This window comes from Salminus brasiliensis, chromosome 11 (assembly GCF_030463535.1).
Source record: "Salminus brasiliensis chromosome 11, fSalBra1.hap2, whole genome shotgun sequence".
Taxonomy (NCBI): Eukaryota; Metazoa; Chordata; class Actinopteri; order Characiformes; family Bryconidae; genus Salminus; species Salminus brasiliensis.
Genome location: NC_132888.1, coordinates 4,493,290 through 4,618,793, shown reverse-complemented (window position 1 = coordinate 4,618,793; position 125,504 = coordinate 4,493,290). Strand labels below are relative to the sequence as shown.

The 125,504-nt window shown below is 41.3% G+C and overlaps 2 protein-coding genes across 2 annotated transcripts in view; one reads left to right on the top strand and one right to left on the bottom strand.

Moving 5' to 3' along the window:
* The window catches only part of kirrel3l (kirre like nephrin family adhesion molecule 3, like), a 73,443-nt gene extending 38,548 nt beyond the window's left edge, over positions 1–34,895 (top strand). Inside the window, exons 2-15 of the mRNA XM_072691470.1 lie at positions 5,949–6,101; positions 8,667–8,816; positions 13,808–13,965; positions 18,535–18,685; positions 19,766–19,871; positions 20,193–20,341; positions 21,457–21,584; positions 25,118–25,244; positions 25,686–25,786; positions 27,115–27,313; positions 29,956–30,063; positions 30,291–30,400; positions 31,740–31,829; positions 32,197–34,895. Coding sequence (XP_072547571.1) covers positions 5,949–6,101; positions 8,667–8,816; positions 13,808–13,965; positions 18,535–18,685; positions 19,766–19,871; positions 20,193–20,341; positions 21,457–21,584; positions 25,118–25,244; positions 25,686–25,786; positions 27,115–27,313; positions 29,956–30,063; positions 30,291–30,400; positions 31,740–31,829; positions 32,197–32,697 — 2,231 coding nt within the window. The 3' untranslated portion in view covers positions 32,698–34,895. The remainder of the gene's footprint in view (positions 1–5,948; positions 6,102–8,666; positions 8,817–13,807; positions 13,966–18,534; positions 18,686–19,765; positions 19,872–20,192; positions 20,342–21,456; positions 21,585–25,117; positions 25,245–25,685; positions 25,787–27,114; positions 27,314–29,955; positions 30,064–30,290; positions 30,401–31,739; positions 31,830–32,196) is intronic.
* An 11,229-nt stretch (positions 34,896–46,124) lies between these two features.
* On the bottom strand, positions 46,125–117,961 carry st14 (ST14 transmembrane serine protease matriptase). The gene is made up of 19 exons (XM_072690952.1): positions 117,762–117,961; positions 100,061–100,211; positions 97,294–97,466; positions 82,955–83,025; positions 82,062–82,231; positions 79,235–79,270; positions 77,510–77,738; positions 73,587–73,726; positions 71,494–71,597; positions 70,819–70,928; positions 70,002–70,132; positions 69,137–69,241; positions 68,821–68,928; positions 67,103–67,216; positions 62,794–62,913; positions 61,678–61,858; positions 55,818–56,089; positions 53,351–53,487; positions 46,125–48,130 (listed from the first exon to the last, which is right to left on the bottom strand). The coding sequence occupies exons 1-19, from the start codon at positions 117,777–117,779 to the stop codon at positions 47,969–47,971; spliced, it is 2,532 nt and encodes an 843-aa protein (XP_072547053.1). The 5' UTR covers positions 117,780–117,961; the 3' UTR covers positions 46,125–47,968.
* Positions 117,962–125,504: the final 7,543 nt, after the last annotated feature.

Below are 125,504 nucleotides of genomic sequence, written 5' to 3'. Positions count from 1 at the left end.
TCAACGGATGGCTCTCATGGGATGCCTAACACTGCTTTGATTGTTTAACATCCATTTTTACACCCCCCCCCCCCCCCCCCAACCCTCGCCCCTCCTTCCTCCCCACACACACACACACACTTACACACACTCTCACACACCAGCGTGACGGAATGGTGACGGATTCCTCAGCTTGGGTGTCGGGGGGCTGGAGGGTGGCCTTCACTTTCCTGTCAGTCCACCCTGGCCGCCATATGGACAGAGGAAAGGGAGTTAAATAAGTCATGAACAGCTGACACCCAGACTCCTCGGCCAGCGCGGGAATCCAAACTGTTGTGAGGCGCGGCGTCTCCCTCTCTGCCAGCGCAGAGTGATGCAACATTAGCCCCGCTGGAGTCAACCCGATAGCCCCCCGCTGACTGTGGCATTTCACACTGCTATGGGGACAGGCTTTAGAGGCTACACTCGAATGCTGCAGCACAGTGCTCCTCCAGCATATAACGCATTAAAAATACATCATGCTTTTTATACTGTTTGCTTTCAAATCACAAAGAATAAATAAATAAAATAAAATAAAATAAAATGTAAAACAAATATTGCCTTGACAAGAAATCGTACAAGTGTCATTTTTAAGCTTAGCATGGTAGCATTGCTGGTTGTTAAGTAAGCCCACATTTTAAGCAGGCCATCATAGCTTGTTTTTGTAACTGGCTAAGTTAGCCTAGCTTTGTATAGCTTAGTATAGTAAATAATGGCTAAGTTAGCTTGAAAGGTTAGCTTAGCTTTTATATAGCTGAAAAACAGTAGCTAATTTAGTGGCTAAGTTGGGCTGTATAATTGTAGCTATAATTTAGTATAGTAAACAATCAGTACGTTAGCTTAGCCTTTATACAACTGGACAACATTGGCTAAGTTAGCCTAGCTTTGTATAGCTTAGTATAGTAAATAATGGCTAAGTTAGCTTCGTTTAAATATCACTTGAAAGGTTAGCTTAGCTTTTATATAACTGAAAAACAGTAGCTAATTTAGTGGCTAAGTTGGGCTGTATAATTGTATAATTTAGTATAGTAAACAATCAGTATGTTAGCTTAGCCTTTATACAACTGGACAACATTGGCTAAGTTAGCCTAGCTTTGTATAGCTTAGTATAGTAAATAATGGCTAAGTTAGCTTGAAAAGTTAGCTTAGCCTTTATACAACTGGACAACATTGGCTAAGTTAGCCTAGCTTTGTATAGCTTAGTATAGTAAATAATGGCTAAGTTAGCTTTGTTTTCCTATCACTTGAAAGGTTAGCTTAGTTAAAAGGTTACATTTTATATAACTGAAAAACAGTAGCTAATTTAGTGGCTAAGTTGGGCTGTATAATTGTATAATTTAGTATAGTAAACAATCAGTACGTTAGCTTAGCCTTTATACAACTGGACAACATTGGCTAGGTTAGCCTAGCTTTGTATAGCTTAGTATAGTAAATAATGGCTAAGTTAGCTTGAAAAGTTAGCTTAGCCTTTATACAACTGGACAACATTGGCTAAGTTAGCCTAGCTTTGTATAGCTTAGTATAGTAAATAATGGCTAAGTTAGCTTCGTTTAACTATCACTTGAAAGGTTAGCTTAGCTTTTATATAACTGAAAAACAGTAGCTAATTTAGTGGCTAAGTTGGGCTGTATAATTGTAGCTATAATTTAGTATAGTAAACAATCAGTATGTTAGCTTAGCCTTTATACAACTGGACAACATTGGCTAGGTTAGCCTAGCTTTGTATAGCTTAGTATAGTAAAGAATGGCTAAGTTAGCTTGAAAAGTTAGCTTAGCCTTTATACAACTGGACAACATTGGCTAGGTTAGCCTAGCTTTGTATAGCTTAGTATAGTAAATAATGGCTAAGTTAGCTTGAAAAGTTAGCTTAGCCTTTATACAACTGGACAACATTGGCTAGGTTAGCCTAGCTTTGTATAGCTTAGTATAGTAAATAATGGCTAAGTTAGCTTGAAAAGTTAGCTTAGCCTTTATACAACTGGACAACATTGGCTAGGTTAGCCTAGCTTTGTATAGCTTAGTATAGTAAATAATGGCTAAGTTAGCTTTGTTTAACTATCACTTGAAAGGTTAGCTTAGCTTTTATATAACTGAAAAACAGTAGCTAATTTAGTGGCTAAGTTGGGCTGTATAATTGTAGCTATAATTTAGTATAGTAAACAATCAGTATGTTAGCTTAGCCTTTATACAACTGGACAACATTGGCTAAGTTAGCCTAGCTTTGTATAGCTTAGTATAGTAAATAATGGCTAAGTTAGCTTGAAAAGTTAGCTTAGCCTTTATACAACTGGACAACATTGGCTAGGTTAGCCTAGCTTTGTATAGCTTAGTATAGTAAATAATGGCTAAGTTAGCTTCGTTTAACTATCACTTGAAAGGTTAGCTTAGCTTTTATATAACTGAAAAACAGTAGCTAATTTAGTGGCTAAGTTGGGCTGTATAATTGTATAATTTAGTTTAGTAAACAATCAGTACGTTAGCTTAGCCTTTATACAACTGGACAACATTGGCTAGGTTAGCCTAGCTTTGTATAGCTTAGTATAGTAAATAATTGCTAATTAGCTTAGTATATGTATCACTTGAAAAGTTAGCTTAGCTTTTATATAACTGGACAACATTGGCTAAGTTAGCCTGTTTTTGTATAGCTTAGTATAGTAAATAATGGCTAAGTTAGCTTCGTTTAACTATCACTTGCAAGGTTAGCTTAGCTTTTATATAATCAGTATGTTAGCTTAGCCTTTATACAACTGGACAACATTGGCTAGGTTAGCCTAGCTTTGTATAGCTTAGTATAGTAAATAATGGCTAAGTTAGCTTATAAGTTAGCTTCGTTTTCCTATCACTTGAAAGGTTAGCTAGTTAAAAGGTTACATTTTATATAACTGAAAAACGGTAGCTAATTTAGTGGCTAAGTTGGGCTGTATAATTGTATAATTTAGTATAGTAAACAATCAGTAAGTTTCTAGTAGTAAACTAATATGTTAGCCTAGTTTTGTATAGCTTAGTATTGTAAATAATTGCTAATTAGCTTAGTATATGTATCACTTGAAAAGTTAGCTTAGCCTTTATACAACTGGACAATATTGGCTAAGTTAGCCTGTTTTGTATAGCTTAGTATAGTAAATAATGGCTAAGTTAGCTTCGTTTAACTATCACTTGAAAGGTTAGCTTAGCTTTTATATAACTGAAAAACAGTAGCTAATTTAGTGGCTAAGTTGAAGGGATTTTGTATAATTTAGTTTAGTAAACAATCAGTAAGTTAGCTTAGTTTTTGTATATCTGGAAACTAATAAGTTACCCTTGTTTTGTGTAGCTTAGTATCATAAATAATCACTAATTAACTGTATGTATCACTTGACAAGTTAGCTTAGCTTTTATATAACTGGATAACATTGGCTAAGTTAGCTAGTTTTTGTATAGCTTAGTATAGTAAATATAGTTTTTCTATCACTTAAAAAGTTAGCTTTTATATGAATACTATTATATTATGCTGAAAAATTGTTTGAGTTTAAGTTAGCATAGTTTTGTAGAGCTTCATGTAGTAAATTATCACTTAGTGTAGCTTAATTTTTGGATCACTTGAAAAGTTAGCTTATATTTTATATAACTGTAAAACAGTGGCTCGGTTAGCCTGCTTTTATCTTGCTGGAAACCAGTAAGATAGCTAAATTTTGTATGTTTTAGTATAGTAAACAATTGCTAAGTTAGCTTAGTTTTTAAATCACTTCAAAAGTTAGCTTAGCTTTTATATAAATGAAAAACAGTGGCTAGGTTAGCCTGATTTCTGTATAGCTAGAAAACAATCACCATGTTAGCCTAGGTTTGTATAGCTCAGTATAGTAAATTAACGCTAAGTTGGCTTTGTTCTTGTATCACTTGTTACACAAATGTTAGCTTAGCTTTTACATAACTGGAAAACAGTCGCTAAGGTAGTCTAGTTTTTGTATAGCTGGAAACCAGTAAGCTAATCTAGCTTTGTATAGCTTAGTATAGTAAATATTTGCTAAGTTAGCTTAGTTTTTGTATCACTTGAAAAGTTACCTTAGCTTATATATATATATATATATATATATATATATATATATATAGGTCTATTTATATAACTGGAAAACAGTTGGCAGGTTTTTGTATAACTGGAAAACAACCATTACGTTAGCCTAGTTTTTGTAGCTACAGGTTTGAAAAGTTACCTTAGCTTATATATATATATATATTATATATATATATATATATATATATATATATATATATATATATATATATAACTGGAAAACAGTTGGCAGGTTTTTGTATAACTGGAAAACAACCATTACGTTAGCCTAGTTTTTGTAGCTACAGGTTTGAAAAGTTACCTTAGCTTTTGTATAGCTGATATTTTATATTTTATGTTAATCCGTATTTATATCAGATAAGATTAGCATGTTGGTTCATAACACAAATATCTAAAGACGAATGAATGATTGAAAGCTTTTCCCGACAGGAAGCAAGAGGTGGCGGTTGGGTTGACTGCATTGTGCTGACCACTGCTCTGGCTAGGTGTATGAGAACAGGCAGTGTGTATCTGGACTCCGCCGCTTGAGTAATGTTGGGTTTCTGGCCGATGTGTCAGGCTGTATCGGTGATATGCGAATACGTATGGGTCAGTTTTTGCTGATTCTGCGCTAACATGCTAACATGCACTATGCTTTGCCCTCTCTCTCCTCCTGTAAAATCACTGACCTCAAAGCTCTGGTGCGAGAAGCATGACAGATAGTCCATCAGGCTGAGGCTGGAGCTCCAGCCGCCAGGCAGAGTCAGGCCTGAGTACGGCACTAAGGCTAAGCTCGCATTAACCCTGAATGACACTTGTTCTGTAGTGATTTACATATTCTGTTTGTACCTGGATATACTTTTATTTTATTTTATTTTTTATTCCCAGTGTGACCAGAAGACACCTGATTTTACTTTCCATAAATAAAAAAGCATTTTCAGTTTACTAACAGTAACTTTGGTTTACCTTTAATGCAAAGTGTGTATTGTAAAACAGATGCTAAGTTAGCCTAGTTTTATATAGCTAAACAGATGCTAAGTTAGCCTAGTTTTATATAGCTAAGCAGATGCTAAGTTAGCCTAGTTTTATATAGCTAAGCAGATGCTAAGTTAGCCTAGTTTTATATAGCTAAGCAGATGCTAAGTTAGCCTAGTTTTATATAGCTAAACAGATGCTAAGTTAGCCTAGTTTTATATAGCTAAACAGATGCTAAGTTAGCCTAGTTTTATATAGCTAAGCAGATGCTAAGTTAGCCTAGTTTTATATAGCTAAACAGATGCTAAGTTAGCCTAGTTTTATATAGCTAAACAGATGCTAAGTTAGCCTAGTTTTTGTATAGCTAGAAAACAGATGCTAAGTTAGCCTAGTTTTACATAGCTAAACAGATGCTAAGGTAGTATATTTTTTTATATAGCTAGAAAACAGATGCTAAGTTAGCTTAGTTTTGTATAGCTAGAAAACAGATGCTAAGTTAGCCTAGTTTTATATAGCTAAACAGATGCTAAGGTAGTATATTTTTTATATAGCTAGAAAACAGATGCTAAGTTAGCTTAGTTTTGTATAGCTAGAAAACAGATGCTAAGTTAGCCTAGTTTTATATAGCTAAGCAGATACTGAGGTAGCCTAGTTTGTGTATAGCTAGAAAACAGATGCTAAGTTAGCCTAGTTTTGTATAGCTAAACAGATGCTAAGTTAGCCTAGTTTTTATATACTAGCTAGAAAACAGACCCTAAATTAATCTATTTTTTATATACTAGTTTAATAGTTTTGTATATATTTTGTTATGTTTTATGTACTTGTATGATCAAAGCTGATCACATCTGAATATGGTTTGAATGATCATCTTTTAACGCAACATAATACTGATCATTTCTTTATTCTGTGTTTGTTGTTGCTACAGTGGCTGAAGCGGCCTACTTTTCCCAGCAGCCCCAGGACCAAGTAGTGGTGGCTGGCCAGTCAGTGACGCTGCCCTGCGTCATCGTGGGATATCGAGGCATGGTACAGTGGACCAAAGATGGCCTAGCACTCGGTGGAGAAAGAGACCTACCAGGTAAAACCATTAAAGCCTATTATAACGTCATTGCAGGCTATCACTGCTGTCGGACCAAAACCTTGTATCTGCAAAATGGGCATTTCTATTGGTCCAAAATTGGGGATTTTTTTTCTGACACAATGTAAAGAACATCTCAGATGATGTCAGAAGAGCATAATATTGACAGCTTGCTACATCATGGGATCACTGTGGAGTTCTGTCATGCGTGATTTCTTACCTGAGGTCTATCCCATTTATCACTGGTCAGATTCTGACCACAAGGCCAGATATTGACCAGATATTTTTGGCTTGGTGGACCATGCTCTGCCTAGCAGTGATTGGTGTTGGTGGGGATTTTACTCATATAAAGGTCACTGCTAGGCTGGCCACCCAAATACGCTATATTGACAAAAGTATTTGGACACCGTGTGTATTATTATTAAATAGATTGAATTAAATTGAGTTTATCCTGCTTTTGTTGGAGTAACTGTCTCTACTGTTCAGGGAGGAAGGATTTAATCTAGATATGGAGGAGCATTGCTGTGAGGATTTGATTGCTCTCAGCAACAAGAGGGTCAATGCTGGGGAGGGTTTTATACCCCTCCAGCCCACGCCTGGAATTAGGCAGCATGGTGCCAACCAACAGGTTCATATTTATGTTATTCAGTTGGCGGCACTTCTCTACAGGGACTAGACAAGCTGTTCATGTGTCCGTTTGCACCTCTGTGTCAAGTAGCAGAATGCATTCATTAGAAGGGCTGTCCACAAATATGCGGACGTATAGTGCAGGAGCCACAATTCCTAAGAAAGCAGATTTTGATGGTATATAATTACACTGGACACATATTGGGTCAGAGTGGAGCCTGTTTAAAGTCTGCAAAGGTCACATTGTGCCTGTACAGTCTGCAGCAGAGCGTGTGTGCGTGTAGCCTCAGTACATTAATGCTCTACAGGAGTCCATTTATAAAAGCCAGGCCTGTTCCCATCATCATCATAATCTTTCCAATTATAGACCAGGAGACAAAATTCATTGGAGATCCGGCAGGTAAAGGGCATCTTATTGTAACTAGCACTCTCTGTGGGAGACGAAGTGTGTGTATGTGTGTGAGTAATGTCATTGGTTCTCCCGCTCGGTGGCTGCTTTATCGAGTGGAGGAGCGGAAAAGGCAAAACAAACTCTGCATGTAGCGTTTAATTTGTCTAATCATCTCGGCTGTCTGGTCCGGCTAAGGTGGAGAATCAATTGCCGCTCGGCCACACGGTGACATTTAAGGCGATTTCCCGGTAGCTCTGGACGTCACTGCGTGGGCAGGCGATAGCATCTCTGTGGAGAGTAATCAGCTGTCCGCATGCGTGCGGTGCCTCACGTGTGTCTCCGGCCTACTCACACTGGTATGACACCGGCTGATCGTCCACAGAGTCATTAATGCCCCTCTGGCTGACCCTGGCCCAAATACCCAACCAGTTATTAGCCAAGCCCTCTATATGTGTGCTTATGGATTTACTGTATAAACAGTAGAGATACGCTTACAGTCTAGCAGCCCCCATTTTTGGGGTCTAGGGATGTAGAACCTAATAATGCTTAGCGCAGAACTGAGCACATCACTGGGTTTTACAGAATGGAAATGGTGATTCAATTAAGATTCCTTAGGGTCACATTTCATTATGATTCATCTGCATTGATTCAGTTCAGATTCAATTCAGTTTATTTGCCATTTTATTAAATCTCACACTCAATTGGAATCAATTGTAATATTTCAGAATCAACCCAGTTGCATTTAAAATTGCTACACAGCAAGGTTGGCAGTGTTTGGAATCAGTAGAGGGTTCTTCAGGGGTTCTTTAGTAAAGATAATGGCTTTATATAGAAATACAGTTACATGCGGCTTCGCCATCAGCAGCAGGGGCTTGAGGGAGCACAATTGGCCATGGCATGCTCTCTCTGGGTTGGTGGTTGGTCATCCCTCAACTAGAGACCCGTCACTTTCCTCAGAGCATGTTGGCTACCTAGTGATGCTGCATTGGCGTCAGTTTAAAAGAAAGGCGACTAACTGGCTAACTGTCCTCACCCTCCTAGGGTTGGGAGCGTGGCAAGTAACGTGGTGGAGTCCCAGTGAGTGAATGGGTTAATTGGCTCAGGTAAAAACGTGGGAAAGCTCCACCGAGAGAGCGCCATCTACCCACCCGGATAGAGCATGGCCAGTTGTGCCCTCTCTGACTTCGGACGCTGATGGCAAAGCAGTATGGCTCGGGATTTGAACTTGCAACCCACAGGCAGGGCATTCGACCTATATGTAAAGGGTTCTGCACCAATTTAAGCCCACCCTCTGGGGGCTCTGAACGACTTCCAGCACTCCAAGAAGAGAAGAGAAAGGATATGTTAGGGAGCCAAAAGTGGTTCTTTAACGGTATACTGCCAAGAACCCTTTCGGCACTGTTATTTTTAAGAGCGTACTAATGACTGTGTATTATAACTGTATTATGACTAAATGTATGCTAATGTAATAGCATTGCAGAACCAGCAGAACATGCTGAAGCTCAGTGTCCTCACCAGGTCCTGTCTCTTGTGTTGTTCCTCTCCAGGCTGGGCACGTTACTCTCTCCTGGGCGATCCAGCATCAGGAGAGCACAGCTTGGTGATCGAATCGGCCGAGCTGGCGGACGACGCCGTCTACGAGTGTCAGGCCACGCAGGCGGGGCTGCGCTCACACCGGGCCAGACTCACCGTCCTGGGTAAGAGGGTCGTCTGCGTATATGTGGAGGTGGATGGTGGAAAAAAAAGAGACTGAGAGGAACCCTCTGCGGTGAACCTCTCCCAGCAAAAGTGATTATTAACTGCGGGAGAAATTACAGCCCTCCTCATAGTAGCCAATTTAATTAGCGGCGCTTTAAATACTGCCTGAAATCTGTAACACTGCAACTTTTCCCTTCGCTGCATAAACACTTCAGTGCTGTGCGCACCCCCCCCCTGCACCCCTCACTCACCACCACCACCCCCACTCCTTCACACACACTATAAGTCATGGCTTCATAATTTATTCCCAATTTTAAATCATGCACCAGCAGTGTACTGTATATATTTTGTTTCACAAACCAAGCAAAACTGATTTGACGGAGCCAGTGGAGAAAACACCACCCCTCCCACCACCCACCACCCCACACACCCCTCCCTTCCTCACTCACACTCAGTCTACCCCACCAATAACCAATGAAGGGCCAGGATAACGCGAATGCCGCAGTCGCGAATGATTCGTCATTTGTTTTGGAGCGAAAATGAAGTCTACTGGGTGTCCTGGGGAACCTTCACATAATTCACACATGATTCTCCCTAGAACCTGACTGATGTGGAGGTTCTTTAACCCTTAAAAAGGTTCTTCACACTCAGTAACATGTAACAATAGTGGAACCCTTTTTGGTGCTATTTAGATCTAGGTTCTGTTAAAAGAGGCTTTTGCTGTATTTGGAGAACCTTTTAACCAGGCCAAGAAGCATTTAACCGCTCAAATGGTTCTTTGAGTTGCAGAACCACTGCCTTTGGTAAGGAACCTGTAAAGAGAAAAAAGAATCATCTGAAATGGAGCAAAGATGTAGAACATCGGATGTGCTGGGGGCTGGTTTGAGAACCACTAACCTTAAATGTGTACAGAACCTTCACGTAATCCATAGGTTCCACACCTCTTTGAGGATTCTTCCTAGAACATTTTTGCCGCCACATAGATCCGTTGCAAAAGGTTCTATAAGGAACCATTTACAAGAGGTTTGTCTTGTATTTGGAGAACCTTTTAACCTCCAGGTCAAGAAGCATTCATTCATTCAAATGGTTCTTGAGTTGAGTTGTAGAACCGAGTCAAAACAAGCAAAACAATTTGTTTTGAAGTATAAAATGTAGACCATCAGGTGGACTGATTTGAAGACCACTAATGTCAATTTAAGATTTGAAGAACCTTCACCTAAACTAAAAGGTTCTACTCCAATTCGAGGGTTCCTAGAACCTAAATGGTTTGAAGGTTCTTTAAACGGAAAAAAAGGCTCCTCGTGTACACATATCTCATTTACAAAACTTCACATTTCAGAATATATGATGGCTTTGACCGACGTTCTACATTCTAAACAAAAAGGGTTCTACTGTATATAGTACAGTAAAAGGGTTCTTTGACTCCAGGACCAATAGTAGAACTCCTTTTGGTGCTTTATAGATCCGTGTATATAAGGTTGTATGAAGAATCATCTACAAGAGGCTTCTCTTAACCAAAGGCAAAAAGCATTAAGTCATTGAAATGGTTCTTAGAGTTGTAGAACCACTGCCATTAATAAAGAACCCGTAAAAAAACAAGTCATTTGTTTTGAAGCGAAAATGTAGATCATCAGGCGTCTCTGGGACTGGTTTGAGAACCACTAATGTTAATTAAAGATGTACAGAACCTTCACATAATCCATAGGTTCCACACCAGTTTGGGGATTCTTCCTAGAACCGTTTTGGCACTATATATTTCCTATATATTTATATATTTTTTTTAAGTTTTTTTTTTTTTTGCATTTGGAGAACCTTTTAACCAGGTCTAAAAGCATTCTATCATTCAGATGTCCATTAGGTGTCTCGGGGGCTGGTTTGAGAACCACTAATGTTAATTAAAGATTTGAAGAATCTTAAAGGTTCTGCACCAATTTGAGGGTTCTACCTAGAACCTGATCGATGTGGACATTCTTTAAACTTTCTGAAAGATTTTTCCCATTTCCCAAAATACAACTGAACGTCTGGCGGCTCGGACCAACATCGTTCCCCCTTTAAGCAAAAGGGGTTCTATATAGTACTGAACAGGGTTCTTTGATAGCAAGTAACGACAGGGGAACCCTTTGCGGTGCTATATGGATCTGTTTAAAAAGCTTTTCTTAGGCTTTCAATCATGAAAGTGGTTCTTTGAGGTGTAGAACCACAGCCTTTTGCGAAGAACCGGTGAAGAACCCTGTTTAAGGGTATATTTGTAGTGGTTTAACAGAGCCAGTGAAGAAAAATACACCCTCACTCTCTCGCTTGCTGTCTCTCTCTCTCTCTCTTCCTCTCTCTCCCCACCAATAATCAACCCTGTGAAGGGCCAGGGTAATGTGATTGCCGCAGTCACAAACGACTCGCGTGGACGCTTAAGAGTCAGAGTCTGCACAGTTAGCACATTCTACAGTGACTCACGAAATTTGTCAACCGCAGGGCGGCTTTTACATTAACGCAATGTGAATGATCTACATATTCACTGCCATTTAGTGCTGGGGTGGGTGGATAAGTTGGGAGGGTGGAGGGGTTTGAGGAAGATCTACCAGGGGATTTGAGACTGTGTAACAGCACTGACACCTAGTGGCCGTCAGCGGAGGTACAGCAGCAATAGGGTTTCAATTACAGTACAGTACAGTTTCCCCCCCCCCCCCCCCATTTTTAGTCTTTACACCGAAGCCTTCTGCGTATAACAGCATACTTACGACACTATAGATTGAATAGCACCGGATAGCAGCCTTCGTCTGAGGAGGGTCGAGCCACCTGCCACAACAGGCATTGTGCACCCTTTCCTGGACTGTTATTTGGCGAAGTTCCCCGCCACAAGAAGAGCAAATGAATCTTGTGTGCATGTGGAACAGTGTGTGTGTGTGTATGTGTGTGTGTGTAGGGGGAAATCAATGCGGCCGGATGAGACCAAAGCAATCCGATGCAGTCAAAGGAGTCGGCGGCGAGGGTGCAGTCAAGGGAATCCGCATGGAAATTAAAATCACCTAGTGCTCGGATTCCATTAGTGTCCGAGTGGCAGGAGCGACAGAAAGAGCCTCAGACAATTCTGATACAGCCGCAGAAATTGGCTCGGTGAGAGACGGCGAGAAAAAGAGAGAAAGAGGAAGGAAAAAAAGCAGGATGCAGTACAAAGCGTGCATGTGTGTGTGTGTTGTGTGTGTGCGCACTCCACTAGACGGACGCCTTCATCAGAGGTGGCATGCTCTGCTTGCCGGAGGGCCGAGCGCACCGCCACGCAAATAAATGAACAAATCAGTAATTCAGATGCAACAGGGCCGTGCGAGGGAATCCGTAAACAGAGTCGTAATGACAGAACCTCGCCCCCGTTAAAAGGGCAAAAACACAAGACTTGGCCTCCTCTCGCCAACGAAAACGCCCCGGCTCACTCAATCTCTCAGCCCATTTACCGAGCCGCCCCGCTCTATATAGGTCAAATATCCGCCAACAGTGATGAATGCTTCGGCGCCGTTCGCCGGGAAAGGCCTCGGTGGGCAATGCCTCATGTGAAACACTATCTCCGGTGCAAGTCTTAACCCTGAATCATCGCAGACACACAAAGCAGCCTACAGCTAGTGGAGCTTTAGCACCCAGCCTGGCACAGGTTCAAATGTAGAACAGCTATACTTTAGCTATACCATTTTTTACAGAGTTGCCGTAAAAAATCTCGCACATTGGCCGTGAGTCTCAGGCTCACATTTGCTGTATCTCTCACATTTTAGCAAACCCTCCCCTCCAGAAGAACCCCAGATGAATTTGACTACAGCTACCACTCACTGGGGTTCACTGATTAAACGCCACAACAAGCAATGGTGGGTGGCTCTCTGAAGGAAGGGCCTCGCCACGAAACTTTACAGGAGAAGGAAAAAACGCCCATAACTTTCAATAGAAGTCAATGTAAAAGGATTTAAGTCCAAGTCATTTTGGAGCGTTTCTATTGGTCCGTTTGTCGTGAAATTTGGAAACGATGTAAAGAACAACTGCCAGATTCATATTAGGTCAAAAAGTGAAAAATGAGGGTAATGCTGCCTGCCATCAGCAGCCAGAGCCTGAGAGAGCACAATTGTCCCTACTCTCTCTCTCCCTACATCACTTCAGTGTGATGCTGGTCAGCACGGGCGTCTGCTAGCCGATGCATCAGAGCTGGGTACTTGGCGTGAAGAATGGCAAAAATGGGGACTTCCATAACTTAATCGCTACAACAAATGGACAAAAGTATTGGGACACCTGCTTTTTTATTTCCGAGATCTGAGGGGTATTTGAAAATGAGGAAAAGGAGTTTATCCAGCTTCTGTTGGAGGTGTTGAGCTTTAGTGAGGTCAAGTTGTTGGATGATCACCACCCCAACTCATCCCCAACTCACCCTAAAAGCAAGTTCACATGTTTATCTGCTCCAGAGAAGTTAAAATAGCTGAACACTTGGACATATAGTGTATGTTAGCCTCGTGGCTCCAGTGGAAAATGAAAGAAGTGGACTTCGGACACCCAACATGTCTTGCTTGACCGAGTACACTTTAAATAATGGGGGAAACTTTGTAAATTAGTGTTTGCCTAGCTTTTCCTTCAGGGCTATTACGGCTGTTTGTGTAGACCCAGATTAAGCTCAGTGTTACACTGGGAGGGATTTTCAGCGGAGAATCCTCATTAATAGTGTTAGTTTATCTGAGGCTCAGCCTCTTAAACTCTAGATTGGTTTATTATTTAATTAATTACTATGACCGTACCACAGTTCAGTGCCACAGCAGCGGTGTAACCTACTGTATTGGACACTGCAACATTGTATTATCCTGACAAATATGTTAACCCGTGAGGGTTTAAGATTATTGGCTTGTGGGTAGAGTGGTGACGTGTTCGATGATCAGATTCGGACACTATAAAGCACAGCCTTTCATAGCATGTGTCAAGAAAATCAGGTTGCCGTGTTCACACTCGTGTTGGGTTTGTCTTTCCTCAGTGCCGCCATCTGACCCTGTCGTCGAGGGAGGCCCCGTGGTGCGGCTGAAGGCTCACACACCCCACAACCTGACCTGCCGGTCGTCTGGAGCCAAGCCTGCTGCCGAAATCACCTGGTACCGGGACGGAGAGGTCATGCACTCTGCCATCTATTCTAAGGTACGGCTGCAAGACTGTGAGACGTCTCATTAGACATTATGGGGGGGGAGCGCTGATGTGGAGGTTTCCTGTTGATGCATTATTTACATTACAATAAAGTGCTCTATAATGTCTCATTGTCTTCCACTCTCGCTATATGTCCAAATGTTTGTGGACACCCCTTCTAAGTGAATGCATTCAAGTACTTTAAGTTGCACTCATTAAGTTGCTGACACAGATCTGCACACAGCTTGTCTAATGGCAATGGAATATGACTCTGTTGAAGGAAGGATTGTTCTAGGCATGGGCTAGTAGAGGGGTATAAAGCCCTCCAGCATTGAGGAGCTGTGGAGCAGTGGAAGAACTGTGTCCTCTGGAATGATGGTGCTTGGTGCTCCATCCAGTATTTACATTTTAGAATGAGCTGGGGAGTTGAGAATGAGGTGGGGTGTGGTAGTGATCATCATCCAACATCCTGACCCAGCTTACACTGTTGTCGCTGAATGTAATCAGATCCTCACAGCTCTACTTCTTCTCTGGACAGTAGGGACAGTTACTCCAACAAAAGCAGGATCACAGCTCTTTTTAACACCCTTGATTTTAGAAGAAACAGTGAACGAGTAGGTGTCCCAATACTTTAGTCAATTATTTGTATTAATTATAATAGACGTGATGTATAGGTGGCACGGACTGGGGTGGAAATAGTCGTTAAGGTTAATTGATTATAGAAATTGTGCTTAATGGCCTCAGTGATGTCATGCATGTACAGCAAGTGTAAGGGCTTAGCTGGATTCACATCTCTCGCTCTCTCTCTCTAGCGCTCTCTCTCGCTCTCTCTCGCGCTCTCGGCTTGCTCTGCACCCAAAAAAAAGTTGTAGCATCAAAAATTCTCTCCCTCTCCTGCATTTCTGTCGCCGAGGTGTTACTCTTTTAGCTTTCCCATCTTTCTTTCTGTTGCACTCACTCCCCACCTCTCTCTCTCTCTCTCTCTCTCTCTCTCTCTCTCTCTCTCTCTCTCTCTCTCTCTCTCTCTCCAGTGCTCCGGCACTCTAGCATAACTGGAGCATGCCGAAGCGCAGACAGGCATAAGCGTTTGATACAGTGGAGTTTCTGCAGAGAGGGGAAAGAGAGAGGGATCGAGCGAGGAAGGGATGGATGGGGGTGGGCGGGGTTGTGAAAGAGAGGGAGAGAGAGAGAGAGAGAGAGAGAGACACACAGAGAAAGTGGTGGAGAGGGAGAGCACGCGAGAGGGAGGCATCAGCCACAACAATGCCGAAACACAATGGAGAATGCGGCAGAGCGTGAACCGGCGGCAGCCGTGTGAAAGTGTCACATTTGTCATGCTCTCTGACCACGCTAAATGGCTCTAAACTCCACGTTTAATAGGGCAGGGAAGGGTGAGAGAGAAGGAGATAGAGAGAGGGAGGAGGAGGAGGAGAGGTTGGAAAGAAAAGGAAAAGAACGAGATGCTTGTTTAAAAGGAATGGCACAGCGAAAGAGTGACGGCAGGTGAAGGAAAAAAAAAAAAGACATGGTGAACAATGGGAGACAGGGAGCCAGACAGGCCGGCGGATGAGGAGAAAGGGAACACGCAGGAGCAGGAGGGGAAAAAGTGGCAGTGACAGGAGGAGGAGGAGGAGGAGGGGGAAAAAAGAAAAGAGAAAAGAGACGAGGCGAAGGATGGAGCGAGGGAGCGAGACAGGTAGGCAGGTGAAGACAAAGAATGATGGGAAAAGAGTGAGGAGGAGGCGGAGAGGGAGGACGAGCTGCTGAGAGACGGCAGAAAAAGAGGGAGCACGAGAGAGAAAGAGAGAGAGAGAGAGAGAGAGAACGAAAGCTAAAGAGAAATGCGATGCTGGGGGACGAGATGGAAAGAGAAAGTAGGGAATGAGATGCTTGTTAAAGAGAGAGCGAGAGAGTGAGAGGGAGAGAGAGCGGGAGAGAGAAGGACAGGTGACAGGAGGAGGAGGAGGAGGAGGAGGAGGAAGAAAAAAGAAAGACAAGACTGATGATAGAGAGAGAGGGTTCAAAACAGGTAGGCGGACGAGAACAAAGAACAGAGGACAAAGTGAAGGGAGGAGCGGGAATAGGAGTAAAGAGGAGGCGAGGGAGGACAAGCTGTTAAGAGATGGTTGAGAAGCAAGAAAGAGAGAGAGAGAGAGAGAGAGAGAGAGAGAGCAAGAAGGAAGGATAGAGTGCAAGGGTGTTGACAGAGAGCGATGCGATTCAATCTAGCGTAAAAACGCTTTGAGCGAGTCGGAGGTGAGGCTGAAGTGACTCGGGCATCGATTGACCCCCAACCGCCCGCCCGCCCGGCCATCACACCTCAAGTCAGAAACCGTCTGGTCAAATTCAATACTTTATTACCACATCAGCTGCAAGGCTGTCGGGAAGATAGCCCAGCACATTTAAAAAACATTCAATCATTAGAGGCTACAAGGGCAACGCGGTTCTGCACGGAACCTAAAGCTGGGTGCTGCCAACTGGAGAAGAACACACAATACCCTGTACATGCAAACAACATGTTAGATCTCATAATTGCACTGTGCGTTGTGATGTCACAGTTGGATGGTGCATTGTGATCTTACACTTGGGTCATGCCATGTGATGCCACAATTGGACCATGCATGTATTGTGATGTCACATTTGCTCCATGCATTGTGATGTCACAGTTGCACCATGCATTGGATTGTGCATTGTGATCTTACAATTGTGTCATGCCATGTGATGTCATAATTGGACCATGCATGTATTGTGATGTCACACTCGGTGATCAGTGCATAATTGCACTGTGCCTTGTGATATCTCAGTTAGACTGTGCATTGTGATCTTACAATTGGACCGTGCATTGTGATGTCACAAATGGGACATGCGCTATGATGTCACATTTGGACCACACATACATTGTGATGTCAGAATTGGACCATGCATACATTGTGATGTCACACTTGGAGCATGTGTTGTGGTGTCACAATTGGACCATGTGCTATGATGTAACAATAGCATCATACATTATGATGTCACCTTTGGTGCATGCATCCTGATGTCACAATTGGATCATGCCTGCAATGCGATGTCACAATTGGACAACATAAATCAATGCAAACTACATTTATGGCATTGAAAGGGTTTTTTTTAGAACCAGGGCTGACCGATTTTAAAGTGGCTCACAGTACGATACACACCACAGCGTGTCACGATTGAAGATGTTATAATGCCCTATGATGTCACAGTATTAGTTACCAACACCGCCTTTAGCATTGTGACATCACATCAAAGTTAAAACCCAAACAAGATGTTACACCTTAATAAGACATCAACCTGCAGAACTGCCAGACATTTACATGCAAAAGATGGTCCAGAACAGAGAGAATCATCACTGTAGGAAAAGCCAGAAGCTAAATCATAGTAATATATATATATATATATATATATATATATATATATATACAATTAAAATTCAGTTCCCCCCGTCAGAGTGCTAACGGTGGTGCAGCAGGAGGACGGCTAAACCAGAGCGCAGACCAGAGCCCCACTTAGCCGCATCGATCCGTCCGTGCACAATAAACAGATTTAAAAGATGATGAGGAACAGGAAGAGCTGATGGAGGGCTCTCTGGGAAAAAAAAATGTGCCCGCAGCAAAACAGCATCATAAAACACACAAGCTCACCTACCTGCCACGAGCGGAGCTCTAATCCTGCTGAGTACTCAGACTGCTCAGGAGACATCCACATTCATTTAGACAGGATTAAACCTAGGTGTTGCCAACTGGCTTACAGCATGGTAGTCATTAGGAGACATGTGTCATGGTTCGATAAATCAGAGGGTATCAGGATATCGCAATCAGTTGTAAACCAATTCTGAATTCCTGTAGTGTTATTTTAGTCTTAATACAGAGAATAGGTGTCCACATGTCTGACATGAAGGCTGCGGGAGCTCCATGATGAGTGCGTGGTGAACAGCGAGCTGTGAAAAGAAGCAATGCCAGATTTGCCGGCCTTTTTTTGTTGCGACTGCCATCTACAGGCATTATTTACAGGGTTTCCTCCTTCCTCACCTCCCCCAAGATCAAGCTTGTCCAGTCTCTTTCTGATGGTAGATGCTGTACTTTCACATCAACTGTGGAGAGAGCTACCTGCTACCATGATGATTTTAGGACAGTTGGAGACTTCTCTACTCTACTCTCTATTCAGTCCTGTGGTTCTGCTCTTGAGCTCAACTTGCTAGGACAGCCTGATCTGACCATGTTGGTCAACTGTTCCACTCCCAGACTCAAACCCCTCCTGTATCTCCACCCTTCTTTCTGAAGGCCTCAGAGAAGAGAGCTCTCTGGATCTGGCCATGGTGGTGATCTTCTTCACCCCTCACTCACTTCAACCATCAATCAAGAGCAGACCAGACTAAATGTCTGAGATTTAAATAAGACTCCAGACTCCTCCAGAATAATCCTCTTGACCATCCTCAGCTGATGATCACATGAAGATCAGACGTCCAGATGTTTAAATATGTTGCAACCTGATTGATTATCACAAGAACAAAAACACTGTGTTGAGAATGATTGTGAATACCTGTCTGTTTCGTCTCCTCAGTCTCTGATGGAGGACGGGAAGAGGGAGACCGCGGTCAGTTTATTACCAATGGTGCCCGAGGACCGCGACTCAGGACGAACCTACACCTGCAGAGTCCTGAACCCAGCAGCACCTGCCGGCCGCCAGACCTCCGTCACCATCAACGTCCAACGTTAGTGCCCTTTCAGCTTTTTCCGAAACGCACTTTAACACCCAAGGGCGCAGAGGTAGGACCATTGGTTCAGTCCCGGCCCTGGCATTTCATGACATTTCGTATGAGGCATGGAGTCTTTTCAATAGGAAAGTTTAAGTAAAGTCAGATAAGTCCGTTCTAATACAATGATTCACCTTTCAGGCTTACATCAGCGCTGAGTGATAGCCAAGGTCAAAAATGAGCTGCAACACTGTAGGCCGGAGCTTTAGTACTGTAACACACTCACTCAGCACCTCAGCTAATGCAATAGTTTGCTCAAAATTGAAATGTACACAGTACAGTTTTCCCCTGATCCCAAATGTAGCCAGTCAGAAAAGACCATAGCATATACCACAGACAGGATGCAGGGTGATACTACTGTATTGAGCTGTATAGCATAGCTTTGTCCATTTCTGTAGACCTCACTGTCAGAAACTACACTGTTTGTCCATATGTTTCTGGACACCCCTTCTAATGGATGAATTCAGTGTACAAATTAATTCACACACACACATACAGCTCACAGTCTATTTCCAGAGAGAAGTACTGCCAATAGAATAGGACTCTCTGGAGCAGATAAACATGAACCTATTGGCACCATGTCAAAAGCCCCCCAGCATTGAGCTGTGTAGCAGGGGAACTGTGTTCTCTGGAATGCTGGATGATGCTCCATCCAATACTTTAGGGATGAGTTGGGGAGTTAGGGATGATGATGAGTTGGGGTGGTGATCATCATCCAACATCCTTAACTCACAGACGCTCTTGTCGCTGAATGCAAACAAATCCCCACAGCAATGCTCCTCCAAAATCTACTAGAAAGCCTTCTTCCTCCCTGGACAGTAGAGGAAGTAGAGAGTAGAGTTACTCCAACAAAAACAGGATCATCTCTTTTTTAATACCCTTCATTTCAAATGGGCATGCGTCCAAATACTTTTGTCCATGTCGTGTATTTAGAATAAGAGGGGGATTTTATGGATTTGAAGGTAGGTCAGAGCCTAAAAAACACTAAAGTCTAGCACTGGGATTGAAAACCTCTGACTTGAAGCTGTCGGGTTTCAGATCCGCCCTCTGTGACTCTGTCCGTCCAACCCCAGACTGTGATGGAGGGAGCCAAAGTGTTGTTCATCTGCTCTGCCTCGGCCAACCCGGAGATCACTGGCTACAGGTAAAACAACACAAAAACAAACACATAAGTGTCGTCATAGTCATACTTTGTCAACTTATCCAGATTTAATGAGCACTCTCAAAATAAGAGGCATTCTGACTATTGATTGTATTGAAACTGCATCCATCCATGATCCACAACCTCTGCATCTGAACCCTCCTGTGGTTAACTGAGAGCTGTAAAGCTGCAGCATTTTTAATATTGGAAACAGTGCCCACACTCCCACACCTCTGAGCTGCAGTGTGTATATTTACATTTCATTGTGTTTAAGTATGTTAAGTAATGTTTATTTTATGGATTGTATTCTCTTTGCTCCAACAGGTGGTCCAAAGGTGGCATCCCCATCTCCGAGGCCAACGGCGACAGTCTGGAGGTGACGGTCGATCAGTCCTACTTCACTGACCCCGTGTCCTGCGAGGTGTCCAACTCTGTGGGCAGCACTAACGTCAGCACGCTGGTGGATGTGCAGTGTAAGTACAGCACACATTTATCGTTGTCATGAGAAGAACCTTCTACTTTTGCACAATTAGAAATTTGAGTCAGTCTCAGGTCATCAGCACTTTTCTCTGAGCGCGTTGGTTGCCTGATGCTGTTGCATCGACGGGAGTTCGAAAAGAGGCGGTGGCTGGTTGAGCATTTGCTAGTGCCAGTTAACGCCAGTGTCGGGAGCATTAACTGTGATGGGGGAGAGTACTAACGAGTGGCTTGGGTCATTGCAAGCCATAAAAATTGTGTAGGAATTTGAAAAGAAATTAAAAATGAATCAATTTGTAAAATGTTATTAGTCAAAATGCAATTTTCTTGTGAGGTAATTCGAAAATTAGAATCAGGTGATCTGCAGATGATCAGAATGTTGATGGTTGAAGTGAATGATGAAGATAATCACCATGGTCAGATCCAGAGAGCTCTCTGAGGCCTTCAGAAAGAAGGTTGGAGATGCAGTTAGAAATCACTTGTCACTTGTTTCACTGTCCACTACATCATTTACCAGTGGAACAGCTGACCAATATGGTCAGATCAGGACATTCAGCCAAAGATCCCACTACATACAAAGGTTTCAATGAAGTGTCCTCATTTTTTCCCCCACATGGCTGTGGTTAATAGAAACTGTATGTGCAATGAAATTGGCATTTCCCATTCATCAAACCTGCACAGCCGGAACGTTTTCATTTAATTCAGTGCAATTTGAGCACTTCTCGATGCACAGCTACCTTGAAAAATATCACATAATATCTTGACATACATGCTTAACAATCTGATGTAATTGTTTAATTATAACTGGAAATTACATTTTTCTGACACTAGAGCAGTGCCAGACCCTTCATTTCTCAAGGCTGTAGCATTGAATGACATAATAGACTTTAGTTTGATGACTTACAGACACCAGCAGATGCATGCATTTATACTGGTACATACAGATCACATCAAAAGCTCATGTTCTCGTCAGATGCTCTCATTAAATACCCTGATCTGGCAACAGCGATGGAACGCAGTGCTCTGCCTGCTGTTTATGTGAGTAGCTGTGTAGCTTTAATTGACCTTCTTCTAAATTTTGTGCTTTTTCTCTTTTCCTCTGATGCTCCAGTTGGCCCCAGGTTGTTGTCAGAGCCCAAACCCCTTACTGTGGACACGGGTATGGATGCTGCGTTCACCTGTGCCTGGACTGGGAACCCTCCTCTTACTCTGGCCTGGACCAAACAAGGCTCTAGTGTGGTAAGCCACGTCCTCTCTCATTCATTTCTCTCTCTCACTTTGGTATCAATTGATTAAATAGCATATATGATATGTGTACAGTTGTGGACACCCCTTCTAGTAAATGCATTGCTGACACAGATGTGCAAATGCACACATTAGCAGCTTGTCTAGTCCCTGTAGAGATGTATTGCCAATAAAATAAACCCCTGGCATTGGCTAGAGGGCTATAACACAGCATTGAGATGTTCTCTGGAATGATGGTGGTGGTGTTGGGGGGTGGGTGGTGTTATGGGGTTTAGTAAAAAGTCTTCTTTCCTGGCCAGTAGGGAGAGTCAGAATCAGGATCAGCCCAGAAACAAACAATGAATGAGCAGGTGTCCCAATACTTTTGTCTATATCATGTTGCTGTCACCTTCCGATGCAGGCTGTTGTCTGAGAAATATCTCGACTGAGCTTACATTCAGAGAGATGAGCTTAAACTATTGTAAGCTAGTCCAAGCTGGTTTTGGTGTTCTGCTCCCTGCTCCGACCACACCTGACTCAACTCATCAGCTAATTAACGAGTCCTCCTTGTCATTAATATTGGTGTGTGCTCTTAATATAGAGTGTGCCCCAGGCCCAGAATTGGTAAACACTTATCTCGGGTATTAATTGCAATCTGTATCGATTTGTGATGTGGCGCTCCAGAAGGAAACACTAAGCTTAATCACAGCCGATCTGCTCCCAGCACAGCCGCAGCTAGGTTTGATCAGTGGATGTGTAGCGAATCGCTGCCATCTCAGGCATTATCCGTTCACGAGTGCGCCCTGGCTTAGACAGAGAGCTGATTGTCAGCCAGCGCTGGTGTATTTCAGCGTACTGTAGACCCTCGGCATCACGCATCAGCCAGATATCTCCTGGGAACAACTCTCATGCTGTCTAATCGGATTTCGCAAAGAGCCCGAGAAAGCAAACAAGGACCAAGAGAGGAAAAGGGGGAAAGAAAGAGACGGCAGTTTAAAAGCCAGAGGGCCGTGCTAAAGCAATAGGCTAATTTTGATGCTACAGCAGCCACCCCACCCCTCTCCTTCCCCACACCTCCTCCAGCCCTCTGCCCCGTCTAAGAGCAGGGCTGATCTAATCCTCGAGCGGCGCGTTTACTTCATCGCCACGAGATATGGATTAATTGGCTAATTCGATGAGTGTCTGCGAATGAAAAATCGAGGGGAGCGCTAAACGGATTAATCTGAGTTTGCCGGGGTTGCGAAGGGAGGGGTGTCTAATGATCAATGGGGCCTAACAAGCCACTGCCGCGTGTGTTACTAACACAGCGGAGGCTAAAAACACACAAACGACGATGCGGATAGCGCATACACTTTTCTAAAAGGCGCGCCAGAGAGTTCTTCGGGGCGTTGCCATAGAGGAAACACTTTCAGGTTCCTTAAATCAGGGGATTTCAAACCCCTAGAAACCGTCAGACGGTCTGGATTTGTGCTGCAACCTCAAGGATATAAGAAAAATGAGGACCAGCTTGAGAGCCACTGGCCTGAAAAACCTTTTAATTGATGGTTTCGATTGATTTTTTAATAAAAACAAGGTTCTTTATGGGACTAAGAGTGGTTCTTCTAGGAGAACCCTACCTGGCGTAGGTCCAGCCCAGATATTTAGAGACAATAGCTTGTTTGAGATGGTGACTGAAGGCTTAAACAGTATACTTGCTAAAATTCTCCTTCTAAAGGTGCAAAATGAGCTCTGATAAGCTGTTGCAGACATACACCGATCGGCCATAACATTAGAACCACTCGTTATAGGTGAAGGGAATAATGGTGATGATCTGGTTCTAGTGGCCCCTGTCAAGGGGTGCATATATTAGGCCGAAAGTGAAAAGGCAGGAAGGCAGGAAGGACAGTCGGAGTACCATAGACAGTACTGTAGACTGGGTCATAGGCACCCAAGTCTCATTGATGCTCATGGAGGGCCCTCCTCACAACTTCCAGGACTTTGCCTAAAGGATCTGCTGCAAATGTCTTGGTACCAGATACCACAATAGACCCCTGCGAAGGACTTGTGGAGTCCACCCGTTGACAGGTGGACCTGCTCAATAATAGTCTTAATGTTATGGCTGATTGGTGTGAATCTCACATCGCTGCATTAGCAAAAGTCCTCTCAGTCTGCGCCCCAATGGAAGTCTATGAGAGGTTATTTTCACGGCATGTTGTGTCCCATTCCTTTCCTTTTCATGTACACACCAATTTCAGTGGCTTTAATAAACCCTGAGACGTGGGAGTAGAGGTTGGGCTGTTCTTTAAGATGAAAAAATGACAGCTCCAAGTTGAAAGGGTCCCCTCGGTATCGATGGCAGCGGGCGCTCTGCAGTGTAGGGCTCCAGTAATGAAATGGATGACTGGTGCTAATGGTAATGGTTGTCTTACAGGGGCTGCAAGAACATTACTGACTGAAATAAACAGAGCTATCGGGTTTTCAGGATCGTCCTGTGCACATGCGGTGGAAATATTGACGATGTGATAATGATATTCACTCAATAAGCTTCCATATGGAGGAATTCTGCATGCAGGGGATCGTAACAGTGTTGGTCAATAGCTCAACACGAACACTGCAGTTGTTCTGGATACAGATTCAGCTCATTCTGACTTAATGGTAAAGCCTGAATCCCTACACTACTAATCAAAAGCTAGGACACTTGATTTGATGTGTTTTTCATAATCTTAAAAGTTAATTTTATTAAAAAGCGAAAGCCAAATGCTTGTGTTATTGTTTCTTAGACAAATACAGTATATGTCCAAATATTTGTGGACGCCTATTGCGCCTATTGCGCCCATTGCGGACATGAGTGTGCAAATATGCACACACATACTTCTTGTCTAGTCCCAATAGATATAAGATAAATACTGCCAATAGAATAGGACTCCCTGGAGCAGATACACATGAACCTATACTGCCTAATGCCAGGTGTGGGCTAGAGGGGTATAAAGCCCCCCAGCATTGAGCACAGTGGAAGAACTGTGTTCTCTGGAATGATGGTTTGTGCTCCATCAATATTTTTGGGATAAAATGGGGAGTTGGCAATAAGGTGAGTGGTGAACACTCTTGTTGCTAAATGCAATCAAATCCTCACAGCAATGCTTCTCCAAAATCTAGCAGGATCAGCTCTTCTTAATACCCTTGATTTCAGAAGAAACAAGTGTAAGCAGGTGTCGTCATACTTTTGTCCATATTTTTAATGAATGTATGAATGTATTCTAAGGGGATTGTCAAGTTTAAAAAAAATGTTTTTGAAATACTACCACCACCAAGTGTTAAAGCTGCCAACGATTGGCCATAACATTAGTACCAGGTGAGGTAGAAACATTGATTACCTTCTTCTAGACGCTGATAGGATGCTCACAGATGCCTTTTTGCAACTTTTGATTGACAGTATGTTTTGTCTACTTTTCCGTACAGTAATGAAACCCTTCTATCCCTCATGCTTCTTAATGCACATATGAATCTATGAGGACTCTGACTGTGTCGTAGCAGCAGGAGCTGATGGTGTGTGTGTTTGTGAATGGCAGGTGCTCAGCAACAGCAACACACTCCAGCTGAAGGCTGTTACTCAAGAAGATGCCGGAACGTACACCTGTAAAGCCATTGTGCCCATGATTGGTGTGGCTGAAAGAGATGTCACCCTCACCGTCAACGGTAAAGGACCTCTCTCAATCGCTCACACACACACACACACACACACACACACCTGAATAAGCAGCTCCAAACTGCTTATTAAAGTCTCTTATAGAGTGTAAATGAATGTAAATGTCAGGAATGGCTGTTTCTTAAGGAGCTATTTCAGGCCTTCATTCTTGAGCTGTTCAGTACCGACTTCAGCGCTAATAAGGCAGCACTCGCTCATTAAACCTCTTCACACCCTGGCTTTCACACACACACACACACACACATCCTCACCTGCTTCCAGCTCTTTATCTCTATATCTCCCACATTCTCGCTGTGTCCCATATGAGACACACTGCCACCCATCTTTATTTAAATGAAGAATATAACAATAATAATAATAATAATAATAATAATAATAATGTATGTATTCATAATGCAGTACTCTAAGGTCTCTCTCTCTCTCTCTCTCAGGTCCCCCTATCATTACAGCTGAAGCCACTCAGAAGGCTGTAAAGCATTCGAAGGGGAAGCTGGAGTGTTTGATAGGGAGCAGCCCACCGCCGGACAAAATTGTGAGTGTACTTCCTTGCCAAGACCATCTGTGTGTTTGTGTATACACAAACACACACACACACACACACACACATACACACATGTACACAAAGCCCCATTAGAAGCTGCTGGTTGAAGAGGTTGCTCCTTTACCTCACCTTTCCCACCTCCGCAGTGTGTACACTCCATACACACCTCTCTTTCTCTCTTTCTATCTCTCTCCATCCCTCTCTCTTGTGCAATTAGCACCCAGCTCTGGTGACCCCCTGTGACCCCTCCCCGCTGCATGGGCAAGGCCTTCACTGGTTAATTAGGGTCTGAGGTAGAGGGGAGGTGAGTGAAGGAGGGCAGGGGAGGCAAAAAAAAGTCAAGAAGGAACAAGAAGAAAAACACTAAGCGAGAGAACGAGAGAGAGAGAGAGAGAGAGAGAGAGAGAGAGAGAGAGGGCATTGGACATCTAGAGAGACAAAATGAGCAAGAAAGGGAGAGAGAGGGGGCAGAAGGAGCAGAGCAGGGTGTTGGATGTAAAGAAAAAGGGAAAGAAAGGGAAAAAAGGAGAGAGAGAAAGAGAGCGAGAGAGGATAGAGGATTGGCCATAAAGAGAGAGAGAGAGTAAAAATAAACAGAGGTGAGAGATTCACAACAATGACAGTGACAAGAGTGTATAAATAGGGGAGAGAGATAAAGGAGGAATGAGAAAGATACAGAGTGAGAGAGAGAAAGATAGAGAGAGGGTGGAAACCTCAGGCTGCTGATAGAGGCTTCACACCTCTCAGCCACAGGGAACACAGTGCATACTTCACCCCCCTCTGTGATTCTACACTGACCTGCTGAAAAGGAGCAGCTGGCACATCATGTCTCTCTCTCTCTCTCTCTCTCTCTCTCTCTCTTTCTCTCTCTCATTTTTGCCCCTGAACATATTTGCATGTTTCCTGAGACTCATCAGGTGTCGGATGTTTGCTTCCTCAGTTTTGCTGAGGCTAATGTACCTAACAAAGAATCCGAAAGCATGACACATGGCTGCATAGGCTTTTCAATGGATGTCAATGTATAAAGACTTTATCCAAGTCAATTTGGAGCATTTCTATTGGTCCATTCATCATGAATTTTTAACACAATGCAAAGAACAACTGCCAGATTCCATTGTCAGAAAGTGGAAAATGGCAGAAATTGAGATACAATGTTTTTCTATGACTGTTTAGCCTCGTAGCTCCAGTGTAAAACTCAATAAGCAACACTAAACTTCAGACATCATACATGGCTTGACCAATTAAGTTGAAGGGGGGATGGTTAACGGGGGAAAGGTGATGAACCGCGAGTGTTAACCCCCTGTTCTGTCCGTTCTCAGGTGTGGATGTTTGGGGAAATGACCTTGTCGTCCGGCTCCTCTGGCCGTTACTCTGTTCAGACGGTCAACAGTGACCGCGGCGTCCTGTCCTCACTCATCTTATCCGAGACATTGGCCCAGGACTTTCAGCTGCGATACAACTGCACGGCCTGGAACCGCTTTGGAACAGGCACTGCCTTGGTCACCCTCAAAGAGCAAGGTGAGGCGTCCTCAACTGCTGTGGTCTCTAAAGCCAGACGTATAGCTATTGCTAGAGAGTCTAGTAGGTTTGAATGACATGCAAATGTTGCAAATGACCAATCACAAACCAGTCATGGAGAGCAATAATGACGAGAAAATGGTCAGATAGACCTAAAAATTCTTCTGGAACATCTCATCTCATCTCACATGGGGCTTGTTTTCCATCTATGCAGACAGCCCCATCATACCAGTGGGAAATACTTGCCTTTACTTAACATCAGTGATTATTCTGCTCCCCTTTTGGTAGTTACCATGAGCCTGTGGCCCTTTTTAAGATTGCTAGGCTGTTGTGACTTCTTAGAGATTAACCTTGCAGTCTCAGCTGTTTGCACACACTGCTTGGGTGGGGCTGTATTATTTTTTGGCCCATTGACTTGGCCCAATAGGCATGCACAAGCTTGGCTTCCCTTACTTAATAAATATACACCATATTCATATTCCACTCTGTGGGTGGAGCTACGGAGGCTACAGCTAGAAGGCTAGAAGTGACAGCTGAACCAACTCCAAAAAAGTTACAGAGGTAGATCTAACACAGGCTCCTTTTTGTGATCAATATTTCACTTTCTCTATCTTGCACTAAGGAGAAAGTAGAAAAAGGGACGGGAGAGAGGATGAAACAAGGCTAAGATTTAAGACAGGCTTTTAAGCCAAAACCTGGCTTTGGTCATTTGTAATACAGAAATGTGAACAAAAGCAGCTCAGAAGAGGGAGAAGAAAAATGCCAAGGCATGCAACTGAGAAGGTGCCAGGGGTTTGTGATGAGATGAGTTTGTTCAGAGCATTGGGGGATAATGTAAAGGTTTCATTTAGTAGGTTATATCCTGTGAAGTGAAGGGGCTCTCTTTTTTTATCCTGGATGAATCTTGACAGGTCCTTCTTCAGAGTCAGCGGCCAGCAGTGCACAGGAAACTGGCTAAAGCCAACCCAAGAAAGAGAAGCCCTCCAGTAGTGCGCTTATCTTAATTATACACCGGCAAATCAATATCATTTAATCAGGAGATGGTGTACTTAATGAATACATCTGCCCCATAACACAGATATAGATTTTGAGCCTGAATCAATTCATTCGAGGGCCGATGGGTGTCCCGGCGTATCACTCGGCCGGGCCATTGCTCGGCACGCATAGAGGCACTGGGGCCTGAATTTGTTTAAATAAGGTTAAGCGCATGGTAGTGGGAGCAGGCTTTTGTAGTTGGAGACACCGAAAATGAGGTCCTAGCCAGCAATTTGCATCAAGGCAGAAGAGGCTTGTCTCAGGAGAGGCAGGCAGCAGTGCTATCTCCCGCAATCTCTAATTAGATTAGTGTCAGCTGCCTCGCTGCACGTCAGGCTTGGTTACCCCCCTTCCAGTGGAGATTAGAGCCAATCGCCGGGCTCTGAGATGCCACACTGGATGAATTTCTATACGTAAAGCCACGGCTGGAGACATGGATGAGTTGGATGGTTTTGAAGCGCACTTGGCTCTAAGTCTGCTCTGGAGCCTCCAGAGGATACTGCAGGGTTCACTAGATAATGTGCCCACACATCCGTTAGGGACTGAGATCATTCTTAAATTTTTCGACTTCATGTGCTCACCATTTGGCGTAAGAGATGCTCCTGTGCTTAATAATTAGGACTTAAAGGAATAGCTTGGTGAAAAGGCTTGATGGAATTCGTGGAATTGTTCCCTTGTCCCATGTGGACTGTAATAGTCCAGGCAGGTTTCCTTGCTTAGTTTTACACTGGAGTTACAGAGCTATTGTAGCCAACAGGTAATGGAAGGGGAATAAGGAAAGCTGCAGGCTTTTATATTGGCTCTGATACTGTGTAATTCACTGTATATTATTAATAAACATGGAGTACAGTACAGTAAAACTAAGGTTTCCAGGTGCTTGCTACTATTCATCTTAGCTATACTTTGCATTCTCTCGTTTGTATCGAAAACAGTATGTCATACCATGTTATTTGCTGACTCTATTGGCCTAGATCTTGACACTAGGGATCGGGGTAAATTGTGGAAATGTATGTTTTTGCCAAACTATTGCTTTAAAAGGCTCTGATCTAATATATTTCTATGTATTTAATTTTCTTACATCTCTTAAAATCAATTAACATTATTGTTACTGTACCTTTAAGCCTGCTACATCTAAATGGTCAATGTTGATATTGGCTGCACTGTATTTTACCACATTCAAAAAAGCAGCCCAGACTGAAGCACTTGCACTTCAGCATGGATGGGAGCTGCTGTAGGCTAAATAAGCAGCTATATGCAAGTGGACCTAATGGAACTAATTAAAAATAGGCTGTTTTTCCAGCCTAGATTCCTTATATGGATGGAGATTGATATATTTTGAAACATTGAGTGGTCGCATACTACAGCAACCTGGAACCTGGACAGTGAGGGCAGTTTAGCTTTCTATGCCATGGGTCCTTTAACAATGCTAAACAGTGGAATAAATAGACTATACTACTCTTTGAAATACAGTTCGCCTCTATGTAGCCCATGATTTCCCAGACACACTGACACAGCTGTCAAGCACTCATAAATATTCCCCCACTTGTCTGCATTGCCTGTATGACTGACAGCGTTCTAACTGTTGCAAATCTCCCTATGTGTTTCAGAGGCTCTTCCCATGCTGATAATCATCGGCGCTCCGGTTGCTGGCGGCTGTGTCTTCATTGTCTGCGTCATCACTCTGGTGTCCATCTGTTGCCGCCACACTGCCAAAGGTGAGGTCTGCGGTCAAGGGTTGGGGAGGGGGTATGTGAGCATTCAGACTATATATGCATTTGGAACACAAATAGGTGGCAATCAAACTGTCCAACTAGTAGAAGGTTAATTATAAGGGCAGCTAACTTTCCTGGTGAAGCGTTGACCTCTGCACCTCTGTGAAGCGCTTTGTGAAGTTGTTCTCCTCATTAATCTCTGTCCACTTTCTCCTCTGCTCTGCCCGCAGGTAAAAAAGGGACTCGCCTGTCCAAGAGCGACATCCGTGTGCAAATTGTACACAGTGACCACAACACTGCCCGCGGAAATGACGACGAGGAGGACGTGAAGGAGCCAATGGTGAGCATCTCCAGAACTTCCAAGCTAATTAGTCTGAAATAATGGGATCTAACACTGCATGACAGCTTTCTGATAAAAACCATGTTTATTGATGGGTCATGCAGTGTCAGGAAGCACATAAGCAAGTCTGTTAGAGATTACTGAACAACTCTATGGTCAAGCTAGCTGCTTTCAGATGGTGTGAGCTAGTCTTTTGATGGTCAAGGTGGTTGAAAAAGGTCATCCTGGCAGAAGCATACCCTATGCTGCTAACCCTGCTGGATGAGCAGCAAAGCATATGTTTTCATTTGAGTTGAGAGATTACTAGCTGGTCTATCAACTTGACCAAATTGACAAAGCTGGTCATCAAGCTGGTCATACTAGGTACTAATTTGGTATAGCTGGTCGACCACTTTGGCTTTAGTAAGGCTGGTTGACCAGTTTAATTTCATTCTGGTGGACCAGTGTGGTCATGCTGTTCATGTTGGTCAACCAATTTGATCATGTTGTTTCTGCAGGTTGACCAATTTGGTCATGCTGTTTCTGCAGGTTGACCAGTTTGATCAAGCTGTTTCTGCTGGTTCTGACTTGCATAGACATGATAGTCGTGCTGGTATGGCAGTTTGATCATGCTGTTTCTGCTGGTTGACCAGTTTGGTCATGCTGTTTCTGCTGGTTGACCAGATTGATCATGCTGTTTCTGCTGGTTGACCAGTTTGATCATGCTGTTTCTGCTGGTTGACCAGATTGATCATGCTGTTTCTGCTGGTTGACCAGATTGATCATGCTGCTTCTGCTGGTTGACCAGTTTGATCATGCTGTTTCTGCTGGTTCTGACTTGCATAGACATGATAGTCATGCTGGTATGGCAGTTTGGCCATGCTGTTGGAAAAGGTTGGTCATGTAGATCAACCAGCATGGTCTTGATGGTCATGCTGGGCATGCTGGTGAACCATCCTGGCCATGCTGGTTGTCCAGCTTGGTCTTGCTGGTCATGCTGATCAGCAACCTTGGTCATACTACATGATCAGGTGGATTGTGTAACTAAGCCCACAATGCATCTAACTTCATTGGTAATATAAGTTGTTTTAGCAGGGGTGTACATTTGATGCTTCGCTGAACTTTAAACTAAATACATTTACTTTTCGTGCTGCAAAGAAATCCCTCTCAAAGCCGTTCAGCATCTTGAAAACACTAGCCTAAGACATTATCCCGCATTAAGGCTTCTTTAAGCTTTTTTTCATGCTCGGCCACATGTGGAGTCAGAACATCCTGATGTATTCAGAGCTCAGCTGGTTTGCAGTATGAAAGTGCAGTCGCAGCAGTACCTTACTGAGGCGTGTGTGATTCTGTCTCTCAGGCTCCTAACAGCAGCGAGTCTCCAGGGACGTCCCGCACTGAGCACAGTGATCTGCTGGAGGAGGAAGATGATGAGAGATCAGATATTAAGGTAATACTTTGAATACTTTAATTCTTAAAGTAAAAGCTATAAACATGAACATTTTGTATGCATTTATTTATTAATTATTATTACTTCAATTTACTGGAATTTTAATAAAGAATAAATTCATAATTTCATAAATTTTTCTGAATGTGCGAAAATACGCTAAATATTAAGTTCCAGAAATGACCCTATGTAGTAGCTGTACTATTGTCCCACATAGGGGTGGGCGAAATTATGAAATATATGAAAATATAGCATCACAATACCTGAAGACATTTTTACAATACACAGTCATATCACAGTATTAATATATTATTAAATAGTCCCAAGAATACCTAATAAACAAGTGCTTGTTCTCCCTCTCCCCACTCAGGACCCCACCAACGGTTACTACAACGTCCGAGGCCACGAGGACCGCCACATCACCCGCAGTGGCTTTTCCGAGTACGTCCCCAACTCCCGTCCGGTTTACACGCCATCCCAGCTGCCCTCCCCCAGCCCGCTGTACGGTCAGCAGGCCAACCCGCAGACGCGCATCTACGACTTCTCTAACCGCTACGCCACCACCCCGGGCACGCGCAGCACCTACGAGCAGCAACCACAGCAGCAGACGCAACAGCAGCAGGCCACACCCACCATTTACCCACAAGAGCCCATGTATTCAGGCTCCGGCTACCTCCCCTCCACCTACGGTCGCGCCTTCACCAGCTACGTCAAACCAGCCTCCTACGAGAAGGTGGATGGCTACGAGCACTCGGACCAGGCCAGCAAAGTGTCCAGCTCGTCCCGCTTCTCGTACGCGTCCTCACAGGTGTCCTCACAGCAGTCAGACTACGGACGCCCGTCCCAGCAGCGCATGCAGACTCACGTGTGAACGGCCCGGTGGAAGTAGGGACTCACGTTCAACCAGAGAAGGAACTAGAATTGCAATTGGAATTGGCTCGGAATTCCCCCTCCTCCAAACACCTTTTCGGAAAGGAAAGATGGTTGGGTTGATTTGGACTCGGGACTCGTATGATGACAAGGTTCTAAAGTCATCCCTCGGGTGACTGTGGTTTCTTACGTGAATGTGGAACCTGAAGGAAACTTTCTGAGAAAGGATAGCTCTGTTGTGATGTTCCGTCACACCTTGACTGAGTAAGCTAATTTAACTGTGTTTAGCCTCGTCTACTAGCTAAACCTCCGGCTGAATGAAGTCCACCTTTTATTCCATCTGTACGGATCTCACTCCTGGAGTTCAGAAGTGGCCGTCCACTGCGATGGGACTAATGAACCGGAGTGCTCACATGGAATCGTGAAACTAACTAACCTTTGTATATGAGAGATCGTTTAGAGACATTACGCTGGACCACAATCAAAAAAAAGGAAAAGAGAAAAAGAACAAAAAAGAGAAAACCCTTATCAGCAATCTAAAAGTTACCTCCCCCCCCCCAAAAAAACAACAACAGCGGACCGTAAAATGTCTTACGTGATGGCATGCTGAAGGAATTGTAAGCACATTTGTGTGTCCCTGACATGAGGACTACCCTACAACAAAGGAATTCTAGGATAAACAGGCAAGACAAGAAAAGGGGACCGAGTGGTGCGTTCTGGGTCTCTTTCAGAAGCCTTCTGTCTGCTGTTTTGTGTCATGTTTGTTTGTGCTCTTGAGGGGGTACTTTTGAAGAATAAAAAGAGCTCGCCGGATCGGCGGGAGAAGCAGTATTCCGAACGCGGCGAACAAAGGCTAAGCACGCGGCACTTCGGGTGCTTTTCTGTTGTCGCTTCACTGCGACAGAGAGAGATTAAGCTCAAATGAAGACATGAGCCCGAGACTTGAGTAGGCATGGTTTTGGAACTGCGACCCAGAACGGCATGGGGTCGCTGCCCATAGGAAAATGGAATAGATTGGGAGATGCTGTCAATATATTCCCATGTGTAAATAGGATATATTGGAATGTACTTTTCAGTATATTGCATTTTTGTATGGGTTGGGTTTGGGGTGATTTCAAAGGTGCCTCTGCTGAGCTGAGCTGAGCTGCGCTAGGTTGGGTTGGGTTGGGTTGGGTTGAGTTAAGGTGGGTCGGTGGCAATCTGACACAAAACACAAAGCCTTGAGACAGTTCAGCAACTACGCTACTGTGTTTTTATGTAAAGGAGCGCATGGGCTACGTTTGTGAGCTTCGATGACACAATCAAGTATTTTCAAGATGTTTACAAAGAAAAAAATAGATGATGATGATGATGATGCAGATGACGATAAAGCAAAGCTCCTGAGATCAACAACTGTAAAAATCTGGGGTAACCCCTCTTCCTCCTGTCTGTTGCATGCAGATGATGTGTCTATGTGAACGTAATTGAGCATTTCTTTCTGTGTCCATTCCCTGTGTAAGACGTTGCTTTACCGCACCCGGCATGATTCAGATTCGGATTTGGATTCAGATTTAGATTCAGATTCAGATTCGAATTCAAATTCCGATTTGGATTTGGATTTGGATTCGGATTCAGATTCAGATTCAGATTCAGATTTAGATTCAGATTCCAAATCCGATTCGGATTTGGATTTGGATTCAGATTCAGATTCGGATCTGGATCGTGGCACTCCACACGTCTGGGCTTTTTTCCCGTACTGCCATTTTTTTCTTCAGGCCTGAGTGGTTGGCTCTATTTGAGGAAAATTGAAAAACTAAAACGCGAACGAAAAATTCACAAAGTGAACTGTGTCCTAAAAAAAAAACACAACATTGCTTGTCTTTATTTTTATACTTTATATAAGCCTTAATGTACAGCTTGTGAGCTGCTCTACTGTAAAGTACATTTCTATTATAAATGCATATAAATATATATCTGAATCTGAGTTTTATTTCGTCCACAATCTCTTTACCCTTGGGCCTGAGTTTTCTTCATCGTTTTCTTGAAGAAGTGAGAGGACGCGTTGCTTTTACGTTTTTTCTTTCTTTCTTTCTTTAAGACACAATGAATTGTCCTTTTCTTTTCTTTTTTTAAGATTATGTATTTACTTGCTAAAATGAGATATTGTTGCTTGTAACTTTGTACACATATTTATATTTAAATAAAATCATTTCAAATAAAGCCGTGCAGGTGTGAGTACCGAGTCGGGTTGACACGCGCCGCCGAATCTTGTCCTATGTCCCGCGGGACGCGAGATAAACAGTAATGGTGCAGCGGAGTTGATGAATACATAAATTAAAGGCTCTGCCTGTGTTGATTCTTTGGTCCCCACAGCGCCAGGCGTGGTTTTTAATAAAGATGGATGAGTTTCCTCGGCCTCCCCGCTGCCTGCCAATCAAACAGAGCTGCCGAGCCTCGTCTTTCTCAACACGCCACGCTGAGGCCTGGGTGACATTGTCCCCCCCATCTTTCACTGTCTCCTTCTTTTTCTCTCCCCCTCTTTCTCATGTCCCCCTCATCTGTCTGTCTCCATCTCAAGATTCAAGACTGAAAGTGGCTTTCTTAGCGAATGAGAATATTGTCAAAGTATTGCAACAATGACTAAGGTAAAGGTTTGGACAATTTGAAAAGATATATATATATATATATATATATATATATATATATATATAATATATATCACACTAATCAGCCATAACATTAGCACCACTGATAGCTAAAGTGAGATACATCGATTATCTTCATCCACAGTGGCTCCGGTCAAGATATATATACAGTATTAGGCTGCAAGTGAACAGCCAGCTGAGAAACTGGGCAAGTGTAAGAATCTGAGACACTTTGACTAGGACCAGACGACTGGACATCACCAAAACATCAGTCAAGTCTAGTTGGGTGTTCTGCAATATACAACCGGGACAACCTATGAAGGTCATGGGCACCTAAGGCTCACTGATGTTCATGTAAGTCCCTCAAGCAGCTGCTGCTAAACAAGCTGTCTGTGTGTATGAGCGCAACTTAAAGTAGCTGAAGGCATTCATTAGAAAGGGTGTCCACAAATATTTGGACATAGAGTGTATGTATCATTGAACAGCTTCTTGTTTGTCGGGTCTTGGAGCCAGATACCACAGCAGGACGCCTTCAGAGGTCCTGTGGAGTCCATGCCTCGAATGGTGAGATCTGTCGTGTTGGCACAAGGGATGCCTACTCCAAATTAGGCAGGTGGTATTAATGTTATGGCTGACCTGTGTATATACACACATATACAGTACTCATGTAGTTCTGTCTCTCTCTCTGATCTCATGGTATCATCCAGAGCTTACGCTGTACAGTCTGAGACGGCCACAAACCCCACAGTCAGCGACCCTTTAGCGACACCAGGCCGCATTCGGGTCGCATTCATGTTAGATTCAGCTGAGCTGGATTACGTGAGCGGGATTAAATGAGGGCTCCTGTCAGCACTATCGGTGCAGAACTCCGGCTCCGGACCCACCGCGACCCGGACCACGGACGGACAGGTTTTTGAACAAGACGTAGTTCAACGATACGTACACTCTGTGTCCAAATGTTTGTGGACACCCTTTTTCTAATGAATGCCTCCAGCTACTTTCAGTTGCACCAATTGCCTGGAGCAGATAAACGTGAACTATGGCCTAAGGCCAGGCGTGGGCTAGGGTGAGGGTTACAAAGCCCCCAGGAAGTGAGCCATTGATGTTCAATCCAATCCTGAGAGCAATCCTCCTTCAAAATCTAGTAGAAATCCTTCTTCCCTGGACAGTAGAGACAGTTACTCCAAAAAACGAAGGCTCTCCTCTCTTTCACACCCTGGATTTGAAAGCAATTTAGCTTTACATTGATTCCAAACTTTTCGTAACGTAACGTCAGTGTATTATGAAATTTGCTTGCCATTGCTTCATCTGACACTGCAGAAGTGTTGAGTTTGGCTCTGGCACTGGTTCGAATGACTGGTGCTGAATCTCATGCTTGGGAAGCCGCAATAAGGCCAATAAACAACATTCCATACGATTGCATAAATCTGATCCGCACCAGAGTACCAGCGTGAAACTGTTTAACTGCACAAGATAAAACATCTCAAATCACCTCAAAGGTGGCAGTAAAGCCAGACAGACCAGCAGGGTAAATATTTACAGACTGGCAGCACAGTAACCACCTCCCAACTTACAGCTAAGAAAGGCCCTGCAGAGAGTCAGCAGTAAAGAAGCGAAGGACTAAACTTTTCCTTCTATGGTAATAAAGTTCTCCTAGACTTTCTGTACAGTTGGTGCTGTTGCAACACATCAGCTCTAACGCCATTCATCCCCATATGCTGTGTTTTACTTCATCGCCGCTTCTGCGCACCGATGGAGGCCTCAAATGAGGCTTGAATTTCCACAGCTACTTCAGCGAGCATTTGGCTGCGTTTGAGACTGCATGAGGGGTTTGGTGCGGCAGCATCCAAAACTCATCCAAAACCCGTTCGGAAGAAGGAAAGGCAGCGTCCCGTGGCACGTCTCGCCTCGCCTCTTTTTTTTAATGTTTTTATGCTGCTAACAGCACACTCGCCCGCTTTCCTCAGACGCCCTAAACTGCTGTGTACAAAAAAATATTTAGCCTATAGTTAATATTTATTAAATATGATGTAACAGAGTTAAATTAAAATTGATTAAATATATATATATATATATATATATTTATATAAATATAAACTGATTAAATATTGAGTTTTACCAAAATGACCCAATTTTTGTAAAAGGGTTCAGGACAAATGTAAAAATATTTTTATTAAAAAAAGGTTACAATCATTTTTAGGGAGCTTTCCTTTTCTTGCTGTGACGTGTGATGTCCCTCTGCTGCTGCCGTACCTCCCTCAGACGAGTGAGAGCTCTTCATTAACACATAATTTAATTAAATTTCATTATTCATTCTTTAAAACATTGTTCCAACACATTCTATGAGCAGGTGGTAAATTTTTCAAAGTGTAGTTGTTATAAAATGCACATTATAAAAATTATGCAATATAATGTATAATCTCAGACATGTGCTTCAGCTAACTGAGCCATGGTGGCGAAATAGCTAGCTTAAACTGACCCTCGGCAGCAAATTAAAAATTATTAAATATATTATTATATCGGATTATAAAAATAATTTCATTTTTAATATGTTCAGCTTGTGTGGTCTGCAGCCATATGAGAAAAAAGAAAATTAAACAGAATAAACAGAATAAACAGAGTGGAAAGTGAGCCCCTGTGTCCGACTGTTTGATGGCCGAACAGTAGTCGTTACAATAGCAGCTGTAAACATTCGATCTTTAGCCGGTTAGAATCCCGGGTCATGCTGCTTGCCATCAGCAACCAGAGTCAGAGAGAGCACAGCCTTGGCCTTGCTCTCTCAGGAGTGGGTTGATGGCCCTTCCTCCCCACATCACATCACTGCTAGTGTGTAGCATAGGTCAGCGCAGGCGTCTGTTAGCTGCTGTATCAGAGCTGGGGAGCCGTGCGTTCCTCCGAGAGTGCACTGGCTACTGGCTACGAAAAAAGAGGCGCTGGCTGGCTTCACATGTGTCAGAGGAGACAAGTGCTAGTCTTCACCCTCCTAGTCTTGGGGACATTGCTAGTGATAGGGGAGGTTCACCTGAATGGGGATTGGGTAACTGGCCTTCCACATGGGGTAGAAAATTGATTTTAGTAGCTTTAGGGTGTGCTAACACGAGGCCTGGTTGCCAGGCATGACCCAGATAGCAGGGTGATGTTGTTAGATCATTGATGTTTCATCAGAATCATCAGTTTTTAATGTTTAATATGAATTGAGTTATAGTTGACTGGGAGATCATGTGACAGAGGATGTGCAAGCTCACTCTGGCAATCCCAAAAGACGTGGTTCTGAGGTAAGGGAAACATTGTAATGGTAAAAATGTAAAGGTAATGAATATTATAATATCTGAATATTGATTATTTTAAAGCAATAACAGTTTATTGATTTCCTGCTCTAAGAGACAGACTAAACCTGGTAATTAACAGGTGAGCTGACCCAGGTGTGCTTCGGCAGGAAAAGCACAACACAATGCTGGAGTCCGGCCCTCCAGGATCGGAATTGCCCACCCCTGTCTTAGGGGTTGGTCTTACTTTGAAGTCAAATTTTGCTCAGTTATAGCTCAAACCAGTGGGAAAGAAGAATCTTTTTTATTATTAAATAATTTATTTTAATTAATATTTTTAATGCTTTTAATGTTTATTTTCTTTTAGCCTGTGTATTTTTCAGTTTATATAAAGCACTTGGAATTGCCACTATGGTAGAATAAAGAATACTGATTGACAATCAATCAGAAAACTGATTGACAATCAATTTCACATGCTGTTGTGCAAATGGAATAGACAACAGGTGGAAATTATTGGCAATTAGCAAGACACACTCAATAAAGGAGTGGTTCTGCAGGTGGGGACCACAGACCACTTCTCAGTACCTCTGCTTTCTGGCTGATGTTTTGATCACTTTTGAATGTTGGTGGTGCTTTCACACTCATGGTAGCATAAGACAGACTCTACAACCCAAACAGGTGGCTCAGGTAGTGCAGTTCATCCAGGATGGCACATCAATGCGAGCTGTGGCAAGAAGGTTTGCTGTGTCCGTCAGCGTAGTGTCCAGAGGCTGAAGGCGCTACCAGGAGACGTGGAGGAGGCCGGTTCGGGCACGGTTCACAGTCCAGTGCTCAGGTCCAGTATGGAGCGATCACACTGGCCAAATGAGCCAGGCTGGGCACGGTACAGTCACGTAAACTTCTCCAAGCCCCAGTAAAAACAGTAACAGCGAAAGTTCAATAACATACCTATCCAGGCGGTGGCACCCTTGTGTCTTTGGGTCATTAGGTGAATAGTACTGTGCGTTGCTTGCTGGAACCCAGCTCACTAATATGTGAAAGAGCTTCTCAGCTTTACTTGTTTAGAGCAAAACTCAAATTTGAACTGGAGGCTTGTTCGCTCGTCTTGCGTGAATTCGTGCTTCTTTAGCTTCTGGAGGAGCTGAAAAGAGCAGTAAGGCCTATTTTCATGGTGCTGCAACTTAATCCTGTACTGCGCTGAAATTCACACGTCCCAAACCTTTACACAACCTTGGACTTCTTTAACCCGACTTTCTTCACAGGAAGAAAGAAATGGCAGCGAGGCTCAGCTACTCCTCACCACCTCGTTACATTCCACAGCTATTAATCCTTTATTCTTGCTGTTAATGGGAAAATTCAGCCCATTGTGGCTGTAATCAAAACTTATTCAGAGCTGAACAATGATGGCCAAGGCCTACTCCAGTCACGCCGGAGCTCTGCGCGGCTCTCTGGTGCTCATGGAGAAGGATTTTTTTTCTTGTTTAAATGGTGGAATAACTCTGAAGCCGTGCCTCTAACATTAAATTAACTCTGACACGTTTTCAAAGCGCTCATCTCATCTCTGTCACTCCTGTCTCAGCTGTCACCCAGGGCAATGTCACATCTCATGAAGAATCACTCAAACACACACTCACACACACACACACACACACACACACTTCAACCATTGCTTCATGAGCACTGAGTGATTGTGTCATATGCTTCTGCCACGTTTGTCATTCCCCCCCCCTTTATTTGTTTAGATGGAAGGTTTGCTTCATGATCCTGAGATGAAGCTCAATAACTTCTCCAAGAGGCGACCAGACTCAGATCAGGCCTCGTCTCCAAGCGTTTATTGACTATTTCTGAGCCAGACGGACTAATGTGAAGGAACAGCAGTGTTTAAGGACCAGAAGCATTTCAAAACTGAGATCTGATCACTTTTTAGAATGAAATAAAAAATAATGTCAATAAAAATATTTAAAGGGCCCATATTATGAAAATCTGAGGCATTATTAACTCCAATAAATAAATAAATAAATAAAGGCCTGTGATGTAGCAAGTAAACATACACAGACTGAAGACCCACCTCTTCAGAGAGTACTTGGAAGATTAGTTCTATGGTCGCCTTATTGTATTGTGTTTAGCAATGTCTAAGCTTAGAGGTATCTTTTGAATTATTAACCTATTCTAACTAGCTGAGGTTTTCTTGGGTAAATAGCAAAGCACTTTGTAAGTCGCTCTGGATAAGAGCGTCTGCTAAATGCCGTAAATGTAAATGTAAATGTAAACATGTTTTATATCATTTGTTTTTGTGATGTCACAAAAACCAATGCATTTATATACAGCACATCCACCTATTCAGCTTATTGCTAGTTAGCCCCGCCCATTCAATAACTTCTTCAAGAGGCAGCAGTACTTAAAGGACTGGCAGCAAAACTGAGATCTGATCACTTTTTAGAATTAAATAAAAAATTGTGTCAATAAAAAAGACCCCTTTGTAAATAACAGCAGAACGTAAAGGGCCCATATTATAAAAAAACTGAGATTATTAACTAAAAAAACAACAACAAAAAGGCCTGTGATGTAGCAAGTAAACATAGTTAGTTTTAAATACAGCACATCCACCTATTCAGCTTATAGCAGGTTAGCCCCGCCCATTCAATCACTTCTCCAAGAGGCAGCAGTACTTAAAGGACTGGTAGCAGGAAAACTAGGAAAATAATATAAAAAAAAAACATACGAAAATGAAATAGAATAGAATTACATACATTTGGATAAATGTACATTAGTTTCACATCAAAGTGAAGATGTTTCACAAGAACGTTTTTCTTCTTCTTTTGTGGGACTAATAAAGGATTATCTTATCTTAAGTGGGATTTCAAAGATCTGAGGTTTTATAATGACACCACCACTTTTTATAAAGCAGTATTTAAAGGCTGTATCATAGAAAAGTAAGTAAATATAAAAAAACTTTTTAAAATGAAATTTAAAAAATGTTAAATAATTATAACAAAATAACAGTCAATAAAAAGTTTTTATAACTTTGAAAAAATAAATAAATTAAGAAAATTAAAAAGAAATAAAATAAAACCTAACTAAATAAATAAAATAAAATAAAAAAGCAGAAAATAACAGCAGTATTTAAAGGGTATGTATCATAGCAAAGTAAGTTTTTATAACTTATATACATACTTATATTTTATATACAACTTATATAACATTTTTAATAAAAAAAAAGAGTCTGTATCATATAAAAGTAAGTTTTTATAACTTTTTAAAATAAAATGTAAAAACATTTACAAATAATTATAATAAAATAAAAATAAAGTCAACAGAACATTAAAAACAGAGCAGTATTTAAAGAGTAAGTTTTTATAAAAAAAAATAATAAAAATAAACTAAAGTAAATAAATACAAAATAAATAAATAAATAAATAAATAAATAAAAAAGCAAAAGAATAACAGCAGTTCGGACGAATGACCAGAAAAGTTCCACAGTTACATCAAATTACACATTTCGGACATTTCATTTTGGCTTTTATTCAGTACTGAAACGACTACAAGCTGAAGTCAGTCAGAGTTAGGTGGCGGTGTATCTGCTCTGCAGCCCCGTCATTTTTTCTTAACCAGAGCAATAAATATTAGCACACAGCATTTAGCAGTGACCACAGACTGAAAGGCCACGAGCTGTGCCATTTGGGTAAGGCCAAAGATGACATTTATTTATTCTCCATGATAAGCTGTGGCTGAACTCCTGAGGCGTGTGTCCTGAATGATGTCGGAATGACAATCATTACGGAATGAGCGGCATGAATGCAAAAGCAGTGGGCCGGAATAGTTCGCAGATGAACTGTGAGCGGTGTTGAACGACAAAGACAAAGGAGGTTCCACAAAGCAGCAAATTCAGACAGCCAGGTCATTTCGGACGGAAGTCACGTCAACCCGACCAACAGGAGAACAGCATGGTTAGCTGACTGTCCTGCTCCAGCTCATAAACCTGGCAGTAACCCTAAGCTGGGCCTTAAACAATCATGTGACTCGACTTCTTCGTCTTGTAATCTACACACATGTCCAAATGTTTGTGGACACCCCTTTAAATGAATACATTCAGCTACTTTAAGTTGCACCCATTGCTGCTGACACAACTTGTCTAGTCCCTGCAGAGAAGTACTGTCAATAGAATAGGACTCTCCGGAGCAGATAGGCTGGATGACCCTATTGGCACCATGCTGCCCAATGCCAGGCGTGGGCTAGAGGGGTATAAAGCCCCCCAGCATTGAGCTGTGGAGCAGTGGAAGAACTGTGTTCTCTGGAATGATGATACTTTTGGGATGAGCTGGGAATTGGGGGGGGGATGAGGTGGGCTGATGGGGTGATGATCATCATCCAACTGTCCTGACCTCTCTAACGCTCTTGTCGCTGAATGCAATAAAATTCTCACAGCAATGCTCCTCCAAAATCTAGTAGAAGGCCTTCTTCCCTTGACAGTAGAGACAGTTACTCCAACAAAGCAGGAGAAACTCCATTGTGAGGCTTGGGGTGCCACACCCACTCCCCTCCAAGCTCAATGGTACCGTAAATAGTTCTGATCAGAGGAGGACGGGTCGGGTCTCCTTTGTGAGTCTTGGTTCCTCCCAAGGTTTCTTCCTCCAGCTCTGAGGGAGTTTTTCCTGGCCACTTTGGCCTTTGTCTTGCTCTCCGGGGGTCTTCTTGAAGAGCTGCTTTGTAACACCAGTTGTAAGAAGCGCTATATACCAATCCACTAGATTAGATTGGATTGGATTAGATTGGATTAGATTAGATTGGATTGGATTATATTGGATTATATTGGATTGGATTAGAATGTATTGGATTATATTGGATTATATTGGATTGGATTAGAATAGATTGCATTGGGTTGGATTAGATTAGATTGCATTGGATTAGATTATATTGGATTATATTGCATTGGATTAGATTATATTGGATTATATTGCATTGTATTAGATTAGATTGCATTGGATTAGATTGGATTAGATTAGATTATATTGGATTGGATTAGATTGCATTGGATTAGAATAGATTGCATTGGATTAGATGGGATTAGATTAGACTAGATTAGATTAGATTGGATTAGATTATATTGGATTAGATTAGATTAGATTATATTGTATTAGATTAGATTAGATTAGATTGGATTAGATTAGATTATATTGGATTAGATTACATTAGATTATATTGGATTAGATTACATTTGATTATATTGGATTAGATTGCATTGGATTAGATGGGATTAGATTAGACTAGATTAGATTAGATTATATTGGATTAGATTATATTTGATTATATTGTATTAGATTAGATTTGATTATGTTGGATTAGATTATATTGTATTAGCTTACATTTGATTATATTGGATTAGATTTGATTATATTGGAATAGATTACATTTGATTATATTGGATTAGATTTGATTGGATTGGAAAAGATTAGATTAGGCAGACATTCTTCAAACCTTTCTTCAAGCATTTCCAGCTCTTTTACAAACACAGCTCTTTGGGAAACCAAAAATGCTTCTTCTGTTGAATCCCTCAAAGAACCCTTTGTAGCCCCTTTATTTTGAAGAGTGCTGTGTAACGGGTAGCTGGCATTTACAGAGTTCAGAGGTTCTGATTGTCTGCGCTGGTATTTTACAGCATTTTCCGCTCACTGCCAACACATAGCATTTCAAATGCGTCGGGGAAAACCCATCATTTTCGGATAGAGCACATCGGCGATGGCGGGAATAAGTCTGGGATAAATAGGAATAAAGAAGTAAAAGGGCTGCAGGCTGCAGGAGTTGAGACAGCTCGGGAACTCTGCAGGCTCGGAGGTGCGAGGAGCGAAGAGGAAAGGCACTTTTCATCTCCGAGCAGAAAAGAGATGTAGACTCCTCTGTAAGTCTGCACCACTTTGATGGAGAGCGTCTTCCCGCTGCGTTGCTCTGGCAACCAGCTGTGACACATTGATTGCCCGGGACGTTTGCATGCAGCAGAACAGGCGACCCGGCTTGGCCCTGGTTGTTTTGGCAAACGGGCGACCGGAATGGCCCCATTTTTATCCTAATCCCCCGTTTGACTGTGCTGCTCAGATCATACGGACGCGAGGTGGAAGACGAGGTTGAGCAGAGCACTGCAGCTTTGTTGGAATTTGTAGATTGCTCTGAAGCTTCTGACCTCAGTGATGGGAAAAGGCCTACAATTGGAGTTCAAAACACATCTGAAGACACCAAAACCAATTTGTGTGCGTGTGTGTTCAGGAGATGCTCCCTTAGGGCTGCATTCATGAATCTTGCTCCGACAGAACACTCCTTTTCCATGAAAATTGGAGGAAATCGGCCGTAGCCGACACACTGAGGAAAGATGGAGAGAGTAGCAAAACAACAACAACAACAAACTGGATCTGAAAACGTCCACAGAAGCAGCTTTTACACGCACTTCCATTACCGATGCACAGCCGTATCAGAATACAGAGGAGAGAACGCTTACAAATTGGACAGGTGGTCAGAAGTGTCCAGTATTTGAAGCTGATATCTGATGAGGTGTTTATTGAACTCCAGAGGAGCAGAATTGTTTGGATGATGCTGAACTACGACACGAAAACATCTGCATTTGACTCATTTAACAGAATCAGAGATTAAAAAACAGAAGAATCCTGAACACTCTCTACCCATGAAAATCAAAGTGTCCGATATTTGAAGCTGATATCTGATGAGGTGTTGACTGAACTCCAGAAGAGCAGCGTGTTTAGGTGATGCTGAAATGTTTACAGCACTAAAACATCTGCATTTTAGGCATTTTACTGCATCTATTACTCTACAGAAACAGAAATGGTGGATCTATCTGTGATAATAGTGATTCATTTAGTTTAGTGTGTCAATATAAAGTATCACCTATCACCACCGGCCCACAATTTCCATATCAGTGCAAATTTTGAACAAATGCAATTTCTATGATATAAAACAAGTTTTAATGATTAAAAAAATAATAAGAAAATATTAATAAATATATATATATATATATATATATATATATATATATATATATATATATACACAAAGATTTTACAGATGGGGAAAAACAAACGGTATCGAGCAGAACACATGTTTATTTATTTATTTGTTTATTTCTATATCAAAAATGTAACAGGATCAGTGAGGCCTGAGCATTCGGGATTTGTGCTGCATTCGTGAATCCCGCTCAGACAGAACACCATATATACACTTCCCACTTTCATGGATAACAAATCACCCACAGCCACCATGTGAAAGAAATACACAGCAGAAGAATCGTAGACACACACACACACACACACACACAGACACACCCACACACACACACACACACACACAGTAGAAAAACAACCTGACATGATATTCTATGGTATAAACAAACATTACCAAAATGTGTTAAAATTAAAATTCTAATATTTTCCAAAACTTGTTTACATCTGAAAATATATATATATATATATATATATATATATATATATATATATATATATATATATATATATATATATATATATATGTGCTTAGTTATTTATTTTATATTCTATATTAAATATTTCATATTCTACATTTTATATCAAATCCAAGCACTTTGGATTTGTGCCTGTGGCATATTCATAAATCCTTTAAACTCCAGAAAACCTGAGGAGAATTACCCGTAGCCACCACACGAAGAAAAGAAACCAGTACAGAACAGAACAGCATGACGGCAGGCTTTAGAAGTGTCCACAAGGACTCTTTTCTTTAGAAATCTTTAGAAATTCATTTCTACGATATAAAACCGAGGCAGGTCTCGTCCGGACAGCCTTTCACAGGTTTTTAATACTCTGTGTTTCTTAATGCATACACTTAAAAACAATAGCTAATATTTTCCTTTCACACACAGGTTTTACACAGGTTTACAGATCCAGCAGGCCACGGTGAGAGCGCAAATGAACTGAAATCAGCGACGAACACAAGAACACACTAACAATGACGTTCTGGCTAATGCTCAAAGGCCCAGGGTAACCTGTCAGGCATGTTGCCTAAAGGTTTCTTGGATAGTGATCACTACACCTACATACTTCAAAAGATTAATCAAAACTGAGGCACCTCCAAGGGATACCAGCCTGTTATTGCACATTTACACTGAATGTCTTCCGGTCTAAAGTGTGCCAAACCAGTGAAAGTATTTATTATTTCTGTAATGTAATTTTTATGTAATTCTTTTCTCTTGTGTTCTCCCAATTAGTCCCCCCCCCAAAAAATAAAAAAAATAAAAGTTTGTAACTCCCCCTAGCACTAGCAATGCTCCCAACACTAGGAAGGTAAGGGGAGAGAGAGCGCCATCTACCCACCCGGAGAGAGCACGGCTAATTGTGCTCTCTCAGACTCCGACCGCTGATGACAAAGCGGCATGGCTGGGGATTCAAACTCACGGCCCCCTGGACCCTAGTGGTAGATCATCAGACCAGTGAGCCGCTCAAAGCCAACTTTAACAACAATTATCAAATTTTAACACCCAAAATATTCGATCTAATACCGGGTACGGGACGGACGGGACGGACAGGACATATGGGACGAATGGGACATCAAAGAAAAAAGAAGAATCCGATCTGGTAACAATTTCAGTCCTACTGGGACTAGACATGCTGTGTGCATTTGCAATGGATGCACCTTAACAATGTAGCTGAATGTGTTAACTAGAAGGGTGGCCACAAATATTTGGACATATAGTGTACACTCTGGCACCTTATAACTTCTTATAGGTACCAGACTGTAACTAGTGCACCACTTTAGAATATCAAGAATATTATATATAATTAGTAAAATTATTAATAGTAGTTTTAGCACATAAACATGTACAAACGAACCCACCCAGCTCACCCAAACAACTGCTTTTACGACTCTACAGTCGTTTTTAAACAAAAAGTATTGGATTGGTATTGGAATTGACCATTTATTTAATCCCACATTTTCAAAGCTCAACATGATCGTTGATGCCCCAGCTTTTGGACCGGGCTGTATTTATTATTCTTGCTAAAATAAAAAAATGAAAACAAAACTCTTATCCATGAAAATGGAAAGAACACACCTGTAGCCGCCAATCTGGAGGAAAGCCGCATTAGCAGAACAACCTGAATACAGGTTTAAAGACCACCTGCATGGAGCTGCATGGAGGTTTCTGAAGGTGCCGTTAAAAAGTGTTGAAAGGGGGAGAAACTGATACTAATACCACCACTAAGAGAATTCAGGGTTTGGGCGGTTGGGTCACACGGACCCTGCGTTGTGCGTGGACATCGATAAGTGACGAGGAGGATGGTTGGCTGTCTTGCTGTGGCAGTAGAGAGACGGTCCTGAGGGTCCTCCCCAGGTCCCAAGGGTCCAGAGGCTGCTATACTCCCGAGTGCCTGCGGATCCAGTCTCTGAACTTGGTTAAGCGAGTGTAGACTCCAGGCTTATTCCGCCGCGCACAACCTTCTCCCCAGCTCACTATTCCAGACTGGAACCAGATATTAGCTTCGGAGAGGCACACCAGAGGACCACCGGAGTCGCCCTGTAGAGGAATAAAGGGAAGGAGGTAAAGAGAAGGACACAGGGAGGAATGCTTAGGTGAGGCGAAGACGAACATGCTAATTTTGATTCTTCTAATCACTTGTCGTCCATTATTTCACACTTCTAATTTAGTCGCTTTATTTATTGTTTCATTTCATTCCGTCACCATTACTCCAAAATGATTTGTTTTAGATGTAATACAATTTCGCCGCTAATTACTTTGCCAATATTGCAATGTAAACAGCCGAGGCAATAAAGCATATTTGGATTGGAAACTGAAATGAGAGAGCGCGCGAGAGGGGAACGAGCCAGCGAATAAAAGCGAACGAGAAGGAAGGAAGGAAGGAGGGAGGGAAAGAGAGGAACAAAAAAAAAAAGGTAGCGAGACACTGATGGAACGAAAGAGAGAGAGACAGACAGAAAACTGCTAAAACCTGTCTGAGAGAAGCAGAGCAAAATAAGGAGATTAGGTGCAGAAAGAGGAAGCTGGTACGAGGAGTGCTCAGGAGGGGAAGCAAGATGAATAACAAGCGAGAGAGAAGTAGAAATTATGGAAATCAGCACAATTTACATATCAGGGACCAGGGTACAACAATTAATCTCCTGCAGTATGAGCCTGAATGCACACACACACACTCACAGACTGGTTTTTATACACTGTCAAGACGCTGGATCATCCATGTCTCGGATGTATCTAACATTTTGCCTTTTAGCGGTTTTTGACTGCTGTTCTTTACAGTGTTCCCAATTATTCATGATGAATGGGCCAATAGAAATGCTCCAAAATGACTTGGACTAAAACCTTTCTACACTGAGTATCATGGAAAGGAACTATATTTAAGAATATTCTCATGTTTGTTTAAAATATATGGAAGTATCTACACACTATATGAAGAAAAAAAAGTATTGGGACACCTGCTTATATCCCCCCAAAATCAACAATATAAAAGAGCTGATCCTGCTTTTGTTGGAGTAACTGTCTCAACTGTCCAGGGAAAAAGGAGCATTGTGGTGAGGATTGGATTGCCTTCAGCAACAAGAGCATCAGGTTGTCAGATGATGATAATGATGATGATCACAATCCCATCTTCAACTCACCAACTCATCCCAAAAGTATTGGATGGAGCTCCACCATTCATCATTCCAGAGAACACAGTTCTTCCACTGCTCCACAGCTAAAAGCTGGGAGGGGTGGGGGGCTTTATACCCCTCTAGCCCATGCCTGACATTAGGCAGCATGATGCCAATAGGTTTATGGTCATCTGCTCCAGAGAGTCCTATTCTATTGGCAGTCCTTCTCTACAGAGACTAGTCGAGCTGTGTTTGTGAGCATTTGCACATCTGTGTCAGCAGCAATGGCTGCAAATTAAACGAGCTGGGTGCATTTATTAGTGGGGTGTCCCCAAACATTTGGACATATAGCGTAGCTTGTTTGGTCCGGCCCTTCAGACGTCAGACTCAATCTACAATCCTAGTCGGGCTTGTTTTGTGGTGGTGGTGAGGTGGTGATCATCCAACATCCTGACCTCACTAATGCTCTCGTTGCTCAGTGCAATCAATCAAACCCTCACAGCAATGTTCCTCCAAAATCTAGCAGAAAGCCTTCTTCCCTGGACAGTAGAGGCAGTTACTCCAACCAAAGCAGGAATTTTAACAACAAGCCAATCCAAAATATTCTGATTCAATACTGGAGGATGGGACGGATGGGACGGACGGGATGGACAGGACATATGGGACGAATGGGACATCAAAGGAAAAAGAAGAATCTGATCTGGTAACAAATCCAGCCCTACTGGGACTAGACAAGCTGTGTGCATTTGCAATGGATGCACCTTAACAATGTAGCTGAATGCTTTCACTAGAAGGGTGGCCACAAATATTTGGACATAGTGTACATTGCCTGATGTCTGAAGGGCCAGACCAAACAAGCTACGCTATATGTCCAAATGTTTCTGAACTGTTACTCCAACAAAAGCAGGATCAGCTCTTTTTAATAGCCTTGATTTCAGAAGTAACAGTAAGCAATGAGCAGGTGTCCCAACACTTTTTTCACCCTACAGCAGAGGACCACAGCACGGTCACTGTGACACTTTTTTAGGCTGTGAATAACAGCACTGTCCCCCTCAGGGTAGTTGGGTTAAGGGCAGGTTACAGTTGCCAGAACTAACCATTATATAAAAAGGTGCTGTTTTCTCGCACTGCGTTGTTTCAGTGTGTTTTCTACAGCAGATCATATTTCTACTCTCTCTCTCTCTCTGTCTCTCTCTGTGTAAAGTCCCTGGTGTATCCGACGGACGTGGATTTGTTTTCTCTGCACAACAGAGCAGCCAGATACCCAGGGACCCAATCACCGCAGACTAGAGAAGCAAAAACGCTCCAGTTACTCACACGTGCATGTACACACTCCTGTATGTGTGCTAGTTAGGGAAAGGGGGAGGGAGCGAGCAAGAGATAAAGCGAGAGAGAGAAATTAAAGTGCTTCAGATAGTTCTCTCAGAAATGCCACTGACGGGTTCCTAAAGAACCTGGTCCTCAGAGATCTGTTGGTGTGAAGAACCTGTATGTGTGTGTGAGCATTTGCACATCTGTGTCAGCAGCAATGGGTGCAACTTAAACTAGCTGGGTGCATTCATTAGTAGGGTGTCCACAAACATTTGGACATATAGCGTAGCTTGTTTGGACCGCACCCTCAGATAAAAGAGGGCAAAAGTGTCCCAATACTTTTGTCCTAGTTAGGGAGCGGGGGATAAAGCGAGCTAGTGGGGAGTGTCAGGTTCATCCGGACATAGGCTGTACATGTGATGATAATGATGATGATCACAATCCCATCTTCATCATCTTCAACTCACCAACTCATCCCAAAAGTACTGGATGGAGCTCCACCATCCATCATTCCAGAGAACACAGTTCTTCCACTGCTCCACAGCAAAAAGCTGGGGGGCTTTATACACCCTCTTTAGCCCACGCCTGGCATTAGGCAGCATGATGCCAATAGGTGGGCAAAAATGGGCAAAAATGTCCAAATACTTTTGTCCTAGTTAGGGAAAGGGGGAGGGAGCGGGAGATGAAGCGATCTCTCAGCAATGCCACGGTTGGGTTCCAAAAGAACCTGGTCCTAAGAGATCTGCTGGCGTAAAGAACCTCTATAGAGGTTCCTATGGTATCTTTCCATGGGAACTTTAGCAATATTCCAAAATGTAAACTTTCCATGGACATTTTGGGAATTTTGGGAAACGATGGGAATTAATAGGAAATATTGGATCATTTGAAGGAACTATATCATACACATATCATATCATATCATCAACATACAGTTTTCTTTGTAAACCAAACATGAATACTAATTAATTATTCATTAATAAAGGGGTATTTTCCCACAAGCTAGTGGGGAGTGTCAGGTTTCTAGAAATCATCCAGACATAGGCTGTACATGTGATGGAGGGATGAACAGTGCATTCAGGGGTGTGGTCCTAATAGCCCTTTAGTGTGTAATGTGCCATGTGTCCGGGATTGAGGAGCAGTTTTGGTATCATATCTAATTATTTTAGCCAAGATCATGCTTCAGTATATTTTTACCAACTATATGTAAGTTTCTCACCTTTAGCTTCAAATATTCCCATTTTATCACTGTTAATTCCCATAATTATCCATTACTTCCCATGAATTCTCCAACTTTTACATTTCACAAAATATTGCAACCCTAGTTGGCTCTAGTCTGCAGATTTTCTCCACAGTTGGAGAGAGTATTGAGTAATTTTCTCCCCACGGCTGCCGATGGCTAGCAGCATGACTGGGATTTGAACTAGCGATCCTCTGGTCATAGAGGTCTAGGTCTAGACCAGTTTAAATAGGTAGAACGTTCTAGAACAGTTTAAATAGGGAGAACATGCTAGAACAATGTAAATGAAGAACATCATTTTAAAACAAACTGAATGGGCTAGTGGATTTTAGAAGAATGTGAAGGAAGGAGAACATTCTAGAACAGTTTGAATGGGGAGAACATGCTAGAACAGGTTGAATGGGGAGAACATGCTAGAACAGTTTGAAAAGGGAGAACATGCTAGAACAGTTTGAATGGGGAGAACATGCTAGAACAGTTTGAATGGGGAGAACATGCTAGAACAATGTGAACGAAGAACACCAATTTAAAACAAACTGTGACTGGGCTAGTGGATTTATGAAGAATGTGAAGGAAGGAGAACGTTCTAGAACACTTTGAATTAGGAGAACATGCTAGAACAATGTGAACGAAGAACACCAATTTAAAACAAACTGTGACTGGGCTAGTGAATTTTAGAAGAACGTGACCGTGACTTCCGCTGGACCACTTGAGCCTGTGAAGAACCTCTTCAAGATTTAAAGGACTTGGATTCACCTGGATGATCCATTGTAGATGCCTCGCAGATGCTCACCTGACGTTCAATGATGTAAAGGTCTGTTACCAATTTAAAGGTTCTTCACACCTGAACAACTCGAACAAAATCAAAAGTGGATCTTCTATGGTATCACTCAAGGGACCCTTTGAAGCACCTTTTTTGCGTGCAGACTTACATTTAGAAAATTCTTCTACTCGTGTGTTCGAAATTTATGTTTTTTTCCAATACATTAGGACCGCTCATAGATGAAGTACGTACATAACACTGATCACACCATAATCATAACCAGAACCAAACAAACCAAAAGGCTATTATGGCTCCAGTCTCAGAAGCATTTGCAGCACCCCCTGCTATAGTAGCTATAGACCACTCAGAGTGCCTATGCTAACCCCTGTCCACCAAGTGTCTACAATGGGCACACAAGGGCTGGACTGTGGAGCAACAGAAGAAGGTCGCCTGGTCTGATGAGTCTGGTTTGGTTTTCGGTCACATCACTTGGATGGACGAAACTTAAAGGATTTAATGCCAGTGTTTAGGTGCTAGATACTATAGTCCACCTTCATAGGTCTTGTGGAGTAAGCTGCTTTGGTGACACACATAACTATCAGCATATTAGGCTTAGGGCTTCCAGGAGAAAGCTGGAGGAACCGAGCTCCGTTCTTCAGACTAGCTCACCGACAAGATCTCACTAGTTTCTTCAGAATGAGAAGCTCTTGTTTCTCCTTTTTACTGGATTTATGTTCACCTGCATCTGTTCTGATGAGATCTGGAGCTTCTACAGTATTCCTGCTGAGAGACAGTGTTAATAATAGCAGGATTAGGTGTGTTTGTGTTTATCACTGTACCTGACACGCATCCACTCCTCCCGCGAGGAATCCACTGCACAGCATGCGTGAGGTCACCTGACCCTCCGTTACTTCATCACACACAGTGTCATTAATGATCTTCACCTCTGCTTTCTGCAAGACACGCGATGCTCGTCCTGGAAAACACACACACACATACACACTCTTTAGTCTTCTGTTCCATTATGCTAATACAAGTAAACATCATTAACCATTCCCTCTTTTTCTACCAACAACCTCCAACAAGTTGTGACCAGGTCACTGCAGGGCGATAATGATCAACATCACTAATATTCAAAACACAGAGAGAGAGAAAGAGAGAGAGAGAGAGAGAGAGAGAGAGAGAGAGAGAGAGAGATGAGGATTGAGAAATCAAGCTAGAATAATGTGAATGGACTAGTGGATTTAGAGCATTTCAGAAGAACGTGAAGAAAGGAGAACGTTCTAAAACAATTTGAAATTGGAGAACGTTCTAGAACAATTTGAAATTGGAGAACGTTCTAGAACAGTTTGACTGGGGCGAATGTTCTAGAACAGTTTGAATGGGGGGAACATGCTAGAACAATGTGAACAAAGAAGACCAATTTAAAACAAACTGAATGGGCTAGTGGATTTTAGAAGAATGTGAAGGAAGGAGAACGTTCTAGAACAGTTTGAAAAGGGAGAACGTTCTAAAACAGTTTGATTGGGGAGAACGTTCTAAAACAGTTTGATTGGGGAGAATGTTCTAGAACAGTTTAAATGGGGAAAACATGCTAGAACAGTGTGAACAAAGCAGACCAGTTTAACACAAACAGTATGAACGGACTAGTGTATTTAGAGCATTTCAGAAGAATATGAAAGGAGAACGTTCTAGAACAGATTGAGAAGGGAGAACATGTTAGAACAGTGTGAACGAATACACCAATGTTAATGGGCTAGTTTATTTAGAACATGAATGAAGAATGTTAATGGGCTAGTGTATTTAGAACATGAAGAACATCCTAGAAGGATGTTCTAGAACAGTTTGAATGGGCAGAACATGCTAGAACAATGTGAACGAAGAGCATCAATTTAAAACAAACTGAATAGGCTAGTGGATTTTAGAAGAATGTGAAGGAAGGAGGACGTTTTAGTACACTTTGAAAAGGGAGAACGTTCTAGAACAGTTTAAATGGGGAGAACGTGCTAGAACAGTTTGAATGGGGAGAATGTGCTAGAACAGTGTAAACGAAGCAGACCAATTTAAAACAAACTGTATGAATGGGCTAGTGGATTTAGACCATGAACGAAGAAGGATGTTCTAGAACAGTTTGAATGGGGAGAACATGCTAGAACAGTGTGAATGAAGAACACCAATTTAAAACAAACATGGGCTAGTTGAGTTTAGAAGAATGTAAAGGTAGGAGAACGTTCTAGAACAGTTTGAAAGGGGAGAACATGCTAAAACAATGTGAACGAAGAACATCAATTTAACACAAACTGTGAATGGGCTAGTGGATTTAGAAGAAAGTGAGGAGGAAGGACGTCCTAGAACAGGTTAAATGGGGAGAACGTTCTCGGAGTAGGTGGGAACACTCTAGAACATATTGAATGAACTAGAGCAGAGGTCACTAATGGGGAGTTCGGGACACTTGGCTTTCGAGCCTGGGACTGTTCCACAGCATCGCTCTCTGCTCCTCCTGAAACCGCTGGTCTGGGGTTCACTTTAACTGTTCAAGGTGTGGAAGGTGTGGAAGCTATCCACTCCTGGTGCCACATGTGGGGTTGTGTGATTGGTTCGTGTGATTGGTTCATTTTTATTATTTTTTTTCTATGGTGGCAGCTTGCCCAGGTATCGAACCCACAACCCACGAACTGCTGAGACACCACTGCTTATTAACTACTGTCTAGCAGTTACTACTAGGCTACTTCAGTATACAGGCTGTAGCACTGTATGATGTCCTGGACCATGGCTTGAGGGAAGTTTGGACCTTACTGGACATTACTGAACCTTAATTAAACCTAGGACATATTCAGGGCACACAAACAGTGACAGTGAGCCCACATGCCAGGCAGCTTGCTCAGCCCGGGTATCGAACCCACAACCCCTCATCAATGAGCCACCACTCACCGGTAATATGTACTACTGTCTAGCATTGGCTGTGGCTAGACCTTGGCTTGAGGAAATCTTGGACCTTACAGAGTTTTAATAAATATCCTTGAACTACAGCATTCTAGAACAGTGTGAAAGGAGAACATATCCTAGAACCATGTGAAGGGGTGAGAACATCAGGGCTAGTGGATTTTAAAACACCACAAAAAGAACATTTATGGGGGGAATGAGGGAGAACATTTATGATATAGCATCCTTCTGTAACAGGGAACAGAGCAGAACCTTCTGGAAGAATGTGAAGGAAGAAGAACGTTGAAGTAAACAAATAGAGAAATAAGGAGAGTGGGGTGAAAGATGGGCAGACAATAGTGGCAGTAGTGTGTCCCCTCTTACCTCCCTCTCTGAGAGCCCCCCAGCCCGTGACCCAGCAGGGCATTCCAGGGGGGAAGACGTGTGAACTGGCTGGAAGGCAGATAGGGTGGATGGTGCTGGAGAACACCAGCGGCTCCTTCAGCTCCAGCAGGGCGATGTCGTTATCCTGGGTCATGGAGTTGTAGTCCTGGTGGGTGATGATGGTCTTCACGTCCCTCATCTGAACGTTAGAGTCGTCTTTCTCCTGGTCCTGCATTCCGCTGTATGTCTGCCAGCTGGACGTGTCGCGGTATCTGCAAACGGACGGGTCAGCAGAACCGGTTATCATTAGAGGGCGGATGAGGTGAAGGAAGAAGAAATGAACTGAGCAAGAGAAAAGAAAACGAGGGGATTAACGAGACCTGGAACACCAGATCACTCCAACCCAACACACACCAAGAAAGAACCCATTAACCAATTAAACCAGTGTAAACTGTACAGAACCATGATGGAGGAAGTTCTAGATCAGTGTGGATGAGGGAGAGCACTGTAGAACAGTGTTAATGGGCAAGAAGATTTTAAAACAAAATGAGGGAAGGAGAACGTTTGAGAACACTTTGCATAGAGCATTCTACAAAAGTGAACAGGGCAGGGGAGAACATCTAAAGGAAGGAGAAGGATGTGAAGGAAGCAGATCATCATAGAAGAGTTTGAATTGGGAGAACAATCTAGAACAGTGCGAATGAACTGGGGCATTCTAGAACATCTTATATTAGAACACTGTTGAACAGTGTGAATGAGCCAGGGCATTCTAGAACAGTGTGAAGGTGAGAGAGCATTCTAGAACAGAGTAAATAAGAGCATTCTAGAACAGTGTGAAGGTGAGAGAGCATTCTAGAACAGTGTAAATAAGAGCATTCTAGAACACTGTTGAACAGTTTAACTGAGCCAGGGCATTCTAGAACAGTGTGAAGAGGGCATTCTAGAACAGTGTATATGAGCCAGGGCATTCTAGAACAGTGTGAAAGAGAGAGCATTCTAGAACAATGTATATGAGCCAGGGCATTTTGGAACAGTGTGAAAGAGAGCATTCTAGAACAGTGTGACGAAGACAGAGCATTCTAGAACAGTGTGAAGGAGACAGAGCATTCTAGAACAGTGTGAAGGAGAGAGCATTCTAGAACAATGTATATGAGCCAGGGCATTTTGGAACAGTGTGAAAGAGAGCATTCTAGAACAGTGTGACGAAGACAGAGCATTCTAGAACAGTGTGAAGGAGACAGAGCATTCTAGAACAGTGTGAAGGAGAGAGCATTCTAGAACAATATATATGAGTCAGGGCATTCTAGAACAGTGTGAAGGAGAGAGCATTCTAGAACAACGTATATGAGCCAGGGCATTTTAGAACATTTGTTTTAGAATGTTTTAGAACAGTGTAAAAGAGAGAGCATTCTTGAACAGTGTGAAGAAGAGAGAGCATTTTAGAACAGTGTATATGAGCCAGGGCATTCTAGAACAGTGTGAAGGAGAGAGAGAGCATTCTAGAACAGTGTGAAGGTGAGAGAGCATTCTAGAACAGTGTAAATAAGAGCATTCTAGAACACTGTTGAACAGTTTAACTGAGCCAGGGCATTCTAGAACAGTGTGAAGAGGGCATTCTAGAACAGTGTATATGAGCCAGGGCATTCTAGAACAGTGTGAAAGAGAGAGCATTCTAGAACAATGTATATGAGCCAGGGCATTTTGGAACAGTGTGAAAGAGAGCATTCTAGAACAGTGTGACGAAGACAGAGCATTCTAGAACAGTGTGAAGGAGACAGAGCATTCTAGAACAGTGTGAAGGAGAGAGCATTCTAGAACAATATATATGAGTCAGGGCATTCTAGAACAGTATGAAGGAGAGAGCATTCTAGAACAACGTATATGAGCCAGGGCATTTTAGAACATTTGTTTTAGAATGTTTTAGAACAGTGTAAAAGAGAGAGCATTCTTGAACAGTGTGAAGAAGAGAGAGCATTTTAGAACAGTGTATATGAGCCAGGGCATTCTAGAACAGTGTGAAGGAGAGAGAGAGCATTCTAGAACAGTGTGAAGAAGAGAGAGCATTCTAGAACAGTGTGAAGAAGAGAGAGCATTTTAGAACAGTGTATATGAGCCAGGGCATTTTAGAACAGTGTGAAAGAGAGAGCATTCTAGAACAACGTATATGAGCCACGGCATTTTAGAACATTTGTTTTAGAATGTTTTAGAACAGTGTAAAAGAGAGAGCATTCTTGAACAGTGTGAAGAAGAGAGAGCATTTTAGAACAGTGTGAAGAAGAGAGAGCATTCTTGAACAGTGTGAAGAAGAGAGAGCATTCTAGAACAGTGTGAAGAAGAGAGAGCATTCTTGAACAGTGTGAAGAAGAGAGAGCATTCTAGAACAGTGTGAAGAAGAGAGAGAGCATTCTAGAACAGTGTGAAGAAGAGAGAGCATTCTAGAACAGTGTGAAGAAGAGAGAGAGCATTCTAGAACAGTGTGAAGAAGAGAGAGCATTCTAGAACAGTGTGAAGAAGAGAGAGCATTCTAGAACAACGTATATGAGCCAGGGCATTGCTGGGATGCCTGGGAAGATTCTAGAACAGTTTGAATGTGGGAGAACACTCTAAAACTGTTTCAATAAGGGAGAACATTTCAGATCAGACTGAATAAAGCAGAACATTCTAGATCAGTATTAATCACACAGATGCATAGCAGGTATGGTTCATTCTAGAAGAATGTGAAGGAAGGAGAACAGTCTAAAAGGAAAGGACACTCTTGTAACCTAGGGCTTTCTAGAACAATGTGAAGGAGAGAGCATTCAACAGCATTGATAAGTGGGAACATTCTAGAACACCCAAACAGTGTGAATGAGCAAGGACATTCCTAGAACAGTGGCAACAGGCAGGGGCATTTTAGAACAGTGCAAGGGAGGGCAAGCTTTCAAGGAGGAAACATTCTAGAACAGTGTGAATGGGTAAGAGCGTTGTACAACAGTGCAAAGGAGAGAGAGCACAGAATGGATAAGTGGGAACATTCTAGAACAGTCTGATTATGGGAGAACAGTGTGAAAGAACCAGAACATTCTAGAACAGTTTGATTACGGGAGAATAGTGTGAAAGAACCAGAGCATTCTAGAACAGTTTGATTATGGGAGAACAGTGTGAAAGAACCAGAGCATTCTAAAACAGTTTGATTACGGGAGAATAGTGGGAAAGAACCAGAGCATTCTAGAACAGTTTGATTATGGGAGAACAGTGTGAAAGAACCAGAGCATTCTAGAACAGTTTGATTATGGGAGAACAGTGTGAAAGAACCAGAACATTCTAGAACAGTTTGATTATGGGAGAACAGTGTGAAAGAACCAGAGCATTCTAGAACAGTTTGATTACGGGAGAATAGTGTGAAAGAACCAGAGCATTCTAGAACAGTTTGATTATGGGAGAACAGTGTGAAAGAACCAGAGCATTCTAGAACAGTTTGATTATGGGAGAACAGTGTGAAAGAACCAGAGCATTCTAGAACAGTTTGATTATGGGAGAACAGTGTGAAAGAACCAGAGCATTCTAGAACAGTTTGATTACGGGAGAACAGTGTGAAAGAACCAGAGCATTCTAGAACAGTTTGATTATGGGAGAACAGTGTGAAAGAATCAGAGCATTCTAGAACAGTTTGATTACGGGAGAATAGTGTGAAAGAACCAGAGCATTCTAGAACAGTTTGATTACGGGAGAATAGTGTGAAAGAACCAACACCAGAGCATTCTACAACAGTGCAAACTGGCAGGGGCATTTAAGAACAGTGCAATGGAGGGCAAGAATTCAAGGAGGGAACATTCTAGAACAGTTTAAACATGCAAGAACATTCCAATACACTTTAAATATGCAATAACATTCTAGAACAGTCTGAACATTCCAGAACATTTTAAAATGAGAGAAAACATTCTTGAACAGTTTGAACATGAAAAACATTCCAGAACAGTTTGAACATTCCAGAACATTTTAAATATGCGAGAACATTCCAGAACAGTTTGAACATTCCAGAACAGTTTAAATATGCGAGAATATTTTAGAACAGTTTGAACATAAAAGAACATTCCAGAACAGTTTGAACATTGTTAGAAATAAGATAATCATTTGATAACAAGTTGAAACCACATGAAAGTAATGTTAGAAAAGACCATATTTTCTCTCAACATGAAAGAACATTCTAGAACAGTTTGAACATGAAAGAACATTCTAGAACACTTTACACATGCACGAACATTCTAGGAGAATCTAAACGAACTATAGCCTGGTACTCAATCGTAAAGCTTTACTGAAGTTCAGATTTGGCTCATAAGGCTACACAAGACCTACATAAGCCCTTCATGACTGACATAAACCTACATAGGGGGTTCAAAAGGCTTAGCCCATCAAATTAAAGGTCATTCATCCCAGAGGTTAAAACAACTGCAGTTTGTTAGAACAAGCCTTACGTACGTTTACGTCAGCAGTCATGAAAGGCTTATGTAGGTATGTTGTAGCCTTATGAATACTGCCCTTCAGTACAGCTGTTACTGCTGTTGGACAGTACAGGGCAGATGAGGTTACACTGGAAGACACCTACTCCTTAAAACCATATCCAGCTCTAACATGTGATAAATATATACACACACACACACACACACACACTGTAACAGCGTATAACTGCAATGCATCCATCTACTGCACCGGCTGCGCTATTCTGCGAGACCTGCGGTGTGACCGTACAGGAATAAAGAGAGCGACTGTCACACTTCAGCGCTGTGCACATTTTCCCTGCTGTAACACACTCATTACCGCAGCCTGGGTAATTAGCTGATGAGTTGAGTCAGGTGTGCTGGGAGCAGAGAAAAACACTGAAATGTGCACTGGAGGGGTGCAGGGGATCAAGACTGGAAAACACTGCTGGAGTGTGTGGCCAGTGCTCCACCTACTGGACAAAGCTCAGAACAGCATGCTCGAGAACGCACATGTAAAGAGCGCATCACGTCTTACATTCTTGTCTGGCATTATTTCTGTTCACTACTGGTTGTGTGTATGTGTGTTCTAGGTGTGTGTGTGTGTATGTGTGTGTGTGTGTGTGTGTGTGTGTGTGTGTTAATGTATCAGTGCATGGACTGATTTTTACATGACCACTCTGTCTCTCTGAGTTTTGCTCCTCTGCTTTTTAAACTCATCTAATCGATATGGACAAAAGTATTGGGACGCCTGCTCATTCATTGTTTCTTTAAAAATCAAGGGCATTAAAAAAAAATTAATTTTCTTGAAGTAACTCTCTCTACTGTCCAGGGAAGAAGGCTTTTTATTAGATTTTGGAGCAGCATTGCTGTGAGGATTTGATTGCACTCAGTGAAAAGAGTGTAACAGAAGTCAGGATGTTGGATGATGATCACCACCTCACCTCATCATCCCCTACAAAAGTATTGGATGAAGCACCAACCATCAACACAGTGGGTGCTTTCCAGAATATCTCTTCTAGGTTCTTTAAACTTTTAAATGTTATTTAGAGAACCAAAAGTGGTTTTCCTAACACACCAAGATCCTTGTTTTTAGCACTTTGGTTTTTAGAGAACCAGAACTTCAGTGATTCTGCTTGTGGGCCTTGCTGGTTACTGGGCTGAGCACAACAAAAATGAACGCCTGTGTCATAGATCCCATTAAAGAGGTGTCTGTGAAAGCAGCTGAACCCTAGGTTCTACCCTATTAATCCTAATGCAGAAACAACGCCCCGTGGAGCCCCACAGGGTTCTGTTTTAGGGCCTATGATGTTAATACAGTTGCATAAGAGTGATGAACTTAAGTGTGGGTTTACACACAGGCTCTAAAAAGGTTCATAAACACTTTCTGAAAAGTTACTCACGAAGGGTCTAAGCTGGCGAAACAGTGGGCTGCGGACAGGAGCCATTTGTTGGAGATGATGGAGGCGCCACACGTGTGTCCGTTGGTCCCGTAGTGGAGACTGACCTGCCAGGGCCATTCTCCAACGTCAGCGTTCTGCCCACCAACGATGCGGTTGTGTTTATAAGGTCGCTCTCCACAATCTGAAAGAGAAAAAAGGAGTGAAAGGAACTGTGTGGTAAACATAAATCAATAAATTATTAATAAATATTAATATATCAATTATTTTATTTATTATTTATTCCTAAACTTCTATTAGCTGTGAGGCTAATGTAGCTAAGAAGTAACAAGGAAATAGGGATGCACAGATTATGGCAATTGTGAGCTGATGCTGATATCTGATGTTCCAAGCATATTGTCCTTTTTTTCAACCTTTTTTTAATCACTAATTATATAAAAAATAAAAAGTCTTTTGGATGTTTGGTGAATCCAGCAGGTGCTCCTTACATTGTGTCCAAATTGCATGAGGAACGGACCAATAGAAATGCTCAAAAATGACATGGATTCAAATTGTTCCACTGAAAGCTACTAAGGTATTTTTCTTCTCCTGTAAAGCTGAAATTTGAGATACAAGGTTTTCGCATGACATGAAGTAAATATCTGCTGATGCTGATAAAACAGAACCCCTTTTGGTGGTTATTTATTAAAAGGTTCTATAAATATCCATCTATAAAACCTGAGGAACCTTCAACCCAGTAGTCCTTAAAATCTTAATGGTTCTAAGAGTGGTAAAGCTTCTCTATAGAACCACTGCTTCTCCTAAAGAACCCGTAAAGAACCCTGTTTATTGATTAAAAACTGATTAATTGATCAGATTAACTGCAGATACTGTAGTGCAGTAGTCCAGCTCCAGTCAGACTCTTTGGGAGTTCAGTAAACACATTATCACACACCACAGAAAGCACTTCAGCAAGTCTGTTAGAGATCACTGAACATCTCCACAGGGTTTGAGGAGTGAGGGTGTGTGTGTGTGTGTGTGTGTGTGTGTGTGTGTGTGTTGGGTTTATATGATGCTAATTGGGGGGGTGGAGGGGGCAAAGAAACAAACTCAGACTCAGATTAATTAAAATTCACTCACCACAGCCTTCTTCATCAGAACCGTCCGGGCAGTCATTAACTTTATCACACTCAGCGTTGATTTTGTTCACACACTCTTTGTTCTTACAGGTGAACGTGAAGGCTGTACATATCCCTACAGCTGCGAGAGAGAGAGAGAGAGAGAGAGAGTGGGAGAGAGAGCACAAGAGAGAGAGAGATATGTATACTTGTTGCATAGTTATTTTTTTCATTTCCTACACATGTATATTTAATAATTGACCCATTTCTATATACACAATACATTGACAAAAGTATTGGGACGCCTGCTCATTCAATGTTTCTGCTGAAATCAAGGGTATTAAAAAGAGCCGATCCTGCTTTTGTTGGAGTAACTGTACTTCTCTACAGGGACTAGACAAGCAGTGTGTGTGCAATGGCACATCTGTGTCAGAAATGGGTAAAACTAAAAGCAGCTGAATGCATTCATTAGAAGGGGTGTCCACAAATATTTGGACATATATTGCATGTATGTGTATTAATATAACTAGACTGAAATTGGACTGATGAGAGAAAGAGAGACCACTGAGACGTGATGGTCAGTGAGAAGTAAAGGAACAGCATGGGGTCAGGCTGTGGGTTTGGTTGGCGTTGTGTTTGGCTGCTGCGAGCTCACAACAACGCAAGAGCTGCCTTATCGATCAGACTTATTGATCAACAGGGGAGGTCACTTATCACCTCTAAATTATACAGACACAACACAAGAAACACAGTGAAAAGGTGGGTGAAAGGGCAGTGGGAAAGAAAAAGAGAGAGAGGGAGGGAGACGGAGAGGGGGGAGAGAGAGAGAGAGAGAGAGAGAGAGAGGGAGAGAGGGAGGGACAGAGAGGGGGAGAGAGGGAGAGAGGAAGAAGGAGAGTGGGGTAGATGAGGGAGGGGAAAAGAGGGAAGAAGAGGGGGGGAGCAAGAGGGGAGGGGAGGATGGCAGAGGGGGGAACAAGGAGCAAGAGAGGGAGGGAGCAAGAGGGAGGGGGGGAGGTAGGGAGGGAGCAAGAAAGAGGGAGCAAGAGGGAGGGAGGGAGCGGGCAGGAGGGAGGGAGGGAGCGTGCAAGAGGGAGGGAGCAAAAGGGAGGGATGGAGGGAGGGATGAAGGGGCAAGGGAGGATGGCAGAGGGGAAAAAGAGGGAGGAAGAGAGGGAGAGGGAGGAAGAGAGAAGGAGAGTGAGGTAGATGAGGACGGGGAAGAGGGAAGAAGAGAGGGAGCGAGCAAGAGGGAAGGATTGAGGAAAGGAGGGAGGAAGAGAGAGAGAAGGAGAGTGGGGTAGATGAGGGAGGGGGAAAGTAAGAGGAAGGGAGGGAGGTAGGGAGGGAGGGGGGGGAGTGGACAAGAGGGAGGGAGCAAAAAGGGATGGAGGAAAGGAGGGATGGAGGCAGGGATGGAGGAAGGGAGGGATGGAGGCAGGGAGGGATGGAGGAAGGTAGGGATGGATGGAGGAAGGGATGGAGGAAGGAAGGGATGGAGGAAGGGAGGGATGGAGGCAGGGAGGGATGGAGGAAGGTAGGGATGGATGGAGGAAGGGATGGAGGAAGGGAGGGATGGAGGGGCAAGGGAGGATGGCAGAGGGGGTAGAAGATGGAGAAAGAGAGGGAGAGGGAGGGGATGGGGGAGAGAGCGAGAGAGCGTGGGTGTTGCTGACTCACAGTACTGAGTGGGGCAGGTGGTGTTTGTGTCAGTTCGGCAGCAGGGACACACTTACAGCAACAGATCCACACTTTTCTCCTCACTGCAGATCAGCCGAGACCGGGTCGGCCTCTGAGGAGCTGCTTTTCAGCTTTATGGTTTTACCTACAAGTCTAATGTAGCCAACTAGCACTAAGCCTAACCCCACTAATTAGCATTCGAGTCATCTCGAATAGGGCCTGTATTTTGACCCGATTCTGTTTCCACCTAAATTTTACTTCCTCATCAAAACTGTCCTGTTCCGGGAGACTGTGAACCAGGTCAGAGGAACAGTGGGGGTTCTTCTACAATACGGTGGAACAGTAGATGGTTCTCAGTCCTTCATCAGTGCTCACAGGATGCTGCTGGCTGGATATTTCTGGTGGGTGGACCATTCCCAGTCCAGCAGTGAGACTGCACTGAGGGGTTTAAGCACTCCAGCAGCACTGCTGTGTCTGATCCACTCGTACCACCAGCGCAACACACTGCTAACACACTCACCACCACTGTCAGGTCACTCAGTGTCAATGCAGCGCTGAGAATGACTGACCCACCACCCAAATACTACTACAGTCTGCTCTGTGGTGGTCAGTCCTGTGGGGTCCTGACCATTGAAGAATAAACAGGGTGAATGGAGGCTGATAGCAAAGTATGCAGATGTAGACAGCCTGGAATTAGAGAACTACACAGTGCTCCTATATGGGACACAGAGCTGAAATTTCATTATATCATAATGTTGGGTCATAATATTGTAATATGACTGTCTAGATGCAGGTACATGTAGACCAATAGTGGTGGTGAGAAGGCAGAGCTTTGACAGGCATCAAAAGGAGAGGCATCCCAAAAAGGAGAGATGCTGCAATTCACAGTCATGAAAAACGTACAGGATTGAACAACAAAAAATAAGTCCTCCTCTGTGTGTGTGTGTGTGTGTGTGTGTGTGTGTGTGTGTGTGTGTGTGTTTTCTCCATCTCTCAGCCTCACTCTCAGAAAGTGCTGTGTAAGCAGGTTTGTTGATGAAACCTTAACTGCTAGTCATTCTGCTACAGAGGGTCTTCTCTAGCGGAACATATCAGAAACATTACGCCCAACAAAAACACTATAAAAGTCGTCTCAAGCACCACTTAGAGCTTTTCCATAAAGCAAGGAGGCCCTTTCCTTCAGCCTGTCCACAAAACCCAAAAGTTTACAACTGCTTTCTGACTCTAAGAGCAAATAACATGAGGCACATGATGTTTCCTCACTGAAACAAGCTCAGAGAAGAAAGTACTTATCAAAAGATTATCAACAGATTATCAAAATTAACAATTTTAGAGAAACATTGACCAAAATTATATAGACACACACAGCATACTAAATTTGTCTAAATATGCTGTAAATATACTAGCAAATGTATGCACCTAACATATTTAAAAAACACATTAATTATACTTTTATCAAATGCTTTCATTAGTAAACTTTGATTGAACTGTATTTTGTAATTAAAATAACTAGTATATTTTATAAATAGTATAATAGTATTAATAAATATAATATATTAGTATCTTTTATTTGAATTAAATTTAATACATTGGAATGTACTTAAATACTTTTCAAACAGACTTCTGTACATTATATATTATATATTATAGTGTATTAAAACAACTAGTATTGCAGTAATTCACTTAAAGTACTAAACTAGAAAGGTCATAGAAATATGTATGCATATTTTAACTAAAAAGTAAAACAAAAAATATTACAGTTCATATTATAGTACATTGCAATTTCCATGTTATGCACAACAAAGTATCTCTAGAAGTTTGCTATTTTGGTAAAACAGGAACTAGAAGTATATTTGTAATGTAAATATGATTAATGTATATTTCAGTACATTTCTAATATACTCAGTGCATACTAGTGATGCAGTTGTAATAATTATTAAATGTGTTTTCATTTTAAATTAAATTAAAGTAAATTTATGAAATATGGATTTGAATACTTATCATCGCTGTCATGCAAAAAACTGACTTCAATGAAAGTCAGTGTAGAAAGATTTCATTCCTGGTCTTTTTAGATCATTTCTATTGGTCTATTTCATCAGGAAATTCTGATATAATAATTCTGATGAAAAACAACTGACAGATTCACATATAAGTGAAAAACAGCAAAAATGTACATACAAGGTTTTAGTAGGACAGTAATGATATGCAGTAGTATGCTTAGGTATTTGGTTCTATTTTAAAGTATAATAAGTACAAAAGCACCTAAGTATCCTGAGAATGGAGCATTTCACATTAAAACCCCATTACCAGTGAAGGTAGTATTTCAATGACATGCAATAGCATCATTATTATTATTTATTATTTGTATGGAAGATTTATATTACTGAAATTCACATCAAATGAGCTCAACCAGCTCCTCCTAGTGTTTAAGAAGCTACAAACAGAAATGTCTGGCTAATTTGTTTTGATTAAAATATTGACTTTATTAGTTTATATGATAGAATATGTCTCTCTCTGTTCCACTCATAACAATTAGGCTAAGCAACTACTGCAGCGCCGTCATGCAGAGCTCACTTGACTGAGTGGAGTGTTTTTACAGGAGCTCCGAGACGCTGTTGGAACGTTTCTGAGACAGAAGTGTGTTCACTCACACTCTTTACAGGATGCCTCATCACTCCCATCTTTACAGTCCTTCTTCCCATCACAGATTACGCTATTCGGCAAACACGTTCCGTCACCACACCTCAGCTGATTCTTCTGACAGCCTGCAGAGAGAGAGAGAGAGAGAGAGAGAGAGAGAGAGAGAGAGAGAGAGAGAGAGGGAGGAGGGGGAGAAAGATGAGTGTGGCAAAGAGAGAGTGCAGAGGGAAACAGTGTTATACTGTAAAGCAGCAAGAGAGTAGTGCTGCAATAGTGTAGAGCTGCAAGAGTATTACAGTGTAGAGCTGCAATAAAGTAGAGCTGCAATAGTGAAATAGTGTAATGCAGCAATAGTGTAGAGCTGCAATAGTGAAATAGTGTAATGCCGCAATAGTGTAGAGCTGCAATAGTGAAATAGTGTAGAGCCGCAATAGTGTAGAGGTGCAATAGTGAAATAGTGTAGAGCTGCAATAGTGTAGAGGTGCAATAGTGAAATAGTGTAGAGGTGCAATAGTGAAATAGTGTAGAGGTGCAATAGTGTAGAGGTGCAATAGTGAAATAGTGTAGAGCTGCAATAGCGTAGAGCTACAAGTGTAATAGTGTAGAGCTGCAATAGAGTATAGCTGCAAGAGTGTAATAGTGTAGAGCTGCAATTAGGTAGAGCTGCAAGAGTGTAGAGCTGCAATAGTGAAATAGTGTAATGCCGCAATAGTGTAGAGCTGCAATAGTGAAATAGTGTAGAGCCGCAATAGTGTAGAGGTGCAATAGTGAAATAGTGTAGAGGTGCAATAGTGAAATAGTGTAGAGGTGCAATAGTGTAGAGGTGCAATAGTGAAATAGTGTAGAGGTGCAATAGTGAAATAGTGTAGAGCTGCAATAGTGAAATAGTGTAGAGCCGCAATAGTGTAGAGGTGCAATAGTGAAATAGTGTAGAGCTGCAATAGTGAAATAGTGTAGAGCCGCAATAGTGTAGAGGTGCAATAGTGAAATAGTGTAGAGGTGCAATAGTGTAGAGGTGCAATAGTGAAATAGTGTAGAGGTGCAATAGTGAAATAGTGTAGAGGTGCAATAGTGAAATAGTGTAGAGGTGCAATAGTGAAATAGTGTAGAGGTGCAATAGTGAAATAGTGTAGAGCTGCAATAGAGTATAGCTGCAAGAGTGTAATAGTGTAGAGCTGCAATAGAGTATAGCTGCAAGAGTGTAGAGCTGCAAGAGTGTAGAGCTGTAAGAGTGTAGAGCTGTAAGAGTGTGAAAGTGTAGAGCTGCAAGAGTGTGATAGTGTAGAGCCACCATAGTGTAGAGCTGCAATAGTGTAGAGTTGCATAAGTGTAATAGTGATGGGCTGAAATAGTGTAGAGCCGCAATAGTGTAGAGCTGCAAGTGTAATAGTGTAGAGCTGCAAGTGTAATAGTGTAGAGCTGCAAGTGTAATAGTGTAGAGCTGCAATAGTGTAACAGTGTAGAGTTGCATAAGTGTAATAGTGTAGAGCTGAACTAGTGTAGAGCCGCAATAGTGTAACAGTGTAGAGTTGCATAAGTGTAATAGTGTAGAGCTGAACTAGTGTAGAGCCGAATAGTGTAGAGCTGCAAGTGTAATAGTGTAGAGCTGCAATAGTGTAACAGTGTAGAGCTGCAAGTATAATAGTGTAGAGCCGCGATAGTGTAGAGCTGCAAGAGCGTAATAGTGCAGAGCTACTATAGTGTAAGAGTGTAAAAGTGAGTCACTTACTGCACTGCTTTTCATCACTATTATCTCCACAGTCGTTCACCTGATCACACACCCAGTACTTCGGTTTACAGAGACCATTAGCACACGAAAAGTGATCCTCCTCACATTCTGTCAAACACACACAGCCACACATACACACAGTGTGGTATATCATTTTCATTGAGTTAATATACTGTATAGGTTGTGTTCTGTATGATAACATCCCGGCTGCGTGTCTGCCTGCCCACCAACCCGTCTGCCTGTCTGCCCACCCCCCCTAGCTGCCCCATGCCCACCCCACCCATCTCTGAGATTAAGTCAGTGGTCTGTGTCTTACGGCACTTTCTCTCATCGCTCATGTCTCCACAGTCGTTCCAGCCATCACACTGCAGCTCCTTAGAGATACACATCCCTGTAGTGCAGGTAAACTGTCCAGGACAAGCTACATACACACACACACACACACACACACACACACACACACACACACACACACACACACAGGAAATGAATAGACTGCAGTGTTGTAAGCAAAATGTGAGGTATAGTGGAATAACACATCTTTACACAAACATCAGAGAGAATGGATCAGAAATCCAATAAAGGTTCTAAGTGTTTGCTGGCCTGGATGAAAGCTTCTGAAAAGCTCATAATTACCATAGAACCTTTAGATCGTGTGCAGGTTCTTTAAACTTTAAAAGGTTCTTCAGACTCACAGATCTCACTGATTCCATCAGTAGTGCTGACCACTATACAAGTATAATGGAAGAGGCAGTCTGGCAAAAACGATGTAATCAGATGCACTATGTGTCCAAATGTTTGTGGACACCCCTTCTTATGAAAGCATTCAGCGACTTTAGGTTGCACCCATTGCTGACACAGATGTGCAAATGCACACAGATCACAAAGATGAACCCATTGGCCTAATGGAGCAGTGGAACTGCGCTCCCTAGAGCAGGTGTCCCAAAACTTTTGTCCAATTAGTGTATCTGCGAGTCATACGGTGTCGGAAACCATGTTGAGAAGTCTACTAGAGATGACTGAACGCCTCCACACAGTTTGAGGAGAGTGTGTGATGATCTAGACAGCAGTTAGCACCAATAGGATTAGCTAATAGGATTACTTTTCATTAGCTATGTTAGCTTTGTTGGTAATAAAGCCAAACTACTCCTCTAACTGTGCGCCAGTGCAGAGCTGCTTACGGTTTTTGGGGTCGTAGGCGCTGTAAACAGCCATGAAGCCTTTATCTGTGTAGGACTTGTCAGAGTGGAAGTTAATGGTCATTGTGTTGTTGGCGCTGGTGAGGGCCAGCATAGACCTCTCGCCACAGTACCTTTAAAAACACACACACACACACACACACACACACACACACACACACACACACAAACACAAACACACACACTCAATTCAACTAGCTTTATATTCTTCATTAGTATACCGTTGCTTTCATGCAAAAACCTTGTACAGTATATGTCCAGAAGTTAGTGGACACCCTTTCTAATGAATGCATTCAAATTCAGCTACTTTAAGTTGCACCCAGTATATATAGTTTAAGTTGCACACACTATATATATATATATATATATATATATATATATATATATATATATATATTCTAAGTACTATATTATTCTAAGTACTATATTTATTCTAAGTACTTGTCAGGCATATGTTTTATATACAAAGTCCCTGTCATTGAAATAAAATACATTCAGAATTCATTAAAAAAAATTATGTAATAAAAGATTTTTGGCTCTACTTTGTACATTCTTACCTCCAAAATTGACATGCTAGTTTTGCATTTGACTGAATTTATGCACTACATAGTTTATCTGATTAAACAGGGATGAAAATACTACATTAATGAAATGCCCTGATTACACTGTTCCCCAGAGCTGTTCCCCAGAGCTGTTCCCCAGAGCTGTTCCCCAGAGCTGTTCCCCAGAGCTGTTCCCCAGAGCTGTTCCCCAGAGCTGGAGATGTGTGTAAAATGAATGAAACAAGGCTTGATCATACTTTGTGCCCAGAATCTCCACGTAGTCCTTGTGGCAGACGCGAATGTTCACTTGAGGTTCCTTCATCCGGAACATGGTGAACTTCACCCGGATGTTCATGCCTGCAGGAACCTAAACAGGTCGAATTGTAGAGCAGTAATTAAAGGGTCCAAGTCTTACATTTTTGGCATTTTGAAGTTTTTCAGAATCGCACTGTTCGAGCAAAGTCCGAGACCACCCATCAATCATTAGCTTTATTAATCCCCTATTAAGTTAAAGAAGAAACTGGGCTATATATAGGCCTAATTTAACAGCAAACACAGAAACCTCAACAACTAAATCTCATCCCAGATGTCTGACTTTTTTTATTTATTTATTTATTTACAGATATTTGTTTTCTGTCAATTTTCCCCCTTTTTCTTGTTTCCGAATGCAATCAAATCCTCACAGCAATGCTCCTCCAAAATCTATTCTTAAGCCTTCTTCCCTTTACAGTAGAGACAGTCACTCCAACAAAAGCAGGATTAGCTCTCAACTCTTGATTTCAGAAGAAGCAGTGAATCATGAGCAGGTGTCCCAAAACTTTTGTCCATGTACTTTCCTCTACTGAAGCTTAACTAAAGAGACTAGATTAAAGCTTTCCTCTTAACATACTGGCTACGTAACACATGACACAGTGGCTGGGACAGGTAGTTACATTTATGGTCCAGGTACAGTCCACTGAAGGTGGGTAGAAGCTGGGGTAATGAGGGGAGCTGATGTTTCCACTTAGATTCGTCAGAACGCCTCCACACTTCTGGCCTACAAGCACACACAGAAATTACACACAACACTTGTATTGTAAAGTGTATTGTATTTCCCACGGCTGTGAGAAAGCATAGACATGCAGCAAACAATTAAAGCAAGTTTATTAGTTACAACAAACTTCAGCACATGTTTAGATCGATGCCAAAATCCAGCTGGACATTCAGACAGGCTCATTCAGCCAGTCAGACGAAGCGTGCTGCAACATGAGCGTAGGCCGTCCCAACAGGTAGCGGGTGATGAAGTACACTGAAACTGCGTGGGAGCAGCCTTCGCTCAACGCCACGAACAGGAAGCAGGAATTTGAGCAATGCAACATTACTGAGCCGAAACAAAGCAAACAGTGCAGCTACAGTCCTCAACTCTACAGGTCCTAACGCCCCTCCTGTTATTACTCAGCACTTCTGAATATGATATTTAAGGGCATTTTCTGAGGGAACACTAACAATCTGTATTTTTAGTGAGCTAACCTCCACACCTGAGGCGAAGGACGGGATTTTACTGTACGGGGCATAACTCGTTATCTGAGAAGAGGGGGAAGGGTTGACAGGTTAATGTGAGTGGGACGTTACAACACAGGAGGGCGGGGCATTTCCTTATAGAGGGACAAAGCGTTATCTGGAGGCGTTTCCTCAGAGGGGGATAGTGCATTCCCTTACACCTGCATTTAGGGTGTGCAAAACCTAAGGGGGTGGAGAGGTTGGGTAATAGGGATTGGGCGTTACCTGAGAAGGGGTACTGGGGCGTTACCTGAGAAGGGGGAATGGGCGTTACCTGAGAGGGGGGACTGAGCTTACCTGAGAAGGGGGACTGGGCGTTACCTGAGAAGGGGGACTGGGCGTTACCTTGTGTGTTACAATAGGTCTAATTTTTGTGTTGAGCATTACCTGAGAGGGGGAATTGAATGTTACCTGAGAAGGGGAATTGAGCGTTACCTGAGAGGGGGATTGGGCATTACCTAAGTAGGGGGACTGGGTGTTACCTGAGAGGGGGATTGGGCATTACCTGAGTAGTGGGACTGGGCGTTACCTGAGAGGGGGATGGGGAATTACCTGAGTAGGGGGATTAAGCGATACCTGAGAAGGGGGACCGGGCGTTACCTGAGAGAGGGATTGGGCGTTACCTGAGAGGGGGATTGAGCGTTACCTGAGAAGGGGATTAAGCGATACCTGAGAAGGGGACCGGGCGTTACCTGAGAGAGGGATTGGGCGTTACCTGAGAGGGGGATTGAGCGTTACCTGAGAAGGGGATTAAGCGATACCTGAGAAGGGGACCGGGCGTTACCTGAGAGAGGGATTGGGCGTTATCTGAGAGGGGGATTGAACGTTACCTGAGAAGGGGATTGAGCATTACCTGAGAAGGGGATTGAGCGTTACCTGAGAAGGGGGACCGGGCGTTACCTGAGAAGGGGGACCGGGCGTCACCTGAGTAGGGGGACTGGGCGTTACCTGAGTAGGGGGACTGGGCATCACCTGAGTAGGGGGACTGGGCATCACCTGAGTAGGGGGACTGGGCATCACCTGAGTAGGGGGACTGGGCGTTACCTGAGAGGGGGATTGAGCGTTACCTGAGAAGGGGATTGAGCGTTACCTGAGAAGGGGATTGAGCGTTACCTGAGAAGGGGGACCGGGCGTTACCTGAGAAGGGGGACCGGGCGTTACCTGAGAGAGGGATTGGGCGTTACCTGATAGTGGGATTGGGTGTTACCTGAGAGTGGGATTGGGCGTTATCTGAGAGGGGGATTGAACGTTACCTGAGAAGGGAATTAAGCAATACCTGAGAAGGGGGACTGGGCGTTACCTGAGTAGGGGGACTGGGCGTTACCTGAGAGGGGGATAAAGCGATGCCTGAGTTGGAGGACTGGGCGTTACCTGAGAGGGGGACTGAGCATTAACTGAGTCAGGGAATTGTCTGAGCACACGGGTGAGCACATGTTGAAATCTCACCTGTGGTGATGACGTGTGAACTGTGGTGGTTGAGCATTACCTGTAGTAATGGGAACAGCACTGTACTCTGCTCTGAATCCAGGTCTCTGGACGTCACCGTCTGTGATGAGGTTGAGAAGCATGATGTTGTTGGAGGAGATCACTTCCAGGGGGTTTGTGGGTGGACGCTGACCACACTTCCTGTCAGTTAATAAGTAAATGATTAAAACTACCTCATACAGAGGCAACAAATTTACATTTAAAAAATGTTTTCATAGAGATTGCTCTAACACACATGATTTAACTCATCAAGTTTTTTTTTTAAAGATGTTCCGGAGTCGAGCCAGGTGTCCACAAGGTCCCTACAGTTAAGACTGCTTCATTAAAATGCTTCCTCTGAGTGATTCTCAGAATGTGGTGCCCTTTAAGTCCAGAAATTTGGTCAATATTATCCATTTGGGGGGGGATAATATTTAAAAATAATATTATTAAATATTATTTATTTAATAAATAATAAATAAAAAAGGCTTTCACATGTACTACCTACATGAATGAAAATACAATATAATATACAAAATAATGCTAATAATAAAAAATAAAATATTTAACTTGTGTTTCCTGAGAAAAGTACTGCATTTTGGCCTGTCCCCACTGATTAAAATCATATTTGAATAGCCTATTAAGAAATGAGAAATATTAAAAATGTAATTTTATTAACATTAAATTTAACTGATGTAATTAGACTTTCTTTATGAGTTAAGTTATGTATAATTCTTTTAAAAATATTGCTGCATTTTCGGTTGTCCCTCAGTCACTCATGCAACCCTGTAACAGCTGGTCATTTCCTCCTTTACAAAAATAATGGTTCAACCTAAACTCTTAACAAATATTTACATTAATATATCGGGCATAGAGCAAAGTACATATATTAATATGTAATAATACAACAGCCTGCATGAAAACAGCATATTGTACAATACCGTAAGCATAGAAAGGCATTAGCCATTTTAGCACTCACAACCCCGTCACATTCAACCATGTAACATTTTATAGGGTTTAATATTGTATAATCCAGTCTGACTCTCCTCCCTGACCAATCAGCTCCCAGCTCCTCCTTTCCAACACTGCAGTCTATTCACTTCCTGTGTGTGTGTAGATGTGTGTGTAGTAGTATACACTCTGGACTGGTATCTGTGATTGTTGGTCTACTGGTGTGTAATAACTGGTTTATAGTGGGTGAATGTGCTGTGTGTGATTTGGGTTTCTATAGTGTGTGTGTGTGTGTGTGTGTGTGTGTGTGTGTGTGTGTGTGTGTGTGTGTGTGTGTGTGTGTTAGCATTAGCCCTCCATTCGGTTCTGTATGTGTTCTTCAGTGCTGGTTTATAAACAAAGAAAGGCAAGCGAGCGGTTCTGTTGTTCTCCCGCTGGTAAAACAGAGCGTTTCAGTGATGGTTTTATAAAGGGTCAGATATTATGGTCTGTTTTCAGGTTCCACTGTAAAATAGCTCCACACTGCAGAACCTCAACTCATTTATTTACCTTCTGAGAACGTCCGCACTGCTGCTGCAGCCGGCTGGGCTTTACTGTCTGTTAATGCTGCGTTGAGGACACCAGATGGCGCTCTGAACACTGTGGTTCAAATAAAGACTCGGAACTGGACTGGGATTAAAATAGCCCATACCCGATCCATTAAAATATGCCTGGATCGGGACATCCCTAGCTTTTACGGAGTTGAACGACTGGCACTTTCCTGTCTTCACAAGAAAGGCACTCATCTGGGACAATAAAAGCAAAGTAAATTACATCTTCACTCTTAACTTCTCACTGAGTTTGAGCCCTGTTGTTTCACCGTACAATATTTACCAGACCATGATGGACCTTCTCAACCACCTCGTTATCAGCCACTCTCTCCAGATCACACCCTACCCAAACAAGTCATTTAAAAAGCTGAGAGGGAGCTGAGAGATAACACATGTCCAAGAAGAATAATGCCGTCATTATAAACAGCGTTACTGCAGCTCATACAAAGCAAATACCACCCCGCTCCCAGCCCGACACCCCGACGGTTTCACACTGAAGGTAATGCTTGAAACACAGTATAAGTAACTGTCAGAGGGGGTGGACGTAAACGTCCTTCACAAAGGTTGCCGACCACCCAGTTTAGGGTAACAGCGGGTGGCAGCTGTTGCTGCTGCTGTTGCTGCTGCTGGATTTCAAAAGTGAGGTCTTCAAAAGCCAAATCAATCTCATCCAAGGTCTCAGAAGAAACCTACAAAATCTAGTGCTGGTCAAAACCAGTGAGAAATGACCTCTGAAACAGAAGAACACGTGGTCCAGCTCTCTGACGGAACACAACAGACATGCTGTCCTTGGTACTGAGGTTTTAAAAAACATGGAACAGCTGGAATTCTCTCTGGTCTCTTCCATCAAGGTTAGAAGAGGGAAAGTACATTTTTGGCATGAAATCTGGAGAGGTTTAATAAAAGTCCCCTTAGAAAATTTATTTGCAGGACGTTTAGTACATATTTGTAATTTCCGTTATTTTAATCAAAACTTCTGATAAATTGTATTAAATGAAAGTCCTGTCTATCAGGATTATATTAGTAACTGATACAGCTAAGTAATATTTCAATAATATTAATTCATTTTCATTTTTCATTCCCACAATGCAGATCAAAGTACATCAGAGTGGATTTTAACAAATTATATTTTAACAAAACCAGTTAAAACTGTAGAAATAATAAATCAAACATGAGCAAAAAGCAAGAAGAATATGACTCAACAGTGCAAATAATATGAAGCACTGATATATAAACTAAATATTAGCAACAATCCGTCCATCAGGAACCAATCAATCAATCTGTCTATCCACCTGTCTATCTAGTCATCCATCCAACTAGCCATCCTTCCATCTATCTACCTACCGACCCACCCATCAATCTATCAATCCACCTATCTATCCATCTTTATAGCTATTAGTCTATACATTTATCCACATATGTCTGTCTGTCTGTCTGTATCTATCTGTATCTATCAATTTATCAGTCTGTCTGTCTATCAGTCTATGTACCTGCATTACTGTCTGTCTGTATCAATTCATTAATCTATTAGTGCATCTGTCCGTCAGTGAGTCCATCAATATTATCCATATTATGCCCATCTACTGAAGACCCTCCTCTTCTAAAAGGAGTAATGGTAATAGTAGAGTGGTCACCTTATTGACTTGTGTTTAGTAGAGTCTAAGATTTGAGGATCTTTGGATTTTTAGTCTATTCAAACTAGCTGAGGTTTCTCTTAAGTAAATAGCAAAGCACTTTTGTAAGTCGCTCTGGATAAGAGCATCTGCTAAATGCCTTAAATGTAATGTTATGTAAATCTGTCTGTTTATCTTTCCCTGCAGATCCATCCATCCATCCATCCAATCTTTAGTCTGCCATTTAATCAATACTGTCACTCAAATTTTCTTGCTTCTTTTATTTCTAAATTTCTATATTTTCATATTTTTATATTCTTTATTATATTCTTTATTTCATTAAGTTAAGTTTAATTAAGTTTAAATTTAGATCTTATTGAATAGCTTTGATGTGGGCAGACTGTCAAAAAAGCATTTCACTGCAAGTTATACTGTGTATTACTATGTATGTGACAAATAAAAGTTGATTTGATTTGATTTGATTTGAACTGGGTAATTATTATTTTACTTTTTGATCAAGTAGGCCTTAAGAAACATAGCAGAAGCAAGGCAATGCTATCCATTCAAAAGACAGTGGTGTAATAATTGACATTATAACATGCTTTATTCAGTACATCTATACAGGAGATTTTCAGCACCTAGTAAAAGAGTGGCTGCTGCAAAATATCACATTTCTACACAAAACAACCCCAAGTGTTCAAAGAAATGACTGCAGATCAGTCAACAGTTAAACAGCTCAAACAGCACCCCCGCATGGCACCTTAACCGGCGGTACAGCGACAGCTACTCACTGTGTGATGGCCTGAGCCTCATCTGCGCTGAGGGAGTTATAGATGAAGACGTAGTTGTTGGAGCAGTCGTCCTCCACGTTGAACTTGGGGAATTTGACCAGGATAGCTTTGTCTTTAGGGGCACGGATTTGCCACTGGCAGCGACTCGGAACAGGGTAGTTATCTGGAAAGCCTGGAGACTGGAAGGATTGAGCTTTGGAATCCGCCTCCAAACGGAAGAAACAGTTCTCTGTGGAACGAATGGAGCACGATTAGTCAGTGGAACTGTAGAGAACATTAAACTGTAGAGAACATTAAACTGTAGAGAACGGAAGTGGATTAGGAAGGTAGGAGGAAATTCCTCACTATTTCATCATCACTTGTGGTGGAGTTACAGACGCAGCAGAACTGAAGTTCTAACCACTAGGGGGCACACTACTAGGTTAAAATTAAACACGTATAACAGGGTGGTAAAATGTTAATTGTGCATTATTACAACTAATAAAGCACTTATTGGTGTTTTTTCTTTACGTATCAGACCTAATAAAGGTCAGAATTAAGAAATCTTACTGTATATTGAACAAATCATTGAGTAATAATGCTTTATAAGTACTAGTGGATTCCTTGTTTATCAATCAATCTGATCACTAAGGCCACTATCCACTGAGAACCCGCATCCACATTACTGTTGTATTCGATCCAATAATCAATCATTTCTTCATTTAATCAAGTAAACATGACCGCTCTAATTAGAGGTCTTTATTATATGTATGTAATAAGCACATAGTGTTGTCTGGTCACTATTGCACTCAAATTAACCTTCAGAAATCAATAAAGTAGGTCCATCCACTAATTACAGACTGAACAGCATTAAAAAACACGTATAACAGGGTGGTAAAAGTGTTAATTGTGCATTTTTACACCTAATAAAGCACTTGGTGTTTTTTCTTTACGTATTAGACCTAATAAAGGTCAGAATGAAGAAATCTTACTGTATATTGAATAAATCATTAAGAAATAATTGAGTAATAAAATAATAATAATAAAAATCAATAAAAAAATAAACATTTCATTTATTTAACAAAAAACAAGACCTCAATAGACCCCTAATATGGGACACTTAATAAAGAATTACCAATATTATGTATGAATATGTAATTATTGTTTTTATATAACGACTTCATTAAAATCTCGTTAGTGTACTGACACTTCAATTTGTGGAGGAAGTTCATAATGCTAAACATGGCTTCATAACGACTAGTGGATTCCTTGTTTATCATTTAAACTGATCACTAAGGCTATCCAATGACAACTTGCGTTCACATTACTGTTGTATTTGATCCAATAATCCATCAATTAATCATTTAATCAAGTAATCATGACCGCTCTAATTAGGGGTTTTATTATGTGTATGTAATAAGCATGTAGTGTTTTCTCGCCACTCAAAGAGTGCTCCAAGAGATCTACAATAAAGTCTGTCCATCTAGATACCTGCTGCGGTGGAGGTACTAGTGAACATCTACTGAGCCTCTAACACAGACTGTACGTCTCTGGGCCAGGTGAAAGAGAGAGCGAGTAAAAGAAGCTGTAAAGGCAGATCTGTGTGTTGGGTTTAAAGCGTTTGTGCAGTCAGAGATGGACGGAGACGGGTGGAGGCATTTTTCAGCGAGTGGCAGCAGAGAGGCTGCCGAGCCAGGTGGAAAATTACAGAGCAGCGGAGACTGAAATGGGACACGCTTTACTCACGGGTTCTGGGGTTTATGGCCATCCGCGGGTCCGTAACTGCAGAGAGAGGGGGGAGAGGGGGGGGGGTAGGTGAGTGCAGGATATAACTATTATATACACCCACACACACACACACACACACACACACACACCAGTCTCTATTTCTTCTATTGATATATGAATGTCCAAATGTTTGTGGACACCCCTTCTAATGAATACATTCATCTCCTTTCAGTTGCACCCATTGCTCTGTAAGAACAGATGTGCAAATGCACACACACATAAATCAGGTCTAGTCCGTGTAGAGAAGTACTGCCAATAGAATAGGACTCTCTGGAGCAGATAAACATGAATCTATTGGCACCATGCTGCCTAATGCCAGGCTGGGCTAGAGGGGTATTGTAAAGCCCCCCAGCATTGAGGAGCTGTGGAGCAGTGGAAGAACTGTGTTCTCTGGAATGATGGTTGGTGGTGCTCCATCCAGTACTTTTGGGATACTGAGTTAGGGGGGGGAGTTGGGGATGATGAGGTGAGGTGGGGTGGTGATCATCATCCAACATCCTGACCTCACTAACGCTCTTATCGCTGAATGCAATCAAATCCTCACAGCAATGCTCACTTCAAAATCTAGTAGAAAGCCCTTGATTTTAGAAGAAGCATCTGGACAGTGTGTGTGTGTGTAGGGGTCCAGTGCAGTGAAATGATAATAATAATATTTCGTCTAAGGAATTTGAAATGAATTACTGGAATTCGACACATTTTACTACAAAAATAAAGCCTGAACAAAGCCTCATCAAAGTCATGGATGCTGAATTGCATCATACTGCCCCAGATTCTGTGACGATATTGGCCACGTCTCAGCACTTACGCCCCCCTAGGCCTTTAACAGCTTTATGTGCTAGAAATAAATGCTAAGGCTTTGAACTTTCGGGAAGACGAAGCCAAAAAGCAGGCTTTTCTAGACAGAGGCAAATTCCCCCTACAGGGATTAATACCCAGTAGCTTCGGCTCTGATTCAGATGAGCATGTTTCTCAGCACTAAATATGGACAAACCTTACATACACTGAGAACCTAAAAGTGCCTAAAGTTGTTAGCACTATAATAACAGTAAATACTCAGTAAATACTGGATCAACTTAGGCCTTATTGCCCATGCCAGCAGAGTGGTGTGGTGCAGTTAGGGCTCTTTGTTGCTACTGAAGTTGGAATACATGTAGCAGAAATCCGTTTCTGCTGATTTACACAGAATCACTTTTTCGCTTCAGTTAACTGAACCTCAGCCTCGGGGCCAAAGAACTGCACATCAATAATAAAAATGCATTCTGACCTTTTCTCAATGTATGTTTGTGGATGTTGGGTAGCGGGAAAAGCTGCTTAGTCGACAGCCCCATCATCCATTTCATCACACTTACAACCCACAGTATACTGTACTACACATGTACAAATCTGGGTTTGGTGATGGTTAGAGCGATTGGTGTAAAAACAAATTAAATAATTAAATAAATAAATAATAATAATGAAAAAAAATCGATATATAAATATATAGAATATGAAAAAAACATTTTTTTAAAAAAATATATATATATAGCAACTTCACAGGAGAACCTATTTTTTGATGAAGATTATACTGTATATGCATGCATGTACAGTTGGTGCACAGTAATGGGTAACAACACTGCCCTCCTTGTGGCAGACTGGGGTTCAGTTCCCCGGTTGGGCCAGTTCACCACTCTACACCAGTAGGAGTCCTTGGGCAATACCCCTAACTCTACATTCTCCTGCATGTAGAACACGATTCACACTGTTGCTGTATCTCCAACATAGCTGTTTTACAGGAGAAATGCACGTTCAGTGAAAGTCAATAGGAAAAAAGTTAATTCAAAGAAATTAATAAAATAATTTAATAATTTAAATTAAAATAATAATAAAAGTAAAAGAAAGGAGCGTTTCTACTGGTCCATTCATTAGAAAATTCTGATACAATGTAAAGAACAACTGCCAATACACGTTACATGAAGAATGGCAAATTGGAGATAATTGAAGATGTTTCTGTGCCACAGTGACATACATACACACAAGCTCAGAGGGTAGATTACACTTTATTTATGCTGAAATGTGGATTAAATCTCATAACTCATTCACACACACACACACAGAGGTGCTCCTCTCAGATTAATACAGCCCAATGACTGGTCATCCATTTATCTCTTAAAAAGTTGATGAAGAATTTTCTCTATTAAAGCTTCTGTGTTCGAGCCTAAAGTTCTCAGAAATACACAGAGAGATTATAAGAAAATAAAATATTATATAAAGCTAAGATATTATAAGAAAAAAAATCAGACTACTTTAGGCAGTTTATTAGGCACTAACTTGTTCCCAAAAATTCAATGTGCTAGCATTTTAACTCATGATTAATCAGTCAATGTTTGTGATTAATGCAATTAAACTTTTTAATAGACTGATACCCCTAACACACACACACACACACACACACACACACACACACAGTATATAAAATGTGAATCTGGCAGTTGTGGCAGTTCTCTATATACTGTCAGAATTACATGATGAATGGACCAACAGAAAAGCTCCCAAATGACCTGGACTGAAGGTTACTGACTGAATTGGTCTGAATGTTTTTCTTAACTTTAAACAGAAAAATCATTATTTTGATTAATTTATTTACTATTAATGTGCAGAATTGGCCGTGGAGCCTCCAAGCTTCCCTGCGAACCCATTTCTGTGAATCAACTTTATTTCAGGTAAAAAGAAAATGAACAAACTTTTCACCAAATGACGACTTCAGAGACTAAAGTGTGACCCTGCTGATTGAGAGTGTGAGAGTTACGTGAGGCGGTGATGTCTGTGATGGTGAAGGACTGCAGACTGCGTTTTCCTTCCTGCCGGATGCCTCTGCGGAGAACGTCCAGCACCCGCTCCTCCGTCAGCTTTGGTAGAATTTCCAGCTCTTTTGGAGGAACCACAAACTGTGTCCAATGGTAGGCGATAAGTCCATCACTGCAGGTCACAGAAATACAGTGGGCATCTTAAAACCAGCATCAGAATTAGGCCTTCTGAAGCCATGTGTGTGGAATTACTTTAATCCAGTATGAAAATCAGGAAAAACGGGCGAGTTAAGAATCTGAGACACTTTGAAAAGAACCAAACTGTGATGTTCTAGAGAAGCCAGACTGGGTCAGAACATCTCCAAAACATCAGGCAGGTCTTGTGGGGTGTTCAGGGGGCAGTACCTACCAAACATGCTCAAAGGAAGGATAACTGGTGAACCAGCAACAGGGTGATGGCCGTCCAAGGCTTTCATTGATGCTAATGGAGGCCCCACCTCACAACTTGCAGGACTTAAAGGAGGAGGCGTTTGATGTCTTGGTCAAAGACACCACATGACACCTTCTGAGGTCTTGTGGAGGAGTCCATGCCTTGACAAGTCAGAGCTGTTTAGGTGGGACGAGGAGGACCTACATAATATTAAGCAGAGGTTTCATAACTATGGCCTTTTGGGGTTTTCATAGCAATAAAAAAATTGGGGCCTACAAATAAATGACATCAGATCTGCAGAGCTTCGGAGCTCTGTATGATTAAAAATTCAAACACTCATCTCAAATATTGACTTGATCAGGATTTAGCTCTGTTTTCCTGAACCAAAACAGGAGCTGCTGGTTCCTCTGAGCTTCGGGGTGGATCTGTTCTTGCCTGTAGGACAAACTGGCAGAGCTGCTTTACCTAAAGGCGGAGACGACAGACATGTTGTAGTATTTGGAGAGGACGGGATCTTTGGAGAAAGTCTGCTTCAGCTGAAACAGAACAAAAAGACATAAAGACGTAATTAAGGCAGAGACGGAATCGCTCCTCGAGTCATATGAGTCATTTTCAAATACGCCAGCGGTGTGATTAAAATTCATAAGCCCAACGTTAAGATTAGCTTCATTTCAGATGTTCTATTTCTGTGCAGGATGCTGGGAAAACTGAGGCCTAAATTAAATCATCCAACCTCGCATGCAGGACAATGAAATAAAAATGGTTTCGCTGACATTAGCCCTTTTTTCCCTCTGCGGTATTATAGAAGCTGAGGGAGGATTTAAAACGGCGGTTTTCAGCTTAAACCGATTAGCATGACTCGCTATAAACCTTTAGCTGGATTCAAATCTAAATGTATCAGCTGGTCTCATTAGAAATACAGAGCCGACCTTTCCACTGCTTGCATTTATTATAAAGCTGGTTGTGGTGTTTGCAGAGGTGTTTCAGGACTGAAATCTGCTAATATAATAGTATTAATATAATAATTATATTATAAGTGTGAGAGCACCTCCACAGCAAATTAGGTTCATTAGCAAAATTTACAATTTACATATCTCAACACATCTAATAGAACAAGCTCTTTCTCCAAATTCCAAACAAAAAGCCACTTTTAATGACAACTGCAGTCTCAATTATTCAACACCACCTCCTTCATGACGAGCGTCTTTAGTACTTAGTAGAGAACCTTTCTGCTGTTCTGGCCTGCTGCAAACGTGGTGCGTAGCCAGATACCAGCTTCTGGCAGCGCTCCTGAGGAACCGTAGCCCATTCCTCATAGGCAAAGGCCTCCAGCTCACTAATATTCTGGAGTTTGCTTCTTCTGCAACCGCCTTCCTCAAATCCCACCAAAGAATTTCTATGAAACTGTGACGACCACTCCAGAATCTTCCAGGACTTCTTGTGAAGCCAAGCCTGGGTGGATTTTGAGATATGCTTGGGATCATTGTCCTGTTGCAAGGTCCAGTGACGCTCAAGCCTCAGTTTACTCAAAGAAGAAACCAGAACATCACGGAGCCACCGCCTTAAGACGTACCGCTGATCCATAGACCAAAACTAAACACAGTGCCTAGAGTAAAGCATGGCAGTGGCTTTGTGACATCAGGATATTGTGATGTAACAATATTGTGATGTAACAATGTATTCTGACATCATATTATTGTGATGTAACAATGTATTGTGACCTCATGATATTGTGATGCAATGATGTATTGTGACCTCATGATATTGTAATGTATCAATATTGTGATGCAACAATGTATTGTGACATCATGATATTGTGATGTAACAATGTATTGTGACCTCACAATATTGTGATGTAACAGTGTATTGACACATCATGATATTGTGACCTCATGATAATGTGATGTAATGATGTATTGTGACATCATGCTATTGTGACATAATGATGTATTGTGACCTCATGAAATTGTGATGTAATGATGTATTGTGACCCCATAATATTGTGACATAACAATGTATTGTGACCTCATGGTACTGTGATGTAATGATGTATTGTGACATCATGTTATTGTGATGTAAAAATGTATTGTGACATCATGTTATTGTAATGTAACAATGTATTGTGACATCATGTTTTTGTGATGTAACAATGTATTGTGACATCATGTTTTTGTGATGTAACAATGTATTGTGACATCATGATATTGTGACCTCATGACATTGCAACATCATGCTATTGTGATGGAATGTGACCTCATAATATTGTGATGTAACAATGTATTGTGACATCATGATATTGTGATGTAACATGGATTGTGACATCATGACATTGTGATGTAACAATGTTTTGTGACATCATGATATTGTGATGTAACAATGTATTGTGACATCATGCTATTGTGACATAATGATGTATTGTGACCTCATGATATTGTGATGTAATGATGTATTGTGACATCATGCTATTGTGACATAATGATGTATTGTGACCTCATGATATTGTAATGTAACAATGTATTGTGACATCATGTTATTGTGATGTAACAATGTATTGTGACATCATGTTATTGTGATGTAACAATGTATTGTGACCTCACAATATTGTGATGTAACAATGTATTGTGACATCATGATATTGTGACCTCATGATATTGTGACATGCTATTGTGATGGAATGTGACCTCATAATATTGTGATGTAACAATGTATTGTGACATCATGATATTGTGATGTAACATGTATTGTGACATCATGACATTGTGATGCAACAATGTTTTGTGACATCATGATATTGTGATGTAACAATGTATTGTGACCTCATGATATTGTCATGTAATGATGTATTGTGACATTAGGATATTGTGATGTAATGATATTGTGATGTAACATTGTGATGTAACAATGTATTGTGACCTCATGATATTGTGATGTAATGATGTATTGTGACATCATGCTATTGTGACATAATGATGTATTGTGACCTCATGATATTGTGATGTAATGATGTATTGTGACATCATGCTATTGTGACATAATGATGTATTATGACCTCATGATATTGTGATGCAATGATGTATTGTGACCCCATAATATTGTGATGTATCAATATTGTGATGCAACAATGTATTGTGACATCATGACATTGTGATGTAACAATGTTTTGTGACATCATGATATTGTGATGTAACAATGTATTGTGACCTCATGATATTGTGATGTATCAATATTGTGATGCAACAATGTATTGTGACATGATATTGTGATGTAACAATGTATTGTGACCTCACAATATTGTGATGTAACAATGTATTGACACATCATGATATTGTGACATCATGCTATTGTGACATAATGATGTATTGTGACCTCATGATATTGTGATGTAACAATATTGTGACCTCATGATATTGTGATGCAATGATGTATTGTGACCTCATGATATTGTGATGTATCAATATTGTGATGCAACAATGTATTGTGACATCATGATATTGTGATGTAACAACGTATTGTGACCCCATAATATTGTGACGTAACAATGTATTGTGACCCCATAATATTGTGACGTAACAATGTATTGTGACATCATCATATTGTGATATAATGATGTATTGTGACCTCATGGTATTGTGATGTAACAATGTATTGTGATATCATGTTATTGTGATGTAACAATGTATTGTGACCTCACAATATTGTGATGTAACAATGTATTGACATCATGATATTCTGACCTCATGAAATTGTGACATCATGATTTTGTGATGGAATGTGACCTCGTAATATTGTGATGTAACAATGTATTGTGACATCATGATATTGTGATGTAACATGTATTGTGACATCATGACATTGTGATGTAACAATGTTTTGTGACATGATATTGTGATGTAACAATGTATTGTGACCTCATGATGTCATGTAATGATGTATTGTGACATTAAGATATTGTGATGTAATGATAGTGATGTAATGATATTGTGATGTAACAACATTGTGATGTAATGATATTGTGATGTAACACTATTGTGATGTAACAATGTATTGTGACATCATGCTATTGTGATGTAACAATGTATTGTGACATCATGCTATTGTGATGTAACAATGTATTGTGACATCATGATATTGTGATGCAATGATGTATTGTGACCTCATGATATTGTGATGTATCAATATTGTGATGCAACAATGTATTGTGACATCATGATATTGTGATGTAACAATGTATTGTGACCTCACAATATTGTGATGTAACAATGTATTGACACATCATGATATTGTGACCTCATGATATTGTGACATGCTATTGTGATGGAATGTGACCTCATAATATTGTGATGTAACAATGTATTGTGACATCATGATATTGTGATGTAACATGTATTGTGACATCATGACATTGTGATGCAACAATGTTTTGTGACCTCATGATATTGTCATGTAATGATGTATTGTGACATTAGGATAGTGTGATGTAATGATATTGTGATGTAACATTGTGAAGTAACAATGTATTGTGACCTCATGATATTGTGATGTAAGGATGTATTGTGACATCATGCTATTGTGACATAATGATGTATTGTGACCTCATGATATTGTGATGCAATGATGTATTGTGACCTCATGATATTGTGATGTATCAATATCGTGATGCAACAATGTATTGTGACATCATGACATTGTGATGTAACAATGTTTTGTGACATCATGATATTGTGATGTAACAATGTATTGACACATCATGATATTGTGACCTTACGATATTGTGATGTAATGATGTATTGTGACATCATGCTATTGTGACATAATGATGTATTGTGACCTCATGATGTTGTGATGTAATGATGTATTGTGACCCCATAATATTGTGACGTAACAATGTATTGTGACATCATCATATTGTGATATAATGATGTATTGTGACCTCATGGTATTGTGATGTAACAATGTATTGTGACATCATGTTATGGTGATGTAACAATGTATTGTGACCTCATGAAATTGTGACATCATGATTTTGTGATGGAATGTGACCTCGTAATATTGTGATGTAACATGTATTGTGACATCATGACATTGTGATGTAACATTGTTTTGTGACATCATGACATTGTGATGTAACATTGTTTTGTGACATCATGATATTGTGATGTAACAATGTATTGTGACCTCATGATGTTGTCATGTAATGATGTATTGTGACATTAAGATATTGTGATGTAATGATATTGTGATGTAATGATATTGTGATGTAACAACATTGTGATGTAACAATGTATTGTGACATCATGCTATTGTGATGTAACAATGTATTGTGACCTCATGATATTGTGATGCAATGATGTATTGTGACCTCATGATATTGTGATGTATCAATATTGTGATGCAACAATGTATTGTGACATCATGATATTGTGATGTAACAATGTATTGTGAACTCACAATATTGTGATGTAACAATGTATTGTGACCCCATAATATTGTGACGTAACAATGTATTGTGACATCATCATATTGTGATATAATGATGTATTGTGACCTCATGGTATTGTGATGTAACAATGTATTGTGATATCATGTTATTGTGATGTAACAATGTATTGTGACCTCGTAATATTGTGATGTAACAATGTATTGTGACATCATGATATTGTGATGTAACATGTATTGTGACATCATGACATTGTGATGTAACAATGTTTTGTGACATGATATTGTGATGTAACAATGTATTGTGACCTCATGATGTCATGTAATGATGTATTGTGACATTAAGATACTGTGATGTAATGATATTGTGATGTAACAACATTGTGATGTAATGATATTGTGATGTAACACTATTGTGATGTAACAATGTATTGTGACATCATGCTATTGTGATGTAACAATGTATTGTGACATCATGCTATTGTGATGTAACAATGTATTGTGACCTCATAATAATATGATGTAATTATGTATTGTGACATCATGATATTGTGATGTAATAATGTATTGTGACCTCAGGATATTGTAATGTAATGATGTTATGATGAAATGTTGTATTGTGACATCATGTTATTGTGACATCATGCTATTGTGATGTAACAATGTATTTTGACATCATACTATTGTGATGTAACAATGTATGTTGACATCATGCTATTGTGATGCAACAATGTATTGTGACCTCATGATATTGTGATGCAACAATGTATTGTGACATCACGATATTGTGACCTCATGATATTGTGATGAAATGCTGTATTGCGACATCATGTTATTGTGATGTAACAATGTATTGTGACATCATGATATTGTGACCTAGTAATATTGTGATGTAATGATGTATTGTGACATCATGCTATTGTGATGTAACAATGTATTGTGACCTCACAATATCGTGATGTAATGATGTATTGTGACCTCATGATATTGTAATGTAATGATGTTATGATGAAATGTTGTATTGTGACATCATGTTATTGTGACATCATGCTATTGTGATGTAACAATGTATGTTGACATCATGCTATTGTGATGCAACAATGAATTGCGACATCATGATATTGTGATGTAACAATGTATTGTGACATCATGTTATTGTGATGTAACAATGTATTGTGACATCATGTTATTGTGATGTAACAATGTATTGTGACATCATAATAATATGATGTAATTATGTATTGTGACCTCATAATATTGTGATGTAACAATGTATTGTGACATCATGATATTGTCATGTAATGACGTATTGTGACCTCATGATATTATGATGTAACAATGTATTGTGACCTTATGATTTTGTAATGTAATGATATTGTGATGAAATGCTGTATTGCGAAATAATGTTATTGTGATGTAATGACCTCTTGATACTGTGATGTAGTGATGTATTGTGACATCATGCTATTGTGATGTAACAGTGTATTGCGACATCATGATATTGTGATGTAACAATATATTGTAACATCATATTATTGTGATGTAACAATGCATTGTGACCTCACAATATTGTGATGTAACAATGTATTGTGACATGATATTGAGACCTCATGATATTGTAATGTATTGATGTATTGTGACATCATGCTATTGTGATGTAATATGACCTCATAATATTGTGATGTAACAATGTATTGCGACATCATGCTATTGTGATGTAACGATGCATTGTGACATCATGATATTGTGATGTAATAATGTATTGTGACCTCAGGATATTGTAATGTAATGATGTTATGATGAAATGTTGTATTGTAACATCATGTTATTGTGACATCATGCTATTGTGATGTAACAATGTATTTTGACATCATACTATTGTGATGTAACAATGTATTGTGACATCACGATATTGTGACCTCATGATATTGTGATGAAATGCTGTATTGCGACATCATGCTATTGTGATGTAATGATATTATGATGAAATGTTGAATTGTGACCTCATGATATTGTGACATCATGCTATTGTGATGTAACAATGTATTTTGACATCATGCTATTGTGATGTAACAATGAATTTTGACATCATGCTATTGTGATGTAACAATGTATTTTGACATCATGCTATTGTGATGCAACAATGTATTTTGACATCATGCTATTGTGATGCAACAATGTATTGTGACATCATGCTATTTTGATGTATTTTGACCTCATTGTATTGTGATTTAATGATGTATTGTGACCTCATTATAATGTGATGTAACAATATTGTGATGTAATGATGTATTGTGACCTCATGATATTGTGATGCAGCAATGTATTGTGACATCATGATATTGTGATGTAATGATATTGTGATGAAATGTTGAATTGTGACATATTGTGACATCTTGCTATTGTGATGTAATGATGTATTGTGACCTCACAATATTGTGATGTAACAATGTATTGTGACATCACGATATTGTGACCTCAAGATATTGTGACCTAGTGATATTGTGATGTAATTATGTATTGTGACATAATGCTATTTTGATGTATTTTGACCTCATTATATTGTGATGTAATGATGTATTGTGACCCCATAATATTGTGATGTAACAATGTATTGTGACATCATCATATTGTGATATAATGATGTATTGTGACCTTATGGTATTGTAATGTAATGATGTTATGATGAAATGTTGTATTGTGACATCATGCTATTGTGATGTAACAATGTTTTTTGACATCATACTATTGTGATGTAACAATGTATTGTGACATCATCATATTGTGATATAATGATGTATTGTGACCTTATGGTATTGTAATGTAATGATGTTATGATGAAATGTTGTATTGTGACATCATGCTATTGTGATGTAACAATGTATGTTGACATCATGCTATTGTGATGCAACAATGAATTACGACATCATGATATTGTGATGTAACAATGTATTGTGACATCATGTTATTGTGATGTAACAATGTATTGTGACCTCACAATATTGTGATGTAACAATGTATTGTGACATCACGATATTGTGACCTCATGATATTGTGAGGAAATACTGTATTGCGACATCATGTTATTGTGATGTAATAATGTATTGTGACCTCATGATATAGTGACGTAATGATGTATTGTGACATCAGTACATTGTGATGTAATGATATTGTGATGTAACAATATGTGATGTAACAATGTATTGTGACATCATGCTATTGTGATGTAATGATATTGTGATGAAATGTTGAATTGTGACATGATAGTGACATCTTGCTTTTGTGATGAAATTATGTATTGTGACCTCACAATATTGTGATGTAACAATGTATTGTGACATCACGATATTGTGACCTCAAGATATTGTGACCTCAAGATATTGTGACCTAGTGATATTGTGATGTAATGATGTATTGTGACATCATGCTATTTTGATGTATTTTGACCTCATTGTATTGTGATTTAATGATGTATTGTGACCTCATTATAATGTGATGTAACAATATTGTGATGTAATGATGTATTGTGACCTCATGATATTGTGATGCAGCAATGTATTGTGACATCATGATATTGTGACCTAGTGGTATTGTGATGCAATGATGTATTGTGACATCATGCTATTGTGATGTAATGTGACCTCATGATATTGTGATGTAATTATGTATTGTCACCTCATTATATTGTGATTTAATGATGTATTGTGACCTCATGATATTGTGATGAAATGTTGAATTGTGACATCATGCTATTGTGATGTAACAATATATTTTGACATCAAGCCATTGTGATGTAACAATGTATTTTGACATCAAGCTATTGTGATGTAACAATGTATTTTGACATCAAGCTATTGTGATGTAACAATGTATTGTGACATCATGCTATTGTGATGTAATTATATTGTCATGTAATGATGTATTGTGACGTCATGATATTGTGATGTAATGATGTATTGTGACCTCAGGATATTGTGATGTAATGATATTGTGATGTAATGATATTGTGATGTAACAATGTATTGTGACATCATGCTATTGTGATGTAACAATGTATTGTGAACTTATGATATTGTGATGTAACAATGTATTGTGACATCATGATATTGTGACCTCATGATATTGTGACCTAGTGATATTGTGATGAAATGCTGTATTGCGACATCATGTTATTGTGATGTAATGATGTATTGTGACCTCATGATATTGTGACATCATGCTATTGTGATGTAACAATGTATTTTGAAATCATGCTATTGTGATGCAACAATGTATTGCGACATCATGATATTGTGATGCAACAATGTATTGTGACATCATGATATTGTGACCTAGTAATGATATTGTGATGTAACAATATTGTGATGTTACAATGTATTGTGAAATCATGCTATTGTGATGTAACAATGTATTGTGACCTCATAATATTGTGATGTAACAATGTATTGTGACCTCATAATATTGTGATGTAACAATGTATTGTGAAATCATGCTATTGTGATGTAACAATGTATTGTGACATCATGATATTGTCATGTAATGATGTATTGTGACCTCATGATATTGTGACGTAATGATGTATTGTGAGCTCAGGATATTGTGATGTAATGATATTGTGACCTCATAATATTGTGTTGTAACAATGTATTGTGACATCATGATATTGTAACCGCATGATATTGTGATGTAATGATGTGACATCATGCTATTGTGATGTAATGTGACCTCATAAAATTGTGATGTAATTTTGTATTATGACATGATAGTGATGTTGATAGTAATGATAGTAACTGTGCAAAATTTGGTATATCGATAGGTCATCATGCATATGTCATTATGTTTGTCATTACTATGCATAGGTCATTATGCATATTGTGAAGTCACTATACATTGTGACCTAATGATAGTGATGTAACAATGCATTATGGCATTATGCTGATATTGTGATGCAAAGACGTATTGCAATCCCATGATATTGTGATGTAATGATGCACTGTAACACCCCCCCCCCCCAACAAGCACTGAAAGACTCTTGGGTGCTGAGAAGAGCATTAACAAGCTGCAATACTCGCCAAAGGGGGTGTTAAGTACTGACCATGCAGGGAGATTAAACATTTGCTTTAGGGCCTTTTTAAAAACTGTAAAAGAAGGAAATAAATATGTAATACTGGTTAAAATATTAAATAAATGTCATTTTTAACTTTGTGACTTTAAGAAATCTGGCTTTTTTTATTATTATAATTATTTGTTTTTTACCCACTAGGTCCCATAATGCTCTGACACTAGGAGAGTGAGGATGAGCACAAGTCAGCCATCGCCTCTTTTCAAACTGCTGCCAATGCAGCATCAGGACGGCAAACATGCTATGAGGAAAGCACCCAGCTCCCCAGCTCCGACACATCAGCCAACAGGCGCCTGCGCCAGCTGGCATCACAATGGGAGAGATGAGAGGGGGGGGGAAGCTCCATGCACCCAGACAGAGCATAACCAATTGTGCCCTCTCAGGCTCCGGCTGCTGATGGCGAAGTGTCGTAGTGTCTTGGTCTGCTGAGCCACTCTGAGCCACTCTGAGCCCCCCCCCCACCCCCCCCCCCCTTTGGTAAACCTTCTTATATTCTTTGACCAGAGGTGCCCAAACTTTTGCTTCAAACTGACGATCACGGAGCAGCAATTGGCCTCCCGCTCTTTCCAGAACTTTTAAAGCCAATCAGCCACATTAGACCTGACTCAGGATCTGTCTCAGTTGAAGGGAACACGTGTGAACACCTAATCCCGTGAGTAAGCTCCGACTAGAGCCGGTGCTGATGGATTTTAAGGCCTTAGCCGTTGTTAAATTTTACATAAGCTGCCAGATCACCGCTGACAGTTTAAACCTGATCCAGCTTGTAATTCCACCACCCCCCCCCAAAAAAAAAAAAAAAACAGATGTCAAAGCCTATCAGAGCACGGCGCATTGAAGCTCCTTTCGCTGTTTGAAGCCGCTTCTTTTTAAGATGAAAGGGTCCGCGAGACGTCCATATTAAAGCGAGCAAATTGAAACGCTACAATAGCTCCCTGGAAGCAACACGCGCTGAAAGCACAATCATTTAGCCATCAAATCTCAAACAGCATAACTGGGTGCACCATCAAGAGAAAGCGCCATGAAACGGGATGACTGATCTGTGTCATGGTGGAGTGTCAGCCCAGCTCACATCAATCTTCATGGTTTTGACTTCATTAACCCTCCTAGCTCCCCCACGAGAGATGTGCCTTCAAACCCCTCTCCTTCCATCATGCTCACTTATTTCCAATCACGGCTGATTAAAACTAGGGATGTACCGATATGGGGACGGTGGGCTGATTATGTAATCTGATCCGATCCGATTGGAATACATACACTGTACTGACAAAAGTATTGGGACGCCTGCTTGCTCACAGTTTCTTCTGAAATCAAGGGTCTTAAAAAAAAAATTTAAGCAACAAGAGCATTAGTGAGGTCAGGATTTTGGATGATGATCACCATCCCAATTTATCCCAAAAAGTATTGGATGGAGCACCACCATCCTTCCAGAGAACACAGTTCTTCCACTGCTCCACAGCTCAATTCTGGGGGGCTTTATACCTAGCATAATGGGCTCTAGAAGGTCCTATTCTATTGGCAGTTCTTCTCTACAGGGAGTGTAGTAAAATGGGACCAGGTTCCAAGGTCAGAACTGTAGTGCCATACAACACATGATATACGTCACAATATATTTTTTTAGTATTATTTTAGGGTTTATTCAAATAAATACATTAATGAGTAATAAAAACTAAATGAATAATATATATATATATATATATATATATATATATATATATATATATATATATATATTTTTTTTTTTTTTTTTTTTTTTTTTTTTTTATAAACCAACCACTGGTAGAACTGGGAGCATACGGGGTTAATAGCTTATACATTTTAAAACCATGCAAATTGTGTCAATTCTGTGCATGCACTACAGTGAGGGACTATGCACCTACTAGAGGTGGGCAATAGGCCAATATTATATCATATTGTGATGAATTCTGTTATCGTATGTGGAGGTGAGGAGGCGGGAGAGAGCAGAAAGGACCCCAGCCAAGCAGGAGCTGAAGGTGGCTGCAGTAAAGCTGCCTGGCAAAGCATCTCAAGGAGGGAAACTCGGCTGCTGGCGACGCCTACGGCGCTCCAGACTTCAGGCAGCCATTGATTGCAAAGGGTGTGTGTCTTACTATTGAAAATATTCCTTAATGTAAGTTTGTCCAAATGAACTGTAAATGAGCTGATCCAGATATTAACTGCTCCCAGATCTGCAATCTTACTCCACTGGGTCACTGTCCACATGTCCACATTAAGTTCAATAAAATTCAAGGTTAAACAGAGAACTGGGTTTTAAAAAGCCAATGAGAAAACCTTCTCCCATCCCTAGTTAACTTCCTGCCACACTGCCTTTAACAAGCTTTTTCAGCGCCTGAAATAAAGGAAAGGCCACACACTCCGCAAGGCCTTGCATCCGAACCGTGAATAAAGACAATGCAGACTCCACACACTTCAAGATCTGATGCTTTCAGCAGACATAGATGGCCATGAAAACAGAGCAGGCAGCATAAAGGAGTCTATTCAAGAGACTCTCAGTCTTTCAGAGGTATAAGCAGAGCAGCACATCTGTACACAAGTGTGTGTCTGTTTGGACTGTAAGATTATAAAAACGATGCCACGCAATTGTTGCCTATGTAGTTTCCTGTAAACGCCAATGAAATTCCTGTGTTCAAGTCTGAATGATGTCTCCAAAATAAAAAAAAATAAAAAATGAAGGCTACATTTGCTCTTCAGTGTCTGTGGATCTTCTCTACAGCACAATTCTCCAGCATCACCTATTGGACAGACAGCAAAATGCAACTTTAGACGGTTCCTGGGAAATAAAGCCCCAGAAAAGCGAGCTAAAAAATTGATTTGGAGTCGGACACTGGGATTGAAGTGATGGACAGAAGCAGGCAACACTGCTTAAAGCTGGAAAATATGTCCTGCCAACAGCAGAGAAGTCACAGAAGTTTAGATCTCACCAATTACACAGTAACCCAAGTCAGAACTGAAGCAGAAAGGACCCCAGCCAAGCAGGAGCTGAAGGTGGCTGCAGTAAAGCTGCCTGGCAAAGCATCTCAAGGAGGGAAACTCGGCTGCTGGCGATGCCTGCGGTGACTGCGAAGGAGGTGTGTCTTACTATTGACAAAATTCCTTTAACTTGTAATGATGCATGTTTGTCCAATTACTTTTGAGCCTGTGGAAATTTGGAGGGGCAGTTTAAAAATGGTTGTAATTCATCACATCAACTTCAATCACATCTTGATTGGTGATGTACAGAGGCTAAATTACACACATCAGGCCTCATTCATTAAGCACTGCAGGAGACAAGAACTGATCTAGGATCAGCTCTCATTTGCTGTCCATTTGGATTCAGTAAAAGACACACACACACACACACACACACACACACACACACACACACACACACACACACACACACACAGCATTTAGAGCTTTGGTGTGTGTACATCTGTCTCAGCAATGGGTGCCAAAAAAGTAGCTCAATACACTCATTAGAAGGGGTGTCCACAAAAATTTGGACATATAGTGTATGACAACAGCGATACATGGAGCATGGGCACACATTTGAAGATGACATCACTCCAGTGTGTTTGCGGACAGCATGTATTATTTTTTTATTAATTAATTAGTACTGATCTGAAACATGCTCCATGGCTCAAAAACCGGGGTACCCTCCGAACTGTGAGTTTTGTTATCTGTTACACATCTCTCGCTCTCTCTCAGTATGCCATACAGCACATGATATATGTCACAATATTTAAATTATTATTTTAGGGTTTATTCAAAAAAAAAAAAAAAAACTAAATGAATAATAAAAACAAAAACATGTAATAAAGATTAAAAAAAAAACAACAGATAAAAAAGTAAATAGTAATGTAAACATCTGTATATTTCATAGCTTACCTATATTTAACCTCTTAAGCTCCTCAGAATCACAGTGGTTCCTGCCTTTTTCCCCTCTAACCACTGGTAGGACTCTTAGAGCTCTTATGAGCCAGCTGATGCATTTTGTCTGCGATCACGGTGTGTCATGAAAATATCATTAAATTAAATATCTATATTAAATATATATTAAATATCGCGATTTGATGTTCTTTTCATATATCTCCCAGCCCTAGCATGTACTTCCCTTTTTCCACTCACATTTCCACCAGTGTTAACATGACGTGACAATGCACTGCGAGCACGCCCCTTTTTGCAATATAACATGCCATTATTGTTCAAGAAACACGCTCAGATTTCAAGTAAGACTACAGAAACTCACGATGTCCTGCAGGGTCTCGGCTGTATCTGTGAATTCAGGGCTTTTAGGGTCCTCGTAGGCGGCGCTGTATGGAACGTCTATCAGCCTCATCTGTCCGCTGAACACCCGTGTCAAAGTGATCCTCTGGGCCCCCAGTGTGGGGGCCTTCTCCTGCTGAAGGGTTTTGGGTTTGACTGCAAGGAGAGAGAAGACACAGGCACCTGTTAAATACAGTTAATATATTAATTCATTACGAATGACACATTAATAATTAATATCCACTTAGTCCAAGATCATTATTAACATTCCTGACCATTCCTTGGTACCCGAATTCAGCAGAATGACGGTGCACCACAAATAGCTGTCCTATAACACAGCCGACTCCTGAAGGTCTAAATGACCACTTGAAGAGATAACCCTAATGACCAGCTTAGCTTTCGACTAGCACAGAGTTTGAAGGTTTAGCTGGTCGATGTGATCAACCTGACCAAGCGGAACAACAAGCATGACCAAGCTTTACCATGCCAGGTGACCATCATGACCAGCATGACCTGCATCTTCAGGCTTGTCCACCAGCATGGCAAAAAACAACAAACTACATCACACACTATGCTGGTCAAGGGCTGGCTAGCCAGCTAGCTTACCAGCACAGGGTATATTTTTGCCTGGAAGGCCCAAGTTGACCATCAAAGGCCAGCTCAGACCATGGTCTGAAACCATCCGAACCCATGCTGAGGATAGAACATCTCCAAAACACCAGCCAGGTCTTGTGAGATGTTCCCGGTATGCAGTGGTCAGTACCTACCAAAAGTGACCCATGAAAGGACAACCAGTGAATTGGTGATATCGGGTTAAGGGAACCTAGAGCTTCTTGATGCAATCTGTGGATGTTCCACCTCACAACTTACAGGACTTAAAGGATCTGCTGTTTGCGTCTTGGTGTTTTAGATACCTACTCGATATTAGGCTGGTGGTACTAATGTTGTGGCTGATATTGTTGTGGCGGTTGAGCGTTAGCACTGTTAGCACTATTTACAGTTAGCATTGAAAACACTCTCTGTTGTGATTGGCCACCAGGCTGCAACCCTCCTCATAACTTCAGCTTTCAACTTTTGTTTTTTTTTAAGTAGGGCTATCAAAGTTAAAGCCATAATTACACATTAAAGTGTACATCTCAATTTAACAAGAAAGAGTGTCGTTAATGCAAATTCTATTTGGCCCTGCAAGTCATCCGTAGTTCATGTTGGGACTCGACCCTACGTGGCATCTATCATTAAAAGTAGAGGAATGGAGAAAGGTCCGTTAGCTCTCACCGGAGTACATCCCGCCCGAAATACCACGAGTCAACTATCGTCAACAGGATTCATGAGCTACATGAAACGGAGAGGAAAACTGAACTAGCTCAGGATTTGGAACACAGCCACTATTATTGCTCTTACGGTGATTATTGGACATTACTGGGTAACGACAGCTATCTCGGAGTTACAGCTCATCATATAGATGAACAGTGGCGACTTCATTCGCATGCTTTAACGGTCATGAAAACAGAGGAGAGGCATCGTGCTGCGACCTGTTGCCGAACATTTTATGGATGTGGCAAAGAAGGTTGTGGGTTCGATACCTGGGCTCGGCAAGCTGCCACTGTTGGGCCCTTGAGCAAGGCCCTTTACCCTCTCTGCTCCCCGGGTGCTGGAGTTGGCTGCCCCCCGCTCTGGGTGTGTGTGTACTCACTGCCTCTAGTGCACTAGTGTGTGTGTGTGTGTGTGAGTGTGTGTGTTCACTACCACAGATGGGTTAAATGCGGAGGACACATTTCGCTGTACAGTGTACACTGACAAATACATGCACCTTTACCTTTAAGTGGAACACTGAACGTAAAGTGAGCACCCTAAACCCTAGACAGATGTTCAGAGCAAGGAATAGGATAGCAGCGACAGGAGGCCTACCTCATATAGTCAAATTTAATTGTATAGCTTTTTACAACTGTTGTCATCACAAAGCAGCTTTACACCATCAGAAATTAGTATAATTTAGTATAATTAGACATAGAAAAATACAAAATAAAAAGATATGAAAAATGAAAAGATCCCCAGTGAGCAGCCAATGGTGACAATGGCAAGGAGAACCTCCCTCAGAGCTGAAGGAAGAAACCTTGGGAGGAACCAAGACTCACAAGGGGGACCCAACCCGTCCTCCTCTGATCAGAACTATTTATTATTATAATAGTTAATAATAATAAAAGTCACCGAACCACCTAAACTGATGCAACATATTCATAATCATAATATAATAATATTATTATTATAATATATATATATATATATATATATATATATATATATATATATAAAAAAAAAGGTGCATGTATTTGTCACTGTACAGTGTTCACTGCATAGTGAAATGTGTCCTCCGCATTTAACCCATCTGTGGTAGTGAACACACACACCCAGAGCGGTGGGCAGCCAACTCCAGCGCCCGGGGAGCAGAGAGGGTAAAGGGCCTTGCTCAAGGGCCCAACAGTGGCAGCTTGCTGAGCCCAGGAATCGAACCCACACCTGTTATCGATAACCCGGCGCTCTAACCGCTGAGCCACCACTGCCCCTACATATATATATATATATATATATGAAATATAGACATGGCAGAGATATATGACATAGCAATATATATATATATATATATATATATATATATATATATATATATATATATCCAAATTTCCCTTAGTGGCAGGAAATGCTGACGATCCAAGACTCAGTCTGGATATTGAATGTGGAAAGATCCGTACCAACAAACAGCCATATCAGAACTCCAGCCACAGCCGCCAGGACCAGCAACGCTAGCACGACTCCCACCACCAGCCCAGTCTTCTTCCCCTTGGACGCATTCTTCTGGTCATTGCCCAGGAAGGTAACGGTCTCATGGCGTCCATTCTTGCCCTGAGGGAGAGGTACAACAACAACAACAACACAAAAACATGGTTAACATCTGGCACAGCTGTCCAACAACAAAATCAATGGCAACAAATAAATAAATAAATAAATAAAATCTACGTCAAGACAGAGCGTGAAAGAACTTCCTCAGTGGTGGAAACGTAACAGGCCAATAAATCTTATCATGAAATCTGCCAAAACCTGTTTGTGTTATTGCAACACACATCCCTAAATAACTGAGTCAGTCCCAGGCCTCAGAGCGCATTTAGCAATCCATCTTTCCAGAGCGAGTAGTCTCAGGACTCCTGCTATAAACCACAGAAGCAGAGACGTGGGTAAACTGAGCCTCCCTGGACAAAAAGTGCCCGTTTCTTGTATTTGGCCCATTTTTTAGAACTGCGGGTGGATTTCAAGCGTGGAAGGATTCGACTCTGTTACCATGTTACCAGTTAAACCAGTAGCAGAGTGGACGTTTACCACCATTCTGTTCCTTAACTCCATGTGTCAACCTTGAACTAGACTCCACACGGCACGTCAACTGTCAGGCCCGCATTGTCTGGCTCTCCCCCGGGGCGATCCACAGACTCCGCCCCCATGCCCATATAAGGAACCAGGGATTCTGGCTTCCCTCGTTAAAGTGACGACGAACACCTGGGACTGGGACTCTGTACCACAGCGTTCAACTTAGCGGTCTGCTCAAGGGGAAGTACACTGATCTTGATCTTGATCTTGATGTTTGGTCTGATTACTGTTGTTCACGTTTCCTTGTTCACCCAGTCACTGTTTCTAGCGTTCTCTGTTGATCTGAAGCTCTGCTTTGTAGTTTCCGTTCACGAGTTTTGTCTGTTATTGTCACCAGCCCTTAGTTCATATTTGCCCAGTCCATGTATTCCCTGTTATACCGTTCAGAGCCCTCCCAGTCCCAGGTGTCTCACACTGCCCAGCCTGTGTGGTCAGGTTTTGTTTGTTATTTTCATGTTATGACCCTTTTTGTTGTCATTGCTGTACCTCTGATTAGGCTGTTCGTGTTTCTTTGATTCCTTGTGTTGATCATTAAAGTCTTGCATCATCCAACCCTGCAAGTGTTTCCCTGTGTTCTCACTGCCACGCCTGATCCGGCATGACATCAACAAATTGTTGTTTATTTAAAAAAATGAAATGAGAGATTCAGTCAACATCACAACGAAAGATTTGACCAATAATTAATATACTATTGATTTATACTGCATGGCAGTATGATTGCATACCCCTGTGGCAATGGGACTGAATGAAACCCCTGAACTGGATAATTAAGAGGTGTCCCAATATTTTTGTCCATAGTTAAATTCTCAATAAATGATTTTTGAGACCTTTAAAAAGGTGACAAAAAAAAACAAAATTGTCTCGGATCTTCCAGACACTCAGAAACACACACACACGCACACACACACACACACACACACCTAGCTGACTTCACTAAAAGAGCTGTAATTGTCCATAAATCACACCCTCCTTACTGCAGAGCTAAAACCGCACAGTGGAAGCAAACTGGGACCAGCCAAGATTACACCAAGCACTTCTTACGAGAGCGCACACACACACACACACACACACACACACACACACACACACACACACTTTACAATTTCTCCATTCCATCCCCCCGCCCCCCATACACACAGTAGTGAGAAACTGGTGTGATTATTTTGCGATCTGTGTGTGTGTGTGTGTGTGTGTGTGTGTGTGTGTGTGTGTGTGTGTATATATAGGCCGGGAGGAGTGTCATTAGGGAGGCAGAATCACTTTGGTATTAAATCAATTTGTCAGATGCACTGCGCCCCTCAGATTGGGCCTCAATTACAGCAGAGCAGATGATGATAACTCATCGCAATTAAAGGCATCGGTACCGCCGCCACCGCCGCGGCCTAATTGGGCTTTTTTAATAGTAATCATGGCGGTGAATTAAGAGAGTCGCTGGGGAACAGGGTCACTCACTGCTTTAGGGCACTGCTATCAGTCACCGCGATCACGGCCTAATAAAACCATTATGCACGCACACTCCGTAACCTCCTGTAGAACACACACACACACACACACACACACACACACACACACCCCACCCTCCCCGAGCCATCCGTCAAACCCTCACCCGGCTCACGCTCATCTCTTTAATTCACCCATTCCTCCTCTTCCTCTCTCTCTTTCTCTCTCTCTCTCTCTCTCTCTCTCTCTCTCTCTCTCTCAATCAATCAGACCAGGCGCTGATGTGAATTACACAGACCCCATTAAAGCTCCAAAAGCATCAAAATGTAAGTGCTTTCTCCTCCCAAATACTGCACTAACTACATGTCCAAATGTTTGTGGACACCCCTCCTAATCAATGCGTTATTCAGATATTTTAAGTTGCGCCCATTGCGCACACACACACACACACAGCTTGACTAGTCCCTGTAGAGAGGTACAGCCAATAGAATAGGACTCAACATGGCCCTATTGGCACCATGCTGCCTAATGCCAGGCGTGGGCTAGTAGAGGGGTGTAAAGCCCCCCAGCATTATTGAGCTGTGGAGCAGTGGAAGAACTGTGTTCTCTGGAATGATGGTGGTGCTCCATCCAGGTGGGATGGTCATCATCATTGGGGCAGTGGTGGCTCAGCGGTTAGAGCGCCGGGTTATCGATAACAGGGTTATGGGTTCGATTTCCGGGCTTGGCAAGCTGCCACTGTTGGGCCTTTACCCTCTCTGCTCCCCGGGTGCTGGAGTTGGCTGCCCACCGCTCTGGGTGTGTGTGTACTCACTGCCCCTAGTTCACTAGTGTGTGTGTGTGTGTGTGTGTGTTCCCTACCACAGATGGGTTAAATGCGGAGGACACATTTCGCTGTACGGTGTACATTGTACAGTGACAAATACATGCACCTTTACCTTTACCTTATTATCCAACATCCTGACCTCACTAACGCTCTTGTCGCTGAATGCAATCAAATCCTCACAGCAATGCTCCTTCAAAAGCTAGCAGAAAGCCTCCTTCTTCTCTGGACAGTAGAGACAGTTACTCCAACAAAAGCAGGATCAGCTCTTTTTAATACCCTTGGTTTCAGAAGAGACCATGGATGAGCAGCTTGAGGGGGTGGGGTGGGGTGGGGTGGGGTGGGGTGGGGTGGGGTGGGGTGGGGTGGGAGGGGTCCAACTTCAGCTTGGGAGGGAGGGGGGTCCGACTTCAGCGAATCTTAATACATGCAAGAGCACAGTATCTCCAATAGGACTGTATTTATAGTCCAAACTGAAGTTGATACGAGTGACTACAGCAGCTGTACTACTGTACCACATCTGTACAAGCTGTTATTACACAGCTTATTAATGTGATATTACACAGTTATTAGAGACACATTCAATACAACGGGGCACTACATTTATACAGAACATCACACACATGGGATCGTGGCTGTGAAGAACCGCCTCCATACCTCAAAAGAACAGCAAAGGTCAACACAGCCATAGGGCGTGGCTCTCTGGAACACAGCTGTAAATGCACTCCCGTGTGGCATGGAGTCATCCAACCCGTTCCAACCCGTTCAACAGGCTATAAAAAAAAGACTTACTAAGAAGCAGAGAAGAAAGATACAGGTCTTGATCTCAAGTGGTGGTTAGTGTAACACGTGTGGGTGCTGAAGGGGATTACGTTGCGGTGCCGGGCTGTACAGCAAATACGGGCTGACGCTGATAGTGAGCATTTCCCATGCACCTATCAGCCAATGTCATACATAAACATTCCTAACACAGGGACTAAACCCTGTACAATCCAGTAAATAAATCAAATGCAGGCATTTTAATAAACATTCAGCTCTTCTGGAGTTCAATAAAAACACTAAACGGACAAAAGTATTGGGACACCTGCTCGTTCACTGCTTTTTCTAAAATCTAAGGTTGTCTAGAGTTGTCTCTACTGCCAAGGGAAGAATAAGGCGTTCTAGATTTTGGAGGAGCATTGCTGTGAGGATTTGATTGCATTCAGAAGCAAGAGCAAAGTTAGAGGTACAGACTACCCAAATTTCTGGCACTGGGACATCTCTAGATCCTAGCTTTACCAAATCAATGCACACATGGGAATAAGAGCAGCCTGTGTTTGCTCATTACTGTGACATACCCGACTTTCTCCAACTGCTAGAATCCCAAATCAACACAACGCATTCACGCTGTTTTGGTATCTGTATTAATTTGATCAGGAAAGACACAGCAGAGCCAGAGCAGGGCCAGAGAAGGCCACACACAAAAAAACGAGGGCCTAAAGTCAAGCCGAGGCCGAGCCGCGTCAATCAAGCCTCCTTCTCCTCTCCTCTCGCCACGCCAGTTAAGATTTGACTCTCAGATTTTCCAGCAGAACATCAAACGCCGGGCTCTGGAGACCTCGGCCGAACCTTGTCCGTCTTTCGCCTGGCAAATGAGCGATGTCGCACTAGAGAGGGGACTTGTGGGAAAACACGGGAGCCGTGAGAGCGAGCCCCGAGGCCAGCTGGGCAGCCAGGTGTGTGAAATTCAGCGCCGAGCGAGGGAAAAGGGAGAAGTCGAAGGAAATCCGGCAGCCGGCCAGGTGCCTGAATATGATTGGATTTGATAGCATCAAAGCCCCCAATCTTCCAGATTACAATCTTGTTTATGCTATCCTGGAATATTAAGATGACAGGGAGATAGCGGCCTTCAGGTGAGCAGAACGCCGTCAGTCAAATGTTCACGAAGCTTGAGCACAGGTGATCTCGCCAAGAGGGAGGTCTCTCCCATCTACAATCAGATATCTCCTAATCCGGGGAGATTGCTGAGAACCGCTTCAGTCTACCTGATAAAGCACTGGAATAGACTGCAATTCTCTCCATTTCAGACACACACACACACACACGCGCACACACACATACATACATATACACACATACACTGTGTGCAGAATTATTAGGCAAATGAGTATTTTGATCACATCATCCTTTTTATACATGTTGTCCTACTCCAAGCTCTATAGGCTTGAAAGCCAACTACCAATCGATTAAATCAGGTGATGTGCATCTCTGTAATGAGAAGGGGTGTGGCCTAATGACATCAACACCCTATATAAGGTGTGCTTAATTATTAGGCAACTTTCTTTTCTTTTGGCAAAATAGGTCAGAAGAGAGATTTGACGGACTCTGAAAAATGTCTTGCAGAGGGATGCAGCAGTCTTGAAATTGCCAAATTTTTGAAGTGTGATCACCGAACAATCAGGCGTTTCATGGCAAATAGCCAACAGGGTCGCAAGAAACGTGTTGAAAAAAAAAAAAGTTCAAAATAACTGCCCATGAATTGAGGAAAATCAAGCGTGAAGCTGCCAAGATGCCATTTGCCACCAGTTTTGCCATATTTCAGAGCTGCAACGTTACTGGAGTATCAAAGCACAAGGTGTGTGATACTCAGGGACATGGCCAAGGTAAGGAAGGCTGAAAAACGTCCACCTTTGAACAAGAAACAAGATAAAACGTCCAGACTGGGCCAAGAAATATCTTAAGACTGATTTTTCTAAGGTTTTATGGACTGATGAAATGGGAGTGACTCTTGATGGCCAGATGGATGAGCCCGAGGCTGGATCAGTAAAGGGCAGAGAGCTCCACTCCGACTCAGATGCCAGCAAAGTGGAGGTGGGGTACTGGTATGGGCTGGTATCATCAAAGATGAACTTGTGGGACCTTTTTGGGTTGAGGATGGAGTGAAGCTCAACTCCCAGACCTACTGCCAGTTTCTGGAAGACACCTTCAAGCAGTGGTACAGAAAGAAGTCGGTATCGTTCAAGAAAAACATGATTTTCATGCAGGACAGTGCTCCATCACATGCCTCTAAATACTCCACAGCGTGGTGGCCAGTAAGGGTCTAAAAGAAGAAAAAACGATGACATGACCCCCTTGTTCATCTGATCTGAACCCCATAAATGTGAGATCTACAGGGAGGGAAAACAGAACACCTCTCTGAACAGTGTCTGGGAGGCTGTGGTGTCTGCTGCACACAATGTTGATCGTAAACAGATCAAGCAACTGACAGAATCTCTGGATGGAAGGCTTTTGAGTGTCATGGTAAAGAAAGGTGGCTGTATTGGTCACTGATTTGTTTGTGGTTTTGTTTTTGAATGTCAGAAATGTTTATTTCTAAATTTTGTGTTATATTGGTTTACCTGGTGAAAATAAACAAGTGACATGGGTATATATTTGTTTTTTATTAAGTTGCCTAATAATTCTGCACAGTAATAGTTACCAGCACAAACAGATATCCTCCTAAGATAGCCAAATCTAAAACAAACCAGCGCCAACTTCCAAAAATATTAAGCTTTGATATTTATGAGTCTTTTGGGTTGATTGAGAACATAGTTGTTGTTCAATAATAAAAAGAATCCTCTCAAATACAACTTGCCTAATAATTCTGAACACACTGTACATACATACATACACACACATACATAGACACACACACACACACACATACACATACACACATACATACATACACATAGACATACATACACACACATACACACACAGACATACATACATATACACACATACACACACAGACATACATACACGTACACACACTGTACATACATACATACACACACATACATAGACACACACACAAATACACATACACACATACATACACATGGACATACATACACACATAGACACATACATACACGTACACACACACACATACATACATACATACACATAGATATACATACACATACACACACAGACATACATACACGTACACACACACAGACATACACATATACATACATATACACACATACATACACATAGACATACATACACATACACACACAGACATACATACACGTACACACACAGACATACATACACGTACACACAGACATACATACACGTACACACACAGACAGACATACACGTACACACACAGACAGACATACACATACACACACAGACAGACATACACGTACACACACACAGACATACATACATACACGTACACATACAAATATACACATATACACACAAACACACAAACATACACACATACACACATATACACATATAAACACACAAACATACACACATACACATATAAACACACAAACACACACATGCATACATATACACACATAAAAACACACACAGACACACACAGACACAGCGAGGAACACTAGCTGAAGATTACTGTATGTACATAGACATACAGTTTTCCCCAGGATCACACCAGGAATCAACACGCAGGGCCAGCCTAAAAGCCTAAAAACACAGAAGAAAATGCCACCCTTTTTCCCCACCCACTGCTGCTGACACATATGTGCAAATGCACACACACAGCATGTCTAATTCCTGTACAGAAGCACTGCCAATGAAATAGGACTCTCTGATCCCACAAGTTCCTAGGGGGGTACAGGGGTAATTCCTGAAGGCATAGAGGGGAAGTCTAAGAAATACCTCCTAAATGGATAATACCCAACACCCCGCCGCCTCCCCCCATATTACCTATGGATCCAAAAAGTGTGTTATGTTTACCAAATGGAGCAAATAACCTATATATGGCATATTTTGTATGGCAGAGGTGGGCTAGAGGGGTGTAAATCCCCCCAGCACGGCGCTGTGGAGCAGTGGAACTACGACTAGGCAAAGAAAATGAATTAAAATAAATACTATTATTTAACACTCTTTAAACACTGAGCCACCTGAGCAACTCCAGCAGCTTCTATAATCCTTCATCAGCGTGAGCTAGAGGAGTATAAACCCCCCCAGCATTGAGGAGCTGTGGAGCAGTGGAAGAACTGTGTTCTCTGGAATGATGGATGGTGGAGCTCCGTCCAGTACTTTTGGGATGAGGTGAGGTGGTGATCATCATCCAACATCCTGACCTCACTAACGCTCTGGCCCTGAATGCAATCAAATCCTCACAGCAATGCTCCACCTTGGAGAAAGCCTTTTCCCTGGACAGTTACAACCAATCTAACAAAGGCAGGATCAACTCTTTTTTAATAGCCTTGATTTCAGAAAAGAGAGTGAATGAGCAGGCGTCCAAATACTTTATGGAATTAACACAAGACCACAAGGCAGGCCTGCAGCCACTCCTTATCTGTGCTGTACCCGTGTGCCACTGTACAGTGTTGAGTTGAGCATAAACTACGGCCAGCAATCACTGACCAGCCCACTCAGCTGGAACATGGCTCTGAAACAGTGACCGATTAAACCCTCCGACAGCTGTGTGCAGTATACAGCCAAACTTACACTGCATGTCCAAATGTTTGTGGACACCCTTTCTAATGGATGCATTCATTTTCACTCATTGCTGACACCGATGTGCAAATGCACACACACAGACAGCTTGGCTAGTCCCTGTAGAGATGTACGGCCAGTAGAATAGGACTCGCTGGAGCAGATTATAAACATGAACCTATTGGCACCATGCTGCCTAATGCCAGGCTCTAGGGTGGGTAGATGACGCTGGCCGTCACTGCCGTCTGCAGGCTAGTGGGTCGATGCCAGGTATGCGGTGGTTCCCTCCGGGCGCGCTGGTTGTCCCGTGACGTTGCGGCTTGACTGCGCATGCGTCGGAGCTGGTGTGTACCTGTCTGCTCTCGCTGGTGTCTGGGGGGGATGGGGCAGGTTATTCATGGGTTGGGTAATTGGCAGTCCAAGTTGGGAAGAAAATGGGTGAAAATTGGAATGAAATAAAGAAATAAATAAATAATTAAAATGTTAACGTGGTGTATATGTTAGACTTTTATTTAAAGACTGTTCTCATTCTAAAAAAGTATTGTTTTGGTCCAGGAGGAACACACTACACACACTCTGACATTTACGACTCTGCTTGGCACAGGCTTGGTTTTTGTTGTTTTTGGGAGTTTCACTTCCCCTGAACACACAGGCCTGAACATAAGAACTGGGTGTTTTCTTTGATATAACAAATCTATCTTGGCATCTTGCAAATCAAGGTCTATAAGTAGCAACACAAAAAATGCAGTACATAAAAAGACACTGATCTACTTGATTACAGCTAGACTTTCCTGACTGACCGGCCAATAATTTTTACATTTTTTAAGACCACAGAAAAAAACGAGGTCAATTTTAAAACGAAGCTTAAAGCAGCAGTCCTTATTATTATTATTATTATTATTATTATTATTATGATTTCTACTGAACGCAGTAGTCCGTCTGAGTGGAAAAGGGCGGAAATATTGTGATAAATGGTATCAGTGTGCTGCACGATCGTCCCTTCAAACACCTAATATCTTCATTCTAAAAACAGTGAAGAGAGAGTGGTCTGGTAGGTTTTTTGTGGGAGGATTCGTGGCCATGTGACGTTTTTATGTACTTACGTCACATACACAGCCTGAATGTTTTCCTTTCCAATACTGATACCAGATTTACAGGTTTCTGCCGATACAAAGTACCGATACCTATACCAATTTTGACATAAAAACACCGGACACCTTTACTTTTTTTAAGGTACTTTTTATATCTGATCACAAATCAGATACGGTATCAGTGAAACACTAGTGCTGATAAAAACAGCTGCAATGTGGAGATATCAGAACGGCAAACTCAGCCTTCATCTGCTCATTCACCCGCTGTCCGACCCGAGAAACTGACTAAATTAAACTTGCAATGTTTAGATTCATCACGTATGCTCAGTGCAATTACACAGTTTCACCAGAGAGGTCTCCAAATCCCCACATTCCCAAAACGTACAGACTGTTGCTTTAAGCTTTATTTCTAATTTCCCCATTTTCTCCTCAGTTTCAAAAACGGCAATTACCCAACCCAAACATATTCTCCCCATCATATGCAACGCTCCCGACACTGGGAGGGTGAAGACTCCTCCGACACGTTCCCAGCCAGCGTCTCTTTTTCCGAACTGCCCCAGATTCATCGTCATCAGCCAACCAACGCGCTCAGAGGAATCTCTGATGCTCTGATGCATCGGCCAGCAGACGGCAGTGCCGGGCAGCATCGCACTGGAGTGATGCGGGGGAGAAAGCGCCATCTACACACCCTGGAGAGAGCAAGGCCAGTTGGCCTGTCTCGGGGCCACAGCTGCCGATGGCTAGCAGCATGACTGGGATCCGAACCAGCGATCGTCTGGCCATAGCACCTTATTCTCTGTACATTTTCAGATGAAGCTCGTTCATCTGTTCGAGGTGTATTCCAAACATTCTGTAGAACCTGGCAGACTCGGAGTTACACTAAAGGCTCACTTATACACCGCTTCAAACTAACCAATGGAACCGGCCCAGCCCACATACTTCTATGCGTCCTTTACGTTGGCAAGGATGTTAAGCAATACGTCCACTAGAGGGCAGTTGAAAAGGTAACACTGCCCCCAGGGTTTCCAGGTGCACAAATACAGACAAAATGAAAGCAGGGTACGGACAATAGGCTTTGTCCATATCCATATGGACCTAAATGAGCCTAATGAGCCTTTGATGGAAGGCAGCAGGTCCACTTACAGTGCCCTAAAAAGTAAAAAGGGGGTCCAAAAATTGGGTCATGTTGTACATAATTTTTTGTGATCTGGTAGGACATTTGGCAACCTCAAGGTCCAAACACACCTGGATCAACTCGCCCACTAAAGGCCAGGTGTAGAGGATGTGTTGTAGCAGGGAAATGACCAATGTGTGCTGCTCACCTCCCCCCCCCCCCCCCCCCCCCCGAAACTGAATTTAAAAGACCCTACTGATCTACAGTACATGCGTATGTATAACATGTAGAACATCACTGTAATGCAAAAATCCTGTATCTCCATTTTTGTTGTTTTTTTGCTTTTTGACACATTGTGAATCTGGCAGTTGCTCTTTACATTGTGTGTAAATTTCATGATGAATGGGCCAATAGAAAAGCTCCAAAATATCTTGGAATTAAATCATTTTACATTGACTTCCATTGAAAGTTAAGAAGGATTTTCCCTCCTCCTGTATAGCTGCTGTTTTGGTGATTTGAGGAATACTAGAAACTAGGATTTAGGAAATATCAAGACATTCCAAACTCCAAGATTTAAGCCTTTCAGGGAATGCTTCATCACAAACGTTCCCCCTGAACCACAACGATGAGGCTGGGTCAAATTTGGAACATTACTGAGCAGTAATAAGCCTCAATTATTTATGAATTCATTTGGGAATCCTTTACCAATTGATTCATGTGCACGGAAATAAGGAGAATGGCAAATGAGAATTATTTATGAAGGTAAAAGTGGATTTACTGTCTCCATTCACGGATTCAGGCAGACGTACACACTTTGCTAAGAAATATAGCCTAGTTTAACACCGCTATTATGAATCACTGGGACAGCGAAGGAAAGTCTTACCCTGCTGACATTCCCTTCATTGTACCAAACGTGTCGAGTCTTGCAGAAACCATAAGTGGATGGTTTAAGGTACAAGTCCCTTTAGTCCCTCCTACGTGCCTGTCTGCGGTCCAAATACAGGAAAAACGACTTGCACAGCAAGTGTCAGAGCAATGTTCCTTTCCAAGACCGTACACACATCCCACCCACCACAACCCTCTGGATCATAAAGCCCCAGAAACAGCTCTAGACTAGATACTGAGACATAGCAGTGAGGATCTGATTGCTGTCAGACACTCAGGAGCAATAGTAGTAAGGTCAGGTACTTATGTTGGATGATTAGTTCTGCCACTTCAACTCATCCCAAAAGTGTTGGATTGAGCCCCATCACACCAGACAACACTGCTCTTGTACCCCTATAGCCAACAACTGGCATTAGTAAGGTGGCCTACAATAAATGTGCGGCAGCTCCAGAGCATCCCACATTTCCCACATTGCTGTGTGGATTTGACTGCATTCACCAACAAGAGCATTAGTGAGGTCAGGATGCTGAATGATCACCACCCCACCCCACCTCATCGCAAAATCGCCAACTCATCCCAAAGGTAGTGGATGGAGCACCCGCCATATAGAACACCACCTGCCTAATATGCTGCTGTTGGTCCTCAAGCCTTGGGAGGCTTGTTGTTCCAGCACCTGCCACAGGTAAAACAATACCACCCACCGGACCATAAAGTGTCCCGCCAACAACAGATGGGAACACTGATGGATCCAATCATTTCACAAAGGTAATGAGTGGAATTTTTCATATATATATATATATATATATATATATATATATATATATATATATATATATATATATGAAATATATAGCACCACTATCTGCCAGTGAGCTACCACATTATGTGGGAGACTGGGGTTCGATTCCCGGGCTGGGTGGCTATACTGCACTAAACCAATAAGAGTGCTTGGGCAAGACACCTAACACTTCTGTGGTCCAATGCTGCAATATGAGTAACCCTGTAAGTCGCTCTGGAGTAGAGCATCTGCTAAATGCCATAAATTTAAAGAAATGTATATGTAAATATATAAGTAATATATGTATGTAAATATATGTAAGTATAGTCACTATATATAAGTCACTAATATATATACACACACAAATATATAGTGACTATATTTAGTGGCATCGGGAGAACGTGTGTATATATACATATTATATTAAGGCCTCAGTCACTATAAAAAAAAAAAAATAATAATTAAAAAAAAAAAAAAAAAAAAATTTTTATATATATATATATATAATTTAATGTATAATGTTAGTAAGCCCCGCATCAGATACAGACAATATTTAGATGAGCCCACTTAGCTGTGATTGGTTGGTTCTGCACCAGATATATATATATATATATATATATATATATAGTAAACCTTATTACAAACAGGTAAAGTAGACATTATACCTTTGCTTTTACCCACACAACATGCGTCTCTTCCAGAATCCACAACAGTAAAAGGGCTGTTTTTGGACAAGGAACAAAAAGAGGCCAGATAAAACTGTTGGCTTTGCAGTAACGGCACTAAAGCTGCAACTAAAGCAAGCAGGACTACGGCGCAGCTCAACAGTGCTTGGCAAGCTGTTTGTGTCACAAATGACAAGTATTGTTTACTTGCGTGCATTTAGAGGACCTAATAAAAGCTCTATAGATTGTACAAATGGACACTTAACATTGGTCTGTGCACAGTCATCTCTGCCTGCACCTACTTGCCAAATGGCTCGAGGCAATCTACATTGTAAACAAACAAGGCCTGACCTGACGTCTCTTTGCCTTCAATCAAACCACAAAGGTTGGCCAAACTACTTTTAGTACACATTATACGCATTAAAGATGCACCGATACCACTTTTCCCTTTCCGATACCAATACCTAAGTTCAGCCATGTTCAGCTTCTCCTCCTCTGCTGCGTTCTCTCTTCACTGTAGCTTCCTGTAGCTGCTGCCCAGGTCATCAGATTCAAACCCCTGACTCTGGCCTACAAAGCCAAGACTGGACCAGCCAGCCCCTCCGTACTTGATGGTGATGGTCAAAAGCTGATCTGCACCGAGAGCCCTTCCAGCTTCAAGTACGGCTCGGCTCGACCCGCCATTCTTTAAGATCCACGGAAGACGAGCATCCAGACTTTTTTCTGTCCTGCACCGAAGTGGTGGAACAAACTTCCCCTGGGTGTCCGAACAGCAGAGTCCAACGCTCACTGTCTTCAAACCCAGACTGAAGACCCTCCTCCTCTTCTGACAGTACTCAGGTGAAGAGAAGAGTACTATGGTCTCCTTATTGACTTGTGTTTAGTAGAGTCTAAGATTAGAGGATCTTTGAATTTTTAGTCTATTCAAACTAGCTCAGGTTCTTCTTGAGTAATCAGTGAAGAACTTTTGTAAGTCGCTCTGGATAAGAGCGTCTGCTAAATGCTGTAAATGCAAATGTAAATGTAAATACTGATACCAGATTTTCAGGTATCTGCCGATATAGAGTACCAATACCAACTTTGACTTAAATACTCGATCAATGGCTATAAATCCTGATACTTCTTAAAAAGAACAGCATGTACTGGTTGAGTAATGGAACATCTGAAAAGTTGGTCCTCAAGCCTTGGGAGGCTTGTTGTTCCAGCACCTGCTACAGGTACAACAATACCACCCACCGGACCATAACGTAGGGGAACACTGATGGATCCAATCATTTCACAAAGCTAATGAGTGGATTTTTGTATAGATTTTTTTTTTTTTACATGAGCATATCTGAATATCGGGAGGACGTGTAGATATATATATATATATATACACACACACACACGTCCTCCCAAAGTTCAGATATGCTCATGTAAAAAAAAAAATACATGAACGATATATATATATATATATATATATATATATATTTTTTTTTTATATAAAAGTTTCAGAGCTATGAAACAATGAAAATAGGGGAGCATAATCTTGCTAAGCTTGACCGAACAGCTTTTTATTTGGTGTTTAAAATTCACATTTCATTACAAGAACACGTCTCTATGTAAAAAGATACTAAACTTCAGCGTGTTCCTTAAAACAAGCTGCTAAAACTCAGCTTTGGTTTTAGAACCCAAAAAAAAAAATAAATAAATAAGAGCATTAAAAGTGTGTTTAATGCTAATAATGTAAGACTGGCTGTTTACTGGTTGTTTAAAGTATGCAAACTAAATTTAATATGTTAAATAAATAGTTTCATGCCATCAGTGCTCTCTAATGCCAATACCGATACTGTGTGTAAGTGCCAGTATCGGTGCCGATATCGATACAGTATCGGTGCAACACTAATACGAATCCTAAAATAGTCTTTTAGACACAAATGTACGACTTCCTTTTGATCGATGCCCTCAGACAATGTCCCGACAGCTTGGTTCACAGGCTCTAAATGGAGTCATTCACTTTTTCAGAAGTTTCCTATAATCTGAACATGAGAAGATACCAGGTGGTACATCACAGAGAGGCAAAGGACCAGCAGCTTCCAATGCGGCACTCATGCCCGCCTGGCCATTCATCTTCAGCTTGCATTAGCAGCGTACAGAGAAACCAGAACAAAGAACCCAATCTTGCTAAAAACGCTCTTGACCTGGAGAGCAGCACTTGACTGCAACCAACACTACACGCATTCTCAAACTGATGAGCAGGACCTGAGGAGACGGAATGGCAAAGCTTTGCTGGGGGGAAACGTCTTCATTATGTTAATATTGCAGCTTTGTCCAGTTCGGTTTTCCTGTGGTCTGCGTGTGAAGCCGGGAGGCCGGAATCCCCACTGGTGTGGTGAGTGATGGAAGGAAAGGGGGGGCAGGGTGGAGATGGGTGTGACATATGTTCGACATGGAGTTGGCATGAGATGCGGGGATTATACAGCTTAGAAGACCACTTATTATTTATTTTCCAAAATCTGCATCTCTATGTGTACGGCAGTCGTTATATTCCAGACATTTCATCAAACTAAGCTGAGTTAGCTGAATCTGCAGACTATGACTGGCATAAAGTCCCAACAGTAATGTGAAAGACTAGTGGAGAGCCGGCCGAGACATGAGAGCTGTGATTGGCCGTCGAGGTTATTTCACTATAGTGATTTCTGAATGCTTTCAAAGTTCAGATATTAGCATATTAGCATGAGCAGTTGATTTTGAGCAGTTGTCATTTCTGCAAATAAATAAATGCTCTAAATATGAATATTTTTATTTGGAATTTGGGGGAAATGTTGTCCATGGTTTATGAAATATAATGCAAATGTTAATTTCCCTTAAACACACTGCCTATAAATATTTAAAAAAAAAAACAGAGAAGCTGATCAGGGTGGTCTCTTCATTTTTTACAGCCCTGGAGCTGTGTATAATGGGTTTAAGGACCAGGAGGTGGGTGTTCAGAGTGTTCCACCTATTAGAGCTTGATATTTAGCATCTCGCAGCCTCTTGTAGGGTCTTATGATGTCCACGATTTCTGCAATGGACTCAATATAAAAAAATCTCGTACAATCCTGAGTGTCGCATAGGAACACTGCTGAAGTGACTAGCTTCGGCAATGCACAAATAAGACCAACAGTTCCTCAATGGCGAAATCAAGCTCAAGGAGTATGCCCTTCCAAGTAACAGACTAAGCATCAAAATTGGTGGACGCTAGGCGTGACTTTGTAGAAGACTTTATTACTATATGTGTAAAAAATATACAGGCTACACTTATTGTATTGGGACACCTGCTCATTCTTCTAAAACCAAGGGTATTGCTGGAGTATCTACTGTCCAGAAATGAAGGCTTTCTACTAGATTTTGGAGGAGCATTGCTGGATGAACCCTCAACTCATCCCAAAATTACGGGATGGAGCACCACCATCCATCATTCCAGAGAACGCAGATCTTCCACTGCTCCACAGCTCCTCAATGCTGGGGGGCTTTATACCCTTCTAGCCCACGTCTGGCATTAGGTACGATGCCAATAGGTTCATCTTTAACTGCTCCAGAAAGTCCTATTCTATTGGTCCTACTAGACAAGCTGTATGTGTGTGTGTGTATTTGCACATCTGTAACAGCAATGGGTGCAGCTTAAAGTAGCTGAATGCCTTTATTAGAAGGGGGTCCACAAACCTAGGCTTCTACCATATCTACATTTACTATTCACACAAGGGAGCGCTATAGTTGCACTATGCTAGAAAAAAAAAGGGGTGGCTAATCCACATTCCCCAGAAGAAAGTCCCGTTGACCTTGAATGACCCAGGCCATGCCCTCATGCTAACGCTCAGGTTCTTCACCTGTTCTGCTGCAGCTAGCTCGGCCTGGTTCTTATATATGAAATTCACCTTATACAAAACCCACCCTAGTTACTTAAGTTGCTTTAGAATGTTCTTCTCAGCAATTTTTTGTGAAATACACCTTGAGTTTCACCTGAAGAACACTATTCTACACACTTCTGCTACTTCAAAAATTTTAGAGGTAAAGATTTCCTTGAAGGTTCATCAAAGTTTCACCTTAAGGAGGTTCCAGAGCCGGCCCAAGGCATACTGGAATTACACAGCCACTTGGGGCCCAAGGGGGGCCACCAAGGCTAATGATGAAGCATCTGGTGCTGAGATGGTGGTATTTGGCGGGTGGGGGGTGCTTGGGTAATCTGTTTAGGGCCCCATAAAGGCTTGGGCCATCCCTGAGAGGTTCCTTCACAGTTCCTCCACAAGTTCCTCAAGGATCTTGGCCGGATTTAACAGTGTGGAGTCAAAGGTGTCAAGAAGAGTCGCGACCCCACCCAAGAGTGGGAATCTCACAACTAGACCTAATGACAACATTTAATCACTTTATGTTACGTTGTCTTTCATATTAGGCTGCAATTTCACCTTCAGAGCATCTCTGTTCTGCTGGATCAGCTTCAGCACTGCTTTGCTGTTCCTCAGATCTCATATTCCTGAGCATTATCATTTTTGTAGACTAAAGGAGCCCCAGAAAGAGCCGTCCAGACTCAGGTCCAGTGCTGGCAGATGCCAACTAGTGGTACCAAGAAGTTCCACTGAAGTTCTACAGGTTCCTCAGGACTGAATTCCCTTGTTTTAAGCAGCAGTTCACCTGTGCAACCCTACTCCACACACTTCTCCACACACTTCTGCTGCGCCTGTTTAATCAAGGTGGGTTTGGGAGTCAACAACGTCAAGCAGAGCAGCAACTCCACCCAAAGTGAATCAACAGGGAGGTCGACTTACATAAGCAGCAGAGCTCATGGTGTCTGCGGTGAGTTTGGCTTTCCAAAGCTCGGCTTTAGCTCCAGCTCCTCGACAGCAAACCAGCCGGGAACTCTCCGGCTTTCCTGGGCAGGACCTTCGATCACCTCCGCAGATCCTTCACGACGATTCCCACGAAGATCTCTCGGCTCGAAGAGTCGCTTCACTCAGCTCAGCGGATCACCTCCAGACCGGCAGGTAGAGTGAGTGTGTGTGTGTGTGTGTGTGTGTGTGTGTGTGTGTGATACGTGCACGTCAGGAAGCACTGCTCAGCTCTGAGGTGAGGGAAGGAAATGTGAGGTTAGGCTACTTCCGCAGTCTCCTTCATTGGGCTCGTAGCTCTGGAGAATTAGACGCTCTGCTCGGTCCGAGATGTTTGATCATCATAATATGATGAATTTATCAGTCTGAAAAGTTCCTGTAGCCACAACTACAACTACAGAGCCGCAGGTGTTCTAAAATACATATGGAAGTATGCTCCATGTGTCTAAGTATAGGACGAAAGTATTGGGACACCTGTTCATTCATTGTTTCTTATAAAAAATTAAGGGTATTAAAGAGAGCTGATTCTGCTTTTGTTGGAGTAACTGTCTCTACTGTCCAGGGGAGTAGGCTTTCAACTAGATTTTGCTAACACAATCAGATGAACACAGTTAGAGGAACACAGAAGAACATAGTTAGAAGAACACAGTTAGATGAACACAGAAGAACACAGTTAGAACACAGAAGAACATAGTTAGAGGAACACAGAAGAACATAGTTAGAAGAACACAGTTAGATGAACACAGAAGAACATAGTTAGAAGAACACAGTTAGATGAACACAGAAGAACACAGTTAGAACACAGAAGAACATAGTTAGATGAACACAGAAGAACATAGTTAGAAGAACACAGTTAGATGAACACAGAAGAACATAGTTAGAAGAACACAGTTAGATGAACACAGAAGAACACAGTTAGAACACAGAAGAACATAGTTAGAGGAACACAGAAGAACATAGTTAGAAGAACATAGTTAGAGGAACACAGAAGAACATAGTTAGAAGAACACAGTTAGATGAACACAGAAGAACACAGTTAGAACACAGAAGAACATAGTTAGATGAACACAGAAGAACATAGTTAGAAGAACACAGTTAGATGAACACAGAAGAACATAGTTAGAAGAACACAGTTAGATGAACACAGAAGAACATAGTTAGAAAAACACAGTTAGATGAACACAGAAGAACATAGTTAGAAAAACACAGTTAGATGAACACAGAAGAACATAGTTAGAAGAACACAGTTAGAACACAGAAGAACATAGTTAGAGGAACACAGAAGAACATAGTTAGAGGAACACAGTTAGAACACAGAAGAACATAGTTAGAAGAACACAGTTAGAGGAACACAGATGAACATAGAGGAACACAGATGAACATAGTTAGATGAACACAGATGAACATAGTTAGATGAACACAGAAGAACATAGTTAGAGGAACACAGTCAGAAAAATACAGTTAGAGGAACACAGTTAAAAGAACACAGTTAGAAGAACACAGTTAGAAGAACATAGTTAGAAGAACACGGTTAGATGAACACAATCAGAATAACACAGTTAGAGGAACACAGTCAGAGGAACACAGTTAAAGGAACACAGTCAGAAGAACACAGTCAGAGGAACAGTCAGAAGAACACAGAATAACACAGTTAGAGGAACATAGAAGAACACAGTCAGAAGAACACAGAATAACACAGTTAGAAGAACACAGTTAGAAGAACACAGTCAGAAGAACATAGAAGAACACAGTCAGAAGAACACAAAATAACACAGTTAGAGGAACACAGTCAGAAGAACACAGAATAACACAGTTAGAAGAACACAGTCAGAAGAACACAGTCAGAAGAACACAGTCAGAAGAACACAGTTAGAATAACACACTCAAAAGAACACAGTTAGAAGAACACAGTTAGAAGAACACAGTTAGAATAACACAGTCAAAAGAACACAGTCAGAAGAACACAGTCAGAAGAACACAGAATAACACAGTTAGAGGAACACAGTCAGAAGAACACAGTCAGAAGAACACAGTCAGAGGAACACAGTCAGAGGAACACAGTCAGAAGAACACAGTCAGAAGAACACAGAATAACACAGTTAGAGGAACACAGTCAGAAGAACACAGTCAGAAGAACACAGTCAGAGGAACACAGTCAGAGGAACACAGAATAACACAGTTAGAGGAACACAGTCAGAAGAACACAGTCAGAAGAACACAGTCAGAAGAACACAGTCAGAGGAACACAGTCAGAGGAACACAGAATAACACAGTTAGGGGAACACAGTCAGAAGAACACAGTCAGAAGAACACAGTCAGAGGAACACAGTCAGAGGAACACAGTCAGAAGAAACTGAAAACTGACAGGTGCCTTTAGCAACAACTACAGAGCCATTTTACCCCGTATGGAAATCTGCTATATGGCCGTATATGCACATATATCATGCATGAGTGGGCAAATGCTTAAAAATTCATATGGCAGTATCATACACTGTATGGACAAAAATATTGGGACTCCTGTTCATTCACTGTTTCTTTTCTACTAGATTTTGCTGACACAGTCAGAAGACCACAGTCAGAGGAGCACAGTTAGAGGAACTCTGGGTTCTAACTGGGTTCTTCTGACTGTGTCCTTATTACTGTGTTCTTCTATCCAACATATAAAGAACTTTACCCTGCTGAAATAAACATCTCTCTTAAACCAGCATTTATTCCATGCTGGTGGAAGTCTGTGTAATGCAGGTTCAGTTGGTCACCCAGTAAAACTGGTTTCCAGCAGACCAGCATTCAGGTATACATATGAGCCTTTTTCATGAATGAATGAATATCAGATTAAGGTGTTATTAAATTATATCATCATTACATCTTCAGCTGACCTACATTCTAGCTACCTTGACTGCCCCCTTGTGTCTCACACCTGGAATTACTAATCTGCACTAAACTGTATTTCAGATTGTACACAGCCACTGCCCTGCTGTACAGCCAATGTTTCACCTTCATACCTTTGGTCCTCTTGTCCCGTGTCCCTCATTGCTGCCAGAGATGGGATTGTTTAGCTTGTCTGTTGTTGATATTGAAACTGCTCTAATGGTAATATGGTGATATGATGTCCAGTCACTGTCCAGCATCAGAAATACTTCTGTATGGTTTTCACACATGGTCAACAAGTTTGTAACTTTTATTCTGTGTTTTCTTTTTTGATGAAAATAAAAAAAAACTGAATATATTTTTATTTGATTTCATATCAATTATTATTATTATTATTATTATTATTGTTGTTGTTGTTGTTGTTATCAAACATTGTACAGCACCTTGAGCCTGGACAATATTTATGATATAATAATATAATAAATAATAAGAAGAAGAAGAATAAAGAAGAAGAAGAAGAAGAATCCAAATAATAATCATCAATATCATCATCATTAATAGTTCATTTTCAAGTTGTATTCTAGATAATAATAATAATATGAATGATAAATATCATGATAATTATTACAATCATCATCATCATCATCACCATCTTCATCTTCATCATCACATTACAACAAACATTATTGCAACAATCCTTATCATAGTCACAATTGAGATCATCACCATGATCATCATTATTATCATCATCATCATATCCATCATCATCACCACCATAATCATCATCATCATTATCATCAAATCATTTCCAGCATCTTGAGCTAATTAACCAAAATAATCAATAACCAATTTGCTTGTATTAAAGTTATATTATTCTTATTCTTAATAATAATAATAATAATAATAACATCAAACATCATGATCTTTATCATAATCAATCAAAACACTATTATTTCAATCTTTTCCAGCACCTTTAGCTGAATAATATATAATAATCAATAATCAATATACCAATTGGATTAAATTCAAGATATATTCTAGAAAATAAGAATAATTAGAAGAAGAAGAATCGTCAGTAACAGAGGTCAGTTCACACGTACTGCTGGATTATCGCTGTTGATTATGCACTAGATAATAATCAGATGCTTCCACTGGCCTTAACTTGCTCACACACACACACACACACACACACACACACACACACACACACACACACACACACTAGCCTTTCCTGCTCAGTGCTGTTCTCTGTGCACTTTGCCTAAAAACAAATCAGTAACCTGGCTGTTTTACATTGTACACCTGTTTGTCCACTGGGGGGCGCACTCAGGTAACACATCGCACCCCATCGCTCTGAGCATGCGTGCTGCTTTCCCTACCCGTATTCCGAAAAGGCTCACCCTCCTGTGCTTTGATTGGCTTGCAATGTCCCGCCTCCTGCACTGTGACTGGCTGGAATTCACACGGGCGAACAGAAGTGAGTTACGGCTCTTTTTAAATAATTAATCAAAACATTATTATTATTATTATTATTATTATTATTAGAAACGTACAGATTGCATTCTAAATAGCTGAAAGAGCAGAAACTGTACTATAGTGAAAGTATGGTACTGTATCCCAATCTAACTCAATTAAAAGAGCAGAAACTGTACTATAGTGAAAGTATGGTACTGTACCCCAATCTAACTAAATTAAAGAGCTGAGACTGTACTATAGTGAAAGTATGGTACTGTACCCCAATCTAACTCAATTAAAAGAGCTGAAACTGTACTATAGTGAAAGTATGGTACTGTATCCCAATCTAACTCAATTAAAAGAGCTGAAACTGTACTATAGTGAAAGTATGGTACTGTATCCCAATCTAACTCAATTAAAAGAGCAGAAACTATACTATAGTGAAAGTATGGTACTGTATCTCAATCTAACTCAATTAAAGAGCTGAAACTGTACTATAGTGAAAGTATGGTACTGTACCCCAATCTAACTAAATTAAAGAGCTGAGACTGTACTACAGTGAAAGTATGGTACTGTATCTCAATCTAACTCAATTAAAGAGCTGAAACTGTACTATAGTGAAAGTATGGTACTGTATCTCAATCTAACTCAATTAAAAGAGCTGAAAGTGTACTATAGTGAAAGTATGGTACTGTATCCCAATCTAGCTCAATTAAAAGAGCAGAAACTATACTATAGTGAAAGTATGGTACTGTATCTCAATCTAACTCAATTAAAGAGCAGAAACTATACTATAGTGAAAGTATGGTACTGTATCTCAATCTAACTCAATTAAAGAGCTGAAACTGTACTATAGTGAAAGTATGGTACTGTACCCCAATCTAACTAAATTAAAGAGCTGAGACTGTACTATAGTGAAAGTATGGTACTGTACCCCAATCTAACTAAATTAAAGAGCTGAGACTGTACTATAGTGAAAGTATGGTACTGTATCCCAATCTAACTCAATTAAAAGAGCTGAAAGTGTACTATAGTGAAAGTATGGTACTGTATCCCAATCTAACTCAATTAAAAGAGCAGAAACTGTACTATAGTGAAAGTATGCTACTGTACCCCAATCTAACTCAATTAAAAGAGCTGAAAGTGTACTATAGTGAAAGTATGGTACTGTACCCCAATCTAACTCAATTAAAAGAGCTGAAACTGTACTATAGTGAAAGTATGGTACTGTACCCCAGTCTAACTAAATTAAAGAGCTGAGACTGTACTATAGTGAAAGTATGGTACTGTATCCCAATCTAACTCAATTAAAAGAGCTGAAACTGTACTATAGTGAAAGTATGGTACTGTATCCCAATCTAACTCAATTAAAAGAGCAGAAACTATACTATAGTGAAAGTATGGTACTGTATCTCAATCTAACTCAATTAAAGAGCTGAAACTGTACTATAGTGAAAGTATGGTACTGTACCCCAATCTAACTAAATTAAAGAGCTGAAACTGTACTATAGTGAAAGTATGGTACTGTATCCCAATCTAACTCAATTAAAAGAGCTGAAAGTGTACTATAGTGAAAGTATGGTACTGTATCCCAATCTAGCTCAATTAAAAGAGCAGAAACTATACTATAGTGAAAGTATGGTACTGTATCTCAATCTAACTCAATTAAAGAGCAGAAACTATACTATAGTGAAAGTATGGTACTGTATCTCAATCTAACTCAATTAAAGAGCTGAAACTGTACTATAGTGAAAGTATGGTACTGTACCCCAATCTAACTAAATTAAAGAGCTGAGACTGTACTATAGTGAAAGTATGGTACTGTATCCCAATCTAACTCAATTAAAAGAGCTGAAAGTGTACTATAGTGAAAGTATGGTACTGTATCCCAATCTAACTCAATTAAAAGAGCAGAAACTGTACTATAGTGAAAGTATGCTACTGTACCCCAATCTAACTCAATTAAAAGAGCTGAAAGTGTACTATAGTGAAAGTATGGTACTGTACCCCAATCTAACTCAATTAAAAGAGCTGAAACTGTACTATAGTGAAAGTATGGTACTGTACCCCAATCTAACTAAATTAAAGAGCTGAGACTGTACTATAGTGAAAGTATGGTACTGTATCCCAATCTAACTCAATTAAAAGAGCTGAAACTGTACTATAGTGAAAGTATGGTACTGTATCCCAATCTAACTCAATTAAAAGAGCAGAAACTATACTATAGTGAAAGTATGGTACTGTATCTCAATCTAACTCAATTAAAGAGCTGAAACTGTACTATAGTGAAAGTATGGTACTGTACCCCAATCTAACTAAATTAAAGAGCTGAAACTGTACTATAGTGAAAGTATGGTACTGTATCTCAATCTAACTCAATTAAAAGAGCTGAAAGTGTACTATAGTGAAAGTATGGTACTGTATCCCAATCTAACTCAATTAAAAGAGCAGAAACTATACTATAGTGAAAGTATGGTACTGTATCTCAATCTAACTCAATTAAAGAGCAGAAACTATACTATAGTGAAAGTATGGTACTGTATCTCAATCTAACTCAATTAAAGAGCTGAAACTGTACTATAGTGAAAGTATGGTACTGTACCCCAATCTAACTAAATTAAAGAGCTGAGACTGTACTATAGTGAAAGTATGGTACTGTATCCCAATCTAACTCAATTAAAAGAGCAGAAACTGTACTATAGTGAAAGTATGGCACTGTATCCCAATCTAACTCAATTAAAAGAGCAGAAACTGTACTATAGTGAACGTATGGTACTGTATCCCAATCTAACTCAATTAAAAGAGCACAAACTGTACTATAGTGATAGTATGGTACTGTATCTCAATCTAACTCAATTAAAAGAGCAGAAACTGTACTATAGTGAAAGTATGGTACTGTATCTCAATCTAACTCAATTAAAGAGCTGAAACTGTACTATAGTGAAAGTATGCTACTGTACCCCAATCTAACCCAATTAAAAGAGCAGAAACTGTACTATAGTGAAAGTATGGTACTGTATCCCAATCTAACTCAATTAAAAGAGCTGGAACTGTACTATAGTGAAAGTATGGTACTGTATCCCAATCTAACTCAATTAGAGGGCTGAAAGTGTACTATAGTGAAAGTATGGTACTGTATCCCAATCTAACTCAATTAAAAGAGCTGAAACTGTACTATAGTGAAAGGATGGTACTGTATCCCAATCTAACTCAATTAAAAGAGCTGAAACTGTACTATAGTGAAAGTATGGTACTGTATCCCAATCTAACTCAATTAAAAGAGCTGGAACTGTACTATAGTGAAAGTATGGTACTGTATCCCAATCTAACTCAATTAAAGAGCTGAAACTGTACTATAGT

Excerpts from the sequence above, each read along its gene's own strand:
- st14 (XM_072690952.1), bottom strand. Across the intron at positions 79,271-82,061 it reads CACAGACATCACCGCCTCAC|TTACGGACCCGCGGATGGCC; the intron begins GTAACTCTCACA and ends CTCTCTCTGCAG. Across the intron at positions 73,727-77,509 it reads GAGGCTCAGGCCATCACACA|GAAGTGTGGTCAGCGTCCAC; the intron begins GTGAGTAGCTGT and ends ATTAACTGACAG.